At 48.2% G+C, this 107326-nt stretch overlaps 5 protein-coding genes across 7 annotated transcripts; all 5 read right to left on the reverse strand.

The window, feature by feature from the left end:
- Positions 1–2277: 2277 nt before the first annotated feature.
- Positions 2278–20223, reverse strand: ldlra (low density lipoprotein receptor a). Of its 2 annotated transcripts, none has more exons than XM_042344663.1 (18): positions 20067–20223; positions 14356–14481; positions 13834–13956; positions 12846–13220; positions 12290–12412; positions 11698–11820; positions 11261–11380; positions 10801–10926; positions 10239–10410; positions 9524–9751; positions 8814–8932; positions 8256–8395; positions 7693–7834; positions 6982–7134; positions 6356–6547; positions 6063–6140; positions 5117–5277; positions 2278–4764 (listed from the first exon to the last, which is right to left on the reverse strand). In XM_042344663.1, the coding sequence occupies exons 1-18, from the start codon at positions 20146–20148 to the stop codon at positions 4729–4731; spliced, it is 2619 nt and encodes an 872-aa protein (XP_042200597.1). In that variant the 5' UTR covers positions 20149–20223; the 3' UTR covers positions 2278–4728. The 2 variants fall into 2 exon arrangements, with proteins under 2 accessions (XP_042200597.1, XP_042200596.1); XM_042344662.1 differs by having other exon boundaries at positions 12846–13223.
- Positions 20224–24068: 3845 nt separating this feature from the next.
- Positions 24069–55822, reverse strand: smarca4a (SWI/SNF related, matrix associated, actin dependent regulator of chromatin, subfamily a, member 4a). Its single transcript, XM_007907102.2, has 36 exons — positions 55802–55822; positions 49439–49703; positions 47691–47823; positions 46774–47148; positions 46324–46374; positions 45138–45233; positions 44086–44344; positions 43878–44004; positions 43375–43548; positions 42914–43087; positions 42117–42284; positions 41945–41995; positions 41270–41400; positions 40756–40813; positions 39108–39244; positions 38845–38995; positions 38512–38675; positions 38335–38401; positions 37839–37949; positions 37364–37606; positions 36950–37063; positions 36283–36390; positions 35904–35990; positions 35031–35077; positions 34604–34770; positions 33771–33934; positions 33176–33403; positions 32439–32483; positions 29199–29276; positions 28894–29112; positions 27972–28228; positions 27262–27370; positions 26904–27005; positions 26265–26394; positions 25551–25690; positions 24069–24897 (listed from the first exon to the last, which is right to left on the reverse strand). Exons 2-36 carry the CDS (start codon positions 49658–49660, stop codon positions 24865–24867), a joined length of 4920 nt encoding a protein of 1639 aa, XP_007905293.2. The 5' UTR covers positions 49661–49703; positions 55802–55822; the 3' UTR covers positions 24069–24864.
- A 3007-nt stretch (positions 55823–58829) lies between these two features.
- Positions 58830–60737, reverse strand: timm29 (translocase of inner mitochondrial membrane 29). The gene is made up of 2 exons (XM_007907101.2): positions 60626–60737; positions 58830–59576 (listed from the first exon to the last, which is right to left on the reverse strand). Exons 1-2 carry the CDS (start codon positions 60717–60719, stop codon positions 58987–58989), a joined length of 684 nt encoding a protein of 227 aa, XP_007905292.2. The 5' UTR covers positions 60720–60737; the 3' UTR covers positions 58830–58986.
- An 813-nt stretch (positions 60738–61550) lies between these two features.
- Positions 61551–78651, reverse strand: carm1 (coactivator-associated arginine methyltransferase 1). 2 transcript variants are annotated; one of them, XM_042344684.1, is made up of 16 exons: positions 78472–78651; positions 74372–74497; positions 73693–73799; positions 73290–73394; positions 72864–72974; positions 72388–72565; positions 71931–72021; positions 71496–71577; positions 70913–70998; positions 68941–69030; positions 68461–68598; positions 68234–68323; positions 67627–67739; positions 67451–67528; positions 66349–66417; positions 61551–64429 (listed from the first exon to the last, which is right to left on the reverse strand). In XM_042344684.1, exons 1-16 carry the CDS (start codon positions 78608–78610, stop codon positions 64293–64295), a joined length of 1740 nt encoding a protein of 579 aa, XP_042200618.1. In that variant the 5' UTR covers positions 78611–78651; the 3' UTR covers positions 61551–64292. The 2 variants fall into 2 exon arrangements, with proteins under 2 accessions (XP_042200618.1, XP_042200619.1); XM_042344685.1 differs by lacking the exon at positions 66349–66417.
- Positions 78652–80030: 1379 nt separating this feature from the next.
- rfx1a (regulatory factor X, 1a (influences HLA class II expression)) lies at positions 80031–104602 on the reverse strand. Its single transcript, XM_007907099.2, has 18 exons — positions 104544–104602; positions 101583–101692; positions 100696–100791; positions 98592–98936; positions 97320–97423; positions 95903–96170; positions 94073–94254; positions 92519–92638; positions 91220–91335; positions 90250–90368; positions 89645–89754; positions 89074–89225; positions 88867–88964; positions 88436–88585; positions 87814–88022; positions 87123–87276; positions 86452–86497; positions 80031–85925 (listed from the first exon to the last, which is right to left on the reverse strand). Exons 2-18 carry the CDS (start codon positions 101682–101684, stop codon positions 85768–85770), a joined length of 2529 nt encoding a protein of 842 aa, XP_007905290.2. The 5' UTR covers positions 101685–101692; positions 104544–104602; the 3' UTR covers positions 80031–85767.
- Between the last annotated feature and the right edge of the window lie 2724 nt (positions 104603–107326).

The raw sequence follows: 107326 nt of genomic DNA on the forward strand, positions 1-107326 counted from the left end.
GTTGTCAACGCGGGAAACCACTTTAATGAGCTGATTCTTCGGGAAGTTGTTGAGGTCGAAGTTTGTCAGTAAACATCTGGAATGAAAGTCTTTATTGTTTTATTATGGAGGGAGGGAGGGAGGGAGTGGGAGGGTGAGAGAAAGGGGGAGAGGGAGGGAGGGAGGGAGGGAGAGAGGGGGAGAGGGAGAGCAAGTGAAAACAAGTTGGATTTTTATGTGTGTTTTCTTTTTTTTTCCCCACAAATAAGAAACGTTCGAACAGTTATTTTCCTCCCTTTGGCGGCGCTGGAGTGAGTGAGCGAGAGGGAGGGAGTGTGAGAGAGAGAGAGAGAGAGAGAGGGTGAGAGTGAGTGAGACAGTGAGTGATGGAGAGAGTGAGTGTGAGAGAGAGAGAGAGAGAGAGAGATAGAGCTAATAAGTTAGAGCGAGAAAATAGGGCGAACAGCAGACAGACTGAGCCCGGGAGGGTCGGGCGGCACAAAGATTCTTACTCTTTGGGATTCTGCGTATTAAAAAAAAGGCTAAAAACTAAAATATATTTTTATATAACCAAAAAAAGTAAGCGTCTCTGACCCCTTCTTCCCCCGCGTGTTTCAGGCGTGTTCTGGTGGAACGTGAAGTGTGTTTCAGGCGTTAGCACACATCTGTGCGGTATGGATGGAAGACGGAGACCCCACTCTTATCGGCTCGGCGTGAGGGCAGTGTAAGAGCGGAGAGCAAGAGAGAGAGAGCGAGAGAGAGAGGGGCAAAGGAAAATATGTATAATGATTTTGTATCCCAAAAAAAGGTAAACAGAGACGTGTGTCCGAGTAAAGTCTGTGTTGGGGGTTAGGAGTATTCATTCATTCATTCATTCACTCACTCAAAAGTGAGTTGGCACTGGGAAAACGTTGGGCAAGTTTCCTTACTCCATCCACACACACACACACCTGTTTACAGCAGTAAGTAGGAATGCGGTTGTCAGTCAATTGGCAGATCTTCGGGGGTAAGGTGGCGACGGAGCAAAGGTTTATTGGTGGAGGGGAGGGGGGGGATTGCCAAGAGACAGAGCAGTGTGTGTGTGTGTGTGTGCGACAAGTGGAGCTGTGGTGTAATCAGATAAAGCTTATAAAGATGTGAGCAATTTCCTGTGTTGTAATGCTATTTGCACCTTTCATTCCTCGCCCCCACCCCCCCCCACCCCCCCCCCACCCCAAGAGGCTATTAAGGAAATGTAAATGCGGTCACTCAACCCACGACTGTTTGTGAGGACACTGCTGTGCGCAATGGCTGTTGAGTTTCACCCACAAAATGATAAGACCCTGTATCAAATGCAAGGATTATTATCATTAAACCCAGTCTGTTAACAGTCTACCAGGCAAAGCGGGTTTCTCCCAACAATCCTGGCCAACAATCCAGTCTTATTGATCATTCACTTCCTCTTAGCCAAGTTGTATTTGCTTACAAGTACAGTGTCTACGTTTGACATGAATTCCCTGTGAATCATTGATGTTGCAATGTGTTGAGGTGCTGTTAAAAATATGCAGTTTGAGTATGTGGCTTCTGCAGTCAGCATCGATACGAAGTGTTAACCGCATTCAGTGAAGCACAAGTGTTTTAATGTCTCCCCACGATGTTCTGCAACAAGAGGACTTGCACTTAGGCAAAACAAGGCAGTAAGTAGCTGAGAGTGTGAAGTGCAAACTATATGGGATTTTTATAGATGTTTCGCCTACAAAATACACAGGACGAAACCTTAGGCAAGTTTCCTTATAATAATAATAATAATAATAATCCTTGCATTTGATATAGCGCTTTTCAAGTCGGGAGGACGTCCCAAAGCGCTTCACAGAACACACTGTAAAGTGAATTGACTGTATATTTGTGGGCGAACGCGGCAGCCAATTGCGCACAGCAATGTCCCACAAACAGTCGTAGATTGAAAATGACCAATTTAATTATTGTTTTGGGTTTTTTGGAGGGATTATTATTCCTTACGCCACACACACACCTCTTTACCTTGCAGCACGTGGGAACCCGGTCGTTAGTCGATTGGCGAATCACTTTCCCGGGGGTAATAACCCTTTATAAAAAATAATTTGTTTGCTCGATTCACGAGTGTTTGTGAGACACGACTGCGCAACTTGCTGCTGCGTTTCACCCACAGAATATACAGTCAATTCACTTTAAAGTATATTCTGTGAAACGCTTTGAGATAAACCTCAGGCGAGTGACAAAGCACTGTATCAAATGCAAGGATTATTATGCTTATCGGTCATAAACACTCAGCTCAGCCGGTTTGATTTCCAATCTCTTTATTCACCTTGATTGCATTGTAAAGTTGACAATAGAAAATCGGGCCAGATGAACAGATTTTCTCCGCGCCCCCTCCTCCTCCTCTCCCCCCCGCAACTCTGCTCAGAGTTTTGGCAGGAGGGGAAGTTAGTTACGTACAAACAGTCACAGTTACAGCTGATTGCTTTGTAAAGTTATATAAAAAAAAGGGGTGGGGATGAAAGAGGGTGCAGTAACTTGGCAACAGAGGTAATAAGACATTAACGTGGAGTACAAAGATCCTACAGTAAAATCGCTCACATATAAACAGTTGTTAACTCCTTCTGTGGTTTGGAAACTCCACTCGCTCCCACATTGGGAAAACGGGATGAGCGCTGACTGGAGGCAGGGATTGTAAACACTCCAGCAGCCAAACTAGTGAGCCTTCCAAAACTCACTCATAGATTTGGCGTCAGAAAAAACAATTTAAGTGCACAGTGATTGAATCGGAGATATACAAAGGCATTGAATGTGATTAAGACACAGGTCCGTGAGACACGTACCCTCTACGTTAGACCCCAAGAGAGAGAGAGGTGACCAACTCCACGTTCACAATGTGAGTCACAGCCACAGGTTTGAGTGGATGGGGCCACATTGGTCCTTACTCCGTTGCCCTCTCTCCCCCCTCCCCCCATCGTGTTTGTGTTTGGCTTGCGTTTGAAAAAACACTTTTTCTTTTTTCTGTGATTTTTTTTATATAAATAAATTTTTTTTTGTTTTTAAAAAAAGTGTAAATTCAACAAGTTAGAAAGAGAAATGACGTAGTAGAAAAAAAGAATTATAATGTCCATTTACAACAGCAACTGTAAACATTGAACCAGAAAGAAAGGAAGCCATTTCACTGTGGGAGGCCTGAACTCTTGAACCGCTTAACGAAAAAATAGTCTTGTACTGTGCCTCAGTTAAGAGCTTTACATGGACTTTACTACGTCTGAGCCAGGACAGTAACTGATGGTCGCCCCACCCCACCCGTCCACAGAATAAATAATTCAATACATTTAAAACATACATATACTGACCAACATCACAATTATTAAACATTTCTTTTGCACAACAAAAACATTGGTACGTATTTACAACCTGGAGTGTGAGCTGGGCTCAGGCTTGGCTGGGGGTGGGGGTGGGGGAGGAATGTGGGGAAATCACTCAAACCCACCCTCAGGAGTCAATTCAATGTCTTCATCAAATTAAAACTCAGGCAGGAGAAATGTCCGTTTAAATTTAAACAAAGGTGCACTCCCCTCACACTCGGGGTTAATAGAATTAATTGCCAATACTGCGTTTTCAAAGCCCTTGATCCGTCGTTGTGGAGCCAAAATCCACAACAACTTGTGAAAAAAAAACAACAGGATCTGGACAAATATATCGGGTGAGAACCACAGAAATTTGACAGCGCAGAAGGCCACTTAGTCCATCGTGTCTGTGCCGGCTCCTGCTCCAACCGCCCCATTTGCTCATTATTTTATTTTATTTTAAATAGTTGCCGTATAAATAGTCACTGAGCAGTGGAAATAATGTCTCCCAACTGTCCCGGTAAACAGGCGTGCGTGTGGAGTAAGGAAACTTGCTACATCCTGTGAAGCACTTTGAGACGTCTTGAAGACGTGATAAGGCGCTGTACCAAACACAAGGAGTTATTTATTTATTACATTTCGCTCTGTCCGGTCAGCAGTCAAACCCAGGACCCAGGTCTTGCATTGTGAGTGCTCTAACCAATGCACGACAGGACTTGTGTATTCTATACTCCCCCCCCACCACTTTGTTTTTTTTGAGGGGGAATAAGGGAATATTTCTAGCACAAACTAGACACAGAGAGCCAGCACAGACTCAATACTCTGACTGAGCTTCTCACCCGCTGCAACATGCACTGATTGTATGACTCAATTCCAGTTTGAGGGGATAAAATTGGGCAAGACGTCACTGGACGCTGACTCCAGGTCTCCCCCTCTCTCCCCCAATCCTTACTCCACAACTGTACAAAATGAAACATGCAATTTACAAAATATACACAACATCCTTCAGAAGAACATATACTTGTACAATCGAGTCGCTAACTTCATGGCATTGCTGATCCCTCGCTCAGTCACCAGATTCCTCTTCCGGTCCAGACTTCATTTCAGAGATCGATCAGTACGTGTATATGGGGGGGGGGGGGGGAGAGGAGAAAAGACCTTTTGTCTGAAAATCTCTCCCAATTGTTACTGTAACAGCACATTTTCCAGTGTAAGTCTACGAACGAACAGAAAGAAGATCACCCTCTGTGTTCCGCGCCATGTTCTAGCAGTTGAAAGAAAAGGAGTTGGAGTTTTGAGGCAGGATAACCTGGCGGTGCAACAGCAGGTTGGCCTCCATATTCTGTTCAGAAAGCAGCTTTGCTAGGGCATGAGGGTGTGTGGGTGTTAGGCACTTAGTCCATCATGCAGCATCGTCCTCCAGGCTCACCACTGCTCTCTGCAAGAGAAGGAAGGTCTGGGGTCAGTCACACCATGAAACACAGAGCAACCCACCTGTCAGAGCGCAGTTAGCCTCGACAGCAACAAATTGCATTTACACAGCGCTTTTCACGTCAAGAGGACGTCCCAAGGAGCTGTCATTATACAGTCGGCACAATGATAGGTACGTGAAGCAAAATAAGTAATTCAAACATCAGAATTTGTCTGTCTGTCACTCCTCCGGTTAGAGAGACACACACAGTCACATAGAGTCATAGTCACACAGAACACGCTGCTCTCACACGCACTGTCACACACACAAGCAAACATTCACACACACGTAAACTGAACACCACTAAAGGCAGACTCACCGTGGGGTAGGTGTAGCCCACTTGATTCCTGCCGATGTGGATTTCATCATCCTCGGTGGTTTTCTGGTAAACGGGGTTATCGAAGTTGATGCTGTTTGTGTTCTTCAATTTCCAATTTTTCCAGACAAAGTAAACAGCGGCTGACAGCAGACTCAGCAGCACTGAAACACAAGGAAGGGCACAGGGGGGTAAGCAATCGCACGAGCAGCCCACAGATTGCACAGGGATTGATTGCGTCTCCGCATGTGGTGGAGAGGGTAGTGCGTACAATCACTGATCATAGCCTAGTCACGGGGGGCGGGGGGGGAGGCAGGGATTGTATGCAAGCTTGGCCAAGGCAAGAATGGCACCTGCATTTAGTAATAATAACAATTATAATCCTCCCATTTGATACAGCACCTTATCACGTCATCGAGACGTCGCAAAGCGCTTCTCAGGATATACTGTAAAGTACAGTGACTGTATTTTGTGAGTGAAACGCGGCAGCCAATTGCGCAGAGCAGCGTCTCACAAACAGCCGTGAGCAAGTTATTATACATCTTTTGAAGGGATTATTATCCCCTGGAAAAACGATCCGCCAATCAACTAACAAATGGGTTCCTACTTACTGCTGAGTGTGTGTGTGTGTGTGTGTGTGTGTGTGTGGGAGGAGTAAGGAAACTTGCCTAAGGTTTCGCCCTGACCTGACGGGAATCGAACCCAGGTCTTCTTGCTTGTGAGGCGAGCGCTCTAAAGTCTGAGTTACAGGACTCCACAAACTATTACACTAAAGGGATGAGCAATTACTAAACACCAGACTGGCAGACACCACAACCCCATGCACCAACCACTAAACTAGCGACACCAGGAACAGGGAACGTCTAAGGATTACAGACAGACTCCACATCAGCTAAGTTTTTTTCCCGTGACACTGTGCGACGCTAAATGGGGAAAAATAAATACTTACCCAAAGGCAAAACGATCCATAAAGCGTTGGCTCGTTTGTGGCCTTGTTCGGTGGCTTCAGCCGCGATATTGTTCTGGGCTGCAACAGATACGGACACAGTACAGTGAGCAGCTCATAGAGGACAGAACAGCAACTCGAGGGAGAGACTTTCAGCGAGCCAGAAGCTAAAGCAACACCACCAACAACAAATTACGCCTGTGTGGGGTCTTTCACGTGAGGGGGACATCCCAAAAGGAAAGCTTAAGGGAGACTGTAAGGGTAGGAGAGAGGGAGAGCCTGAGAGCCAGCCGTACCTTGCTGTGAAACTGTGTTCATTTCGTGCACGGTGGGAAACACGGCCTTGGACTGTGTCACCTTCCTGGTGGCGGTGGTGACGAAGGGAAGCTTGGTGCTGGCTGACGGAGCCTTGGTGATGGCAGGTCTAGCTGGGTTAGGGATCGCTCTTGGGGTTGTCCGGACTACAGGTACCTTCCGCTGGTCGCCGCCTATTACAGGAAAAAAAGGACATCAGTCAGTACATACAATACAAATCACATTTACACAGCGCCTTTCATGTCGGGAGGACGTCCCAAGACCCTGGACCTGAGCGGGGATGGGTGGTGGTTGGGGTGAGGGTGGGTGGCCGAAGTGTGGTCAACGAGGAGGGTCTTGAGACAAGGGAGGGAGCGAGGTGAAGGGATTGTGGGATGGAGTTCCAAAGGGTGGGGGCAGAGAGGCTGAAGGCCCGACCGCCGATGGTGGAGCGGGGCTGGGAGGGGGACGTGGGGCAGGCCGGAGCCTGCTGAGGGGGGGGAGCGGACAGGTTGGCAAGGGGTTAGCAGGTCACAGAGGTAGGAGCGGGTAAGGCTGTGGAGCGCCTTGAAGGCGAGGACCAGGCAGAGGAGGTTGTGGTGATGGATCACAGTTGAGTAGCACTAACCTGGAAAGCACTGCCTCATGTCTGGTCCCAGGTGCTGCCCATCAGGACAAACGCAAGTGTACTTTGGTGAGTGGCCATTGATTTGAGGAGCTGGAAGACACAGATGCTCACAACCTCCATTGGGGAGCTGGCTCTTCTCACACCAATTGGTACCTAGAACAGAAGGGGGAACACATGGTCAGACGTTTAGCTTAGAGTCACTGGCCGTCCAGTACAAGCCAATATCCGGCCGATAACAGCCCAATATCCCAAACCCTTCTGACCTGTCCGTTCCCTCCGCTCAGCGGGCTCCAGCCTGCTCCACGTCCCCCGCCCGCCATCGGCAGTCGCCCGACTTCAGCCTCTCTGCCCCCACTCTTTGGAACTCCATCCCACAGTCCCTCTCCCTCCCTCGCCTCCTTCAAGGCACGTCTCAAGACCTTACTCTTCGACCGCGCCTTTGGCCACCCTCCTACACCACCCACCCCTCCCGATCCCAACCCCCCCACCAGCTCAGGTCCAAATCCCTCAGTGTCCACCCAGTGCCTCCCGATGTGAAAGGCGCTGCATAAATGTAATTTTGTATTTGTATTTTCCAACCGTACAACGAAGCAGGAAGATTGAACAAGTAGCCAAGATTATCAAGAACATTTTATAAAGGTTATCCCCCTCCCAGGGAGATGCTGCGGGGAAATCAGTTTACCGCTTTATGAGGCTTTACTAAGGACTGACCTTCAGGCTGTTTGAGGTGATGGTAAAGGACAATGTCCTCTGGACCTTCCAGGTCCTCGATCACAGTTAGAATATTCTCCCCAGTCAATCTGTTGGCACTGAATATAGCATTATCGTCCAAGTCCGTCCAGAAAACCTTATCCTGCAACAAGAGACAAACAAAGCCATTAGTCAAAGAAACAATCTCCATCTCCAGAGTGACTCCGTCCAGAAGATTGATGAGCATTAATCCGATCGATTGTAATATGATAATCCCTGTCATTTGATATAGCGCCTTATCACTTCAAGACGTCTCAAAGCACTTCACAGAATATACTGTTAAATGAATTGACTGTATATTTTGTGGGCGAAACGCGGCAGCCAATTGCGCACAGCAGTGCGGATTGACAAACAGCCGTCGATTGAGTGACTAAATATTAATTATTATTTTCTTGAAGGGATCAATCTGGTCAATTGTAAACTGATTGTAAATCAATCGATCACACGAGAGGTAGTTATTCTTAAACCAAAATGAACTGCGATTGGTTCCTCTCTGCTGCCTATAGACCAGCACAGCTGCTTACCTCAAACACAGTGACCGAGAAGGGATGTGCCAGCTTCTCCTCCGAGGTGATTAGTGTTTTCCTGTTACTGCCGTCAACTCCGATACTAGACAAGGTGTGCAGCTTGGAATCCACCCAATACAGCCGCTGATTCAGCATATCTGAAACCCAATCACCAACACAATCACCACAGGTTCCAATTTCTTCAGCCGATAAAACAAGGAGATATTGCCTCCATTACCACAAATGACATTTACACAGCGCCTTTCAAGTCAGGAGGCGCTGGACAGTCAGGAATCTGCACCCGAGCTGGTGGTTGGGATCAGGAGGGGGTGGAGGATGGGGAGGGTTAGGGATAGGAGGGGGACCAAGGACATGGTCGAAGAGGAGGGTCTTAAGACGGGTCTTGAAGGAGGCTAAGGAGGGAGTGGGATAGGCCGAGGGACTGTGAGATGGAGTTCCAGAGGTGGGGGCAGAGAGGCTGAAGGTTCGAGTGCCATGGGGCAAAGAGGCCATGTTCTCCCTCACTCCCCTCCCCCCACAGGAACAAAACCACCACCCCGAGTCCTGGTTACTCACCGAGAGTGATGCCATTTGGCCATTCAATGCCGTCAATGACCAGAGTCATACGGTCAACACCATTCAGACCCCCTTTCTCAATCTTGGCCGGGCTGCCCCAGTCAGTCCAGTACAGAAACCTGCAACACAGACAACAGCACATGTTACCCTTGTGTTCATACCTTCAATTATATCATCACAGCACACACCCTGTGCTGTCTCAGTCAGACGACGCATGTACATTGTTGCACTAACATATTAATAAATAGTAGTAGTCCTTGCATCTGATACAGCGCCTTATCTCATCTTCGAGACGTCTCAAAGTGTTTCACGGGATATACTGTAAAGGGAATTGACTTGCATAATTTGTGGGCGAAACGCAGCAGCCAATTGTGCGCAGCAGCGTCCCATAAACCATCGTGGATTGAGTGACCAGATTATTTAAAACATTTTTTTTAGAAGGGACTATTACCCCCAGAAAAGAGATCTACCAATCGACTAACAACCGGGTTCCTATTTATTGTTAGATAAACAGAGGCGGGCATGTGGAATAAGGAAACTAGCCTAAGGTTTCACCTGACCCGCCCGGGAATCGAACCCAGGTCCTCTTGCTTGCTCCAACCACTGAGCTACAGGACTCCATGAGTATAGAACCCCCACCCTCCCAGCTTGTACAGCTCTCTCTCTCCCTCCCTCCAATCGCAGACACATAAGTTCTCAAACACACGTACCCATGAACTGGATCCACCACAATGGCCCTGGGCTTCGAAAGTTCCTGCCTGAAGAGAGTTTTCCTCTTGGAACCTGCGGTGTTGGCCACAGAAATGGTGCTGATGGCGGAATCCGTCCAGTAGATGTTCCCGTGAATCCAGTCCACGGCCAGGCCGTCCGGTGCCTGGATTTCTGTCCCGATCACCGTCGCGTGATGGGAGGAATTGTTGGCCTTGTCCATCAGAACACTGTAAGACAGGAACCATCATCAATACACAACAGCACTCACTGCGTGAACACTCAGCAATACAAGGGCAGAGAGAGAGGGGGAGGTGGGGGGGGGGATAGAGAGAGGCAGAGAGAGAGAGCGAGAGACACACACACACACAGAAAAACAAACACGCTCATAGTCTAGGAAAACGGTGGGGAGGGTTGGGATCAGGGAAGGTGGAGGGCAGAGGCAGGAGGGTGGTCAAAGAGGAGGGGCTTGAAAGAGGCAAGGGAGGGAGTGAGGCAAAGTGACTGTGTGGGATGGAGTTCCAAAGAGGGGTGGGGGGCAAAGAGGCTGCATGCCCGACTGACGATGACGGGCCAGGCTTGGCGGGGGCGTGGAGCTACCGAGTCTGCTGAGGGGAGGGAGCGGACAGGTTACTGGTTACTAGCGAGAGAGAGAGAGAGAGACAGCCTCATGGACTCTGAATAGCCGAGTGTCTTCTAGTAACGTCAGTAACTCACCTATAGATCTTCTTTTGCGAGAGATCAGCCCAGTAAATCTTGTTCTCAGCCACTTCCATGTCCAAGGCCACCACATTCTTCAGGCTGGGGATGAGCTGGGTGTACTCTCTCCTGTCCAGCGTCAGTCTGCGTACCTCGTGCCGGTTGGTGAAAAACAAGTAGGCGACTGTACCTGCGAGAGGGGAGACACTTCACTTAGTCACACAGCCAGTCTTGACGGTCACCTTTACCCTCTGCCCTTGGGAGACAAGCTAACAACCCCCCCCCCCACCACAGTGATCAACCTGTCATCGTGACGCAGTGGCCTGGGAGCCAACACCAACAACCAATTTACATTTACACAGCGCCTTTTACGTCAGGAAGAAGTCCCAAGGCGCTGGGCGATCAGGGATCTGTGGGATGAAACTCGATGAAACTAGTGGGCGAAACTCGGCAGCCACTTGCACACAGCAGTGTCCCCGCAAACAGTCGTGGATTGAGTGAGCAATTTTTTATTTTGTTTTGTAGGTCGAAAGTGAGCCCTGAATGGTAAGCAGAGGCTGTTTGAGAGAGATGGTCTTACCGATCGCTTTGCACTGCTTAGTGACTGGGTCCATTTGATAGCCCTCGTTACACTCGCACTTGTAGCCACCCTCCAGGTTGATGCAGATCTGGCTGCACTTGTCCATGTTCTCACACTCATCGACATCTGAAAGTTTCAAAGAACGGTTAGAATATTCCTCTCACCTGTTCCCTTGCTCAATGGGTTGTGTACCTCAGTAATGGGTTGCACTTTGGCCAGAAGCAGAGTGTGTGTGTGTGTGTGTGTGTTCTTGGCATAATGGGATTCAAAGAGTATTAGATGAGTGTTCCTCTTGTTTCACGTCTCAAAGCGCTTCCAGGATATACTGTAAAGTGAATTGACCGTATATTTGGGGGGTGAAACACGGCAGCCAATTGCGCACAGCAAATGACGGTCAGGGAGAGAAAATAACACCCTTGAGCGAGAGAGAGTATGAGATGAATGAACGTGTTCCGCCTACCTTCACATTTGCTTTTATTAACCAGTCTGTAGCCAGGCCTGCAGAGGCACGAGTACCCAATCTTCAGGTCTTTGCAGATGTGCGAGCAGCCACCGTTCCCATTCACACACTCATTCTGACCTGCAAGTGAGAAAACCAGGAACGTTCAGTCATAGCAGAGTTCACTAATTCAGTGAGCGAGCGAGTAGTAAACTTATGGAACAGGCTCCCACGGGAGACAGATGGTGGAAGCAGAACATGTCATTGTTTCGACAAATTAAGAGAATAGAAAATAATTTCTGGGGGATACAGTGTATAGTTTGGGACACGACATGTCAAGCGACTGCAGGGATAGTGGGAGGTGAACTAGATGGACCTGTGGTCTTATTTCGGCGGCAAATTTTTATGTTCCTGTGCCGTGACATTCCGTGAAATTCTACCGAACGGAGATGACGTACCACATTCCTTCAGTGGCTCGTCGGTCCAGTCTCTGCAGTCCCTCTGCTGGTTACACACTTTGTCCATATGGATGCACTCTCCACTCTTGCACTTGAACTTGTTTGGACCTTCACATTTCGTCACTGGAGGCAGAGGGACAGACAAGACTCCACATCACAATGTGATCAGGAACCCGTGCCCCGTTCATACTTGCTCCACGGCAATAGGTTCCGCTCCACCACAGCGCTCCGTCTGACAATTACCCCGCCCGCTCCCTCTGCTCAGCGGGCTCCGGCCCACTCCATGTCCCCCGTCTGCCCAGCCCACTCCAGCAACCTTCAGGGCCTTCAGCCTCTCTACCCCCCAACCTTTCACTCCATCTCACTTTCCCTTTGCCTCGCTCCGTCCCTTGCATCCTTCAAGGCATGTCTCAAGACCCCCCTCTTCGACTGCCTTCGGCCACTCCTACCCTCACCCTCCCTTATCCCAAACCCCAGCTCAGGTCCAAATCCCTGACTGTTCGGCGCCTTGGGACCTCCTCCCGACGCACCGTGTATTGTATTTTGTACCCCTCTTAACGTGATTTACGGTAACAAAGCACCCCCGACTCACCATTCATGCAGCCTTCCTCATCGCTCAGATCATGGCAGTCGTACTCTTTGTCACACTGTTGGCTTCCGGGAATGCACGTCCCATCATTGCACTGAAATTCATCAGGTCGGCAGGTGGTAACCACTGTAAATAAACCAAAGACATCATTACTCCAGACCCAACGCCATACAAACAGCCTGTGCCGCGAGCGCAAATCCTGAGACTTGGGGCTTGAATCCGACAGCTTGACACATAAAATAACAATAATGAATTGGTCCCTTCAAATCCACTACTATTTTTTGTGGGGATCCTTCTGGGCGCAATCGGCTGCCGCGTTTCGCCCCCCAAAAAATATACAGTCAATTTACTTCACGGTATATCCCGTGAAGCGCTTTGAGACGTCTCGAAGATGTGATGAGGCGCTGTATCGAATGCGAGGATTATTATTATCAATCTGGGATTTGATTGGGATTATGGTCACCTCACCCACTCCCACCCCTGACGCGGGGTCAGACTCTGCGGGCCGCTAGCCTGTGTGAAGGACGCTGTGCAAATGCAAGTTGTTGTTGACACTTACCGCAGTTCTCCTCGTCCGACTTGTCCCTGCAGTCCTCGTTGCCGTCACACCGCCAGTTCATGTGTATGCAGTCTCCGCTCCTGCAGCGAAACTCCAGGCCGGTGCAGGGGTTGACTGGCTTAGTGGGCTGTCGGCCGCCGCAGTTCTGAGGCCACTCGTCCGATCCATCGGGACAGTCTGCGTCGTCGTCGCAGGCCCAGAGGCGCGGGATACACATACTGCTGTTGCACTGGAAGTATTCGGGGCTGCAGGTCGGGACGGGGCAGTTTACCTCATCGCTGCCATCCTGACAGTCCGGTTCCTCATCGCACACAAAGGTCAACGAGACGCAGTTTCCGTCATTGCACCGGAACTCGTCGGTAGTGCAGGTTTTCTCTGCTGTTGACAAGACACAGAACGTCAGAAACTGAGCAGCAACATCTCATTCCACCCCATACCTCCCTCCCTCTCTCTCGCGAAACAAGCAGCAACAACAACAAATGATGTCCACACAGCACCTTTCACGTCAGGAGGACGTCCCAAGGTGCTGGACAGTCAGGGATCCGCACCCGAGCTGGGGGTTGGCATCAGGAGGGGGTGGAGCGTGGGAGGGTAAGGGGTAGCTGGGTGACCGAAGGCACGGTCGAAGAGGAGGGTCTTGAGACAGGTCTTGAAGGAGGTGAGGGAGGGGCTGAGAGAGGCAGAGGGACTGCGGGATGGAGTTCCAGAGCGCGGGGGCAGAGGGACTGAAGGCCCGCCAGCCTATGGTAATCATCGTCAAAAATCACTAAGGATTAGGAGGACCCGTGGCTTCCTCACAGGACTGCAATTGAAGCAAAATCCGTGATAACTAAGGGAAAAGGGAATTGGGAGAAATATTTGGAAGGAAAAGAAATAGAAGAGGCGGGGGAATGGGAACGTACGGACACTCAATCAAGAGCTGGGCCGAATGGCTGTAATATTGTATAATATTACAGCCGAATAGGAATCGGTGCAAAGTATTACTTACGGCAGTTCTGCTCATCAATGCCACTTTCACAATCCTTCTGCGAATCACAGACCCAGGTTTTGGGGATGCACTTGTTAATACGCCCACCGCAGTTGAACTCTGTAGAACTGCACGTTTTATTTTCTGCGGAGGATAGGGAGAGAGGGAGGGAGTGAAATGTTTATTATTCACATAATCAAATTACCATTCAAATGAACGTAGCAGGCAGAGCGCAAGACAAAACCACAAAGAGCCACGTAACCAAAGCTTGATATTGTCCGGATCACTCAATGATCTACTGATTTTCACCCAAAACAAAGACAGTCGATTCACTTTTCAGTATATTCTGTGAAACACTTTGATAAGGCGCTGTATCAAATGCAAGGATTATTATTCATATTATTATAGTACAGCTTTGGTCATCACGTGCCTGGACACTAACAAAACCCTTGCCATTCCCCTCTTCCACAACAGGCTCGAATTTCCCTGAGATTGCTGGGTTTCCCCTCACCCCGTCAAAAAAAAAAATCAAGCGAAACTCACTGCAAGTCTCCACGGACTCGTCGGAACCATCCTCACATTCTGACTGGCCATCACACAGCCAGTGGTCTTTAATGCACCGTCCGTTGCCACAGCGGAAACTCCCCTTTTCACACAATCCAGTAAACACTGAAACAGAAAGGACATTGCATTCAATCACTACACCCGGGACCGGATCGGTAAACAGCGCACAACTGGCCGCCACACTTCGCCCACAAAATACACAGTCACTACTCTTTACAGTGCATTCTGTGAAGCGCTTTGAAGACGAAATAAGGTGCTATATCAAATGCAAGGATTATTATTATCATTAATACTACAGGGGTGTAACATCACACACACCCGCCCGCTCTTTGCAATATGCCACACAGCTGTGTACACTTGTAAAATGTTCATGTCCTGCCTCTCTAACAAAAGGATCCCCCCTGGTGGAATAAACAATCATCTTTACATTAACAGCATCAAAAAGAGTAGAAATTGAACAAATTGGGTTGGTTTCCTGCCTCAAACCACTACAGTGTATATGCTTTGTTCTGGGGCTAATAATCCTTTCAAAAACAATGAGTAAGTTTTAAAAAATAATTTGGTCACTCAATCCACGACCGTTTAATAATAATCCTTGCATTTGATACAGCGCCTTATCATGTCTTCGAGACATCTCAAAGCGCTTCACAGGATACACTGTAAAGTGAATTGCCTGTATATTTTGTGGGCAAAACTTTGTGGGACACTGCTGTGCGCAATTGGCTGAGATAGTTGAAGATAAACGATTTTCACAGAATTATTATGAAGAGCAGAGAGAGAGAGAGTTCTCTGAATTCCGGGCACCATTACTTGCTCATTTTAAATTTATTCATTGTGTGTGTAAAAAAAATTGTGTTATTACTACTTGTGGTAACAGATTTCCTGCCTACACCATCAGCCCTCGCGCTTCAAAGCAGCTCGCACTGTGAAGCCCTTGCCAACTGACGTACGAATTGGAAAATGGAAACGGTTATCGCTTGATAAGGTGCTTATCACGAACAAATAAATATTAGGAAAGTAAATAGATAGAGACACGACGGTTGAAGTCTACAGATAAGTCTCGATGAATGACAATGCTCCCCTTGATCCACAACCAACTCCAGCCCTGGCTGAACGAAGTATGTGTGTGTGGGGGGGTGGGGGGGGCGGAAACGTACATTAATCTTGCAAAACCGGTCAAGTAAGTAAAACAGAATGATGTGACAGAAAGCACGTCAGGAAGGCAGAAGCAAACCAGGACCTGAGGGTGTGCAGGAGGAAGCTTTACTCACTCACTTGCTGACTCACTCAGAACAATATCAGCCCCCGGAACAGGCGCCTATTGGATGTTAAAGTGAGCTGACTTGCTGTGGGAGCAGAGATTGGATCACCGCTATTTGCACTTTTCAAAACTGACAAACCCCCAGAGCCAACGCCAGGACCCAACCCATTTATCGGACCCGTGTGGGGCGCTCACAGTGCCCTGCAAAAATCAATACACTTCTGTTTGTCCGCACCACACTCATTGACGGCTCACACCCACAGCGCAACCCAAGCAGAACAGCAGCACCGCATTCTAGGCACTGAGATCACTCTCCGCACAATGGTCTGATTCACGCTTTGCATCCCAACACCGCATTCTGCGGGGATTCGGGAGGGCCAAACGCCGTGTTAGTGCCAATGCCAGATATACCCCTCCCTCCCTCACACCCGGCGCCGAAAGCACCCCCCCCCCTCGTGCAAATACACACAACTTTCTCTCAAATAAACCAGAGGGAACCATCCTCCTTTAATCAAGCTCAACTCTCGCAGCTGGGATATCACACACATCCCAATATAAAGAGGCCAAGCGTACAGTAATAAGCGCTTTGAGACGTCTCGAAAACGTGATATGTCAAATGCAAGGAATGTTATTTTATTTTTCAATTACGTATTCAAATCACCCTGGTGGAGCTTCATAAGTATTTGACTGTAAAATACAGTAACTGCGTGTTTGAAACCCTACTAAGTCTCCTCCCCAACCACCACAAAACAGTGCCACCACCACCAAATTGCGTTTATATTGTGCCCTTCCTTCACGTCAGACGTCACCTCGGAGTGCTAGTAATCAGCGTTTGGCACTAATCCAAGGCTGATTGCTTCGCCTCTCACATACATCCCTTTAGTCGTTGAGTCAGTAAATTTGCAAAACAAGTGAGCCGTGAAGGGGAAAAAACAAGAGTTTGACAAACTAAAATTTCCCTGGGTTTTTCACTTTTTCCACCCTGAGTCTTGCCTGAACCTTTCTCGAAACCGAAACGGACAAAAGCTGCAATTTACATAACAAAAGTCACAGAAAACCTTCGTTCCTGCTTCCTAGACCCCAATGATGGCTCAATCTGCCTCTGGTTGCCTTTTCCCTATTTAGCCATTCGACGCTGGGATTTACCTAAAGGGGGTTTTGTACGTGGAGGGAGGGGGGGGGAAAAGAAGAAAGAGACCCCACCCGGCCCCCACCTCCCCGAGCGCAAACAACCCAACTAACTGAAGTCAATTCAAGAGCAGCCACCTGACAAGGCAGCTATCCAAACACATCCAATCGCAGCACAATGTGCTTGAAAGCTTCAGCATTGAGAAGTCATGGTCAAAGAGTTTTCTTACAACAGAGAGCAGAGCGATAGTCCTGTATCGCTGCCAACTTCTAGTGCAGAGGAAGTTGAAGTCCAGCACATTACATACATTTCGGGCTTTGCCACATTTCTTCACTCCGCATCCTCCCCTCCCTCCCCGCGTATTAACTGTCGTCTGCTTACTAGAGAGTTGTAAATGGACAACGTGCCATAGGAAGACCGTGTTATATAAACCTCGCCTCAAGTCTCTCCATGGCCTCGCCCCTGCCCCACTGTGACCTACTAACCCCTTACCAACCTGTCCGCTCCCTCCACTCAGCAGACTCTGGCCTGCTCCACCTCGCCCGCCCGGCCCAGCCCACCCCACCCTCGGCGGTCAGGCCTTCAGCCTCTCCGCCCCCACCAATCCCACATTCCCGTCCCCTCTCACCCTCCCTTGCCTCCTTCAAGACACATCTCAAGACCCTCCTCTTCAACCCCGCCTTCAGCCACCTTCCCACCCTCCCTGATCCCAACCCACCCAGCTCAGGTCCAAATCCCTGACTATCCAGCGCCTTGGGACGTCCTCTCGACATGGAAGGGCGCTATACAAATATAAATTTGTATTGTATTATAATGTCCTATACACCAATCACAAACTCCATTCAGTCAAAGGCAGTTGGTGTTAGTGGGATTACTGAATGGAGCAGAATGTTGGGTTTCCACTGTTGATTTGGTGCTCTTCGTGATAATGTGTCAGCACCCGATATATGTATTTAACATCGCAGTTCAATCACTGTGGTTCTGGATGCCTCCACTGTCACCCCCTCCTCTCTTCGTGTTTAATTACAATCTTACACGCGACGTTCCACCATTCGTCTTTCAACTCCAAAGCCGCAAACTAACTCCCACCAAAAACTATTCGTCTATTTCGAGATGTTTGCTCGCCTGATTGCTCCGCTCAGGTGGCTGCCCTGCCCACCACTGCTGACCAGGCTGGGTTGAGTAACCAGGATCTTGAACACCATTTGTCAACAGGAATTTCTTAAGGTCAGCTGAGTTTCAAGAGACAGCCCAATCGTACCATACAAACAGCCAATCCTAAGCTACTAATGTCTCATGTTACAAAAGGAGTGGCTTGTCTGTCTCTTCTGAGTATTAGAGTGGAGTGACACGCTGAACAAAATGCAACTCAATTAGCAAGAAGTAATAAACTGGAGTCACCAGGCAGCCTACAGTGCAGATAAACCCTTGTAAAACCCTTTCTCTTTGACCGTGCCTTCAGCTCCCCTCTCGACTCTCTTCCTCCTCCTCGCTCCCTCCCTTCCCTCCCCTCACCCTGACCATTTCCCCCCTCCTCTCTCCCTCCCTTCCCTCCCCTCACCCTGACCATTTCCCCCCTGCTCGGGTCATGACCCAACTGTGCAGCGCCTTGGGACGTCCTCCTGACGTGAAAGGCGCTCTATAAATGGAATCTTGTTGTTGTTGTTGTTGTTGTAAAGATTTAGTGCAAACTAAAGATATGTATGTCCAGTGGGGGGGGAATTAGCTGATTGATTTGATACTGAACTCCCAAGAATAGAGGTAGCAACATGGAAGTTCCATATGGGTACATTAATGAGACTTTCCCCCATCCACTGCCATACAATATACATTTATATAGCACAATTCACATCAGGAGGACTTCTCAAGGAGCTTTACACAGCTGAGTGGGCACCCAAATCAGGAGGGCAGGTGCTCTGGGGGTGGGGGGGGGGGGGGGGAGAAAAGATGACCAAAGAGGCAGGTAAATTCTCTCTTAAAAAAATAAACCACATGTGGCTCTGTATTTGGTATTGATAAAGGAAGTGATCAAAGAAAATGAGAAACCCACTCCCCTCGTTTCCTTCTGCGGAAGATGCGATCCAATGGGTGCTGCACCCAGGCAAACCTCCAGGACCACACCCAACTGACCAATCTTAATGGCCAGCATTGGCAGGAACCCCTGGGGTACCCCAGTCGTTCTGGTCTGAGCCCGGTCTCCGTCTACCACCCACACGAGCTGCGACGTCGACAGCTTAGCCCACAGGATCACGACCGGAAACCCTGAGAAAACCCAACCCAAGAGCTTCCAACAGCGCCCATGGGCACGGACCTTCTCCTGGGGTGGGTGGGGGGGGGTGGCGGGAGGGGCCGGTAAATAATCCCTTCGACAAAGAACAACTCCCTCCACAGCGGGACTCGGCCGTGCGCAAATCGGCTGCCGCGTTTCGCCCGCAAAACGCACAGTCACTACACTTTGCAACGTGTCCCCGCGTGTCGCTTCGAGGCGGTCTCGAAGGCAAATGCAGGGGGTCTCGGTGGTAAAGGCATCCGATCGCAGTACATCAGGCAGCAAAGTGGAGGTGGTGGGTGGGTGAGGAGGGGTCAGTGACACTTGGCTCCTGGTTGAAGAGCGTCAGTTGCATTCCCTGATGCATAAAATGGCGGCGGCTGCAACCCCCCCCCACTCCCCACGTCCAACCCAGGCGGGCCGCCTCCATTTCCCGGCATGCACCAGGCGGACCGCATACAACTCCCGGCATCCACCGGGGGGGGGGGGTGGGTGGGGTTGGGGGCGCGGGCGGCGCGCGACTCCTGGCCCTCCCCCCCCCACCCGCCCACCCCGGCGTAACCCGAGCTGCCATTGGTCGGAGGGCGCGGCCTGGGCATCGGCAGATCGCGGGCCAGCCAATCAGCGGCCGCTCGCGCGGAGCCGCCAGCTCCATTGATGGAAAGCGCCGGGTCCCGTCCCGGCGTTTTAAACGATTCAAACCGAATAACGAAATTTAAAAAAAAGGGGGGGGGGCGGCGGCGGCTGTAAATGCAGCGCGGGGCACGGGATGGATCGGTCCGATTCTGCATCGCTCGCTCTCTCTCTCTCTCTCCCCCCCCCGACCCCGACCCCCGGGGTCACGCTGCGCAAATCGCACGGATGAGGATGGAGCTCGAGCCCCTCGCGCTGCCCAACGGTCAACCGTCAACGGTCGACGCTCGCGCGGGACACGGGAAGGGGGGGGTGGGGGGGAGTGAGAGGGAGCGCTCGCGCTCGCGCTGTCGGCAGAAGCATCGCATTTGACGCGGACGGCGCGCAACTCCACTCACCTTCCCCGTCAGCGGGCGGCGGCGAGAGGCAGGTAACGGTGATCAGCAGCAGCAGCGGGACGAGAGCGCGGAGTCTCTCCATAGCAGCGGTCGGTCGGTCGGGTCGGTCTGTAGTGGGGTGATAGTCAGCGTGTGAGCGTGTGTGTGTGTACGGTTGAGTGGCGGCGCCGCCTCTCATTCCCGAGTATATGAGCGCGAAGCGAGTGGTGTGATTATAACCGGGCGGAGCTTGGGGCCTCAGCCCTTCCCACTTCCCCCGCCCGCCCTCCCTCCCTCCCTCATCATCACACACTCCCTCATCATCACACACTCACTCCCTCACTCCCTCACTCACTCACATTCTCCAGATACCTGCCATAACCATCGCTTTTTTTTAATCCTCCCTACCGAGGGGGGGGGGGAGGGGGTGTGGGAGAAAGAGTGCCAGAGGCCTGGGAGGGAGTCATCATCTTCATCATCATCTTAATAATAATCCTCGCATTCGCCACGGCGGCTTTTGTCACCTCTTCCCGAGACGCCCCGAAGCGCTTCGCGGGCGGCGCGCGGTTAACGCAGGAGCAGCCGCGGTCCGCGCCGTGGGGGCGAGCCGTCGCCGGCGGCCGACTGCGCCGGTGGTGGTGGAGCGGGTGACCCGGCTTATCGTTGTCGGTCGAGCGGGGCGAGAGGACTCCGGCTCGATTCCTGTCCGGGCAGGCGGGCGAAACGTTGGGGCAGGTTGCCTTACTCCCCTCTTCCCCTCCCCACGCGCCTCTTACTTACTTACTTACTCAGCAGTAAGTAGGAAACCCGGCTGTCAATTGGCGGATTGCTTTTCTCGAGGGGTTAATAATCCCTTTTCGTAGAATTAAAATGTAAATAATAATTCAATCCACAGCTGTCCGCGGGACACCGCTGCGCGCAATCGGCTGCCGCGTTTCGTCTGCAAAACGTACGGTCACTCCCCAGCATCAACCGTTGACCCGTAGCTCAGTGGTTAGAGCGCTCGCTTCTCAAGCGAGAAACCTGGGTTCAGTTCAGTTCCATTCCCTGCAGGGCAAAAATGTTGGGCAAGTTTCCTTACTCCACACACAAGCTTCTGTTTAGCGAGCAGTAAGTAGGAACCTGGTTGTTAAGTCGCTTGGCAGATTGCTTGCCCGGAGGTAACAATTCCCTACAAAAAAAACTCGGTCACTCAATTCACGACTGTTTGTGGGACACTGCTGTGTGCAATTGGCTGCCGCGTTTTGCCCGCAAAACGTCGTCACGCCACTTTGCAGTATATTCTGTGAAGCACTTTGAGACGTCTCGAAGACATGATGAGGTAGTGTATCAAATACAAGAATTATTATTATGATTAGGACTAAACACACTTGACAAGCATTTCTTGGCATAAGTTATACACTACTGAGCAGCTCCTCCCTTTTGATGGAAACCTATAGACAGATTGTTTGAGCTGGCCACATCTCCACAGCCAATGAACTATCAATCCACATACTCCCAAGGTTATGTACTTGATCTTTTGAGTGACATTATGGATCATACCATTCCAAGTCTTTCTGAGCCATCTTTGGGACTCACACCTCAGACCACATACCAAAAAAGGAGTTTTTCTATTTTTTTTCCTGCTTTTTCATCTACGTTCAATATAATAACCTTGCATTTGATATAGTGCCTTATCACATCTTCAAGACGTCTCAAAATGCTTCACAGAATATACCGTAAAGTGAATTGACTGTATATTTTTTGTGGATGAAACAAATGCAGTCTAAAGAACTAGAGGTACTCACTAGGAAATACTAATCCTCGAACTCTGATGTTTGGAAACAGACTGCAAGTGGTCATCATGATCGACACACAACAGGGGACTTTACCAGTAAGATTGCTGGCATGCGGGGATCAATGAAACGAAATGTGGGCGAGGCTGGTTTTGTGTTTGAACCCCTACATTTGCAGACATTACTGACACTCAAAGTGACACCTCGAGCCCCATTAAGAGAAGGAATTCTTTAAATTCTTTGCAGTCACAAGGGCTTGTGCTAGAAGTACACATAGACTCCCGTGGGAGGGCAAGGATGAATGTGGGAGGGACTTTTATGATTCAGCTTGATCAGGCCACTTTAAACCCTGCCCTCCTTCACACGTGGTTTAGGAGGAAATGTGTAGCGTGGGGCAGTCGGGGGGGGGGGAGGTGGGCGGTTTGCGGGGGGGTTGAGAAAGGGAGTGCGATTACTGAAGCAGCCTAGAGTTGCTTCAAAAGGCAACACAACTCAGCTGCCGACGGATAGGTTACCAGGGCCCCATTAACATCTCTGTAATGTTTAATGTTTAAAATTGGAGTTTAGATCAGCCATGAGCTAATATGATTGAATAGAACAGCGGAACAGCTCGAGGCGCTGAATGGCCTGTTCCTGTTCCTACAAACCATAGTGGACGGAACAAAAACAAAGTAAATTTTAAAGTTCACAAGCTCTTTTGGTCACTTAATTTTAAACTGGTGTGAGTATTTTAGTTTGAAACCCTGGGGTGCTGATACCACTCGAGGGAGTTTAGGACTTTGTCCCAACAGTGTCAGGGAAATATAATACCCCATCTTCTGTGGGATGAGGTATTTATCCCAAATTGATGTGAAATTCATCTGGGAGGGCCACTTTCCACAGCCCCACTGGTCACAATAAAGCTCCTTTTGAAAAACAATGAACAAGTTTCCTTCCTCCTCCCCACCCTCCGTGAGACATTTCAGACATACCTCGGAGCTGCTATGACGAAATAGCTTTGAGAAACTGAAATGTATTAATAATAATCTTGTTACATTGTCAAATAAAACAATAATAAACAGTGATCCTTGTATTTGATATAGCGCTTTTCATGTCTTCTAGACGTCTCAAAGCACTTCACCGAATACACTGTAAGGTGAATTGATGGTATATTTTGTGGGCGAAACGCAGCAACCAATTGCGCACAGCAGTGTCCCACAAACAGTCGTGGATCGAGTGACTAAATTATTATTATATTTTTCTCTTGAGGGATTATTAGCAGGCGTGTGGAGTAAGGAAACTTGCCCAAGGTTTCACCCTGCCAGGAATCGGCAGGTTTCCTTCCTCCTCCCCACCCCCCGTGAGACAGTTCAGACATACACTCGGAGCTGCTATGACGAAATAGCTTTGAGAAGCTGAAATGTATTATTAATAATAATCCTTGTATTTGATATAGCGCTTTTCACGTCTTCTAGACTTCACAAAGCGCTTCACAGAATACACTGTAAAGTGAATTGACTGTATATTTTGTGGGCGAAACGCGGCAGCCAATTCCACACAGCAGTGTCCCACAAGCAGTCGTGGACCGAGTGACCAAATTATTATTGTTATACTTTTCTCTTGAAGGATTATTATCAGGCATGTGGAATAAGGAAACTTGGCCAAGGTTTCACCCTGCTGGGAATTGAACTCCACAAATTTCCTTTTCAAAAAGTCTCCCCATTTCCAGGGGACTTTTCACAGTGCGGAATTTATCATAGCAATAACCACAGTACTGAGGTCTTGCTCTTCTGATAAATGCTTGCAGTTATTTCAGAACATTAAGATCTAGTGCTCTGATCAGGAATAACTGCAGCAGGAAACAGTGGCACCAGCCCCAAGTTGCTCTCAACCACTAATTTGTATTAGACAAAAGGGAAGACCCTTGATATTCAAAACAGCAACAACAACATTACATTTGTATGGTGCCTTTCATGTCGAGAGGACATGAAAAAAGTGACATTGAATATAAAGCACTCTAAGATGTTTCAACATTGAAGACGATTTATCAAATGCAAAGATTATTATTGTTGCCATATTCAACTCTAGCCACAAACATCCACTCACACATCCCAGCAATGCTGAAAACAGCGAGTGTTTGCTCATCACAGTCTGCCTCTATAGCTTATGGTCAACAATGCGCCTGCAGAATGCTGCCAGAATATTGGTTTAAATTCTATAATAGTTTAAGCAGCATTGATTTAATTTAGAGGCGATAATACACGTCAGACACAGTCAAGTATTTTATTCCATGGTAATCGTGAGCTTCAGTGATGGTACATGATTTTCCTGTGGGTGCAGAGAAGGGTGGGGGGCGGTTTGACCTGTTTAAAATACAGTACAGTAATGGAGTGAATTCCTACACACATGCTTACACAAGCCACACTACAATGAGGCAGGCACTGCGTGTGACTGACTGACTGGTTGCGCTCGCATGGAGAAAGGAAATATATATTTTTTAAAAAGTTCCCAAATTTCTAATTTCTTTGCCGAACTTTCTCAAGTCATAATGTTTGTACAGGATGATGCGCACTGGCTGTCCGTCCGGTCAAATGATGTATTTACGGGGCAAGTTAGTGTCAAAGTCACCCATTCAACGCTGACTGCTGTCCCCGTTCGGTTAATTTGATTAATTTAACAATTAACCTGATGGATATATATTACACAGTACGACAATCTCAGCAGGAACCAAAACTAGAATTAAATCACAACACACCTAAAGTTAGCAGCTGCGCCACTCAGCGCGGTCGGAATGAACGAATTCTGGTACAAAAATGGCAGCTCAGAAAAGACTTGTGCAGTTAATGCCACTGTGAACACTACCGGCTTCGACATCGGAGACACTAAGTCGTTAATCCTACATGCCTTCCTCTCTCTCCTGCTATAAATATGCAAGTTTACATGGTATGCTAAAAAAACGTACACTACATCGCTAGCTGACGGGCAGAACGCAACGCCGCTGGTTCACTCCTGCGCTTCAAGCAGAGCCAGCAGCATAGATCCACACCCAGGACAATCTCCCAACGTTAATCTTCTTCCGTCCCACTGCCCGAGCGATCCTGGAGGACAAAGCACACATAAAGATTCAATAAATAAATCACCTGGGATGGCAACGATTTGTTTTAAAGAAAAGCGTTTTGCTTCCTTCAGTTCATTTCTGTTCAGAAATCAAATTCTTTTTTTTCCTCTCAAGCCCTAAAATTTCGAGGCCTCTGCCTGCAACTCCTGGTGACTCCCAAGTCATGGGAGAATTCCAATTCCCAGCTCGGAAATTCATGAGATTCTGAATATGCTACAAGTTTCTCGCAGTACCTCTATAGGCTGACTGGAGTCTGTTGAAACCATTTGCCTCGCAAGCGAGAGGAACTGGGTTCGATTCCCGGGCAAAGCAAAACAAAACAGACTCCTTGGGCACAGGCCATGAATGTCAGTAACCCATAGATGTTTTCTCCCCAATGTTCACAGGGCAAGGAGTTGGCATCAGCTCACCACAATGAGCGATGAAAACTCAGCAAGTGCGCAGGCTACAGGGGATCTAGTCCTGTCAGCAATATGTCCAGATGATATGTCAGAGGTCGGGGGCGGTGGGGCAGTGTTGTTGCTTGTGATAGTGATGTGGATTTCCTCCCGAAAGAGTTGGAAGGTAGAGCGGTTTATGAGTCTTATAATATTTCATCATGACTCCACAATGTGCTCAGGTAGTGCCTCTCACCTCATCTACTTCGTCTTCTGTGTCGTCATCACTGACAATAGGCTTTGACTTGGAGATACGGCTCGACCTCTTGCGAGCTTTCACTCGATCTGATCCTTTCTCTTTCCTGCCCAGCCTGATCTTCACTTTCACTGAGCGAGCTGAATGAGTGAGAGGGAGAAAAAGAGAGAGGTTATGACGTGTGAGTATACAGTAACCAGCCTCCTAGTTCTGGCTTTTGACAGTATCTGGAAGGCTGTGATGCCCAGACATGAACCTTTTGTCAAAAGGGAATTTAAAAAAAAAATTTCCCTCTCATCTGACTCTTTTTCGGTGAATGGCAACAAAGATTAGCGGGCGCCGCCACAATATTTATCGCAGTGTCGGCAAAATGTTGGCTTAATTTCGCCCACAAAATATACAATCACTCCACTTTACAGTATATTCTGTGAAGCGATTTGCGACGTCTCGAAGGCATGAAAAAGCATTATATCAAATGCAAGGATTATTATTATTATTATGTGGGAGCCTGGGGGTGGGAGGACATCATAGCATAGGCTGATCCTGCACTTGACTGAGGCCTAAAGTTCCACTTGGTCTTAGCTTGGAAGTCCAAGTCCTACAAAATTGTAGATCACACAGAATTGTGGAAAAACCTTAAACTCAGTCTTAATTTGAAAGNTTTTTTTTACTACCATGGCAGTGAGTGAAACAGAACTCCCCCCAAAGTCTTACATTCAGATTCCGAGCCCTCTTCCTCCTCTTCCTCTCCTTCCTCACTGTCCTCTTCACTGTCCTCCTCTTTCTCAATTTTTTGCCTCACGCTGGTGAAGACAGACTGCAGCACAATCGAGTCTTCGTAGATCTGTTAAGAAACAAACAGAAAGTGTCAGTCACTGTCAATTGGTCTGTTGTTTCCCATCTCAATTAACAGACCTTTTCCAAAAAAAAGGACAAAATGTCAGATCCCCTCACTTAATCCCCTTAGCTTTAGGTCAGGAGGCACCCTGCCAACTACCATTCTCTGGATGAGATTACTTCAGACACAGCTGATGAAAGCCACATTTTTCATGTCCTCTGGGGAAAAAATGTATCTGGATGGAAAAGTAAGGAACTGAATATATTTCTGCATATTCCAAACTAGTAGAAAGCCATCTAGTGTGCATCATTTATGTATCTCGCACAAACAAGGAGCAGTGTAGCCAAACGGATGGAGGGAGTCATACAGAAACACAATGCTGTGTATTCACTGCTTTTCCATTGTGTGTGATTTGATGAATAGGGGCACAACATCATTTCTGTGATTAAATTGTTCTGCTAAACAGATGAACAGTCACTGTCAAATGGCACAAGAAACGGCATCGTGTTACTGACCAGAGATCCTTCCAGGTTGTAGGTCTGTGCGTTCTGGCACAGCAGCATCACATCCCTCTCCAAGTCATTCAGGCAGCGGTACTTGTGATTGCGGATCCTTTCCTACAGAGAAAACACTGTCAGTTGGATCATATAAACCCCTCTCTATCAAAGTCTCAGCTGCAGCACCTGTGCAGATGGGTGGATGTAGGGCAAAGCTTGCTTTCTGGGAGGTACGTAACTCTTTCAGAGACTCATTACTGCTGAGTGCACTGAAAGTCCTGACAAGGGCTCGAACCCACAACCTTCTGACTCAGTGTTACTAACTGAACGAAACTGAGCCAATATGGGTGAGCACAAGTGTAACAGAAATCAGTACCTTGATTTTTCGGAAGTCAACAGGTTTGCGGATGAGCTCGTAATATTCCGGCAGCTCCTTGCGAGATGGAAGCTGGATGAAGACTTCGCTTAGCTGTCGACCTGTATTGCTTTAAAACAGAACAAATTCTGTTTCACTCACTGAGGCACACAATAAAGGCACCTGAGGCACACAGTGGAGAACAAGTCAAGCTGATAGTGAGGCATAAAATAATAATCCTTGCATTTGATATAGCGCCTGATCACGTCTTCCGAGACGTCAAAAAAGCGCTTCACGGAATATACTGTAAAGTGAATTGACCGTATATTTTGTGGACGGCCAATTGAGCGCAGCAATGTCCCACAAACAGACGTGGATTGAGTAACCAATTATTTATTTAATTGGTGTTGAAGGAATTATTACCCCCGGAAAAGCAATCCGCCAATCGACTAACAACCAAGTTCCTACTTACTGCTAGGGAAACAAGAGACGTGTGGAGTAAAGAAACTTGCCTAACGTTTCGCCCTGCCTGCCCGGGATTTGAACCCCGGTCTTCTCACCTGCGAGGCGAGTGCTCTAACCACTTAAGCTACAGAATGCCGCAAAAATGAGGAGGACACCATCAGATGCCGGCAACCAACACAAAATATGGTAACACTGTGTTTAAGATGCAGATGAGGTGATGAATCTCACAAGAAAGAACTCCGTGTCCTGCATGGAACATCACTAACCTGTCCTTGTATTTGATCACTGCATCTACAGTCTTCTTCATCTTCTTGGTGAGATGGGGTGGGTTGGGCGACAGCTTCTCTGCGGGCGGCCGGCCTCGTTTCTTCTTCTTCTTCTCATCGTCGTCCTTCTCCCTGCTGCTGCGTGTGCTCGTGGTCGCCATGACCACCGGTGGGTCGACGTCTCGCTTACTACGCTTGCGGGCTTTCTTCTGACGGACTTCCTCTTCAATTTCCTCCAAATTGCCCTCTTCTATGGCCTGTACGAGAGAGCAATACAATGAAACCCATCCTTTCTGAGGCCTCGTTCAGATTGCGGAGGGTGTGAAGTGCAAGTTCATAGCTCTTTTTCTGTTGACCTGTATTTGCCCTCCTCTCCTGAAGCCACCGACTTCTGCTGGTGACGGAGCAAATGCAAGGAATCATTGCCACAATCACAGGAAAGAATCATTAGCCATAGAGAAAAAGTCTTTAACTTGAGAATCTTCTACCATCTCACTTCTTACATTTCACTCTTTTTTTTAAAATCATAAATGTGAATGTAAATTCACCCCTCTGGGACGAGCCTCCAGAAAGTCGCTTGAACAATCTTATCGAGACATAGTTTGGATGCAGAGATTTCTTGGATCGGGCTTTATAAGACCACAAGAGTATTTGGATCAAGAAGACCCTTTTTATCTCATTCTTCCAGAATCCCTACCCTGCCATCTTTAAATGATTGAATCCATCTATTGCTTAAGTGAGTTCAAAGTCCTGACTTCAACCACCCTTTCTGTCCCACCTGTTTATTCCCATTTACGTGTAGATATACTTCCTGGTTTCTGTCCCTACACTTGTCCTTGGTGCATCTGAAAGTAAAACTGCAAATTATTGTGTGTGTGGGAGCGCCTAGCATGGCTGCTTTCCCACGCACTCACACTCCTACCTTGAGCCATTGTTTCTCAGTTAGGGAGTCGCTGTAATCCACCTCCTTACGCTGCCGCGAGCCTCGGCCGAACATCTTCTCCTCTTCCTCCTCGCACGTCAGCCTCTCCACCTCGGCATCATCCTTCAGGATCCAGTTTGGAAGCTCGTCCTCCTCCATCAACCGAGGCTTTCGTTTGGGATTCCTTGCCTCCTCCCGGCGACGATCCAGATCCATCCTCTAAGCAAATCACACACCCGTTAACAACCATGTAATTCCCATCTATATGGCAATGCACAAGGTAATGTGCCACACTGGTTACTCACCATAAATAGCTCAAACTCCTCCTCACTTCTGGCTATCATCTGATTGACGGTCTCATCATCTGGGACCTCATCCTCCTCCTACAATGAGATGTTGGCAGATTAAAGGTTACATGAAGGAAGTAACAAGGCTTCGGTACAACTACAACAACAATTTATAAATATATAGTGGCCTTTACGCGGGGTCTCATCTCGGAGCGGTTGAGTTCCAGAGTTTTGAGGCGTAGTGGCTGAAAGCACGGCCACCAACGGTGGAACGGAAGGCACAAGGGACATGCAGGAGGCCAGACCCAGTCGAGTGGAGGCAGCGAGTTGTGGGTTGGGTGGTAAGCAGGTCGGAGAGGTAGGGAGGTGTGAGGGCATAAAGGGCTTTGAAAACGAGTGAGTGAGAGGATCTTAAAATCAATCTGTTCGGTAATTGGGAGCCAGTGGAGCCTGGCAAGGACTGGTGTGATGGGGATATGGAGTTTTGTGCAAGTGAGTATCCAGGCGGCGGAGTTTTAATTACATTTAATAATATAATAATAATAATATTGTCTATGGTGGAGCTAGGAAGACCAGCGAAGAGGTCAAGAATAGAACAAGATTTTTTTATATCCATTCATTTAAGATATGTTTAATTAATTGTATTAACAGGTCAAAAGGACTGTGAAAATTAGCTTTCTTACTAACGGAATGTGGCACAGGCTGGAACCACGGTGCCCGTTATCGCTCCTCTCTCTATAGTGCACTTTGCTAAGTGTTAATGTAACCTTGGGTACCAGCTAGACATGGAGAAAAGGTCTGCAAAACATCATGTGTTAGGCCTAGGAAGATAAGGAGTAGACTTGTAGACAAGACAATGGCGACTCACTTTATCAACACCGATCAGGCTGGCGCCAGGCCAATGAGTGATTAGGATGAGTACGTGCAGGACAAGTTGTGAACGGGAAGAAGGTATCTGGCTAGAGTCCAGAAAAGGGTATAAGTAGTGAAGAGAGAGAGAGAGAGAGATGTCAGTTGGGCCTGACTGGCAGGAGGGGAGCGAGGGAATTACACCAGCGAAACCAGGGCAAGCGCGTGACGACAGCCAAGAAATTTTCTTCCACTTTTGTTCTACATGGATTAACCAGTGGTATGCTCTTCTTTACACATTATTAAGCTCACTGTCTTATAATAAAATAATTATTGCACCATTTTGGATTGTCGGGTCATATTTCGAACTCTCGGAATTGGAAATCCCAACACAACTATAGCCAATTCCTCAAATAATATCCTCACAATGAGCAGCGTGCAGGAAGGACTGTGAAGACCACCAGAGGGAAGACTAGGGGAGGAGAGGGAGTAATCTGGAGGCACAGCTGATTTGTTACCTTCTCCCCAACTTCTGTGAGTAAAGCCATATCAGCAGCCATATCAGTATATTAATAATTTGATAGCTCACACAACATATTAAACAAACTCATTACACGGTGTGATTTCAAGATGGACTTGTGCAATTAAGTCTCCACACTACATGCTGGTAGCTGGTATACCTGGACACTGTTGTGGCAGGTTTCAGAATCTAAGCCAGCTCTGGGAAGGGATAGAAAACTCAATTTATAAGATGGATGTTGAGGCGTATACAACGCTCTGGCTCCCCCTGACTGCTTGGCACAAGGAGAGAATCAGATCTGATTCCTTGTCTTATCATCTAGAGTATAAGACAGACTGCTCTGGAGGCCAGAGAGAGAATATATACTCAAATAGCTCTCCCTTCCCAATCATTCACATGCCACAACAGCTGGTGAGAGCCAATGTAGCAGGCTGCAGAAACTGGAGGAGCTCCTCACTGACAGACCCCATTCACATCAAACCACTGTCAGTATGACTACACACAGAGCCCCCCTGGACACAGGAGCTTCAGATTCACATACAAAAACAGATTTTCTGAACACGCAGTTAGAAGGCGACTTAACTAAATGTATCCGAATGGAAGGGAAGCTGGACACGTCAAAGAATTAGTGAGCTAATATCTGGGAATGGTGAAACAGAGTGTTATAACTGAGGTGTGGGTAACAGAATGTAGTAACTGAAGTGTGTGCAATAGAGAGTGTTATAACTGAAGGTTATAACAGTTATATTTAGTAATAGAGACGGTTATAGACAAGTGGCTTACAGTGGGCACGGAATGTAATCAATAAATTGAATTTTAATTCCTCGATTCAAAATATATTATAATATAATAATCCTTGCATTTGATATAGCGCTTTTCACGTCTTCAAGATACCTCAAAGCGCTTCACAGAATACATAAGCTGACAACAAAGGCAACGTTTTATTTTCTGAACTCTATCTTGTTCATTATTCCCTGTTATTTCCTCTTCCATCCCCTACTTATAATAATAATAATAATCCTTGCATTTGATATAGCGCTTTTCACGTCGGGAGGACGTCCCAAAGCGCATCACAGAACACACTGTAAAGTGAATTGACTGTATATTTGTGGGCGAACGCAGCAGCCAATTGCGCACAGCAATGTCCCACAAACAGTCGTAGATTGAAAATGACCAATTTATTATTGTTTTTGGTTTTGGAGGGATTATTATTAGGCTCTGTGTGGAGTAAGGAAACTTGCCCAAGTTTTCGCCCTCTGCCTGGAATTGAACTCAGGTCTCTCGCTTGCAAAGCGAGTGCTCTAACTACTGAGCTACAGGACTCCACAATACTTAACAACCCATTTGTCAGAGGCAGGACAGGACGCTGACCCATATGCCTCCTTTCTGCTGGATTCCAATTTTTGAGACCTGGCAAAGGGCAACCTAGAGAGAAGCAGGCTGGAAGCGACCAGCCCATGGCCTGATACAGGAGCACAACTCCATTAAAAATCTCAGAGATCTGTCACTGTCAATGGTGACCATTGATAAATGACCTTCGTGACTTCCTCCTCAAGAGCCACCTCGTCTAATCCCACTCTCCCGTTCATTTCACATACCCCAAACCTTCCTCTTTTCCAGCATATATTCAAGGTATATCCCATGTCACCACCATTTGTCTCCCCTCTCCGGGGGGATTTTACCCAGTGAGAACCTAACCCTATAAATCAACAGAACAGACACCCTGTGTTGGCATGAAACAGCACCAACAGAAAATAATGCCACCGCTCCCATCTCTGCACACAAATAGCAGACACTGTCCTAATCGCGTTTATCATCTCAAAGGAACAGGGTTGTGTTGGGATACAGGCGAGAGTTTAAAGAAAATAAGTAGAAAGGATTGTACTTACTGTGTGTCCATCAGATCCTTTCACCTCTGCGCTCACGACTTCACACTGCATTTATTGCAAAAAAAATTCAATCACGTTATTTCTTTATCTGTTCAGATCATTAATCATTACATGTGAAGAACTGTCGGTTAGAACCTATCATAGCGTATAGACCACTGGGTAAAATCACCCGGGGAGAGGGGAGACAAATGGTGGTGACATTTCCAAATTCCTCATTGAAACAAAAGTTCCCAACTCTCGTGGTATCACTGATTAAAACACAGACAGGAATCACAAATGCAAATGTGAGTGAAGCTTATTATAATAATAATATTCCTTCCATTTGATACAGCGCCTTATCACATCTTCGAGTGGTCTCAAAACGCTTCAGAGTGTACTGTAAAGTGAATTGACCGTATAGTCTATGGGTGAATCGTGGCAGCCAATTGTGCACAACACTGTCCCACAAACAGTCATGGATTGAGTGACCAAATTACTATTACTATTTGTTTTAAGGGATTATTACCCCTGGAAAAGTGATCTGCCAATTGACTAACAACCGGGTTCCTATTTACTGCTAGGTCAACAGAGGCGTGGGGAGTAAGGAAACTTGGCCAACGTTTTGCCCTGCCGTAAATCAAACCCAGGTCCTCTCACTTCCAAGGCCAGTGCTATGACCAATGAGCTACAGGACTGTCCGGGGGGAGGGGAATGTGCTGTCTAGAGGCTGCTATCTGTGGACTTGTATTCACACTCACCTCATCCTGTTCCTCATGCTCCAGGATGGCCTGCAGGAATGCCCGGCGCTCGTGGCTGGAGGACTTCTGATCAAACATTCCAGCTTGGATGACCTTCTGATCCACGTTCAGCTTGTATTTGGCTGCTGCCAGGATCTTCTCTTCCACGCTGTTCACTGTGCACAGCCGCAGCACACGCACCTCATTCAGCTGTCCGATTCGATGTGCCCGGTCCTGGGCCTGCAAGTCCTGAACAGGGAAACGCACCCACTTACAACCAAAGCAACTGCCGTGTGCCTCTCTCTCCCCTCCCATGATATCCTTCTTACTAGAGGCACCTGCTCCAGCTTAAGTCACAGCCCAAAACGAGGTGCCTCATCCTCTCCTCAGCAATAAAGATTGGGCTGAACATCAACATCAAAGATTAGCCATACATAGCCAGTAACAGTGCCTAAGATGTGGTCTTACCTAGAGGACAGCCAGCACTAGGGAAGGATGATACACTACCCCAATATAAACTTACTCTTCTATAAACTTAGAATCATTTCCCCAATATCATGTGTACCAACGACTTATCTCCCACCATCCTATCCCCAGAGAAACGCCCTGTACCAACCTGGTGTGGGTTCCAGTCGCTGTCAAAAATGACCACAGTGTCTGCAGCCTGTAGATTGAGCCCCAGCCCCCCAGCGCGGGTACTCAGCAGGAAGATGAAATAATGGGAACCAGGCTCGTTGAAAGTTTTCAGCAGCATCCCCCGATCTTCAGACTTTGTGGTTCCTGGAAGAGGAGGTGAACCAGTTATTCCGCAAAGTGACTGCGCCTTTGGCCATCCTCCTACCCCTATCTTCTCTGCCCTCCAATCCCCTCTGATCCCAACCCTCAGCTCGTTTCCAAATCCCTCACTGTTCAGCACTTTGGGACGTCCTCCTGACGTGAAAGGCGCTGCATAAATGTCATTTGTTACCGTAGACTGGGGATGAAGCATTTGGGCACCTCATTACAGAAAGTTCATCTCAGCCAGGGAGACGGAACGGCAGGGATGCAGCAGAAAGAGCGGGAGATAAGATTCGAACAGATAGCCCCAATACAAAAGCTGTCACCAGCGCAGACACGACGGACCTCTTTGCTGTGCTGGAAACCGAGGACTATTCAGAGAGGCAGCACCACCCAGTGGTGGCGCGATTCAAGACATAAAATTAAAACCATATCCGACACCTCTCGCCAAGAATTCCTCAGCCCCTCACCACCCAGCCCAGATCAAAGTACAGCACCACCGACCGGAAGGTGCTGCGTGGAAAGCCAGGTGGGAGGGGAAGTAGAAAGTGACGAATCCACAACTTTTCTGATAGCTTCAATATATCAGTGACTTTAAGTGCTCCGGGACGTTACCCCGCGTGAAGGGCCCTAGCGTATAAATGCAAGTTGTTATTGTTGGTGTTGACTTACCGTCTAGCCGGAGATATTTAAAGCTACGATACGCAAAGTAATCTTCCATGATGGTCATGAGGGAGGTCATCTGACAGAAGAGAAGCACCTTGTGATTTGTGGCCCGCAGTTTGGGGAGGATCCGATCCAGCAGCTCAAACTTCCCTGACGCTCGGTAAAGGTCCGCTCTGTACAAGCGAGGAACACACAGGTCAGTGACGTCGCCTGGGCTCACACTCGCTATAATTCTGTAATAATACTCGATATAGCGCCTTATCACATCTTCAAGACATCTCAAAGCTCTTCACAGAATAGACCGTAGAGTGAATTGACTGTGTTTTGCAGGCGCAATTTCTGCACAATTTCTAGTTGATTCATTCCCTTCAATCCCAGATCTATCCAACTCTCATTTTCATTCATCACGTAATGCACGCAGACTGTAACTCACCCTTGCACAATTCCTCCAGTAAACCCCAAATGTTCTGAAAAGGATTCCTGATTAAGGGAGAGAACAAAATAGATATAAACACACGTGGACTGTAGACATCAGAATATCTGGCGTTAGTCTGCTTTAATACCCATCAGTAAAAAGATTTACTGATAATCTGTGTGTAGAAATCTACCTCCACTCTTTCTTGTCTCTGAAAAGTGTATCATTTGCTGTCTGCAGGAGGCATTTGAGATCAGGATTCTGCATTAAAATATGACTTAAAAATAAATTGGACTTAAATGAGAGTGAACTCAACATACAGTACAACCTGTATTATAACACAGATTTGCTTCTGAGGCATATGTTCCCTGGACCCTAAACCAGAACTGAAGAATGGCCAACTTTCCCATTATCCTTTGGAACTCCATCCCACACTCCCTTCGCCTCACTCCCCCCTTGCCCACTTCAAGGCACGTCTCAAGACCCAGCTCTTCGACCGTGCCTTCGGCCACCCTCCCACCTCCTTGATCCCAGCCCCCCCCCCCCAGCTCCGTTCCAAATGCCTGACTGTCCAGCACCTCGAGACGTCCCCCTGAAGTGAAAGGCGCTGTGTAAGTGTCATTTTGTATTGTATTGTATTGGTTGTCAGGTAGGAGACATCATTTCCTTGATAATGCAGAGGGGGGTGGCTGAGAATTGTGCCCCATTATAATGCGGGTTAGTATTTTATGGACCCACACCTACCATGTTTAAAGTGGTGATTACTGTATTGCCTGGTTTATGTACAAACGACCTTCAATCATCAACAACAACGAATCACATTTGTATGGCACCTTTCACGTCAGGAGAATAGAGTTCCACTGGCCTGTTACCCAGCATCCTGACACGTACCTCAATGTGCTGGAACATATAGGGGTGATTACAAATCTTTCTCAGCTGCATAATAGTATTCATTAAAGTCTTGGTGCCTCCTTTGCCCTGCACAGAGACGAGAGAAAGAATGAACACTGAAAGCGATTATTACATGCAGCAGTTAATTGCTGGACACAAAATAAACAGCACCCCGCACACGGACGGCACACCACATACTGGGGAACTTCTTCAAAGCAAAGTGCGCTTGGATATCAAGAGATTAGGAGAAACTCCCTGTTCTTCCTCCAAAAATGCCGTGGTATCTCTTAACCTCCCCTCCTCCTGAAGCAGATGGGAGCTGAGCTTAACAATTGGTATGAGGCGTACAGTATATAGAATAGCTGAAGAGCTTCCACACCTTTTTGTCCTTCTCTGAGCCGTCCGTCAGCAGCACCCCCTTGGCCTGCATGTGCCGGTACAGTACTCTCTGCAGCGCCGACATGTCACACTTAATCACATACTCCACCTGCGAGAGAAGCGAAAGAGTCAGACAGACCTGAACCATGCCATGCCTCCCTGCACTTCCCCATCCCCAACATGCGCACCAATGTCACACTGGAGTCCTGCAGCTCAGTGGTTAGAGCACTCGCCTCGCAAGCGAGAGACCTTGGTTCGATTCCCGGCAAGGCGAAGCGTTGGGCAAGTTTCCTTACTCCATACGCCTCTGGTTACCTAGCAGTAAGTAGGAACCCAGTTGTTCGTTGATTGGCAGATGGCTTTTCCAGGGGTTATAATCCCTTCAAAAAGAATAATAATAATTATTCAATTATTCATGGTCACTCAATCCACGAATGTTTGTGGGACGCTGCGGTGTGCAATTGTCTGACGCGTTTTGCCCACAAAATATACAGTCAATTCACTTTAGTCTATTCTGTAAACGCTTTGAGAGTCGAGAAGACGTGAAAAGCGCTATATCAAATGCAAGGATTATTATGTTATATTATTATTTTAATGTTTAACAGGGATCCCGACGCATAAGATGCGGTTTTACTTGTTTGCGTGGATGTGGCTTCAGGTTTTCCTACCTTTTCAGGCAGTTGAGCTTCCACTTCCTTTTTCAATCGCCTCAGCAGGAAGGGACGGAGCACCTTGTGCAGACGGCGAATGATGAGTATCGTCTCCTCCTCATTCAGGTCCACCTGCACCAACAACAATAACAACAACAATAACTTGCAGTTACATAGCGCCTCTCATTACAGAGTATTGCCCCAGAGCAGCACAGAGAGAGACACACATTGTGAGTCACAGAGAGAGCGAGAGAGAGAGTGCAAGTCCCAGAGAGCTGTCAGAGAGAGTGTGTGCATCACAGAGAGCAGTGTCAGCAAGAGAGAGAGAGAGAGAGAGAGGGAGGGGGTGGGTTGCAGTGTTATGTGCATCCCGAGTACCAGTCTTGTACCAGACCCCCACAACACCAGCTCCCTCCACTGCCCCCCGCATACCTTCTCCCCCGTCATGGCGAAAGGGGCATTAAACCATTGCTCGAAGGTGCTGCAGCTCTTGAAGATGGTGGGCAGCAGGAAGTTGAGTAGAGCCCAGAGCTCCGGCAGCTTGTTCTGTAGGGGCGTTCCGGTCAGCAGCAGTCGTCGCGGAGCCACGTAGTGCGTGTTCAGTACCTGGGTTAGCTTACAGTGGTGGTTCTTCATCCGATGTCCCTCATCCACAATCATGTATTTCCATCGGATCTGGAAAAAGCCACAGCATCACATCAGCGATCAACAGTCTCAGTTTGGAAACTGTTTCTCTGCAACTGTTTCTCTTAGAGAGAGTGCTCTTACCATCGTGCGGTTAGAACGGGATTTCATTAAACAGCACAGGGTCAGCACGACAGACAAGCAAAACAATCCACAAAATATGAATTAAAAAATAAACGGGGTATCAAACAGGGCAATTAATTGTACCAGCTCCGAGACCAACCTTGGCCAGGACGTGCTTGTCTTTAATGATGTACTCGTACGTTGTCAGCAGCACGTTAAATTTCCCGCTGCGAAGCTGAGGAACAAAAGCTCGCCTTGCAGCCGGTGAGCCCTGAGACCAGAAGCACAGAAACCGTCACTCACTGGGTATCCATCGCATCACACAACATTGTTCCCGCTATAGGGCCTTCAGGCCTCTCTGCCCCCACCCTTTGGGACTCCATCCCACATTCCCTTCGCCTCGCTCGCTACTTTGCCTCCTTCAAGGCATGTCGCAAGTCCTCGCCTTTGGCCACCCTCTATGCTCACTGATCCCAACCCCCCCACCCCCAAGCTCGGGTCCAAATCCCTGACCCTACAGCGCCTTGGGACGTTCTCCCAACATGAAAGGCGCTGTGTAAATTTTGTATTGTATAAGATACACAGTATTGTACAGTAAACCCCTATAAAGCTAACTTGTAGAGTGAGTGCTCGAGCTACACACTCTATATAATTACCTTGTATGAGATCCTGACCACAGATGGTGCCCATTTGTCAAACTCATAGGCCCAGTTTGACAGAGTCCTGTGAATACAATGTGAGTGTCAGTGCAGGTCAGTGCTGGAGACAGTGGGAGCCATGGCTGTTACGCAGGGCGAGAGTCAGGGTTAGGGGTGAGTGTGGCATGTACTCACGAGAGGGGGACGATAATGAGGAAGGGCCCGTTAATGCGTTTGTGCTCCATGAGGTAAGTGATCAAGGCGATGGTCTGAATGGTTTTCCCCAGACCCATCTCGTCAGCGAGGATTCCATTCAGGTTATTGTTGTACAGGGACACCAGCCACTCCAGACCCTTCACCTGCACAGCAAGCAGAGACGCAAAGAGATAATACCCCACGTCCGAGAGGTGAAAAAAAAAAGTTCCATATACCCTGAGCAGAGCCACAGAAAGGTGCCAGATATGCAAAGACGCAGACACACAGAAATGCAGATAGTGCACAGTAACAGATCAGTGACAGAAGTTTTACCTGATACTGTTTGAGCAGCCCATTGATGAGCAGTGTGGATTGGATGTCGACTCTCTCTGTGACTGCGTGAGCCACGGCGTAGTAGGACTGGAGCCCGCGGATACTAGAGTTGGCAGCGCTGTATTCATCATCCACGTCCTGCTTTGCGTTCCTGCAAGTTGATGTTATTCACATTATAGAATGTGTGAGAATACTTTTGGTCTCTATAGATCTTTCTGCCAGAGTGTGGCTTGTCTCACACACACACAGTCACACGCACTCACTCGATGATCTGTCTGGCGTCCATCTCCGAGACGTCCTCGCTGTCTGGGTCCTGGATTTTCTTCTTCTCCTCGGGGGCCGGAGGTGAGGGTGGGGGGGGCGGTGGCGGTGGGGGCGGGGGTGGCTGCTCCTCCTCCTCCTGGGCAAAGAGCACAAACAAGAAGCGTTTCATCACCTGCGTCCCGCACCTCAGTGTTGCCAGAGCCAAGCAGCGTCACATGGACATCACTGGCTTGATACTGTCGACCATCCCAGCGAAGGAGCCCATTTATACTGCCTCATCCATCAAAAAACTAACACTGCTCCTCCAGCAGGGACAACAGTTAACATTCATGGAAAAGAAATGTCCCAACAACAACAACTTGCATTTATATAGCGCCCAGCCACCTTCACCTTCACCCATGTTACATTCATTGCAATCCTGACTGCAATTTTAGAGCCACAACGGATGTGATTCAACAACAAATTATGTTTGTATAGCGCCTTTCACGTCAGGAGGACGTCCCAAGGCGCTGGATTCCCCATGATTGTGTGGCAGCATTGTTCGGTTAGCTGGTTATATTGTCAATGCACACCCTGTGTCCAAGCCTTTCTGAGCTGTGTTTCGTTATCAAAACATTTGTGAGAAACATGAATGCTTTTGTTGGGTTTGTGTGGCTGGGAAGAGACAGGTGGTCTAATTGGCTGCCGCGTTTCGCCCACAAAATATACAGTCAATTTACTTTACTGTATATTCTGTGAAGCGCTTTGAGACGTCTCGAAGACGTGATAAGGCGCTGTATTAAATGCAAGGATTATTATCATATATTATACTTTTTTCTCATTTATTTGTAACTACTATCTACTGTGAACTATTAACAGCTGGAGGGAATGATCCAGGAGTTTCAGTGCTGGGGCCGAGGGCAGGAGGAGCTAACCCCAGCCTCGAACCACAGCACAGAAGCAGGTGGTGCATTCACCAGCCCCTTCACACTCATTCTACAGTGCTTACCAGTAGTCCAGAGTGAGACCTGTCTTCTGACATGATTAGCAGCCTCCAGTCTGTGGAATCCTGACGTGATTTTAAAGACAGTTCATGAAAAAAAATAAAAGCACTGTATCCGAGAATCAGTGACTGCCGCATTGCGCATTAGGAGAATCTCTGCCACCTTTCTCCACATGGGAACTTTTTCAAACAATTTTTCCTTTTTGCTGCTCAACAACTTCGCAAGGAGTCACAAGGGTTTAAAAGCTTCGCTGCCAAAGTTACAGCATTGCTTCACAAAGCTACTACTTTCGACGAGAAGTAAACAATCCTTGCATTTGATATAGCGCTTTTCACGTCTTCGAGAATATTCTAGAATATGCTGTAAAGTGAATTAACTGTATATTTGTGGGCAAAAGTAGGTTTATCCCGGTGAGATGCTCAATGAGTGGTTTCAGATCATTGTAGCAAACAAATGCTAGGGTTAGTAGGACATGGGTCTAGGTTTAAATACACCCAGTATAAGAGTTGTGACAATTGGGGCCAAGTGACTCGAGCTCCTCTGGGAGATTGGTGTAGAGACTCTCGCTAGAGCGCTTCTCTCTGGCAGTTGCAGATTTGGGGATCATTATTTTGCGATGAAGTTCACGCTATCTTGATGCACAATCGCAGACCCTCACCCTTACCTCTTCCTCTTCCTCTGAGCCACTGTCTTCGCTGTCAGACCTCGGCGCCACTTCATAGCTGTTCGGAAAAAATAACAGATCTCAGAAAGGGGACGACAACAACAACTTGCATTTATATAGCGCCCTTTACGTGGGGTAGCGTCCCGGAGTGCTTCACAATGGAGGTGTCTGACACCGAGCCAGGAGGAGAGGGAGAGGGGAGTTGACCGTAAGCAAGATCAAAAAGGTCTTTAGGCAGGATGTGAAGGTGGGGAGGGAGATGTGGAGGGATTGAGGGAGAGAGTTCCAGTTCCCCTTTGAGCCACTGAGTGAGAGAGACAACAAGAACTTGCATTTATATAGCAACCTTCACGCCGGGCGGTGTCTCGGAGTGCTTGACAGTGGTGGAGCCCGCTGCCGAGCTGGGGGGAGACAGAGACAGAGACAGGAAGCACCAGCAAGGCACTGAAACCAGAACAAAACCAGAGCAAAGTCTGTGCCGATGCACAGTGGGCAGAACAGAACGGTCCCTTACCCAGGATTCATTTCCAACCAGGTGTCCAGCTGGCCGGCCTTTGGTGCGTCGGCCCCAGCCAGTATCCGGCCACTCTCCACGTGGATCACCTTCACCGGCAGGTCACTCATCTGACTGGTCTCATCCAAAAGCTGAGGAGATAACACAGACAGCCACAATTAGTCTCAACAGACTTACAGTGTTCAGGATGCTTTCCATTGTACAACAACAACTTGCAGTTGGAATATAGCGCCCTTCACGCGGGGTAGCGTCCTGGAGAGCTTGAAATGGCCTCCATTACAAACCATCCTAAACACCAGGACTAAAGACCTTCCAACTGCAGTGAAATCAGTGAATCTCCTTTGGGAGTTTTGACGATAATAATAATAATACTTGCATTTGATATAGAACTTCATCACGTCTCCGAGACTTCTCAATGCGCTTCACAGGATTTACTGTGAAGATGTAGTGACTGTATTCTGGGGGCAAAACGCACAATGAAGGAATACCGGCAGGAACACTCTTCCAAATATCCCCAAGGGATATTTAATGTCCAAGTGTCCACAGAGTGGAACGTTAATGTGAGGTTGTGAGTGAATTGCCAGGGGATGCTCAGAAGTTTCCGACGCTTCTCACAGGATTTTTGAACCTTGATGAAATGTAATTGTACCGTACGATCAGCGAGCGGTCACTTACTTCCCCATCAGGACCGACAGCGGAGCCCAGGCCATCCACGTTCTCCGGCTTCTGCAGAGGGAAAGGTGTAAGGAATTACAAGGTTGCATTTATATAGCGGCTTTCACTCCGGGATAGTGTCCCGGAGAGCGCTTAAATGTCACCAGTTACGCTCCCACTTGTAACCACTCACCTTCCTCTTCTTCTTCTTCCTCTTCTCCTTGGCTGCCTGCACTGCCTTGTGCTGCCGCACCAACTCTGTCAGGTTGGCCACGTACTCGTCGGTCTGCTGCAGCAGGTATGCCAAGCGCCGGTCCTTCTTCTGATCAATCAGCTTCCGATAACCTTCCTCATCTTCCGCCTGCAGGACACAACCACCACGACATATCATACACGGCAGCGACCACTCACACAGGGGAGGGGGAAGGAGCCAACACCTGCACCAAAGCCCAGCCTTCACTGAGGAAAAGGTTGCATCACCTCCACCCACCACCTGGGTGAAAGATACAATAAAAATTTACACAGAGCCTTTCATATCGGGAGGATGTCCCAAGGCACTGGACAGTCAAGGATTTAAACCTGAGCGGGGGAAGGGGGGGGGAGGCAGTGGGGCGCGATTGGGGGAAGGGAGGGTGGCAGGTAGGGAGGGTTTCTGAAGTTACAGTTGAAGAGGAGGGTCTTGAAACGGGCCTTGAAGAGAGGGAGGGAGGGAGGTGAAGGGAATGTGGGATGGAGTTCCAAAGGGTGGGGGCGGAGAGACTGAAGGCCTGACCACCGATAGTGGGGTGGGCTGGGCGGGGGACTTGAAGCAGATGGAGTCTGCTGAGCAGAGAGCGCGGACAGGTTGATAAGGGGTTAGCAGGTCACTGAGGTAGGAAGGAACAAGGCAGTGGAGGTCCTTAAAGGTGATAACGAGGGTTTTGTACTCAATTCTCTCAGAGGTGTAGAGCCAGTGAAGAAGACAAGGTCTTAGAGGAAAGCAACACTCACCATCAGCCGCCTCATCCTCTCCTTCTCGATCCGCTCGTTCTCCTTCTTCTGCTCTCGCTCGGTGTTAGCGTGATAGGTGGCTACTGCTTTTGTGAGTTTCTGCATCTTCCCAGTGACTGAGCGGTGGTACTCTTTGAAGTCCTTGGCATGCTGCAGGATGCTGTTGAGGTATTCCTAGGCCATTGAGAGTGGTGAGGTATTGTCAGTACTCAAGAGTAATCGAGAAAATGGATCTCTCATTACAATCATCTCATTCTGGGGATAAGAAATACTGCTAACTGTTACATTACCAGTGCCCCTCTCCCCCTCCTCCCATGGCTGGCATTACCTGGTGCCAGTTTGGTGCTCTTGGACATACCTGGCGCCAGGCTATGTTGCTTGTGGACTTACAGCAACAACTTGCAATTATACCGTGCCCAACACGCGGGGCAAAGTCCCGGAGTGCTTAAATCAGGACATACCTGGTGCTTCTGTCGGCGTTTGCGTTCCTGCTCGATTTTCTGCTGCTTTTCCAGTTTCTCTGTGATGCGCGCCTCTCGCAGCGACTGACGCTTGCTGCGTTTATACGCCTTGGAGTTCAATGCCGTCTCCAGCGCCGTGTCCCTCCTCATACACACCACCACCTCCTGACGCAGCTGGGGAGAGAAGAGCAGTCATTAGTGAAAGTGACTTGCTCTGTCAAAGAGCCGGCACAGACTCGATGGGCCGAATGGCCTCCTTCTGTGACGTAACATTCTATGAATCTATGAATGAATTAACTCCCCCAACACACACCTCAGTAACAGCCCCACCCACCTGATGTGACAAAACCACCACATATACTAGTCTACAACACAGACGGACACCATTCAATACATTGTGTTCGTTCAGGAGCTCTCTACTCTAGTCCCAGTCTCCTGCTCTTTCTCCATTGTGTCTGTGCTGGTGATCGCTCCCTCCACTAACAAAATTGTTCAATACCCACCTGCCTCTGAAAGTTCAGAAGCCGCAGAGCTTTGAGTTCAATGGTGGCTTTGGTTCGCAGGTCGCCCGCTAGAGACCCTGGGAGATTCTCCAGCTCTTGAATCCGATGGGAAATCCGTGCTTGGAGCCTGCCAACAGAAATCACACAGGTCTTGCAACACTCTACATTCATCAATTACGGTGGGATTTCCAATCGGACCTCTCGTTACCTGTATTCCCGTTCCTGGAGGAGTTCGACGGGATCGAGCCCTCGTGGTTTCTGAATGGGGGTAATGCGGTTTTGTTTCGAATGGAGCTGTACCATGGGGGCTGGCTGAGTTGGTTGCCCCGGTGACTGCGTCTGAGGGGGCATGACGGGGGACGCAGCTGGGGGCACTGCGGGGGGAGCTGGTGAAGGCCGGCCGGTGGGTTGTGGTGGAGCCAGTTTCTGAGGAGCGCTGGTCGGAGCAGTAGCGTTCGCCATTGAGCCTGAAACAGAAAATAATCAGAAGAATCCTTGCATTTCAAACAGTGCCTTATCGAGGCTTTGGGAGTCTCAAAGCGCTTCACAACACAGACTGTGAAGTGGATTGACTGTATTTTGTGGACGAAACGAGGCAGACAATTATGCACAGCCTTGCGCCTTGGGACGTCCTCCCGACATGAAAGGCGCTTTACAAATGTAATTTGGGATTGTTACTGTAGTCCCAGAAAAGGTTATAAGGAGCACCGAAAATTGTGAACACGAATTGTCCAAGGCCATTATCACACACACACACGGGGTGGGGGGGGGGGGGGGGGGCTGATGAGCTAGTTTGAGTGTTATCTTCACACCATAGCAATTGCACATCTGGAACTTCTGCTGATCTCACCAACACTACTGAGCTCCTCACCGCGGTTATTGTTTGTTTTACACCATTTACATTCAATTGAAGGAAGTAATAAAAAGTCACAGATTGCCAACTTCAAGATAATTAAGCAACACTTACTGACTTTTATGGGCAATAAACCACATCACAGCACACTCTCACTTCCCCAGATCACTCTATCCTCTTGTCTATCGGAACTAGACAAACTTAGGAGTTTCACCTCAAACTACAGACGTGTACCCCCACCCCCACACTGGCCTGCTCTTTCCATGCACCCTCAGAGATCTTTGACTAGGATGGGGTCAATGTTATAACTACCCCTTTTTGTACAACCCACAGCAAATGTCAAGTAAAGTATTCTGTCACATGAGAATGTATCAAAGCCAAACCCACAGTGGCTGAACTTCTCTCACCTTCTGGCCAGGATTTTGGCGGGCCAGGAGGCTGGCATGGCATTCCCTGGCTGACTCCAGAGGCTCCTGGAGGCAGCATGTTGGATCCTCCCATCCCTGGGAGAGAGGAAAGAGATGTGACGAGCGAAATAAACACGGAAAGCGTCTTAAACAGTGCCGTAAGATTACCAGTCAGAGGTAAACAGAAGCACACAGAGAACGTGTGGAACATACGTAGGCCTTCAATCATTCTGATCACCGTTTACAGTAAAATGAGATCACGTGTTTCAAGTCACAACACAAGAAATCAGCAATGACGAAAGAACAAGCTACATTTATACAGCGCTATTCCCGTTAAAAACGTCTCAAAGCACTTTACAGATTGTAATTAGAAATGCAGTGAATGTTGTTACACAAGCAATCTCACAGCTGAATTGTCCTGCGACGTCCTTTCCACAGTCAATCAACCGTGGCTGCTCATCTCAATTACTTCACATTTACCTCACATTCCTGAGAGGAATGTAAGCCGGGATAACTGAGAATAAAACGCCACCTATCTGAAATAGAAGCGGGAATGCAATCCCTTTATCTCTGTCTGAACCACAAGAGCCTACAGGAGGTTTATTAGAGGTGTCATTTGTAGCAATCGCAAAAATTGGAACACAAATCAAAATTCCAGCAGCAACCGCCACGTCTACAAGTGCTGCAGGATGGACAGCAATACGTGAAGGAATCTCCGACAGCTGCTGCCTCTGACCCCCTGATCTTTATTGGCCTCCAATGTCCGGAACCCCCAATTTTACTGTCATCAAAAGCTCTCCACGGCCTTGCTCCTCTATATCTCTGTGACCTCCTAATTCCCTCCCAACATGTCCACTCCCTCCTTCAGGGGGCTCTGGCTGCTTCACATCCCCCGTAGGTGGGCTTCCAGCCCCTCTGTCCTCTGGGACTTCATAGCACAGTCCCTCCGCCTCACCACCTCCTTTATGTTCTTCAAGACCCATCTCAAGACCCTCCTTTTTGACCGAGTCTTCTGTCACCCTCCAACCCCTCCCCTCCCCACCCTCCACCCCTCCCATCGACCAGCTCGGATACGGATCCCTGATTGTCTAGCGCTTTGGGACGTCCTCCTGTGGTGAAAGGCGCTGTGTAAATGTGATTTGCTGCTGTTGTTATCAACACAGCATTGTGCCAGTTTCCCACTTACTGAGGGCTGTCATGTCACTGGAGCGTAGTGGTCGATTGAGACTGGTTTCTCCTATGCGGAAAGGATATAAAGGAATTAGTGTTAGGTTCAGAAGCAATATGTATGTCAGTCAAAAGTAGGTCCTCAGCATTACACGTGTGAACAGCACCATGATAATAATAATCCTTTCATTTGATATAGCGCCTTATCAAGTCTTCGAGGTGTCTCAAAGCGCTTCACAGGATATACTGTAGAGTGAATTAACTGTATATTTTGTGGGCGAAACGCAGCAGCCAATTGCGCACAGCCAGAAAGCGATCCGCCAATCGACTAACAACCAAGTTCCTACTTACTGCTAAGTGAACAGGGGCGTGTGTGTGTGTGTGTGTGTGGAATGAGGAAACTTGCCCAACGTTTCGCCCTGACCTGACCCGCCCAGGAATCAAACGCGTGTGCACGCTGGTTACTTACCGAGTGGCCGATTATAGTTTCCCGGGGTGGCCCCAGTCCCAGCTCCAGTCCCGGAGGCAGAGGGGGGAGGCAGTGATGGCATTTGCTGCTGGACACCAGGAAGGGGTCTCTTGCCTTGGATGGCCAGCTGGATGTGATCGGGAATGGGTTGGCCTCTCGCCAGCATCTTATAAGCCATGATCTGAGCCCGCAGCTGGTGCAGCTGACCTTGGTTGAAAGGAGACGGGCCGCGGTTTAGCTGTGCTAAATTCTGGGGGTCTCCACCATCCATCGGTACTCCTCCCGGTCCAGAAGGCATTGGCGGTCCCGTTGGGGGGCCGTTGGCAGGTACAGGACTCGGGGCATGTTCTGGGCCTCCAAGAGGGGACGGGTAGCCTGCGATTAAAGTTGATAAATAATCCTTACATTTGATACAGCGTCTATAATAATAATAATCCTTGCATTTGATTAGCGCCTTATCACATCTTTGAGACGTCTCAAAGCGCTTCACAGGATACACTGTAAAGTGAATTGACTGTATTTATATTTTGTGAGCGAAATGCAGCAGCCAATTGCGGACAGCAGTGTCCCCACAGTCGTGGATTGAGTGAGCAATTTTTTTTGGAAGGAATTATTACCCCGGGAAAAGCAATCCGCCAATTGACTAACCACCGGGGTCCTACTTACTGCTAGGTAAGCAGAGGCGTGTGGAGTAAGGAAACTTGACCAATGTTTCGCCCTGCTGGGAATCAAACCCAAGTCTCTCGCTTGTGAGGCGAGTGCTCTAACCACTGAGTTACAGGTCTCCATGAGCAACTCATTACCCTGAGATTTCAGTGTGGCCACAAGGACACTCCTAGAGAACTTTACACTCTTCCTCCACGAGGGAGGTGAATCAACCATCCCCCCACATGAACCTCCGAGCGCTGTTGAGTTACCTTGGGAATGTTGCTCCATGGGGCTGGGTGGGGGTCCCATGCCGCTGTGCGCCCCGGATCTCATGCCCATAGACTTGATCTGCCCGTAGCGAGGGTCATCAGACATTCCCTTCTCGTGCATGGACTCCATGGCCTGCAAACAACAGAGCACATGCTGGCTCTGGCTGGCTTCACCTTTCCGGCACAGAGCCACAGACGCACAAGTGCTTGCACAATCTAATCCGTCTCACTCACACACCGCTCTGCGGGCCACGCACTCAGGAAACAGATGCAGGTTTACAGAGGAAGACTCGGCAGCAAACACAGCAGCCAAAGCACTGAGCCAGAGCAGTTGCCTTGAAGGTTTTGTTTTGTTTTATTGTTTTATATATAAAAAAAACAACGGCCGGTGCAGAGAGCACCGTTAAGACTCTCTCAACGTACTGCACGTGAAATGCAACATCGGGGGAGTTCAGAGAAACGTCTGGAATCAGTGAGAGAGAGAGAGAATGTGCCCTCAACGCTCGGTAGCCTGCAACACTGCAGAAGCTGAGGAGTAGAAAGAATCCTGCTTACAGTCTGTGGATTGGTGGCATGTGCCGCAGAACGTCAAAGTCACCCTCTCAAACAGCAATGGCAATGAGCTATAAAGTGATAAGGAGCAGAACACAGCCAGGCATTAACCGTTCATGTCGGCACAAAAAAATACAACTTAAAATACACGAGCAATAATTCCCTGAAACAGTTCTCGCAAACCAAAGAACACCAAGGGATTATTTGTGGTGTATCAGGAGCATGTGACTGGGATGTGCGTGTATGTACAGAGAGAGGGCTGGTCTATCGGAGTGTTTTACACTTATAGAATCATACAGCACAGAAGGAGGCCATTCGGTCCATCGTGTCTGTGCCAGCTCTTTGAACGAGCTGTCCAAATTAATCCCACTGCCCCACTCTCTCCCCATAGCTCTGCAAATCTGTCCTCCCCATATATCCATCTACTTCTCTTTTGAAAGTTGTTATCGAATCAGTTTCCACCACCCTTTCAGGCAATGCATTTCAGATCCAAATAACTCACTGTCTGACAACTTAGCAACGTGTACATCAAGAGTTACACTGAGAGATGCAGTGGTTCCTGTAAGTTAAATGGGAGACAGGAGAGTATGAGCGACTGCGATGAACTTGATGCCACTAAAATTGACTTCAACAAAGTGCAATTTCGCTACTGACACAGGATCCATGCTTCACCTACCTTCTTCTCTTCCTGGTTTAGCCTGGGAATGAATGCCGAGGGAGGGAACACAACCAATGGCCAGCACACAGACTGGATGGGGGGGGGGGGGGGGGGGAAACGGCACAAACAACATGTGCAAGGAGAAATTCCCTCTCCCCCCGCCCGCCACCCCACTATCGTCTTCAGAAACATCAGAACCTCACTCTCACTCCAGAGAGCAGCTTTGTGCAGGCAGTTTGCATCCAGAACCATCCCATCCGACATTACGTCAACAGCTGGGAGGATTCTTCACTACCAACACAAAATATAGTGAACTCTGAGTCTCTTTATTGAGAAAACTGGGTGATTGATGAGCTACAGCAGGAGACACAGGAATGAGGATAAAGGAGTGGTTGCCCGACACTGAGCTACAGACGGGGTGAAGAGAAGACTGAATGCCAAGCGGAGCTTGCGTTTTGCCAATGTGGTTTATTCCTAAACCTACTTATTAACAGATAAACACAACAGTTGGGACGATAGTATAATGGAGGCCCATTACCTTGTGGAGCTGGTGCATGCTGTCAGGGGGATATCCTCCCGGTCCTTGGGGGGGCATGGAATGGCCTGTGGACGGGGGTCCAGGACTCGGTCCCATCATGCTGTGTGTGGAGCCGGGAGAGGGGCCAGGACTGGGGCCCAGCATCGCCCCAGGGGAGGGCCCTGGGCCAGGAGAGGGGCCTGGGCGAGGGGTCCCGCCCATTGGAGGATCGGGAGTTGACATGTTATCCAACAGAGAGAGGTCTCTCAACAGTCGCCTCTTTATCCTGAAAGACAGAGAACGTTATCCAGTCAATGCTCTCCCTGTATTGATCAGTCATTCTGGGCATCAGTGCTGGGCTTCTCTCTAGCCCTGCTCAAATGGCTGACGTGTGCGTAACTTGGTCCCGGGGCTGCCTAACAAGGTGATCAATCAGTGCTCGCCGCTCCACAGACTTTCCCCAGCTCCTCTGCCTCCCGCTATTCCACAGAGCCAGGCACGTGTGAGGAAGGAACACAGTTTGTGCACAGAAGGAGGTCATTCAGATCATGGGGTCTGAGTCTCTGCTGCCTGCTCTTCTAAACAATAATCCATCCCACTTGCGGGTTCTCTCGCTACATAGCTTGATCCGTTTCACCCCACAAAATATACAGTTAATTCACTTTACAGTGTATCCTGTGAAGCTCTTTTGAGACGTCTCGAAGACATGCGAAGGTGTTACATTAAAATGCAAGGATTATTATTTACTGCTCAGGTGCTTATCCACTTCCCTTTTAAACGACTCTGTAGCCCTTAATACTGTACTGTAGTCACATCCTGACTGAAGAAATTCCTTCTAACCCCCTCCCCTAAACCAATCTATCTATGAGGGAGGGGGGGGAACCTGGGATTGAGCGATCTGCTTGTTTAGCTCGTTATACAGCGTCCTGGACGATACCCAGCGTGAAGGGCACTTTATAAATGCAAGTTGTTGTTGTTGTTTCTATTTTGGACTGATCCAGTCCTCCAGGTGAGAATCTGAGCATTGCAAAGAGCTGTGAGCAATCATACTGGATACAAATTTGACCAAATAATAATAATCCTTGCATTTGTTATCGCGCCTTATCGTGTCTTTGAGACGTCTCAAAGCGCTTTTACAGAAAATACTGTAAAGTGTAGTGACTGTATATTTTGTGGGCAAAACATACCAAGGAGTGGGATGCAAGCTGTGAGCTGCTGACTGGAATTCTGTTTGAGGGAATTGAATGGGAAGTGATTTGGTGCTCTGGAATTTGGGGGTGGGGGTGGGGTGACAGGCTGTGCACTGATGTGAGAAGAAATGCAGATTGTTTGGCCTGAATTGAAACTGACGTGTGGTCGGTTTGTTCACACTGCATCTGTGTCTCCTCAACGGTCATCCCTGAGAGCTGTACACAGAACCTCTCACTCCACTTCATCTGCTGGGCAAAATACATATCCTGGCATGTCACAGCCAAATTAATATCTAGCATCAGGAAGCTGTGATCAGAGAGGGTTTCACTCTCACTACAGGACTCACCCATGAAAAATAACCAGAGGGAGGAGAATGTGACACAGACAATAATAATTCTTACATTTGATTTGCCTGCAACGTCAAAACGTCTCAAAATGCTTTCACAGGGAATTACTGTCAGCTGTAGTAACTGTAGTTATAAGCGAACAATGCAGCCATTTTGTGCACAGCAAGTTTTCCCATACACACACAGACATAAAGAGAAAGACCAAATTATCTGGAGGATTGCAGTGCAGACTACAGCACTAGGAGAAAACCTCTTCCCTTTTCCAAATGTGTCCCGGGATTTTTGATGTCCACCTGAACGGGCATAGACAGGAGCTCCAGCTTAATATCTACCCGTGAAGGAAGGCACCTCTGACAATTCAGCAATCCCTCGACTACAACACCCCAGCCTGGACTACAACAACAACTTGCATGTATATAGCGCCCTTCACTCTGGGTAGCGTCTTGGAGCACTTGAATGTGTTTAAATAAGCCTTAAATCCACAATCTTCTGACCCAGAGATGAGTCCCACCAACCCAGCCAGGCTGACAAGCTCCTCATCCAAAGCCAACAGACTGTATATGCATTCTCTACCAGGAATCACTGAAGTGAAATCAGGAGCATCAATCCTTTTTGATTTTCCCCCCCACCTAACCTAAGGCCAATTATGACCCTGATTACTGCCCTGTTTGCCATTAGCTCAGCACAGACTGGGCGGGGATTGAAACAAGCGATCTTTCTGGTCTGAGCATTTCATTTCAGTTTCAATCTAGATACTGGCTTTACTGGGAGGTCTGTGAGATCCTCCCTTTCCTCCTCCACCCCAACACACCATCACAGACACCTCTCCCTCAGTCTACTGTTCAATAATTTAATGAAACACAGTTGAATTATTTGTCAGCAGCTGTAGCTAGTCTCACAGTGAAGTAAAACCTTGCTCGCACACAGTTTCTCTCTCCTCCACTCAGTTATTTTTAGCTCTACTCTGGCTGCACATTACTAATTTCCAAAGATCACGGGATGTCACTGACTACAGCAGATCTGTTCATTGGAACATACAGGAACATAGAAACAGGAGGAGGCCATTCAGCCCCTCGAGTCTGTTCTGCCATTCTATAAGATCATGGCTGATCTGTACCTCAACTCCAATTTCCTGCCCTTGCCCCATATCCCTTGATACCCTGACCTAATAAATATCTTATATTTGATACAACCCATTAGACGATCATCAGTTGTACTGACTGAGGCAAATGCAGCAGCCATTTTACATACAGCAAGGTCCCACACACAGCACAGCACAGCCAGGAAGAGATGACCAATTTATCTTGAGAACGAGTTCACCAGAAAATAGAGAAACTCCCTTCTATTTTCTAATAGCGCTATGGGATCTTGAAAGCCCATCTGAACAGGATCAAGTTACAGTGGCATTTAAAGGAGCGAGGAGCAGAGACGGTGAGAAAAACAGGCTGGATTAGATGGACATCCAGTCTCCGAGCCAGAACATTCTAGAATTCTAATGCTCCTCTGCCTGTCTGAGAAATAGCCCAAGTGGCTGTTAATCCACCAATGGCTTTTTTTATTCAAACTCTTGTTGTTCAGGCCACTGAAGAGAAGAATTCTCTCACACAGCAAGTCAGAAGTCTATCTCTGTACCAGCTCATCAACCACTTTCCCCGTTCCTATGGCAACAATCGCCACACAAAAAAAACACATGGCATTTACACATCACAACACAGGCACAGAGCTTTCAGTTATTAAATATGATAATGGTTCCAGTAACATTTCGCCTGCGAAAACGTGGAACAGACTGATCACACAGACGGAATCAATGGGGTGTTTAAGAAGGAGATAAATAATTGGGAAGGCCAGGGACACTAAGGGAAATGGAGAATCATAGAATATTGCAGCACGGAAGGAGGTCTATCGTACCTGTGCCAGAAGAGCTACCCAATCAGTCCCACTCCCACACTTTCCCCATATCCTTGCAATTTTTTCTCTTTCAAGTACCTATCCAATTCCCTTTTGAAAGTTGTCAGTGAATCTGTTTCCACCACCCTTTCAGGCAGCGAAAAGTGAGAAGTGGATAAACAAGATTAAAAGAAATGTGCCACGATTTAACAAACGAGCAGAACAAGCTCAGTGGGCTGAATAACCTCCTCCTGTTCCTGACCAGCCCACCCTGTGGTTCCTGCAGCCCCTCGACAGTGTCGGGGATAGCCAAGTCTCTCTGCAATCAAACCCTGAAATCAGTCCCAGACAATGAATCAGTCCTTATGCTCATCGCCGGGAAACACACGTCACTCTAAAATTCCAGTCACCATGACACTCCTGATAACAATTTTACCGTTCAATAGTGGCAGGAGATCTTTAGCATTCATTGGAAGAGACCAACAACTTGCATTTGCATAACCAACAACAAGATTACATTTGTATAGCGCCCTCACGCAGGATAGCGTCCCAGAGCACTTACACAGGAGACAGAGCAAGACCTTGTTTAATCACCTCATCCAAAGGATGGCACATGCGACAATGCAGAGCTTCCGCCAGTTACTGGGCTGGACTGTTACAGGGACGATGCGGATATACATACACATTACATGTTGAGGCTCTAGTCGTTAATGCAACTTTTTCAGAAACCTCACCCATCGACCACCAAGTGAAAGACACGCACTGGGATTTGGCTTTTGGCCCACTGTTGGGGCAGAACACCCCAGCCATGGATCCAAGAGATCACAGCAATTACAGCTCCATCACCCACCCAACAGTGAATGAAATATGCATTCCCAAACAACACCCTGGTTAAGTGATTTATTTTATATATCGTTTTAAACCTCTCCTAGTTTCATTGTTGGTCAATGCACCACATGGTGTAGTACTGAGCCATTCAGGCCAGAAGGAGGCAGGTTTGAACCTTAATCTGTTCTGAGTTAATTAATCCGAACCAGAACAAAGCAAGCAACTTCTGTCCCCAGGCTCGAGTAGGAGAATAGCAGATTCCCGGCCAGGATTTCCTCTCCTGATCATTATCCAGTGACAGATGTTTATAAGTGGTCATCAGGTGAAAACGGGATAAGATTTGGTTACAGGTGTCCTCTTAGCCAGTTAGACAACTGTCTTAGAGCTCAGACGTGAAAGATGGCCAATTTGATGAGTAACAAGGGGAGCGCAGGGATCTGTCAGACCGCAACCAAACAGCTCCTAACTTCAAAAGACTTATCTTCAAGATAGCACCCACAATCAGCCTAAACAGGCAAGCTCTGTAAGGATATCTTAAGTACCTCAGAGAGAGGGGCTGCAGTCCCATGCCCCAGCCTGGCAAAGGAATGGATTGCTCAAACATCAATTACAATGAGCTGTGAATAGCCAACTCGGAACTTCCAAGCCTTTGAAATAGGAGCTGATAATCTTCTGGAAGGTCCCTACTGTCTAAAAACACTCCTAACTTTCAACACACCAACGTCCATGCCACCAGCTTCATTCATTCATTTGAAAAGTCAAAATTGGACTTAAAAAAATTGAGCAAATAGCAGATTCAGGGACTTGTGTTTCAACAGCCAACACAGATACCCAGAAATAAATGGATCTGTCATTGATACCACACATCACAAACAAAACAATCCCCAACACCGGTCCTTATCTCTATCCATAAGTACAGTAACAAGAACATTTATATATTTTAAATAAGTTAAGAAACTACAAGTGCACAGCACATTGTCATGTTTATCAAAACACTCAAATCAATTCATTCACAAACAAGAAGGCAAACGCCTCTGCTATAGTTTGGATAAAAACTTCTGAACACATAATTTGTATTTTTGCTAACAGTTTGCACAACAAATATTTTCAAGGGGTGGATTGCAAGGCTGGAAAAAGTTTATTTTTGCAATGAATTACTGTGACCATGTGTGTGAGTGTGTATACGTGTGTGAGTGAGTGTGTGTACGTGTGTGTATACATGTGTGTGTGTGTGTGAGCGTATTTGAGCGAGTTTATGTGTGTGAGTGTATCTGAGGGAGTTATGAGTGTGAGTGTATCTGAGTGAGTAATGAGTGAGTTTGAGTGTGAGTGTTAATGAGTGAGTTTATGAGTGTGAGTGTATCTGAGTGAGTGTGAGTGAGTGAGTGTGTGAGTGTATCTGAGTGAGTGTGTGAGTGTATCTGAGTGAGAGTGTATCTGAGTGAGTGTGTGAGTGTATCTGAGTGAGTGTGTGAGTGTATCTGAGTGTATCTGAGTGAGTGTGTGAGTGTATCTGAGTGAGTGTGAGTGAGTGTGTGAGTGTGAGTGTATCTGAGTGTGAGTGTATCTGAGTGAGTGTGAGTGTATCTGAGTGTGAGTGTATCTGAGTGAGTGTGTGAGTGTATCTGAGTGAGTGTGAGTGAGTGTGTGAGTGTGAGTGTATCTGAGTGAGTTATGAGTGTATCTGAGTGTGTGTTTATGTGTGAATGTATTATGTGAGTGAGTGTGAGTGAGGGCGAGGACGGCGGCTGCTTGGCTTTGTTTGCGGGGCCCCCGCGCTCGGGCAGCCTGGGGAGGGGGAGAGGGGGACAGGGAGAGACAGAGGGAGAGGGAGAGGGAGAGGGGGAGAGCGCGGGGGGTCGGCGGCCCCGGAGCCTCCGCCAGACAATGTATTTTGAATTAATCGCAATATAAAAGTCATTAATTGTGGCCCGAATGCGCCACCATCTCCCGGGCGGCGGGGCCCACAGCGGCAGCACAGCTCCCCCTCTCCCCCCCACACACACACACACCGCCTCCCCGCTCCCCCCCCCACACACACACACACACACACACACGGCGCTGGGGGTGGGGGGCGCGGGGCCGGGCCCGGGCCCGGGGGGGGGGGGGGGGGGGGGGGCGGCGGCGGTACCTGACTCTCGGGCTCCGGCCTCAGCAACAAAGAGCCGCCGGTAAACGCCACCGCGCATGCGCCGCCCCGGGACTGCGGGAGTGGGGGATGGGCGGAGAGAGACACACTGTACAGTGTACACACAGCCCACACACACTGTACAGTGTACACACAGCCCCCACACACTGTACAGTGTACACACAGCCCACACACACTGTACAGTGTACACACAGCCCACACACACTGTACAGTGTACACACAGCCCACACACACTGTACAGTGTACACACAGCCCACACACACTGTACAGTGTATACACACAGCCCACACACACTGTACAGTGTACACACAGCCCACACACACTGTACAGTGTACACACAGCCCACACACACTGTACAGTGTACACACAGCCCACACACACTGTACAGTGTACACACAGCCCACACACACTGTACAGTGTACACACAGCCCACACACACTGTACAGTGTACACACAGCCCCCACACACTGTACAGTGTACACACAGCCCACACACACTGTACAGTGTACACACAGCCCCACACACTGTACAGTGTACACACAGCCCACACACACTGTACAGTGTACACACAGCCCACACACACTGTACAGTGTACACACAGCCCACACACACTGTACAGTGTACACACAGCCCACACACACTGTACAGTGTACACACAGCCCACACACACTGTACAGTGTACACACAGCCCACACACACTGTACAGTGTACACACAGCCCACACACACTGTACAGTGTACACACAGCCCACACACACTGTACAGTGTATACACACAGCCCACACACACTGTACAGTGTACACACAGCCCACACACACTGTACAGTGTATACACACAGCCCACACACACTGTACAGTGTACACACAGCCCACACACACTGTACAGTGTATACACAGCCCACACACACTGTACAGTGTACACACAGCCCACACACACTGTACAGTGTACACACAGCCCACACACACTGTACAGTGTATACACAGCCCACACACACTGTACAGTGTACACACAGCCCCCACACACTGTACAGTGTATACACAGCCCACACACACTGTACAGTGTACACACAGCCCCCACACACTGTACAGTGTACACACAGCCCACACACACTGTACAGTGTATACACACAGCCCACACACACTGTACAGTGTATACACAGCCCCCACACACTGTACAGTGTATACACAGCCCACACACACTGTACAGTGTACACACAGCCCACACACACTGTACAGTGTATACACAGCCCACACACACTGTACAGTGTACACACAGCCCACACACACTGTACAGTGTATACACAGCCCACACACACTGTACAGTGTATACACACAGCCCCCACACACTGTACAGTGTATACACAGCCCACACACACTGTACAGTGTACACACAGCCCACACACACTGTACAGTGTATACACAGCCCACACACATGTACAGTGTACACACAGCCCACACACACTGTACAGTGTACACACAGCCCACACACACTGTACAGTGTATACACAGCCCACACACACTGTACAGTGTATACACAGCCCACACACACTGTACAGTGTATACACAGCCCACACACACTATACAGTGTATACACAGCCCACACACACTTACAGTGTATACACAGCCCACACACACTATACAGTGTATATACAGCCCACACACACTATACAGTGTATGCACACAGCCCACACACACTATACAGTGTATATACACAGCCCACACACTGTACAGTGTATACACAGCCCACACACACTATAGTGTATACACAGCCCACACACACTATACAGTGTATGCACACAGCCCACACACACTATACAGTGTATACACAGCCCACACACACTATACAGTGTATGCACACAGCCCACACACACTATAGTGTATACACAGCCCACACACACTATACAGTGTATACACAGCCCACACACACTATACAGTGTATACACAGCCCACACACACTATACAGTGTAAACACACAGCCCACACACCGTACAGTGTATACACACAGCCCACACAGTAGAGTGTATAATACACAGCCCACACTATACAGTGTATATAAGGTCCACACATAGTATACATATATAGTGTAGTTTATAGAGTACACACACACAGTGTACAATGTTTATATATTGCATACACATTGTGTACACTATATACTGTTTCACGCACAAAATAGTCAATTCACTACAGTGTATCCTGTGAAGCGCTTTGAGATATCTCGAAGACGTGATAAGGCACTATATCAAAAGTGAGGATTATTATTATTATACTATATATTCGCTCACACAATATATAGTTAATCCACTTTACAGTATACAGTATTATATGAAGCGCCTTGAGATGTCTCAACGACGTGATAAGGCTCTATACCAAATGATTTGATAATTATTTGCAAGTTTTATTATGGGGACAATATTTGTGTACACTTCATATACACACTCACTGCACATTTACACTCATACTACACTGAACTCGTGTTGCAGTCTATCTGATCTCAACTTTACTGTATTATTTGGAAAACTTCAAGAAGATCAGACAGCAACTACATCAACCTTTATTCTGCAACAGTGTTGGGAATGACCTGACCCCAAAAATGCATCTGGTGAAACGCTCTTGAAAGTGACATTTTAAGAGAAGCAGAAACCGAATGCTTAAACATACTTTAGCACAAGTTAACACAAAACACTCTCCAATTAAGAATGGCGGTGGGAACATTCTGCCACATTCGCTCCACTTTGGCTGCTGGGTTCAGTGATTTTTGCAGACAGAAGCTTCATTACAGTTTCCTGACCATCACTTTGGCTTTGTTTGGGGGCAGATTGTCTTTATTAAAATTATCTCTAATAATAATAAATTGGTCGCTCAATCCACGACTGTTTGTGGGGACGGTGCTGTGCGCAATTGGCTGCCGCGTTTCGCCCAAAAATTGTACAGTCAATTCACTTCACAGTGCATTCTATGAAGCACTTTGAGACGTCTCGAAGACGTGATAAGATGCTGTATCAAATGCAAGGATCACTATTTATTATTATTTTATTTGACAACGTAACACGGTTCAACATTTTGAACAATGACATCACCCACAACACAACCATCTCAATACAGCAGTTTCATTTTTCAGCTTTGTTTCTCTGCAACAGACTGTCAGCAGTGAGCAGCATCTCCTCACACTCTACCCCTCCTCCTCTTCAAGAATGACGGGCTGGAACTTGAGCTCAAACAGTCTCTCGTTTTCCGTGGAGTTGAGGTTCTGTGGTGAGATTTCCCGCAGCTCAGGAGGTAGGTGGGAAAACTCATCCTCGTTAATGTCCCAATCTGTCATCTTTGAACTAAGGATCCACCATTTCCCAAAAAAGCCCACGTCTAAAACCCTCTCAGGAAAGTCCACCCATCGTGGCACTAAATGCTCGCATTGTGCGTTGTATGAACTGGTCTCACAGTCGTAGGGGGATGAATACATCAGAGAGAAAACCAGCAGACTCTGGTGCTCCAGTCGGCCCTCGTTCTGCAGTTTGACCACTCGCTGCACATGTTTATCTGAGCGCCCGTTACGCACCCAAGGCGACAGAACCACCAGCTGATTGGACGCATCCAACAGGGCAGCTCGAAAGGATTTCTCACAGGGATTGTAGTGCCCACAAACTCCGGCCCCTGTGAGGAGAGCCGCGTAGAACGCCGCTCTCACCGGCCGTTCCTTGGCTCCGATTACAATGTCTTTACAGGCATCTTTATAGTCACGAAGAAGACTTTCAGTCCACGAACCTTAAAGCATAAAGGATTTAACTGAAGTGTGCAGAGTCGGTCCAGCTTCGACATTCCAACAACAATGTGCAAAGATTTTAAAACAGAGGAACGTTATCATCGTATCAGAGAGTGGACAATATGGACAAATAGGAACTTTGGCACATTTAGTGAGTTGGGTTGTACGCACTGTCTATGGATGTGGCGATGGATGTGGAGGTAAGTGAAGCTCTTACCTGTTGTCCTACCTGTCCCCAAACCACATGTTTAACCAAATATTACTTAATTATATAAGCCGTGACTTAGTAACAGATGAGACGTTAAACCGAGCTCTCTGTCTGCGCTCTGTTCAGGTGGGAGAGGGACGGAATGTTAAAGGCCTCCCGCGGGGCTGTCGTGGGGGGGAGAGAGAGAGAGAGAGAGAGAGGGGGGAGTTTCTCTCTCCCGGTGTCCGGGACGACAGTCTCTCAGGAGACATTCGTTGTTCACTCTGTGGCTGTTTGCCGGTTGTTGCTGAGCGAAAATTGGCTGCTGCGTTTGGCCACAAAATACACAGTCACTACATTCTTCACTCCCTCCCTCTCCTTCATCCCATCACCCATTCCCTCTCTCTCTCACCCTCACTCATTCCCTCCCTCACCCTCACTCATTCCCTCCCTCTCACCCTCACTCCCTCTCTCACCCTCACTCACTCCCTCCCTCCCTCACTCACCCTCACTCCCTCCCTCACTCCCTCTCTCACCCTCACTCTCTCTCATTCCCTCCCTCCCTCACCCTCACTCACTCCCTCCCTCTCTCACCCTCACTCTCTCTCATTCCCTCCCTCCCTCTCTCACCCTCACTCACTCCCTCCCTCTCTCACCCTCACTCTCTCTCATTCCCTCCCTCCCTCTCTCACCCTCACCCATTCCCTCCCTCTCTCACCCTCACTCCCTCTCTCACCCTCTCTCTCTCTCTCTCTCACCCTCACTCCCCCTCACTCCCTCCCTCCCTCCCCCAGTGGGGGGGTTGTCCCCGAGGTGACTGTGACCCCCCGGGGGTGGGGGGGGGGGGGGAGAAGCTGTTCTTACCGACTCTGCCGCTGCGGACGCGGCTCCAGAGGCCGAGGGGACGGGAGGCGGAGGCCGAGGCCGAGGAGCAGAGACGCCGCCACACGGCCGCCATGACAGGTCCGCGCGCAAATCCCTCCCCCGCGGCCCCCGCGGCCCCGGACAAAGGTTCCGCCCGGAGGAGGGTCCGGGAGGGACTCGGGGAGAGAAGAGCGACAGACACCGCCCCCTCTCCCCCCCCCCCACACCTGATCGATAATCAATATCGACCGCATGTGTTTCCTCCCCGGACCCTGTAGCTGTGACACCGACACAGGCAGCCCCTCCCCTCCCTGACCCTGACCCTAATCCCTGACCCTAATCCCTGACCCTAAAACTGACTCCAACCCCAAACTCTGCCCCAAATCAGTTGACCCCCAGTGACGTCACTGAGGCTGAGCTGCCCCCCTTTCCTGTGGGAATGTCTCTTTTCCCCCATTTACTTCTCCCTCGAGGTTTGCACCCAATTCCCGGACTGGGAATCCCAGGAAAGTGTCTGTTCCGCGACCAACAGACGCTTCACCGGCAAAGAAAGGGGCGACCGATGGCGCTTATTAACAATGATCCTCACTTTGGTCCGTGGTCCATGCGGGGGGTGGGGGGTGAGGGGTGGGGGGGGGACCTCAACGTGTTTCTCTGGATATAATGTAACGTGTAGTGACTGTGCGCGTTGTAGGTGAAACACTTCTTGAGGTTTCCGAAAGACACCGACACAAATCAACAAGTCCTCAGTGACACAATTCTGGTTCAGGGGCGAATATTGGAGCCCTAAAAAGTGCTGAGCGTTTGAAAAGACTAAAACAAGGGCCCTGAGGAACATGTCTACTTCCAGCTCAGCGTTCTTCCAACTGAAAGCGTTGGTCCACTGGTCCGGATGGTAGAAACCAAAAATAAGTAACTCCTAATCTATGTACTATTAGTGTTTTATTCAATAATTCATGTATTACAGGATTATGATTCTCTACCATGGTTTCTAATGAACACTCATGTCTCTCGCATAATAAATCCACTCACAAAACAGATGAACAAATACCTACCGATTCTACAGACATTTCTAGATTACACAAATAGTCTAAAATGCTGCCAACCTACAGGTTGGTAGATACCTCTACACGGCTGGGATCAGGAGAGCTGTAAATGGATTAAACCAGAAGAGTTCAGGGTCAGCAACGAGCCTCATTTGTGAAGCAGGAATTCTATTTCGAGTGCAAAGCGAGTATAAACACTGCCATACACACACTGCTGTGTGAGTGTGTGCAGCAAAAGCTTTGTTCTGGTCAGCCAAGTGTCAGACACATGCAGATACCCACCACCAGGCTTTCGAGTATCCAAACCAGACAAGAGTTCCACTTATGTTTGCTGCTTACACACGGAAACATCCCCCAAGTCTGGAATGGGATGCTCACACTCTCCCTCCCTCCCTGGAGGGGAGACTAACCTGTTTACTAACCAGAGTGTGAGTCGGGGTAACTGGAGTCTAACCAGCCCAAACTGCATAGCTCATCATTGAGAGCGCTTCCACAAGTTTGCCTCTGCTTGTCCAGTTTAGACCACCCTACCTACTCTTTAGGGCTTTGGCTTGCAGGGTTACTGCGGACATATTTGAGTGTCGCTCACTCCCAACAAAACAACAGCTATAGAAGATATCGCGAGCTTTGCTTGGCAGCACTCTGAGGGGACATCAAGGCTGACGGCTTATGAATGCTTCTCTTTCACACTTGAAAATAACTTCATCACCTTGAGCTCAGCATCACAGGCAATGTGGCGATGGTTGAGCCACTTGACCACCATCCCACCCAGAAACTGGCTCAAAAACGAGCAAAGCTGAGGTTCTGAGTGGAAAACTGAAGGAGCGACAAACACGTTAGCACTTCACATAGTCCAAGGAGAGACACGGCCACAAAGAAGTCACTTGCAGGTGGTGAATGACTCCCGAGATTGGAGACCTTGAATGGGGACCTTGAGTACAGTAGCTAAATATTCCCCAAATTCAGAACCTCCTTTGCCCTCTCCCCGAGGCTGCCTAGGGTAAAACTGAAAAGTATTTTGTTCGTTAATCTCAGCCCCCGACTCCAGGACACTCCGCTAAGGGGCAGATTGCTCTTCAGGCAAATATATGCTTCAACAGCAGAATTTTCACGGTGCAGTGACAACATCTTGCTGCTCTCGAGAAATTAACAGTCATCAATCACATTAATGACTGGGTGCAACGCATCCCAGGCCAAGCCATGCTTTTCAATCGGCTACCAACGCTAACGTGAGGTGAAACTGGATTCCTTTGTTCCAAGATCATTGCCTCTATTACCCTCAGAAAGACCTGCACAGCTTCGCTATCTAACATCAAGGCTGGCTCTAATGCAACACCGAGAGATGCGTTAACAAGCAGCGTTATTACATCCCCACGTCACTCGGTCACTGCTTTGTGCTTGGGGAGAAAAGGTCTCGCACGACAGCAGCAATGATCCCCCCTGACCTGACCCCCCCCCTCCCCCCCACAATCAATTCATATTTTCATTGGCGAGTCTGTGGTTACATATCTTCCTCCCCCAATCCCCAGGGTAGGGAGGGGATGGGAACAATCTGGCTGGAGGGGGAGGTGGGGACTCACAAATAAAATATCCCACCAATCTCCCTAAAACCACCACCGCACAGCCCCTTCCTGCACAGCCTCAAACCTCGCTGCCCAGCTTTCCTGGACGGAACTAAAGGAGGGAATGATCCAAACACTGGTCACCAAAGAGTGAGCTTCATTCAGTGTTGGATCATCAAGTCACCGAGACCAGAGCCTGCTCCCTGCAGTGTACGAGGGGATGGTCATCTCACAGAGGCAGCCCGGCGAGCAGGGATGTAGCGTTATAAATGATTGTGTCCAACGTAAAAGCTGCAGCGTTACTCGATCCCTCTCACATTCCCAGTCAGGGAGGTGACGTGATGTGACGGTCTGTGTACAGTCCATTAAGCAGCAGTGAACGATTCCCGCAGCTCGTGAGGATTTCTTGCAAGACTCAAAAGAAAACAGAAGCTGTGAAATCAGTCCTTTCGTCACAGGTGGCGAGGCCCCGACGATAGAATTCACGAGCATCTGAGAGGATTCCCGACACTTTACACCAGGCTTGAGCTGAAACCCGGCCCCGTCCTCGCCCTGACTCACAGCAAAACATGCAGGTTTTTAGCACTTGGCATCTGTCACCCAACGTTAGCCAAAAATCACACAGTGTGGGGTTGGGGGAAGGCAATGGGGTCTGAGGCCATTGGGGAAGGTTTGCTAACGTCAGGAATTAACAAAGAGTTTTTTTTATATATACAAAGTGTTGCAGTGTGGCGGCCAGTGTCTGTCTGTCTGACTGACTGACTGACTCGCTGTTCCTAGTCGCAGGATTAATAGGGTTTTTGTTTGCGCGCGTGTTGTTTTTGTTGGTTTTTTTTGAAGATTTTTTTTCCTTTCCTACAAAACTTTACAAGACTGGTATCAAAGAATCCGCACGGTTCCATCCGTGGTTTAAAAACCCAATAAAGAAAAAAAAGGAGAGAGAGAGACCCTCTTCGACTGAGCTGAATCCACGACGATGAAATTTGAGGAGAGCGAATTGCATTTGGTTTCTCTGTTTATATCAGTTCAAAGGTCTGAGGTGTTGCGTTGTCTTGGTTCTTAGCTGCCATAGTGCATTGTGTTGGTGGAAATGGACATTGGGGAAGCCATGGAGATGGCTGGACCGCCCATGGTGAACTGGCTGTGGATCGGGTAATGGCTACTGCCAGCAATCATGCCGCCAGTGTTTGAAGAACCTGAGGACAGAACAGAGAAACAGAACCTCGGTCAGCACGTCACCCCGCAGCCTCATAAACGTCTCCTCTAAAGCACTGCAACGACAACAGCGTCCCGGAGCACTGCTCATCCAATGCCTACTCCATGCAAACACAGCAAAGTTTGCACACGGCGTCAGCGAGACCACTCTATCGGAGGGAGGGGTTAGTGGGTCGGTGTCAATCGGCCGGGACCCCAGGGGAGACCTTCCTTACCCGATGGCCTTTATTTAACATCCACATGAAATGGCAGAAGGGTATGGGTTCGAGCCCCACTTCGGGGCCTTAAGCTCAGTTATAATAATAATCCTCACCCACAAATATACAGTCACTTCACTTTACAGTATATATTCTGCGAAGCGCTTCGAGACTTCTTAGAAGACGTGAAAAGCGCTATATCAAATGCGAGGATTATTATTATTTGATACAGCGCCTCATCACGTCGCCAAGACATCTCAAAGCGCTTCACAGGATACGTTGTAAAGTGCAGGGACTGTGGGGGAGAGTGTGTGTGTGAGAGAGTGAGACACTGTTGAATGAATTGCGAGGACATCTGTTGCCTTAAGCCCAGTGAACCCTTCATACCCTGAGCTCGGAACCCACAGAACTCACAGCCTATGTGTGTGTGTGTGTGTCTGTGTTAACCACAGCTGCACTGAATGCAATCAGAGCAACAGAGAAAACCACGTGCGATGGCAATCTAAACGTGACATTGCCGGCAGTCAATCGGACCAAAACATTGGCTTTTCCTCCAGATTAATCCCCACCAGCGACTCCCGTCAGGAGTAACAGACTGTAACAGGGGAGGGGGTGGGGAGTGGGGGAGATACAGACGGCCTGGACTCCGTCACACAGGCCGGGAGGGAAATGGCCATCGAATAATTCCGTCTTTATCACCGATTTGAAAAAAAAGAACAAAAGTAAATCTCCAGAAAAAAAAACCCTCGTCAGCCCTTAAAGCTGGACAGAAACAGATGGACATTTGATTCCAAGTAACTCTCATCTCCTGCTCCCTCCAAACCCACGCTCTAGCGATGACGCTCTCTAAGGAGGCGGGAAGCAGCGACCTCTCTAAGCTGCCAAGCCTGGTATTAACAGGGTTAAAGCCCCCGCACTGCACTGTGTGTAACAGCCAAGCTCATCCCATCAGCCCACCACGGGTTCCACCCTCCACTATCTCCCGGCGTCGCTGTGGGGAAGCCAGGCTGTCCATCCAGTGAGTGCTGCACTTCACAGGGCTATAAACCAACAGTTAGCAACATGCAGCTCCAGGCACACACACAAGCTCACGCTGCTCCCAGTCTGGCTGCAGGACCAGTGGCTGCTCTGACAGTCAGCACAGGTCCACCTCAGCCCCAGGTCCACCTCAGCCCCCTTCATATTTAAACAAACACCACATGAAACGGCGAGGACAGCTCTGTGCCCAGCCTCTCCGCAGCACGAGACGAGCACACTTTGCACAGAGAGCGGACGGGTTTCTACTGACCCCCGAGCACTGAGGAGATTCACGAGGGGACAAAAACATGGCCCATTCTGGCCTCTGGTGCCTGCAAATGATGGTGTGTGTATGGAGGGCCCCCGTGTACAGGTCCAGAGAGTGACCTGACCTGACACCCTCACCCCACCCCCGGGGACGAGACGGGCATTATTATGGACACCAAACTGCGAAGCCCACCAGCTAACGGCAGCCTTACTCTGGCACTGTAAACTCGGTGCTCTCCTGTGCAAAGCGTCTGCCGTGCCCTCGGCCAACAAAGCCCTCATTGTGTGACGCCCCCCTCCCTCCCCCTCAATAGGAAGTGGACTGGTCACAGCTGGCTGCAGGTGCCTGGAGCCAGGCAGGTTCATTCCCTCTGGCAAGTTTCATTTGACCTCAGAGGGTTGAAAGGGCAAGTCTTTACCCTGTATAAATCCTGTGCTCATTATGGATCCCAGTCTTGAGTGAGTGTGATTCACTATCCCAGTGTTAGCTGTGAAGAGAGGAGGAGAAAGACACCTTCCAGTAAAACACGAGGCAAAGCACTGCACAGCACAGCACACAGCTCATTCCCACGTGAAACACTATTAACCCTGGCTACCGGGTGACCACAGCTTAACCCAACAGCAGTGAAGCCACGGGGGAGACCCTCAAACACAAGGCCAGACCTCCCGACAGGACGCAGACCCCCTTCACACCACACCCTGAGGAACCAGCGACGCAGCCCAGGCCACAGCGATCAATCACGTCACACGTCGTGTCAATTGTATAATGGTCCTGACATTTGATATGGCCACAATCTTCCAAACAGCTCAAACCTCTGCAGGTAACTGTCACTCAGTGTAATTGTTGTGAAGTGTAATGAGTGTTTCTACAGAGAAATCTCGTTGCATGGGGTGGGGGGTGAAGGAGGGGGAAGGCCACCTGACAAGATACTCCACCGAGGGGAGAGAGACTTGTAGGATAAAGAAATACAATGGCAGACGTGGAGAGGTGTGAGTGTGAGCCACACAAGATCCCAAACTAACTGCGAGATCTCAGCCTCACAGGAGATAAGAGCTAAACCTGCAGCAGCGGATTCCAGGTCTGAGCCAGGTCTAACCCGAGGAGGAACATCTCATCACACAGCTCGGGAGTTTGGGTTCAGGTGTTGAAACCAAGCGGGGGATATAAACACACACACAGCACAGCCCCACTGCACTGAGGTGAGCAAACCCCATTCAGACCAGAACATCACAGATCCGGGTACCCAGCAACGATCAATCACTGCACAGCTCCCTGCCTTCCAACCACCCCCAACACAATCATCCTCATCGACAGGAAGAGCAAACACCCGCTCGCCTGTAACACGGGCTGCTGTCATTTTAAGGCTGGCTGTGATGTGTAGCCGCGCGGTCGATTAAAACTGGTTTGGAGTTTGATCCGTTCTCTACTGCGTACAATGCGTCCCCCGGGTTTCCCTGACGCAACCTGTTATCACCGCTATAAGGGTTCCCCGAGAGGGAAGCGAGGAATCTTGCTCTTACCCAGTGGGATAAGGTTGTTGTGGCTAACGGCTGAACCCGCACCAATAACTCCACTCAGGTCATAGGCCGTGGGGACACCTGGGGAAGAGAAGCAGAGCCTTACACACACAGCCCAGTGACAAAAATCATTGCTGACGAGCGAGAGCAGAAAGAGAGAGAGAACACGTTAACCTTACCGGAGACTGGCATGCCCGAACTGAGGTTGTATGAGGAAGGCGTGTTCCACATGTTCTCTGACGGAGACGTGTAATGTGACCCCGGGGGAGGGAGGGGTGTGGCTCCCGTGTACCTGGGAACAGATGAGAAACTCTTTGAGAGCTCAATGCTCATAATATTAATAAATAAAGTGGTCGCTTCAATCCACGGCTGTTTGTGGGAGACATCGCTGTGCGAGATTGGCTGCCGCGTGTCGCCCGGAAAATATACGGTCACTCCACACGACAGTGAAGCGCTTTGAGACGTCTAGAAAACGTGATAAGGCGCTGTGTCCAATGCAAGGACTTGTTTATTATTAGAATGGACCTTGAGAGGCAATATCGCGGGGGCTGGAGTGGGGTTGAGGGAGGGGGTGAGGGAGGGGCAGGGGAGAGATGAGAGGGGGCGAGTTGGTGGGGAACAGCCTCCTGCTCCACGACACCCTGCGGCAGAAGTCAACGACGACGACAACAACTTGTGTTTATACACACCCCGGGTTCAGCAGGAAGCAAAGAGGGAGAGGAGCCGGGAATAAAGGAGAGCGTCAGCGAGAGACGGGAGGAGCCGTGGAACACACCCGGAACTCACCGGAAGAAAGGGTTCTTGAGGTCGAGCAGGTTACTGGACTTGGAGCCGGTCTGGTCTACCTGGGCCACAATACTAATGTCATAGCTCTGCCTGTGTGTGGGGGGGGGGGGTTAAAGGGCACAGGTCAGTCAAGAGGTCAACTGCCCCCCACCCCATCGCCGTGTATTAATGGGAATAGTGTGCGACTCACCCACACCCCTCCCCCAACCCTCCAAAGCCTCTGTTACCTCTTGTTGGCGTTCAGCACCACTGTCCCGGACAGCGTGTCTCCCGCTTTGGTGAAGAGCGGCGACTGAAGCAAACAGCGCACTTGGTACCAATGGGTCAACGGTTCTGTTGGAGCAGTCGAGAGCCACACAGTCACTCTGAAAGAGTCACAAGCCGAGCACAAAGGGTTAAACTCTCAGCACGGGGAGCCAAGGGGTTAACCGTGGCGGACAGCAGACATCGGACCCCGCCTCGGGATTCAACGGCCCCTTTGGCAAGCTCCTCACGCACACAGCGTTCAGTCAGCCTCACAAAGGCAACAACTAACTGACTCAGCCTCCCGAGAAAACACCCACAAAAGGCACGCGCCCCAAACCCCCCCCCCCCACCCCACCCCGATCGACTGACCCACTGAACAATTGGATGGACGGCCTCACGTCGCGGTGGGAGAGGAACCGGGCTGAACAGCAATTGACACAGAGGTTCAATCAGATACTCACAGGGATCCAACGAAGGCCACATCAAACCAGAATGCCAAACCGTGGACTAACCCTGAATGTAACATGTGGAATTTGAATGGAATTTCTATCCTGGAATGAGAAGCAGATCGAGGGGTTAGCAGCCGGGGAGAGAGAGACGACGACTCCAAAGCAACCGACTGCGAGGCCAACGCAACTCACATCTCTGGCTTGTTTGTGAGTGAGAGAGAGTCAGCACCACACACATCAATCAGGACAGGAATATAAAACAAGAGAGAGTGTTAGAAACTGCAAGGCTGCCACCTTTCCTTCAGGTGAGAGAGAGTTCTGGAGATTTCGATAAAAAAAAGTGGTTTAATTCCAAGGTCCAGAAAACAAACGGAGGTGTAGGAGGTCTAAAAGCCTTTTCTCTTTCTCCCTTAGAGTAAGTGAATGAGCGAGTGAACCTGATTCCCTGGCGAGGGACTTGCTGTGTTAGGGTGGTGGGGGGGGGGGGGGGAGGGGGGGTTTTGCCCGCAAATATACAGTCACTCCACTTTACCGTGAAGCGCTTTGAGACGTGATAAGGCGTTATATCAAATGCAAGGAATATCAAAGCTACTGCGTTTCCCTAAACTACCTCGAGCTCCCTGAAAATCAATTCACCTCTGCACTAAACCCAGGACATTTTAAATCAAACCAGGACTTTTAATTACTTTTGTGGGGGCTCATAATCTCACCTCCAGCCTCGGAGGGAAGCAGAGTAATTTCACCCACCAAATATAAAGTCAATTCACTTTACAGTGTGTCCTGTGAAGCTCTTTGAGACGTCTCGAAGACGTGATCAGCCGCTGTGTCAAATGTAAGGATTATTATTATCATTAATAATTTGAGCTCCTTTTACCTCACTCCACTGTCCTCACATGATCACACTCCAGGGCATTTGTGCTCTCGCTCGTCTTCTGCGCCCTCCCACACTGGCCTCAAATTCCACCTAGTCTCAGCCTGACCTACACGTCTGTCTCACGGTTTATAAGTGTCCTGTTGTGGGGCAAACCAGCCCTGAGTTGGGGGAGGTGAATGTGGGCGGGGGGTAGAGTGTAGGGAGTGTCCCACCAGTCAAATTGTGTGCGCACGGGATCTGGAGCGATTCCAGGGAGAAGTAGATCAGAACAGACCTACTGTAATTTCACGAAAATGTCACCCCTCCACATGGTATAAGCAGAACAGAGTACGAGGCCACAATACACTGCATGCACCCCTGTGGCTCAATGTCACTCCCCCACCTCCTCACACACACTCTCTCACTCATTCAGACTCTCTCTCTCTCTCTCACTCACTCACTCTCTCTCTCACTCATTCACTCACTCACTCACTCACTCACTCACTCACTCACTCTCTCTCTCTCTCTCTCTCACTCAGTCTCTCCCAAACACACACACACGCTCCCAAACACACACACACACACAAAAAAAAAACACCAACTCTAAATCACTCTGCTCGCCAGTAACTCACAAGTTGCCTGTTGGCACACACACGCGCACGCACACACAAACGCGGACACGCACACACACGCGCGCACACACGCACACACACACACGTGCACAGAGACACGCACAGACACACGCATGGTAACTTACCGGTTAACTGCGGGGTAATTGACCGGCCGGCCAGCCTTCTGCAAACAAAAGTCGCCCACAAATAACCCTCATTGTATTTTTTTATCATGTTTTAAGATATACCTTCTGGGTTATTTTCGTGAAATTACAGTACTTCCAACCGAGTAACACAATAAAGGATGGGCTGGTTGATTTATCAGGAAATTTAGCTCTTCCCGCATGTATATGCTGATCTTAGCCAACTGAGCACACGCCGGGAGTTGTGAGGAGATTCTGTGGCTGGCGACTCCAGCAGCCCAGCGCCCGTTCACTGTGACTTCAGCCTCACATACACGAGTGTTGTGGCGATGCTCTGGCACTCGAGTTCCATCAGCACTCTGAGTTCGACATCTTACCGGTGCAAATCATTCTCTTTGGCTTCTAGAAAGTTCACTGTGTACTTCACCGACTTGGCCATAAGAATCCGGATGTCAAATGTGTCCTTTTATTTTGGGGGGGGGGGGGGGGGAAGGGGAAGGGGTGGGGGGAAAGGGGAAAAAAAAGAGGGGGAAATCTGTCAGCCGTGGCGAGCCGCAGCGCGCAGCGTCGGTGGGCACGCAGGAAACGCTCGCCTGTCGAGCCGGTGCGACTTCCTGCCGGGCGGCGCTGGAAGTGACACCGGCGGCGACGGCGCGACCCGGAAGTGGGGCCGGCGACCAATTGGTTTTTTTTTTGTAGCGAGACCCTCCTCTTCGACCGCGCCTTCGGCCACCCTCCCTGCGCCACTCCCCACCTCCCCCCCCACTCCCCGATCCCAACCACCAGCTCGGGTCCAAATTCCCGACTGTCCAGCGCCTTAGGACGTCATCCCGACGTGAGAGGCGCCGTGTGGTGTCAATTGGTATTGTATTCTCTGAACAGAGCTTGTCGGGGGTTTGCACGGGGCTCGCAGCTTATCTCCTTGTGCTGTTTGGGCACCAGCTGCGCTCAGACACTCACCACAACCGGCTGCTTGAAGTACTCGTCGACGGCAGCGCCTCGCAAAGCTGATAAATCCACCCCGTGAAAAGAGGGCTGGTACCTACAACAACAGCAGCAGCAACAACAACAACGACATTCATTTATCGAGCGCCCTTCACGTGGGGCAGCGTCCCAGAGCGCTTTCGCCGAACGGTAAACAGGAGCCAAAGCAGCGCAGATTCACACCCGCGCTGAGAGGTGCTTCACACAGTCACTACACCGCTCTACAGTGAGACACCAACACACAGTCACTGCTCTACAGTTTCGCCCACAAAACACAGTCAATTCACTTTACGGTGTATCCTGTGAAGCGCTTTAAGACGTCTCGAAGACGTGATAAGGCACTGTATCAAATGCGAGGATTATTATTATTATTATTATTATAGAGAGACACTCAGCCATATCCTCCCTTACCAGAAGTTAGCTTTTGTGAACTGCTCCATGTAAAGCTGCTCGTCTGTGAAGGGGGCAAGATGGACGTCACCAAGAGTCGGAAACATGTTCCCTGCAAATCACAAAGGACTTCATTAACCCGGAGGCCGTAACCCTAACCCGAGGCAGGGAGCGAGTTGAGCACACGGTGTTCAACACTGACTGTCCGGGGACAGGTCCAGCCAAAGCCAATGGAGTTAGCAGCCAGGCACATCCATGGCCAAAAGCATGTGTATATGTGCACACACAAATACACACACACACAGATGCACACACACACACACAGACGTGCATGCACACGCACACGCCCACAGCGAGACGCTCGCACAGACAGACAGACGGGCAGTCAGCGAGGAGGCCAGTGACTGGGGAAACGGCACAGCCGTTGGTACATTACACACGGCTGCCTACGCCCTGTGCTGCTCATGGACTGACTGACCGTTGGGTTTGAGCCATTTCTTGGCGTGGAGGTAGCTCTCCAGCATCCGCTCATTGAACAGCATGTAGCCCATGGGCTCCGAGATGATCATATCCACTGGCTCGGGAATATTCACTTCCTCTACTTTCCCCGGGATCACCAGGATCCGGTCCCCCAGGTTATTGCTCTTCACTAGAAGCTGTCGAGGGAATCAAAGCAGCGGATCAACAACAACAACATCACCCTCCACGTCAGGCGGCTTCCCAGAGGGATTAGATCAGAGCCAGCGCGAGCTCCTGGGAACTCCCCCAAACACACAGCGCAGGACACAAGCGTCCACAACAACATTTACACAGCCCTTCACGAACGGACGGCACCTCAGAGCGCTTAAGAGTGGCCAGTTGAGCGGAGGCAGCGGGTAGTGGTGTAGGAGGAGGGCAGTGCAATACATGAGGAGGTGTTGAGGAGAATGAGAGAGAGAGAGAGAGAGGGATTACCTCAGCGTGCTGAGCCATGGAGCTGGCTTCCACTGCATACACCTTCCTGGCTCCGGCCTGCACCGCGAAGAACGACAAGATCCCAGAGCCACAGCCCACATCTAGCACAACCTGCAAACAGCCACCCGGTCACTGTACACTGTGCCCCCCCGTCCCCTAACTACCCCCAGCCGTTCAGTGGCACCAATCTCGCAGGGTGGTGGTGGGAGGGAGGCGGGGGCTAAGAACCCCCCGTTCTCTCCCTCTCTCCCACAGTCACAGCCACAGATTACGTTTGTAAAGCGCCTTTCGCGTTCCGTTGGGAGGCCGTCCCAAGGCGCCGATACCCACATATAGCAGCACCCCACTCCCCACACCCTGCCCTTCCCCCACCCCTGCAGGCCAACCCTTCCCCACCCCCACCATCTCTGCCCCCTCCCCTCGCACCTTATCTTTGAAGTCCGCGTGGTTTTGTAGTATTGCCCTCTGGTAGGTGCCTGTCCGTATATAGTCCTGCATCATGTTCTGTTGTTGGGACAAATAGCCATAGAACTGGGAGAGAGAGAGCAAGAGTGAGAGCGAGCGAGAGAGCGAGAGTTATAGGGACTCGTGGACATTCAATTCTCGAGTTGGTGAGTTTAAAATCCTTTCCCGCCAATTGCCCGTTCACAAATAAATAAATAAATAAAGGAAGGAGGCGGGAGGTGACCATAGGCACCGTAGTACGAAGAGGAAGGTCTTCAAGTGCGAGCTGAAGACAGGGAAGGAAGGGAGGGGTGCGAGGCGAGGTGGACCCTCTCTATTAACTCGATAAAAAGGCAGAGATTTTAACCCTCCGCCGAGTCGATACCTGGAAATACTGCACAGCTGACGACTCCTCCGTGCGCTCACTGAACACCGACCTCTCTGCGTTGTGATTCCGGTTGTTTTTCAGGATATTATAAAAGGAGCAGAAATCTGGGGAGAGACAGGGAGAATCACCGGATTGGGTGAGTGAGATTCCGAGCAGATAATAATAATAATCCTGGCATTTGATACAGCGCCATAGCACGTCATCGAGACGTCTCAAAGCGGTTCATGGGACACACTGTCAAGTGGAGTGACTGTTGTGTGTTTTTGTGGGTGAAACCAGCACAAGAGCAGGGAAGGAAATGTGCAAATAATATTCCAGACTGAGTCAAGGCTGGAAATGGATCATTAAATAGAGGTGCAGCGAGGAAGAGGCAGGTTGGGGCAGTCGTGAGGTGGGGATGGTGGAGACAAAGCACTGCAGACGGCATCTAAATTCAGGCTGGATTTAACCATCTGCACACAATCCTGCTCTGCTGGATTCAGAGAGAAGACTATGCGAGTGACCGTGACTCCAGGCTGGGGATGGAGGCTGTGACTGGGGGTAGGGACAGTGGACTGTGGATGGGGGTACGGGCTGTGGGTGGGGGCAGGTGGTTGTGGCTGTGGACTGGAGGAGCTGTGGCTGTGGGCTGTAATCGTGTAGTGACTGTGAGATGGGACTCGGACCAGGTGCTCACCGTTCTGGGAGGGAAACTGCAGGAGAATACTGCTGAACCCCAGCGTGATGATGAAAGATTGCTTCCCCACACGACTGCATTCTGTGTCCTTGCTCACACCGCACTTAAACACACACACGGAGTCGTCTGCCGGGTCAGAGCAGAAACAGCAAATCAGTGTTAAAGCCACACACCCCTGCACCTCCTGCTCTCTCTCTCTGACCCCCCCCCCCCCCACCCACATCCAGCGCTGAGAAACACAAGCTCCGGGGCTTGTTTTGTTTACACAGGTGAGGTGACGGTAACTAACTGCATGGATTGCTGCTCCACCTCGTGCAACGCAATCCACCCTCCCACGCCCCCAGGCTGATGACCCACCTTCATTCCTGCCACAAAAACAACCTACAAAGTTGTTCAATTGTAATGTGTCTCCCCTTCCTGTGTCCCTCCCCCACCACCCCCCCCGGCGCCCTCCTGTGTCCCTCCCCCACCACCACCACCCCACCCGCCCCCTTCTGGCGCCCCCTCTCCCGTGTCTCCCAACCCCTCTCCCATGTCTCTCCCGTCTCCTTCCTCCGGCCTTTCTTCGCTGCCCAATGTTCGCAGCCATGAATGTAAATGTTCACTTTCATGCTAATCGGCCTGTCACAGCCAAACTGATAGCGAGTGGAGTGAGGGAGCGAAGGGCTGAACAAAAGCCTCTGATGTGGAGGAAAAGCTCTTTGTGTCCCGGCAGAACAATGGGGTGAATGGGCTTATGGTGAGGACACAGCTGCCACACAAGGACTTTAAGCTCACAAGAGGGATAGGGGGAGGCGGTGGGGGAAGAGGTGAGGGGAAGAGAAGAGGTGGTGGGGGAGGGAGAGAGAGAGAGAGCTTTCCTTTCTTGGAATCAGTACTCCCCTCTCCAGTGATCAGGGATCGAACATTTACCCCATTACCAACAGTTTCGTCAATTAACAGATTAATAATTCCATTTACACACTGGCTTCAACTTCCATTAGGATGATCCGCAGCACTTTCTGACGTGGGTTCTTACTGATCGAGGTAAAAGCCTCCCCCGGGGGGGGGGGGTGGGGGGTGGAGAGAGAGAGAGAGGAGCAAGGGGAGCGGAATATCCCTGGTCTCCGGGCCCATTGTGGAGCCGAGTTTGGCCGTGAATGACTGTGTGCTCGTGCCTGTGACACGATGAATGATCTCTGTAATCTGCAGTGCGGTGAAGCAGGTCTCGGGGGGAAGATGTGTAGCTGGTAGCTGATTCCTACAAGCAGCACTGCAGGCAGTGAATCCGCAAACTGTACGTCAGTATTCTCTTCTGGGCTCTGGAACAATCTCAGACACGTTCTCTTCATCACCAGAGCCCGTGTCGGGACAGGTGGTGCCAGGCACAAACCTGCCACTCACAGTTGCCAACTCTCTCAACCCGTCTGTAAGACTGACTGGGTGGGTGGTGGGGGGGGGGAGTGAGGAGAGCACTGTGACTGGGCTCGATGCCTTTCCCAGATACAGCAACAAATTACATCTGTACAGCACCTTCCATGTCGGGAGGACGTCCCAATGTCCAAAACACTGGTGCGAAGCTGGTAGCTCACTCTCACCATTCACACACCTACACACTACGTTTGCTGTGAAGTTTCACAAAGCCTCACTGACTGTAACCAAGAGCGATCACAATGCTGAGCTCCAGATCGTGTTACTCCGTATAAAAATCACAGAGCGACTGGATCGGGGGAGATGCCGTCTTCTGTGTATAAAAGGCCGAGGGTACGTTGTCCACTCTCTCGAGATACGCACAGGCACCGAACATCACAGAATGATTCACACGATGAGAATTCAACAACTGTTAGCAAACATCACAACCTATTTCTGTACGTTACTGACAGCTCAACTAACATCGTGTCCTGTACACAACTGACACTAACACCACATCCTTACACTCCTGATAGCTCACTCAATAAAAATCCTTGCATTGACTGTTAGGAGGTGACAGACCAATTTATCAGGGAGGCTGTCAGCCAGGACACAGAGAGAAACACCCTTCTCCTTTCCAATGGTGTCACAGGATCTTCAACGTTCACCTAAACTACTCAAATAGGAACTGGAGGTTTATTTTCTCATAAAAAGGACGGGTCCTTTGACAACAGTGATCCCCAGTGCTGCACTGGAGCATCAGCCTGGACTGTGAGCTCAAAACCCTGCAATGAGGCACTGATGCCCTCCTGACCGACAGGTGATAGCGACACCAAATGGTCCACTCGCACTACGGAGAGATCACTAACAGTGAGCAAAGCAAAGCCACCTTAACCTTTGAAGGTTCAAAGTAAAACTGTATGAAATGGGTCAGATGCAGGAACGGACAGAAGTCGTGCGAGTGGCCAAAGATCCCAGTCTTCATCTCCTTCTCATGGGGTCAGGTTTCACTGAACTGGGCTCGATTACACAACTCTCCTTCTATTCTGTACACACGACGCGATTCCCTTACACCCGGCTCTAATTAGCTAATAATCACAAGATGTTCCCCGCACACACACAAACAAACACCGCCCCCCCCCACACACACACACACACAGAAACACACACACAACTCTCAAACGCTGGAAGCAGCTCAGGTTCTGCCCTTAATCTAATTTGGGTTAATTTCCAGGAATGCTGTGGTTTATTCCCTGTTGCAATGCGTGTCCGGAGCCGTTTCGCTATTTCCCCCAATTTCTGGCAACGGCTTTCACTGCAGAGTGTTTCCAGATGAGAAGCTGCACAAACCGGCGGTGAGGAGAGAGGATGGAGCCACAGCCATTTGGTCAAAGCTCTTCCCGGTCAGTCAGCGAGTGAGTAGCCGGTCACCAACCCTGGCGTCAACTGTGTACTATACTGTACACAGACACACACAGATATATTATCTATACATATTATACTATAATGTGTGAGTGGCAGTAAATCATTCACTTTGACCCTAATAATAACAATAATAATCCTTAATGTGATACGGCGGCCGATCGCGGCTCCGAGAACGCCTCGGAAGCGCTTCACGGGGATTCGCGCCGTCCCCTTGGGGAGTGCAGCGACCGCGCGATGTTCCGCGAGCGCAGCCCCGCGGGCGGGCGGTGGGGGTGAGGGGGCGGTGGGGGGTGAGGGGGCGGTGGGGGTGAAGGGGCGGTGGGGGGTGAGGGGGCGGTGGGGGTGAGGGGGGGTGGGGGTGAGGGGGCGGTGGGGGTGAGGGGGCGGTGGGGGTGAGGGGGGGGTGAGGGGGCGGTGAGGGGGCGGTGGGGGGTGAGGGGGCGGTGGGGGGTGAGGGGGCGGTGGGGGGTGAGGGGGCGGTGGGGGGTGAGGGGGGGCGTCCCGGCCCCACTCCGCGCGGTCACTACCCCCCCCCTCCCCCCTGTGTGAGGCGTCCTGAGACGTCTCGGAGCCGCCATCGGGCGCGAGGGGCGGATTCCCAATTCTAGCCGTTTCTTTCCCTCAGATATATACACATATATATACACATATATATACACATATATATATATACACATAACTGAAGTGATTTCATTGTCGGATTAACCTTCGATATTGGACGATCGCTCCGCCCCCGACACCGGGAGGGGCGTCACCACCACCATCATCATCATCATCACCAACACCACCACCATCATCCTCATCACCATGATCATCATCACCACCACCAACACCATCATCATCACCATCACCACCACCATCATCATCACCATCATCACCACCATCATCATCATCATCACCACCACCATCATCATCATCATCATCACCACCATCATCATCACCACCATCATCATCATCACCACCATCATCATCATCATCACCATCATCATCATCACCACCATCATCACCACCACCATCATCATCATCATCACCACCATCATCATCATCACTACCACCATCATCATCATCACCACCATCATCATCATCATCACCACCACCATCATCATCACCACTGATATACAGCCTCTCTCCCCCTCTCCCCTCTCCCCCCCCACCGGCCTGAGCCCCCCCTCGGGCGGGCGGGCGGGCGGCGCGGCCCAGGCGAGGCCGGTGCTGCGGCCCCGCGCGCGGGCCCTCCCCCTCCCCCCTCCCCCCCACCACCGGCGGCGGCGGCGGCGGCGACTCACTGCTGTGAAGGCTGAGACACGCGCTGTCCGGGGCGGAGCGCAGCTCCAGGCGGAGCGGCTGCTGCTCCTGATGCCGCTGCATCTCTCCGTTCTGCTCCGCGATGGACACGAGCCTAACGCCGGGGAAGGTGGCCGCCATTTTACCGCCTCTCCCCCTCCCCCTCACCTCCTCCTCCCTCCACCCCCCCCCCCCCGCGGGGGCGCGCGCGCACACACACGCGCGTCGCAGTCACAGGGCAGCGGCGCACGTCGGCGCGCGTCACCCCGACGTCGGCCCAGCGTCACGGCCCCGCCCCCTCCGCGATACCACGCGGCGCCGCCCGAGGGCGCCGGAGAGCCACTCGCCTGTCATGCCCACACAGCGCCACCCGAGGGCGCCAAAGAGCGACCCGCCCACCGCCACACCGCCACACCGCCACACCGGCGACCTGCCTGTAAGTACCGCCGAGCGCCACCCGAGGGCGCCACCGAGCAAGTCGCCCGCGACGCCGCACAGCGGCCGCTGGGGGGCCGCAGAGAGCGACTCTCACCGGCGGTCACCGGTTGACCCATCAGAGCTCTCCTCAGGAGTCCTCCACACCCCCCAACCGGGGAGTCCAGTCCCTGCGTCCCCACCGCACGGGGACGTCCCCGAGAGAGATGCGTCGGAATGGGATGCGCTCTCTCTCTCCCTCTCTCCCTCTCTCTCCCTCCCCCTCTCTCTCCCTCTCCCTGGAGGGACGCCCTCTGCTCACCTAATTCCGGAGAGTGCGAGGCTCGGGTTGGCCGAGAGCCGAGGCTTTGGGGGGAGGGACCCAGAGTGAGCGTTGGGGTAACTGTTGGGGAGTCCAACCAACTGAACCCACACACACACACAGCGCTGTCCGCAATCCCACACAACCCGCAGTGCCGCCCGAGGGACACACACAGGGAAGTCACCTCGAGGGACACACAGGGAAGTCACCTCGAGGGACACACAGGGAAGTCACCTCGAGGGACACACACAGGGAAGTCACCTCGAGGGACACACAGGGAAGTCACCTCGAGGGACACACAGGGAAGTCACCTCGAGGGACACACAGGGAAGTCACCTCGAGGGACACACAGGGAAGTCACCTCGAGGGACACACAGGGAAGTCACCTCGAGGGACACACAGGGAAGTCACCTCGAGGGACACACAGGGAAGTCACCTCGAGGGACACACAGGGAAGTCACCTCGAGGGACACACAGGGAAGTCACCTCGAGGGACACACACAGGGAAGTCACCTCGAGGGACACACAGGGAAGTCACCTCGAGGGACACACAGGGAAGTCACCTCGAGGGACACACAGGGAAGTCACCTCGAGGGACACCTCATTTTATCGGAACCCAAAGAAGGTGAAGCGCTGAACGTGTGTGGAGTCCGAGAGGAGAATTGTTGGGGCTCTGAACTGTGGATTTTGTGTCTCTTTGTGCTCCCGATTCAACAATATCCGAGCGCACAGCGCACAGCGGAGCGGCGGAGAAAGGTAAAGCAATCCGATTGCTTTCCAGGGGGTAAGAATGGAAATAGAAAAAAAAAAGTGATTACAAGTGGAGACGTGTTATAATGTGCTCTTTTTATTTGTTTAAAAGAAAAACTACAAAAAGTAGAAAACTGCTTTTGCACCATATGACTAAAGACTTAAAAACGCTCACAGTTCACTCCAAGCTTCATGACAACATTTAAACACAGCAGTCTCACTAGCTGCTCCTCCTGGCGTAATGTCTATAGCTCAGCCACAGCTGCTAACAGCACTAAAATTACCACAAAACTAAGCATTTGTTTATACAAAATACAATATTTACTTTTCCCAAACAGAACAGTGGACAACTATATATCACAGATGTATTTCAACACTAAAGTTCCAACAAATAAGGCCATAATGGTTCCAGAAACAAATATCAAATTATCATTTTTATTTTTTTTACACACCTCACGCAATAATAATGCAACGTGGAATAAAAATTACATACAAAAGCACAGAGGTTTAGTTTTTTTTTCCCAAAACTATAATATGCAATTCTGAGTTACAAACCGGTCGGTACATGTACACAAATATATTACAAGTGCCTCAAATGACTGCAAAATACATTTATCACATCATACACTTCCTGTGGTTCTCAAAACTGTTTTGAAAAGGAAAATAAAATCTACAAAGGATTTAATTTAATGTGAAGAGTTAATGAAAGGCAAGGACCCAGGCTGATAAACTGTGACACCGCAGTGGATTATTCCAGGATAATGAACGGTGAACACAGGGGAGTTTGAGAATGGAGAGGAATCCTTAATGAATGGGATCTGGACCAACAACAGGTTGGTCTCTGAGGGAGTGCGGTGCACACATTCTCTGCCTTCCAGCTGTGAGTTTGCAGTTGTGGGAACAGCTGAGAGATGTGTACACGGAGTTACCGCTTTAGTGAGCACAATGAGGCCCTTTAGCACCACACATTAGCTGCCAAACGCTGTGCAGTGGTGGTAACAGGTTAAGGGTTCGTATCAGAATAACAAAATTGTTAGTTACTGAGCACTTGGGGCAAGGAATCCAAGTGTCCAAATGCCTCGAGATCTGGACGCTGTCAGGAATACTGCACTGGCCGGACACAAAGCAGAAACCAGTTAATTACAAGCTCAGTCCATGTATCTGGAGCTGCGACTCTGCTAAAGAAGGGACATCATTTACTGGACAGGATTTGCCAGTGTCAATAGTAGGACAGTGGGATTCCGGCAATGATTCCCCCCTACATCCCCAAAACATTTTGGGGGAATTATGCACAAACACCTGGGATACACAATCTCTGACGGCCATCGCGGAGTGCATTCGCCCCATCAGGGCTGAGCTGAGTCTCAGTGATGAAACACCCACTAACGGTATAATCCGATCCAGTAAGTTCATCTCTGACCCGTCCGTTCCTCCGCCAGCTTTATAAACAGAGCCCTGGTTACAACAGCGCCTGTGCCAGGCACAATGACAGCTGGGACGACACACATTTATTCACAGCAGACAGACACACTGGGCTTTACCATCAGCTCATTGGCACACCGCGTTACTATTGTTTGGAGAAATATCACACTTCATTCTCCAGTGTCTGAAGCTAAAACTACTTCAATATTCAGTCTGGAAATGCCAGAGCAGCTGGGAGTGTACCCTGAGACTCCCTGTTCTCAGCTGAACCCAGGCCACTGCACAAATGGGAGGCAGAACCCAGCAAGGGTCCCGACAGGGGATCGATCACCTGCCCACAACAAAAGTCTAGTTTATTCAAGGAAACCAAATTACACACGGGAGTAAATCTGAATCAAGTGCCCTGTATTTTGGGGCTGCGATAATTGAATCAGTTTATAATTGTTTCAAATCTTTCCCCCTACCCTCTAACCTATCGCTCTCCGCCCGGTTCAGCACCTTGCTTCCCCCAAATAAGGCTCTCCAGAGAACCCGGCTTGGTAAATACATTCACACTTGCCGCCAATTCGGAGTGTAACACACTGACTGGCCTGAAAGGATTTACACCATATAATAAAAAATAATAGTCCTTGCATTTGATACAGCGCCTTATCACATCTTCTAGACATCTCAAAGCACTTCACAGGATACTCTGGAGTGAATTGACTGTGTATTTGTGGGCGAAACGCGTATGAAACCTTGGACACATTGTAAAAATCATTGCAGTAATAAGGGAGTTGTCAGAAAGGACAACGTAGCGCTGTCAGATTGTAGCTCAAGCCCAAGTGCCTGCCGTTTGGCAGGAAAAAAAGTGACACAAACACAAGGCGAATGTGGGGCGTAGTGCGGGTGGGGTGGGCTGGGGGTGGGGTTTGAACCCATCCCTAGCTAATGTCCTGCTGCTAAGCTAAATGCAAACAAGACATGTTCAAAATAAAATGATCTGAAACACAAAAAGCCTGATCGTAAAACAGACCGTCAACCCCCTTTTAATTGCACTTAATAAAAAAAAACAAGACACTCACAAATCAAACAGATCAGATCTAATATAGGTAGAGTACTGAGGCTTGTCAGATGTTATCCCATTAACGTCTGTATAGGTTAACCGCGACAATCACTCAGAGATTCAAAGGGGATTGCCAGGGAGTGGATTTGGTTAGTATCGTTGGGTAACCAGCTGTGACCATGACACTCCACATGACAGACAAATGGCACACATGCCACAGACTGACAGGGAAGGTTCTTGTTGCCGGGAAAGCAAAGATTGGGGATTCTGGAAGGATGGGATCAAATGGTCCATCGTGGCCTTAGCAATCACAACAGTGAAGGCGTCCCGTTCTGCCTGGCTCGTAACCTAAACTAGCAGCAACACTGCTAAACTAGTACAGGGGCATAAGACCTTTTAGCTCCATCGCAATTTAAACGAGAAGTGTTTTCGCGGACAGAACGGCCTTCTGATGGTTTGAAAGCAGCTCCGCACAATGACGATGATCGTTTATCAAAACAAACTCCGTTAAAAAGCTCCACTGAATTCCATTCAATCCTTTTTCTTCAAAACGCTACCGAAAACCTGATTACACCAGAAAACGACGGGTTGAAAATTGGCAGCGCGCCACTGGCACAAGCAACGTCAATCAATCGCCAGGAACATCACAACTCATCACTAACAGTGGAGGCCTAACCCCTGTTGCTGAGCAGTCTAACGCTGACTGTTTCTGTGGCCTCACTTTACTGAGACGGGACTCGAGCGAGATAAGACACTGGTCTGATCTAGGTCAGGGACGTGAAAGCCAATGAACCACGTGAAAGGGGCCTATTCCCAGCTGAACCCCAGGAGTAGGTCACAAAGCCGTGTGGGCAAGTAGGAAATGACTGAAATCCTAGACAAAGAGGTAGGTTTTTTTTCACGAAGGATTTTGAATGCAGGAAAGGGAGGGCGAGGGATACAGGGAGATATTGCATTGCACCGACATAAGTGACAAAAGGCTTGGCCATGGAGAGAGGAGGCTGCGGAGTGGGGCAAAGGCAGGATTTGTGTTTCAGATAACTGAGCTTAGGTTTCAGTCCCAGGGATGAGTTAATAATCTGATTTTCAGGTCCTTTTCCTGGTTTAAGCAAAAGTCAGCTTCAACAAAACACAGTAAAATAACCCATTTAATATGAGTCACACAATCTAACCTGGTGAAGGGCAAATATCTTGTGTAATTGACAATACTTTCCTCAGGATGGATTTAAATGCCAAGTCCTGCAGCACTTGCTAACCAACGTTCCTCTCTCATCACCCACTGTCCCCGAGACAGGATGCTAGCCCAGTGGCAACCAATGTTATTTTATCCTCAAACACCCATCGTGTGTGGACGATAAAGCAGGAAAACTCAAACTTGAGTAAAAGAGTTTTTAGTTGGTAATTAAGGCACATATACACACTGACCATTTGTTCATCTCTCCTGTTTTTTTCCTTTTTCACTGAAGTGCAGACGGACTAGAGCTACAGAAAGATTAAAGTGCTAATCCAGATACAGTGGGCAGTCTGCACATAGACTGTTCAGCAACTCACCATCATTGAACCTCACCAGAGGCCAAGCTTGCCAGCTTGTGAGCAGATAGTGAGGTGGGCAGTGTGTGTTTCCCTCTCGCCCTCCTCGGTCTCACTCTGTACCTGTTACAGATCTCACCTTCCCCGCCCCCCCCCCACCACACCTCTAACCCCTCACAATCTCCCAACTCTCTACAACATTGTTCGTGTTCAGGGTTCACTTTCAGAACTTGGGAGTCATTGATCAGTGAAAAGCTGATGTTGTGTGAAGCAACTCATGTCTAGTGATAGTACCGTTTCTAGGATTAATGCAATCAGATCTGGGCTGAGTGCATCTGTGCGAGTGTGTGTGTGTGTGTCTATCACCACAACAGTGTCACGCCTTGTGTTTTGCTCGTCTCAATCAGTATCAGCACAGCCCACAGCCCATTCACAACCCAATGCCAGTTTATTTTACAACCCAGTTTTTTTTCTTAGTCTCAGTTTCATCTGATTCTCAGCAGGGTTGGTTAGCAGATAACCTGACAATAATTTGCCACTAGTCATTTCTCTTTTCCATTATCTAAAGCCTTTTGCTGTCTGCGGTATCTCTGCTGTGGGCTGTAAGGGGAGAGTACGACAATGACTGTCTGAACTCAAACCTCGAGTATTCCCCCAATGAGTGCAGACACAGAGCCCAATCCAGAGCTTGACGGGACAGGGAGAGAAACTAAAGAGCTGGGAGCTGCTCTTTGCTGGTTTGCTACAAAGACAAAAAAAAATTCTAAGAAAGTGGCTTGAAAACCATCCTCACCACAATGTGCTGGTCACAAGGGACATGCCTAAACTGTGCTCTGCATCAAACACAAGTGATTGTGCCAGCAGTAATTGGGGCCAGAAAAAACACAGAAGCTGGGCACTCCACCATTCAAATCCGCTAACTTTACTCGCAAATAAAAGTGGGTTCTATGGGCAGGAAAGATCAATTGACCACCAGAATGGTTGGCAATACTGGTATGAGAGTCAAAAAAGGGGTAACTCGCCTGCTGAAGCTGAAACAATTGATTTGCGTCCTACCATCGTGTGAGATGTCGTGAGGCCCATTCAGAAAGTGTCAAATAAATATGTGAAATGATTGTTTAAAAACTACTCATCCATATAATAAACAGTGGCTCTCAGCCAAGACGGGGGGAAATATGATTGTCAGGAGCAGCAGCATATATCACCAAGCTTGCTGGAGTTGTTGTTGTTGGTTTAATTTATCAGCACCTCAGGTAACTCTGGTCAATTTCTGACTATTGATTATTTCTGACCAAGCAGGTTGTGCTAATATTCTCACCTGTCCCCGACCAGCTCTGGTTCGATCGCCTGTCCCAGCGGATATAAGTGAGGAGGGCTGACAGTCAAGGGGGAGATCGATCGCACTGTAATCTTGGAGTTTGTAATCACTGTAATTTTTTTTTAACTAATCACCCAGTAACTGACTTCAATGTTGGTGGTGTCACTCCCTGACATGGCACCCAGAGTGTGTGGAATGTGCTGTGAGATACAGCCCCACCCCACAGTAACCGTGGACTTACTATCTGTGACCTCAAAGCAGTTATTTACCAAATGTACATCTAATCCCAATTGTCAAAAAGGAATTGTTCTCTTTTATTTATCAATACAACTCTTATATTTAAATAAACGTTGAACTAAAATAATTTGGGTGTGCTGTTTGAGATTCGTGATAACTATAGACAGTGTCTTCCTATGCAGGGGGCAGCTCAGTGGCTGGGACTGTGGGTGGACTTTGTCAAACTCAAAAGCTTTCCATCTTTTTCCTACATTTCATCGTCAGATAGCGGGCGGCACCTGAACAAAGACTCCCCTGGAATCGGTCCTCGGCAGTTTGCTGGGTGGCTCCATGGGGTCAGTCACTAACGTGGCTTCAGTGTCCAGTGTAATCTCGTGCTGGCTGTCATCGTCACTCTCCTCCTCCTCTTCCTCCTCATCTGATAAAACAGACAATGTGGTTCAAGAGCAGGATCGTAGCCGGTTCATTAACCGCGGAGTCCCTGTAGCTCAGTGGTCAGAGCGCTCGCCTCGCAAATGAGAGGACCCGGGTTATATTCCCGGGTTCTATTCAATCGGCTGAGGTGTTTCGCCCACAAAATACACAGTCAATTCACTTTACAGTGTATCCCGTGAAGAGCTTTGGGACGTCTCGAATACGTGATAAGGGGCTGTATCAAATGCAAGGATTATTATTATTAACCAAATCACACACACTTGCCTCCAGCACACTGTGAGGACAGCCACTGGGGGAAGTGCTAAGGCTCGTCTGTAGACAAGTGTAATCAGGACTAATAAATCACATAACGGTTGCTAAGAGAAACAAAAGAGAAAGCAACTAGAAAGAGCAATGAGGAAGTCAGCTTGTGAGGATTGGAGAGAGTGAAGCAAGTTGTAGGCATTGCTGCTCAGCTCAGCGTAGGGAATTATAAACAATCTCCTGACTGAAAACACGGGACTAGTTACCTTTGTCAGGGTCCAGTGGATTTAAAGCTCGCCCAAGATCAGCAAACTACAACAAAAAGACAATCTCAAATTAATCTGTGCCTTTAGTGTATCAAATACAAGCCTAGGATTAATGGGCATCAAGTGTGCACACCAGTTGATGGACACGGCTGTTTGTGGCAGCGTTTGAAAGGGGATATTTGGGCTTCTATCGTTTCTAATGTAATTGATCAGCATTTGGGTATAAAGTGTGTTTTAGTGAGTGTAAAGGGGTGCCCATTGCTCCTGGCACAAGACCCTCCTCTTCGACCTTGCCTTCAGCCACCCTTCTACACTCCCTTACCCCCCCATCCCGCCCTGCTCGGGTCCAGATCCCTGACTCTCCACCACCTTGGGACATCCTCCTGACATGAAAGGTGCTATACAAATGTAATTTTGGATTGTATTTCGCCACAGAGGTTACTGTTCATGAAAGTGGCTGTGACACTAACCCAACACACCACCCCCACCCACCACCCAAATGCTTGTTCTAACCCCCGAATTGCTTGTTCTTTTCAACATTAGTTCAAAAGAAAAATGTTCAAAAGTCGCCCCCATCACTGGATTAACAGGTGACTGTGCCAGATTACATGAGACCAATGTGCGGGTAAAGATCTCCACCGATCACAAAGGAATGAATCCATCCAACTCACCTCCCCCATGACTGCAATCGGTGTCTCCCCCTTTGCCTGTGCCACACGGTGCTCTATCAGATAGTACATGTATTCATCGTACAGAAGGCGGATGAGATGAAAGGACCCAAAGCTCGCTGCACTCCTCAAAGTCAAATCCCGAATCACCATTGAACTAAAATCAAAAGACAAGAGGTTTCTGGCTTCAGGCTCTTTTGAGGTGTTTTATCCGGGCAGTCAGTGAGACTGTACTTGCTGTGTCAGCCACTGTCAGTCACCAACCTAGCAACAAACTGAGGGATAATTGGAGCTGGGATCTGAGGGAAGGATAGACTAAGGAACAGAATGGTAAGTCACCACACTACAAAATACATGCATCCCCTGCACTGTGACACTACAATCCTCCTCACTAACACCTGAGTCATACAACACACACCTAAAAGTGAACACTCAGATGATTAACATCACAGAAATACATGTATCACATTACACGGAGCCCAGAAAGCTCTGAATGTCTAAGACTATCAATCACCTGTGTACATATTATGGGAAGAACAGATTGCTGAAGGTGAAGGTCACATATATCAACACAAACTCAGAACTCAAACCCCGAGCGGAAATCTCTGGTGCCTTGTCGCACGTTCCCTCCTGTCTCCGATATCCCCAGTGCTTGGCATTGTGCTCAGTCACCTTGTGATGTTCACCACCTCACCTGTAGAAAGACCACTTGAGCAGGAACTGTTTTGCTGCCTTGGGGAAGCTGGGGCTGCTGTGGTAGGGTTTGAGCACCTGTGTCACCACACTGTCTAACCAGGACGCCCACTGCTCCAGCGAGTTCTGCTGCTGTAAAGTCATCTTAAAGTCCTGCTCCAGGCGCTGTACTACTCCATCCTCACAGCGACACACCCACGAGGCTTGTTCCTACAACAGGGAACAATAATAATATAATAATAATCCTCGCATTTGATATCACGTCTTCGACATGTCCCAAAGTGCTTCACAGGAGACACCGTCAAGTGGAGTGACTGTGTACTTTGTGGGGGGAAACGCGGCAGCCGATTGCGCACATCGATATCCCACAAACAGTCGTCCTTCAAGACCCTCCTCTTTGCCCGCGCCTTCGGTCAACCTCCCACCCCTTCTCTCCACGCCCTCCACCCCCTCCAGATCCTAACCGCCAGGTCGGGTCCAGATCCCTGACTGTTCAGGAGCCTTGGGACGTTCTCCCGAAGTGAAAGGCGTCGTGTAAACGTAATGTGTTGTTGTTGTTGTGTTACCTCAGTACAGACAGTGTGTGAAACTGTCAAACATTGCTGTGGAGCCGCTGTACTGACCTGGACATTGGCAAAGTCCACCCTGTTGAGGTCGCTGAGCATCTGGTTGATCTGAGCAGTGTTCTGCAGCACAGCCCGGGCGGCCTGCGCCAGGTGGTTTAGTGAGGTGTAACGCCTCAACGTCTGTGCGAAGGCACTCGCGGCTGCCACCTACACACAGCGTTTAAGGAGAAAGCAAACACAGAATGAACAATAATCCTCGCACGCTGCTGTGCGCAATCGGCTGCCGCGTTTCAGCCACAAAATACACAGTCGATTCACTTTACAGTGTATCCCGTGAAGCGCTTTGAGAAGTCTCGAAGACGTGATGAGGCGCTGTGTCAAATGCGAGGGATTATTACTATCATCATCGTGACCGACGCTGGCAAGTAACTTCATGTTTCTGCGTCCAGTGCCTTACACGAAGCAGCAAGCTGGAAAAACCTTCCCACCTTAACACGAACCATCTCTTCGGGGATGTTCATCATAGCGTTGGTTAACCAGCTTTCCAAACTCTTTGCAAAATTCCGAATTGCTTGAGTCAAGGCACCTGTGTGGTGAGAAGGTAAGTAAGATCAGCCTCTGTTGCAATCGGTTCAGCATTGGAATCTTCTGACGTGATCATTAATTAGTCAGTGAGGTTTGACTGCAGTACTCACTCGGGATAGGTCTTAGTACATCGGGGATAAGGATTTCCACCAGCCCCTGGTAAAGCATGTTATCACAGTATTTTGTCCACTTCAGCGAAGGCTCGTACTTACAGAGGACAACCAGGCACGACTTGGGGAGCCGCTTCTCAGCTTCGTCGTGGCTACACAAACAAGCGGAAATTCTCCGTTAGATAACAACCGCCTTCGCTCAGAAGAATTCGCTGGAGAAAGAAGACCAAGGTCCATCCAGTTCACCTTCTACCCTCCCAGCAGTCGCTTGACATGTTGTGTCTAAAACTATATACTGTATCCCTGAGATATTATTTTCTAGCAGAAATCGAACTAATTTGCTCTTTAAACAAATAACATGCAAACTCCCAGGCTCCCTCCCACTGGGGCATGGCCAAAAATAGTTCAACTCCATCTAACTCACGATTTGGAGAAATAAATTTGTATCAGATTTTATACTGTTAACTCTTCCAGTTATTTACTTTTGCCAAATGTTAAGAACAACCCAATGCATTCCTTTAACTCCACCACCCCAACCCCCACCCACCACCCCAGTCAGTCAGTCACTCACACAGACAGTCCCAAGCCGTCACTTGATTGGGAAGAGTTGAATCTCCAAAACGTCTTCCACAGAGTTTCAACCAGAGTGAACTGCAGGTTAACCATCACATCCAGGATCGCCTGGAGAGACAAGAGAGGGGTCAGAGGCAAAGGATATTCTACTAAATATATACTGGTGGACATGCTGAAAGAACGAGATCAAAGTGGGTCAAAGGACTCACATCTTGTTCTCAATGAAGTTCCCATGAAGCGCTTTGAAACGTCTCGAAGATGTGATAAGGCACTATATCAAATGCAAGGATTATTATTACGGCTATTATACTCAATGTGACTTGAGCAGTGCTGACATTTGTATTGTTCCATACTTGATCTGTTTGGCCAGAGGTTTGCACAAGGTCTCTGTGCGGGTCTGTTTGCTTTCTACTGAACTCTATAATTACTGACAAAATGCCTTGATGCCGAGTTTAGAGCACTCTCTACATCATCTCTTTCTACAAGTTGTCTCCTGAAAAACAGGTGATGGGATCATATCTCTACATCAAGGTCTTTATGTTTCGGGTATTTAACTTGTGAGCTTAATAAACTGTTCAGTAAAAACATCACAGTGTCATTTACCTCGCAGTGCTCCCGATACAACAATTGGAAAGCCTTGATGTGCTCCATAGTGACTCCATCTGGGAGGGCTTTTCCCTGCAGGTCTATGTCAACAAACTCCGGCAGAGCCCGAGAAGCATCTGAAACAACAGAGGAAGTGACACCACCAATTGTAGTAATGACCACAGACTACTTTACTCTTCTAGGCCAAATGTCAGGCTAACCGTGTCGCCATTTCACTCTCTGGTTCAACGCTGTCTAACTGGGGATCTGTGAGCAAGTTCCCCAGGTCTTACCCGGGCCAACAAGGCAAACATCATTTGGGATCTGGGAACAGGGAAAACTGGCACCAATTGCCAATCACTGTTTGAAGCCTGTTGATCAATGCTTGGAAAAGGTAAAGCACCTTGTTATCGCTTGGCCTCCACATTTCACCCACAAAATATACAGTCAATTCACTTTACAGTATATCCTGTGAAGGGCTTTGAGACATCTCAACGACGTGATAAGGCACTCTATCAAATGCAAGAATTATTATTATTATTGGTCTTATGGTACTGATTTCTGCTTCTATTACAGACTATATGGTTTCTCCTTTTCTCTATTATGTCTAAAACAAGATTCTCTCAAATAACACGCATGTTTTATGATGTTTTAGTGATGAATGTGGGAGACGGGTTCATTGTTTTTAGTATGTAAGGCCTGGATGGGTGCCAATAATGGAGGAGACAGAGCAGTTAGCAGAGAATCCAGGCACTCTCAGTGACAAACCTGCAAAAATACTTCCACTCTGTACATCTTACTGAGCAGGCGAACAACCTCCTGCTCAGCCCGTGGAGGCGGTTGAAGGTCAGTATTAATAAATCACTATTTGCAATGCCCTCGTTTTCAAAGTAAAGGATTCCTTGGTTTTTATACTCAGTGCAGTGAAGTTTACCGGGTGAGCAGTAAAGCTTACCAGGTTTACACTGTGCAGCTGTAACTTACTTACCCAGGAACTGCTGGTATTGTTGGACCTGGGCGCTGATATCTGACAGGCCACCACCCTGCTGCTGCCCCACTCCCATACCATTTGTCATCCCTTCCACCTTCTGGATGGGCTTGAGTCTGCAGCAGGAAGGAGAAAACGGACTGAAATACAGCCCATTCCTTAATGGTCAAAGTAGGATTTTCCAACAAAAAAAACCCCGATAAAATACAACCTGCTCTGTTCCGCTGTCACTACCTGGACCAGGATTGGTGGATGGGCATAGTTGGCACTCTGCAAGGAGCATTTCATCAGAAACTCTTTCCTAAATACTAATGTTGCTGTCACAGTAATATGAAAGACAATCATGAACACTGGGAACAGACTCTCAGTCAAAGTCAGTCAAGAGACCAAAACAACAAATGACATTTACACACGAGCCTTTCATGTCAGGAGGACGTCCCTAGGCGCTGGACAGTCAGGGATCCGCACTTGAACTGGTGGCTGGGAGCAGCAGGGGTGGAGGGCAGAGAGGGTGGGAGTAGGAGGGTGACCGAAGACACAGTTGAAGAGGAGGGATTTGAAGGCGGCGAGGGAGGAGGTGAGGCGGAGGGACTGTGGGATGGAGTTCCAAAGGGTGGGGTCAAGTGCTTGTCAGGACAGCTTTATGTGGGATCCTTTACTGTGAAGTGCTCTGAGACGCCGTCCGGCATGGAGAGCGCTATATAAATCCAAGTTGTTGTTGTTGTTATGCTCTTGGTGCAGGATTTATCTTTACTTCTGGTTGACGTCAGAAGCACAGACATTACTTGCAGGATAATGGATTGTGGAACAGTGCATGTTATTAACTAGACAGTCCTCAGCCTCCTTGCCAGGATTTGTAGATGAGTAGGTAGTTCGGGGATAATTACAGGTTTGTATAACTTTCGAAAGGTGGAGCCGAGGAAGATCTTGTGGGTAGAGTCACTGCAAGTCTTGTTCCATTAGGTTAGTTCCATTTTATGGTCTTACACACAATTATAAGAAGTTCTGATTTATATGTAGGGGTAGGAGGCATTTGAGTGAAATAAAACCTACTCCACTTTTGTCATTAGTAAAGTTTGTTGTATCGCTCTGGAACACTGCTCTGTGTGAGGCGTGCTCTATAAATCAAGTTGTTCTATGGTAAGCAATTTAGGCAGATCTGATGATCCCAGGTATTTGTGCAGGTTGAATCCATTTTGTTGGAATTGCACTTTTTTTTATGATATGAATCAGGTGCTCATAACTGCTGGAAATGGTCACCAGCAGAGTCAGTGGAAGCACCTCCTCGCGCTCACTCACCTCTGTTTCTGTGTAAATGGCTGCTGTCTTATGGCCAGGTGCTGTTGATCCTCAATCAGGCGAAGCAGCGGAGAATTGGCCTTAATTCGAAGCCCATAATAGTGATACTTTGAGTTTCCCCTGTAAATTCAGAGAGACCGATTTATGTAGAGTAGAGCAGCTTGGAATAAACTCTAGAATATATATATTGAAATATAATTTTAAAAGCTACAGTCCCCACAAATATCACTTAACTTAATCAATTAACTATTGACGTCAACAGTTTCCAAGAAGTCATTTGTATAGGAGCTTGGAGGCTGTGTTTGAGACCACCGTAATCCCTGGTTAAGGCTCCCCATGTCTCTTCTACAACTGGCCTAACAGCTGCCACTGAAAACATTGACGTGAGATAGGAAACTATCGCCGAGAACAGGAGCCTGCACAACACAATGTCCATACAGTCCTCCTCCATTCTTTGTGATGTCTTACATTGGTTTCACTTTATCTCACTTTTTTTCCGGACACCTCCCTCGTGTCAGGACTTTGCTTCTTCCCATTACAGATCTTTTTTTTTAACGATGCCCTTTTGCACACATTTTGTCTGTCGCCATTGTCTTGTTTAAGGACACAGATAAGACGGGCAGAAAAAAAGGTGCATTGGGTCCAGCGAGCCAATTGCTACAGCTCCACACCCATCATGGACTTCACCCACAACTAACCACTTGCTTGGCTTGCATCAGATTGAATAACATTTCCCAGTGCACATGGTTTGCAAGATTTCGCTCGATTCCAGGGTTAAAGAAAAAAGCCACAATTCAGTACTTTTTACCCATCAATTTCAGTATTGTCCAGGGTATAAAACATACCAATGATTTCTGGTGTAATCCCTACTGTAGCCACACAGTGACGCCACAGCTATGTCTAAAGATTACACACAATCTCCGCAGCTCTCAGCCACGCAAAAGCTCAGATCTTTGGGTTACGGCAGGATTCTTAACACAAGTTTTAATTATTTTAGTTTGTTCAAGGAATTTTGAGTTTACAAAACTTGCATTGCTCTTCTCTGTATCAATGCGTCAAGATATCCACGTCTACCTCGCAAATTTAGATAGAATTATGACATTAGCTAGTCGCTGGAATCAAACATAGTAAACATGTTAAGAAGATGTTAAGAACATATATGCCTTGTGTGTAAAAAAAAAAGTTTTGCAGCTTCACTTGTCAGAGATGCAGGACTGAAGATGACAGCCTCTCTCACTCAATCCCTCCACCTCTCCTCCTCCCTCTCCACCTTCAAATCCTGCCTAAAGACCTTCCTTTATGATCGTGCTTACGTTCACCTCTCCCCTCCCCTTGGCTCGGGGTCAGACTCCACCACTGTGAAGCGCTCCGGGACCCTACCCAGCATGAAGGGCGCTGTGTAAATGCAAGTTGCTGTTGTTGATAGCTGAAGTTTGAGTAGCAGAATATTTTCTATTAAACCGAATGAATCGGTTTCCCAAATCTCCCAACAATAGTGATTACTTTTTTTGTTTGCAGCCAGGTGCCGAGAGGAGAATAAAATCGAAAGCTCACCGTGTGCCTAGTCTCCGGGTGCGGAGTCCCATGAACACCGATCGGATCAATTTGCCAAAGGAGGCAGCGTTGACAGGCTCCAGTTTCTGTTCCTGACAGTGGAGCAGGTAATGGCAGTACAGAGTGCTTCGCGGGAGACTGACTCCTTCTGCCGTCTCATAGTTATCTAACAACCACTGAACCTGGGCGAAAAAATACATACACATGCTTCTTCATCACTTTGCTCCACTATTTTCTTGCCATGGTGTACTCATTGAATGACAATTATCTTGTCACTTTCAGGATCCCATCCCTCCTTTTTGGGGTCATAATTTTGTTAGTGCTACCAGGGAATAGTGCTATACCTACCAAATGTATATCTACGCTGATTTTACTTTAGTTCCCCATAACCCAAAAGCCCAGTCAACTTTTTACAATGTTAATTTCACATGGTGGTTTATGAGCGAGAATACCTAACGAATGACGATGTTCCCCTAAGTCATTCCCAGAGGCCAGCACCCATATGAGATTGAAATAAACACTAAGATGTGGCTATATTTCTGCTTTTTGAAAACCAAACACAATCTCCCGTCATTGCTACGAATTCCAGGTTTTTTTCCTCACTTGCACAAAATCTCTGTAGTAAACTGTGAGTTACAGGATTTGTATAATTGTACAGAACACATCTAACTCATAGCCATAATCTGACAGATTTAACAGTGGGGGGTGGGGGGGTGAGGGAGAAGGACACTTTGTTTTATACTTATTTATGTACTATTTTCTCCCACTTTCTTTTAGATTCTCCTCTACACCATTATTGGGTTAAAACCTCCCAAGAAGTACCTGCTAGGAGGTACAGTACCCAGCAATGCCCTGGTGATCAGACCCATTCCTTTGGGGAGATAACTTGGTTCAAACAGCAAAGTATCGTGTTGTGAATCGGGGATACAATCTGCCTTTTCGCTGTTCCACACCGAGATAATACATCAATATTTTGTTATATTTCTTACATATATATTATATTACTTGGTCACTCCAACTTCACTGTCATTGAAAACCAAGTAGACTGGAGCATGATGCCCCAGAACCAGCGCCTTGGGACATTCTCCCATCGTGAAAGGCGCTAGACAAATGTCATTTTATATTGTATTGTATTTCACGCAACCACTCGTGAAATGTCATGTCTCCCCAGGAAGCGCTGTAATTCTTTGCGTTAAGTTCTTCTGTACATTTTAATTGGAATGTAAAGCTTTCTTTAAGGGTGGGGGGGGGGTCATTCTCAGCTGGAACACAACCTCAGCTTTCAAATGACAATATCAAGCTTCTGTTTCTAATGTCATCAGAACCTTTGGCTGAGTTACAGTCATGTAACACACCCACCCAGCTGTTTTTTCTGAACATCGCTGCTCTTTGTGACACAAAAATAATAAAATCGGATGACAATACTCTATGTGGAATTTCTTCGTGTATTCTCTCCCCCAGAGCTGCTCACTGCAGACAGCATTCTTTGGCCAGGAGGCTTGACCGATACTACTATGCGGATGTCTCCACAGCTACGGTCAACGCATTTCCATGAAGACGCGCATACAGTTTTTTTGCCTCTTCCCATTCCAATGAAGCGTCCCAACACAGATAGATACTCCGTTACACCATTAGCAAAAACACAATCCAGATTCGCTCTCAAAAGTGGTACAGAGTCTCGAGTGACAGGCAAATCCCTGGGACTCAAACCTGCGACCGTCTGGTTGGGAGGCAGCTGCACTTAAAACACTTGTGACTAATGCTATCGAACAAGACTAAACAGAAATCGCCAGGGGAGTCAGCACATGGAAGAGTTGACCAGTGACTCACTGTGGCTGGAGAGGCACGCATGGTGTGACTGTAAGACTGACTGGAGCTCCCCAGCATGTAACCTCCCTGGATGACATAGGTCCCTCCTCCTGGGTTGGCCACAATCTGCCCTCCCGTGACATACATTGGCACCGTTCCACTACTGACCACGTTCTGAGACGTCACCGGCGTGGAGACCTGGTTTGGAGTCCCCTGAGATTCATAGTAACTGCCGCCTGTGCTCTGGCTGTACAGCTGGGTTTCTGAATAGGGGTAGGTGTTTGAACGTCTGAAATCAAAAAACATTACAAAGGGTTTCCACAAAGATGACTTTAGTGACACATTCAGACATTCAAATGCTTTGAGACGTTTCAAAGACGGATAAGGCGCTATATCAAATGCAAGGATTACTATTATTCATACTCAGACACCTCGTATATCAGACCTCGCTGCAGATGTGAAAGATGAATGAAGCAAGTAATTGAGAGGCCTGGAGGGAAAAGCAATTTTTTTATATATAAACTCTTTTTTTGCAACAGAACTTTACTTGTCTCTGAAATCACACCACACTTTAACACAAGAATCACAGTTTCACAAGCTACCTGCCTACTTCTGTCGATGTCACACAGGCAGACACTAGTTCTCGTTTCCAGTGGACAGAAAGAAAACCAGCTTCATTTCTGCTGTGGGTCCCTTTCGAGAGGATTGTTTTAATTAGTAATCAATTTCATTTTGTATTGACGCCAAACTCCTCTGTAAAGCTTGTATTGGAGTCATTGTCAGCCCTTGACAAATAATTGAGTGCCTTGATCCTTCAATCCTCTCGAAAGGGACCCACAGCAAAAATGAAGCTGATTTTCTTCTGTCCACTGGAAACGAGAACTAGTGTCTGCCTGTGTGACGTTGATAGAAGTAGGCAGGTAGCTTGTGAAACTGTGATTCTTGTGTGAATGCGTGGTGTGAAGCAATGTATAGTAAAGGCATCGTACACAGAATTGTAGAGAGTCAGATTATAATAATAATAATCCTTGCATTTGATTTAGGGCCTTATCACGTCTTCGAGGCGTCTTAAAGCGCTTCACAGAATATACTGTGAAGTGAATTGACTGTATATTTTGTGGACAAAACGCAGCAGCCAATTGAGCACAGCAGCATCATGGATTGAGTGACCAAATTATTATTATTATTATTATTATTTTTGAAGGAACTTATCGCCCCCAGAAAGCGATCCACCAATCGACGAGCGGTCAGGTTCCTACTTGCTGCTGGGTAAACAGAGGAGTGTGGAGTAAGGAAACTTGCCCAACGTTTCACCCTGCTGAGAATCGAACCCAGGTCTCTCGCTTGCGAGGCGAGTGCTGTAACCACTGAGCTACAGGACTCCATTATGCACTAGCTGCAGAGCTGCTCCAGGCATTAACATTCCGGTTGTACTTACATTGCGCTCCCGGTGTAGCTGGCATCACCCCCTTCTACGTACTGCACCTGGTTTGAGTAGACGTGCTGGACTGGCTGCACGGGAACCTGCTGTAACTGCTGAACCTGAACACGGAGCAGCCATGAAATAACAAAGTTACCTGGGATCCACAAACTGAGTCACAGACCCAAATATTACAAGAAAGATTTTTATTCTAAAATGATCAAGCTTTGATCACTCTTTCAATTCAAAGGAAGGAACCACTTGGGAATCTGGCACAATACAGAATCATGGAATATTACAGCACAGGAGGAGGCCATTCAGCCCATTATGCCTGTGCTGGCTCTTTGGAAAAGCTTTCCCATCAGTCCCACTCCCCCGCTTTTTCCCCATAACCCTGCAAATTTTGCTTTCAATTCCCCTTTCGAAAGTTGTTATAGGAAACATTCAGGGATGTGGTTTTCCTCTCAATGTATTCAGGTAGGACAAGAACAATAAACACATCCATAAAAAATGACTTTCATTATTTTAAATTATATTATCTATCCAATATCAACTGAATTTTGCTGTGGTTTCTCATGAATTTACTTCTGAGCTAGTGTTTCTCAGACAAGCATCATTGGTGGGCAGATAGACATAGCGAAGTTCATAATAACACATGACATGAGGCAGGAATGAGCAAAGGCCAATTAGCCATCGTGCCTCCCACAGGAAAGGCAGCCAATTAGCTTCTGATTAACCCAATATTTTAGCTGCGTTGCTTGCTCGGTGAATGATTCCAAACAGTTAGCATACTCTGCGTACACTTCTGCTGGTATCTGTTCTGAACATAGTTTTCATTCAATTGCATTTGGAGAAATCAGTTGACTATTTAACAGGGGAACATAATACAGGGGAACCTTGTTACCACACAGTCCAGTGGGTCCAATACTCAGAGGCAGCGTGATAATTGAAGTGTCAAAGACAGCCATGGCTGTCAAGTCACCATTGACATCTCTGTGTGTTACACACATACATGCTATGCACAAGAAGCGCAGCTGATCTCACTTCCTTTCTGCACAGGCACAGTGGACGGAAAGGAAATCTTGCAACTCAGAAGTCAGCCATTTTTTAGCACTGAAAGTTGGCCAATAAGCGTCAGAAGCTATGTGCACTGCACTTTTAGCACAGGTCTACCAGACATCAGCTTGGGCCCTATAGTGGGGGTTCCCCTGTACAGTACTACAACTATCAGTGCAAAAATAAAACAGTTAATTTTCTGTCCATCCTTAGCTTACTGGCTAATTGACCTACTTTGAGAGCGGTTGGTCCTGTTCCAAAAACTAGTGCCTGTGGGACGCGCTGCACCTTGACTCGCTGCTCAGGGCTGGGAGGCAACATGGAGAAAAATGGAACCTGCTCAATAATCACTTTCTGTTCTGTGCTCGGAAGGTGTTGTGGCCCAAAGCGGATGACTTCCACTCTTGGAGCTGAGGTCGAGGGCATCATGTGCAGGACGTGCACTTTGTGTTCTGGACTCAAGGCCTGGGAGCTTCCTAACTGATGCTCTTCGTGAACACTGGTCTTTGTGCTGCCAGAATCAGCCATAACCTGCAGCTTGTGCTCTTTCTCTATCAAACTGGCAATCTCATCTGTGCTCTAGTGTACAATACAAGCAAATCAGCCTTACTAAATCAACAATAGCATGCATTTATATAGCGCCCTTCACGTGGGGTTGCGTCCCGGAGCGCTTGACAGTCCTGCAGTCTGACCCCGGGAGAGGGAGGTGACCGTAAGCACGATCAAAATGGAAGGTGGCATTTGAAAGTGGGTAGAGAGGGAGGGGGGGAAGGCACAGGGATTGAGGAAGGGAGTTCCAGAGCTTCGGTGTGTAGTGGCTGAAAGCACGGCTTCCGATGATGGAGGGGAGGGGGAGAGGGACGAACAGGATGCCAGAGCCAGCCCAGTGGAGGCAGCGGGTGGTGGAGTGGAGGGGGGGGGTAAACAAATCGGAGAGGTAGGGAGGTGCAAGGTCATGAAGGGATAAATCAACATTCAGTTACCAGAACAGTCATGATGGATGAACATGCCAGGGAATTCAACTAGACTTTCATTAAAAAGAGGAGATCTCCTTGTTGGCTGTTAATAGCATCAACACTGGAGAGTTTCAATCCAGCTCATGTCTACAGGATAAAGGCATTGGCAATTCAAAATCAGTGGCACAATCCTTATACATGTGGCCGCTACTGGAAATGGTACATGGAAAGTGCCACAAGTCTTTAAGCCTGAATGGAAGAGAGCTGAGAGGGTTCTGCCACTGTCAAAACCATCTTTGAGACGGCTTAGAACAGAGCAGTGCCAAATCTGTGCTATATTCAACCTTGGGGTATGTACTGCTAGCAGCGAGTAGGAAGAAAAAGTATTCATTCCCCAGCATGGCCATCCTTTATGCTAATATGCACACAATTTACTAGAACATTACAAATCATCATTGAAACCAATAAGGAGTCGACAAGGTGCAGAGCAAGGTATGGGAGTGACAGCCTTGCTCAGCTCCAGAATAATGTCTTTTGCCTGTTCATTTCACACTCGGGTTCCTTGCAGAATCTGATTTGCCACAAAATGCTGAGATTGCCCATTTAATGAGAACTCAAAAATCCTTTAACACCCAAAAATAGATTACTTATAATTCCTGCACTCAAACTTTGCTCTTTGCTTTATTCCTTGCAACCACTAAAACGATTTCAACTTGTCCCGGATCAGTAATGTACAAAGTAATGCCTTCAGCCATGTTATTGAAACCTCCTGATCGGAACACAAGCCCGCAGTGTTTTTGCCTTATGATTTGGGTGAACCATTACCACACAATTTATACAGCCCATGATCATACGTTATACTCGTCCTGTTTCATGGTAGCAGCTTTAAAATTGGGAACAGCTGGCACGACGAGAAAGAAACCATTACACAGTGATGTTGTCTGACTATTTTACAAACCATGAGGATAAGATAGTATCCGTTTTATACCAAAATGTACTTAATTATTCTACTGTTAAAGATTACCTACTACGCCTTCCTCTTTGAAAGAAGACCAGCCTCACTTATATTGAACAATTGCTATATTATAGGGTGGGGGTGGAATTTAAAAACTAGGCAGGCAGGAGTTTTGAAATTTGGAGAGTAAAAGAGCTGGTGTCCTGGCCAGGAGGTTGAGCAGCAAGCACGAAGAAAAACTACCAAAACGTAAGGGAAAGATATGCTTCTCTCACCATCCTGCTCAAGCAATGGATCACACAGGGAACAAAATCAATCGTGTTCATAACTGAATTCTCCCCACCCTCTGAGCCCAGCAAAACGTAAGTCAATATGTGAGGAACAACCTTGGGGGAATAGAGAAAAATAGAAATTGGAAGAAATCTACCTCCTGAGAAACATGAACTTGCTGCAGTCCCTGCACAGACAACTGCTGCACTTGGCTGGGTTTAGCTGCCTGCGGTGTTGTTTGCACAACAGTTCTCTGCAAAGGAAAAACAGAAATCAATGCATTAAAAAACATGAACCTATTTCGAGAAGTATTTTTCCAGTGTCGGATGTTCAATACGCCTCTTTATTAGATGAAGGGCTAAAGGAAAAATGTTCTAAAAAAAAAAGTCCTAGTTCGGAGTCTGGAACTGCTGCCCACCCTCTACAAACACTCACTCAGGCAGTGTTGTTAACAAAGCTAGTGGCAGCAGAGATACAAGCTACAAGATACAACCAGAAGCTGCCAGCAATGAATGAACATCCTATTTGTGGAGTCCTGTAGCTCAGTGGTTAGAGCACTTGCCTCGCAAGCGAGAGACTTGGGTTCAAATCCCGGCAGGGTGAAAATGTGGGCAAGTTTCCTTACTCCACACGCCTCGGTTTACCTAGCAGTAAGTAGGAAGCCAGGTGTTAGTCGATTGGCCGATCGCTTTTCTGGGGGTAATAATTCCTTTAAAAAAAATAATAAATTAGACACTTCAATCCACGACTGTTTGTGGGACACTGCTGTTCGCATTTCGCCCACAAAATATATAGTCAATACACTTCTACAGTATGTTCTGTGAAGCGCTTTGAGATGTATCAAAGACGTGATAATGTCCTGTATCAAATGCAAGTATTATTATATTTAAAAATGTGTGAGGCACAAGAAGTGACCGACGTTCACCAACAACGTTTTATATTTTTCGTTTTCAATTATTTGTCACATTTGATAATATACATAAACAGTGTTGGGCTGCAGACTGATTGACTCTGACACCGAGACTGACACTGACACTGACTGACCTGCTGTGCTGCTTGAACCTGCTGCACCACCTGTGTGGGCACTCCAGATGAGGCCCCGGCTGAGGAGGCCGTGGATTCAGAGCCCATCTCGCTTGACCTCATGTTCGCTTCTAAACAAAAACAGGGATAAATCTTAATAAAGTGCTTCAAAAAACAGGGATAAATCTTAATAAAGAACTTCAAGTAAATCCCCAACGCCCATTAATAAAAGCACATGTTGGAATGATATTTTGTGAAATGAAAACAGCGATGATCATGGGTTAAGGTGTTTCAGACAACGCTGTCACGTTGCTCTTATTGTGCTAACGAAGAAACTATGGATTGAATTCCAAACACGTTTACTGTATCAATACCTGTCACTTCATTTACATAAACAGTTCATCTAAAGAGTACAGCAACATGAAGAACATTTATAGCGTAAACCCGAGATTCGGAAACGTCACCACGTTATCAAGTTATTTATAAATTGCTTCATTAAATCAGGGACTTACTTTCAAATAAATCGCATTTCAATGTTAAAATGTGCACCATATGGTATCAATGCGTAAGCAGATTGACCCTTGTTGTGATCTGATTATACATCGAGATTATGATAATTGTTCACTGCAAATATAACTATATTGCTATATTAATAATAAGTTCATTGACCTCATACATTCTGCAAATATAACTTTATAGCATTTAAATCTCAAACTCAACATGAAACAAGCCGTGACCAGCGTAAAAACAATTTTAATTCACACTACCAATAAAAATAGAAAATAAATACATGAAAACACGAGAACACTGCTCTTCAATCCTCGTCCACTATAATAATACAATGACATAACATGGCATTATTGTGTGTGATAGCACTATACCTTTGTCTACGCATGATTCTCGTACACAACTTTAATCACCTTCATCTTTTACATATTCTCCTAGTGACTAGCTGAACTGGCCAATGTAGTCACAAGCCATTCACAGGCTTTAAATGATTTACATAGATGGGTCTTACTCCAGTACTCGCTTGAGCACCAAGTCCAATATATAGGGTTTCACAAATGTACATTAATACTCTATGTTTGTTATATTTACCTTATATATTACCGCCAAGTTGCATTCATCATCACCTCTTTTACCGGATACCAAATCCAGACTTTCTCATATACTTTATAAGAGGTCCCGCATGCCCTTAACTATAGTTTCTAAGGTTTTTACAGCATTTATCATCAAATATCAGGCAAACCGAGTTTTTTTAGAGTCTTTCTCTGCTTTGCCCAGTCCAGTCCCTAGTTAGATTAGCTAACTAAATACAGATTGGGAATCAAACTTTTTTATACAGTTTGACTCAGCCATTGGAACAACTCCATCAAATCAAATTGTCCTTTTACTGATGCCAATTAAATACCCATAAAATCATAGAATATTACAGCACAGAAGGAGGCCATTCGGCCCATCGTGCCTGTGCGACTCTTTGGAAGAGCTATCCAAACAGTCCCACTCTCCTGATCTTTTCCCTATAGTACAGAATTTTACTCTCACAGTTGTGAAAGAATCAAATAAAAATGTCCGACTTTCCTTCAAAATACAGACTGAAAATAATACCTCTATACCTTGACCCGAGTGGCATCATTATTCCGGGGAAGCTGGAAACATCATTCCTTTACGTTACGAGGGCATAAATATAAAAACAGTACTTATGCAAAGCCATGACCATTAACTAAAAATTACCGTGTCTGGACATTAATTTCTTCATTGACAGTGATTCGATTAATTCACGGCTAGTTTCTGTGCTTCATACACCTCCACTGCCTACTCACAAAGCCCCAGCTTATGTATCCAAGAGAGACCTTAGAAACCTGATCTGACAATGTCACTATGATTCTTCTCTCCCCTTTCAAATCATATCATCCAGTTACTTGAAACAAAGTGTGATGGTCAGATATAAGGCTCTTTAAAAGCTCCTCGCTCTGCTTTGTTTTCTGTTAAGTTTCAGGGCTATAACATTTTTATAACGACGTTTGTGGGACACTTCTGTGCGCAATTGGCTGCCGTGTTTCTCCCACAAAATATACAGTAAATTCACTTTACAGTATAATAATAATAATAATAATAATCCTTGCATTTGATATAGCGCTTTTCACGTCGGGAGGACGTCCCAAAGCGCTTCACAGAATAGACTGTAAAGTGAATTGACTGTATATTTGTGGGCGAACGCGGCAGCCAATTGCGCACAGCAATGTCCCACAAACAGTCGTAGATTGAAAATGACCAATTTATTATTGTTTTTTGTTTTGGAGGGATTATTATTAGGCGTGTGGAGTAAGGAAACTTGCCCAAGGTTTCGCCCTGCCTGGAATTGAACTCAGATCTCTCGCTTGCAAAGCGAGAGCTCTAACCACTGAGCTACAGGACTCCACAGTATATTCTGTGAAGAGCTTTGAGACACTTGAAGACGTGATAGACGCTGTGTCAAATGTAAGGATTGTTCTTATTAGTTATAAATTGCATTAAGAATTACAGTGTATTTTGTGACATTACTCCCAACAATGAAGGAAATGTTCATCTACAATCTATAAGTTTGTTTATTAGATTTATTTTGGTGCAGGAAGTCAAGTTGGTGGCAGAATATCACTGAATGGTACAATTCACCTTAACTTTCTGCTTCATAATGAGAATATAATTGTTTTAAAGATTTCACTAATCCTCAGCAGGTTCAAAGAGGTTCACACCGACAGTTCCTTCCAATTCTGGTCTCCCAAAAAGTTTTAGATCTTTAGTATTCCTCCTCCTTTCCCCCCCTGTTTAACGATGCGCCAGTCTTTGCAAGGCACTTAGGTTCTTTCTATGTGAAGGCGCTATATGAATGCAGGCTGTTGGGGCATTACAAGGGTGAGACTGCAAGACAACTCACTGCGCCATCCCGCAGTGCACACTAACCCAAGAAAAGGCACGCAACTTGTACAGCATTGCACTCACCAGACACTGTGACCACAATACATTGTTGTGGTGCTGTGACAGGCGACAGCTGTGTTGAAGGCTGCTGTTGTTGCTGTGACACCTGGAGCTCGCTGACATACTGTTTTTGAGATGGTGGCTGTGGCTGGGGTGGCGGAGCAGCTGTTTGCAGTTCTATTACATACTGTTGCTGGGCTGCTTGCGGCTGTGGCTGTTGTTGCTGTGCCTGTTGTTGCTGCGGCTGTTGTGGCGGCGGCGGCTGCTGCTGTTGTTGTTGTTGAGGCTGTTGCTGAGCGGGTGGGAGTTCTGTAACATAGGCCTGTGTTGCCATACCAACCTCTGCGGGTGGTGATGTTAAATGGCACTCTCCACTTTGCCCACTAGAGAAACAAACACAAGCATCAAACACCACAAAAGGGCAATTTGGACTAATCCTCAGTAACACTGCACGAGTGACATTTCAGAACCTATCCCATCTCATAGTTAAATCGTTCCACTGTGCTTTTCCACTCACCTATGCCTGGAAGCACGTGAGGTGCAACCGCCTAACTGGACAAGGAAGCAATCTTCAAATTACTCAGTGCTTTTATGTTCTGAAGTTAGAGGATTGGGGAAAAATGCAAACTCGTGTTTCAGTGAGCTGAGTATTGGGGCGAAGCATTCCGTCATAATATTTGTTACCCTTTTTGTTTTTCCCTGTAGCTACATCTGAAGGGGAGATAGGATGGGGTACAAACAGTGTCTGCCACCCTGACTAGCCAGCACAAGGTGAATGGGATATGGCCATTCAGGGATTTTCTCCTCTCTGCCAGAACGGAACAACATGACCTCGGTTTGCCTGCTCCCACGGCAACATAGCTGAGAGCAGGAGCTTGGCTCACGGGAGAACCAAAGCTTCATCCATCAATCGGTGATGGTTCACTTGAAGGTTTCGCATTATTCCTCGATTCTGCAAGAATTGGCTTTAAGAGTTTGAGAATACTATTGATTTACTCAATCGCTGCGAATAAAGAATGTTTTGAAACGGCCAGCCGATTCCTGAGCCAGGTGAGGTAACGTGTGTGGGACAGCGGCAATATCGCTTGAATCCTGCCCATTTGTCCTTGCTGCTGGTTCTAGAATAAGAGCACTGAAGGAAGTACAGTTGATCCAAGCGAGCTTTATCTGCAGGTCAGTACAAGTATTGCTTTCATTAATGCTGCATCCAAAACAGACCTACAAATCACAACAATCTCACAACGCTGAAAATCCTTAAACCAGACACACCACCTGTTCTTCAGCGCGTGTAAGTAAATGGCCTGTATTCGCCAGGGTTGGCACAATTTGATTGGTTTTTTCCAAAATCAACAAATACAACAAGGGTTCAAACTGATCTTCACCTTTGAGGTATCCCTTCCTTTTCGTCCATTAAAAAAACTAAAATCATTGTTTAAAAAAAAATACTGAAAAGTGGGAAAAACACAGAGTGTCTCCCAAAATCCTGCCTCGCGATCAGCCTTTGCTGAAGCCTGAATGTGCTAGTTTGTTTTTATTGGTAGCACTCTCACCTCCTGAACAGGTTCATGTCCCATCTCAGGACCTGAGCTCATAATTGATGCTGACACTCCAGGGTGGTAGTGAGAGAGCTGCAGCGCCAGTCATGTCATTATTCGGATGAGATGTAAAGTTGGCACAAATGCTTTTTGAAAGAGCAAATGTCCTTGTAGATGTTCTTCCCTCATTCAAATTCCCAAAGAGCAGGTTTGTTGGTCATCCATTTTACACATGTTTATGGGACATTAACTACCACATTTGCCTACATTATCGTCGCTACACTTCAATGCAATCATTATGTGAAGCAATTGCTTTTTGTTTGGTCAGCCAGGCGTTTGACAGATGCAGAAACCCACCACCATGGTTATAAGTAACCAAAACTAAAGTATTGAAGGCGCTTTATCAAATGCAAGGATTATTATTATTATTATTAACCAAACTGGGAGTTCCATGCATCCCACCTACGCATGGAAATTCCATGCAGAGGTCATTGCTCACAGCAGGTACTTCTGTGAAGCCAAGACATTTACAAACACAAGTGCACAGCATATCAGATTTTGTTCCTAAAAATGATTTTAACATGAATTTCCTTCATAGTGAACAAAATACTGAAATGGTTTTCCAAATCATATTTTTGTGCTCTGTTTCAGAGTAGTATTTTGTAAAAGACCGAGTAGGATGTTAGATTTTAACTGGTCTTATTTGAAATAAGGCATTGCCAGTAATAGCTACACTTACGAGCACCAATTCGAAAACAGATTTCTGCTCATCTAGGCAGTGTAACGTAAGTTTTAACCAAGGCATGAACGTAATAAAGGTGATATTTTACCTTGAGTTTGCAAGAAAGGTTTGATAAAGTCAGCCAAATGATCGTATGGCTTTAATTTCTGCCAACAGTATGATTAAAACCAGTGGAGCGAAAAGGCAGAAAGTAAACTGCTTGTGGGAATTTATATTTACGCCATTGTTCTTACTTCGGGAATTTGCATGCTCATCACGTGCGGAATGAAACATTTCCTTGAGGCACTATAGAAGAACATTTTTGCTCATCAGTAAAGTTACTGACTTTGGCTTTGTGTATCTCTAATGGGAATTTTTTGCTATTAAGCATAAGCAGACAAGGTTAGTCATTTTACTGACCAGAATTCCCTCCCTCCCACCCAAAGGTGGCCTCTGTCACTTTCAGACAGGTTAAATACAAAATAAAGTACTTTCTTCCCCAGCTTGGCAGAGTGAACCCCATTTCAGGTCCTCTTTGATTTGGTCAGTTC

Source organism: Callorhinchus milii, unplaced genomic scaffold, assembly GCF_018977255.1.
Source record: "Callorhinchus milii isolate IMCB2004 unplaced genomic scaffold, IMCB_Cmil_1.0 Scaffold29, whole genome shotgun sequence".
Taxonomy (NCBI): Eukaryota; Metazoa; Chordata; class Chondrichthyes; order Chimaeriformes; family Callorhinchidae; genus Callorhinchus; species Callorhinchus milii.

Coding starts and splice junctions, on each gene's coding strand:
- ldlra (XM_042344662.1), bottom strand. CDS start 20,148: ATGGAGAGACTCCGCGCTCTCGTCCCGCTGCTGCTGCTGATCACCGTT. Junction 13,224..13,833: donor CATTGATGAGCAGAACTGCC/GTAAGTAATACT, acceptor TCTTGTCAACAG/CAGAGAAAACCTGCACTACC. Junction 11,381..11,697: donor CGAGCCACTGAAGGAATGTG/GTACGTCATCTC, acceptor TCTCACTTGCAG/GTCAGAATGAGTGTGTGAAT.
- smarca4a (XM_007907102.2), bottom strand. CDS start 49,660: ATGTCAACTCCCGATCCTCCAATGGGCGGGACCCCTCGCCCAGGCCCC. Junction 41,996..42,116: donor GGAAGAAGAAGAAGAGGAAG/GTGAGTGGTTAC, acceptor TTCCCTCTGCAG/AAGCCGGAGAACGTGGATGG. Junction 28,229..28,893: donor CTGAGAAACAATGGCTCAAG/GTAGGAGTGTGA, acceptor TCTCTCGTACAG/GCCATAGAAGAGGGCAATTT.
- rfx1a (XM_007907099.2), bottom strand. CDS start 101,684: ATGAGGTCAAGCGAGATGGGCTCTGAATCCACGGCCTCCTCAGCCGGG. Junction 90,369..91,219: donor ACAATACCAGCAGTTCCTGG/GTAAGTAAGTTA, acceptor CTGTTGTTTCAG/ATGCTTCTCGGGCTCTGCCG. Junction 85,926..86,451: donor TCCACTGGACCCTGACAAAG/GTAACTAGTCCC, acceptor CTGTTTTATCAG/ATGAGGAGGAAGAGGAGGAG.
- carm1 (XM_042344684.1), bottom strand. CDS start 78,610: ATGGCGGCCACCTTCCCCGGCGTTAGGCTCGTGTCCATCGCGGAGCAG. Junction 68,599..68,940: donor GTGGCCTTCGTTGGATCCCT/GTGAGTATCTGA, acceptor TGACTCTTTCAG/AGTGACTGTGTGGCTCTCGA. Junction 66,418..67,450: donor CAACAACCTTATCCCACTGG/GTAAGAGCAAGA, acceptor CTCTCTTCACAG/CTAACACTGGGATAGTGAAT.
- timm29 (XM_007907101.2), bottom strand. CDS start 60,719: ATGGCGGCCGTGTGGCGGCGTCTCTGCTCCTCGGCCTCGGCCTCCGCC. Junction 59,577..60,625: donor CGTCCGCAGCGGCAGAGTCG/GTAAGAACAGCT, acceptor TTATGCTTTAAG/GTTCGTGGACTGAAAGTCTT.